Source organism: Cannabis sativa, chromosome X, assembly GCF_029168945.1.
Source record: "Cannabis sativa cultivar Pink pepper isolate KNU-18-1 chromosome X, ASM2916894v1, whole genome shotgun sequence".
In the NCBI taxonomy this organism is placed as follows: domain Eukaryota; kingdom Viridiplantae; phylum Streptophyta; class Magnoliopsida; order Rosales; family Cannabaceae; genus Cannabis; species Cannabis sativa.
The window spans coordinates 14,629,769-14,773,947 of NC_083610.1; the positions used below are offsets into that span (position 1 = coordinate 14,629,769).

A 144,179-nucleotide genomic window follows, 5' to 3' on the forward strand; every position below is an offset into this window, starting at 1 on the left:
TCAAGTGTGTGGTGCTTTGATCAAATATTGCAGTTGTCAATTCATGTTGGGGGTTTGATTTTAATGCTTTCTCTCTCGTTCATCGAGGAGGAGAGCAAAAATATTAATTATAAATTAAAAAAAAAAAAAAAAGAGAGAGTAAATGAGCTAAATGCAAGGCATATGGGAAATGGGATCATTTCCTCTTCTCTTTTTGTAGGCCAAATTGGTTGATATTGTAGCAGTAATAGTAATAGTGGTGACTACTGTCACTGCCAAAAGTGTTAATTAATTACAGCTGTGAACTTTAATTACAAAGAAAATATATAAATAATTTGTGAATAAGTGAAATGGGATTTAATGGTCTGATTTTGTTTGATATATTGTCCATGTGAAATTAAAGAAAGAGGAGTAGAGTAGTTGTTATCCATGCCATGAAAGACAAAGACAAATTCTCGATAGGTAAATAGATAGGGGATATAAATGAGACTCTTTGGTGATGAGTGAAGAGGTTGGTTGGTTGGTTGGTACATGAGCCTGCCTGAGCCCAAAGCCAGCCAAGCTTTCTGCCATGTAATCTGTATGACTCGTTTCAAGAAACCCTACAATATATATATATATAAAAATATATGTATATATTTATTTATATAATACAAGATGACTAGCTAGCTTTTTCTTTAGAGACGACCCTTTTGAACGAACATGCACAATCCAAATATTGTTAGGGAATCTTGACTTGACCCCCCAACCCAACAAAAATAAAATTAAAGAGTTGTTGTTGTTGTTGGTTAATTTGAAGATGCATGATGAAGAAGTTGTTAGGTTTGGTTTGGCTTGGTACTTTGGTTATTATTATTATTATTATTATTATTATTATTATTATTATTATTATGTTGCCAAAATAAGACAAGAAAAGAGTTGCATATTTCATGTTGACTAGCTGGAAAAAGGAAAGAAATGTGTTAGTTGTTAAAGAGAACCTCCTCCTTCTATACAAGTCTCTTCAGAAAAAAACAAAGGAAAAGGAAAAGGGTTGGTCTCTTTCTCTCTTGCATTGCATGCCTGAATAATATTGAACTGTCTTCGAAAAATGTGAACATGAAGGCTTGTGCTTCTCGAGGTATATGTTAAAATGAAGAATATTTATATTGCTATACAATACAATGGAGCATTGCTACTAGGTAGGCAGTATTAACATATTTTCACATATTTTCATGTGGTATTATTAGCCATATTAGACAAGTATCCTTCACTAATTATCTTTATGCTATCTAACTCTACATTTTTTTATTTTTTGGAAACTAACTTTCCTTATATTTATTTTCAAAAAAAAAAAAAACTCTCCTTACATTTATTATTATAATTAGTGCAGTTCAATTAGGTGTTCCTCTAGCCTCTTTGGGTGATAATAACATTTTGTAGTCATGTTTTGCAAAAAAAAATTGAATAGACTATTTATTATATAAAATGATAAATTAGATTTTATATTTTTCAAAATCACTTAAAATAGTACTTTGAGTTCAATTTTTAATAATTTTCTTTTAATATAACAAACTTGAAACAATTTCTAGTACGAACAAATGTAGAAAAATGTACTCAATTTTGTTATAATAATTCTAGATCGAATTATTATTAATTTTTATTTTGATAAAAAATTAGTTTATGGTACTATTTTCTACCATTTAAAAATATAGCTTCTAATTTTTTATTTAATAATGCAAAAGGTCAAATTGGTAACTTTAGCAAAACACATAGTCCAAAGTAGTATTTAGTCTATTATTTTAGGAGTATTGCTATAAGCCACTCGTGGTGTCTGGCATCTAGATGTGACATCTTCCAATTGGTTAGTAATATTTCATACATAGCTGATACTTAATGGGAAATTTGAATTTCTATGCATGCATTAGGGGATAATTTTTTCCCTAAACTAATACTTTTCTACATTGAAAATATTTGACTACTTTTCCAAAACTCCAAAAATACCCCTCTCAAATCGGGTCCGGTGTGGAATTTAGCTCATTTTTGGGTTTTGAAGGTCGGGTCTGATGGTGTGCCTGATGCCCGTCCGATGGTGTGCCCGATGGTACACCAATTTGGCTTATTTTTGGGTTTTAAAATCGGGTCCGATGTGGGCCCGATGCCCGTCCGATGGTGTGCCCGATGCTCGTCCGATGGTGTGCTCGATGCCCGTCCGATGGTGTGCCCGATTGTACACCAGTTTGGCTTATTTCTGGGTTTTGAAAATCGGGTCCGATGTGGGCCCGATGCCCGTCCGATGGCCAGTCCGATGGGGCCAGCCCGATGGCCAGTCCATTGGTCAGTCAATTTTTTAGAAAAAGAGGAAGAGAGAGGACGGTTGGGAAAAATGGGAGGGGTATTTTGGGGTTTAGGAAAAAGTTATCCCATTTTACAAATTATGCATAGTATTAGTTAAGGGACCAATTTATGAGTTTATTAAGCATGGAAATTCAAATTTCCCTGAAAAATTGTATCAATAATAATATAACATGTTAGAGGGTGTTAGGCACCACTGGTGCCTTTTAGCGTTTCTATTTTTAGAGTTATCATAGCCATGGGTGGAAGCTAGATGGAGCACTCACATCAACTATACTCTACTCTATCCTTTAAAATACCTCTTCAAAACTCGACTTTCTTTATTTAACATCACACATTTACACTATACTATACATTAGCTTCTCTATATTTTTTTCTATATCATTTAAATAATATATTTATAAATAAATATGATATATATATTATATTATACATAAATATATTACATAAAACTTATCCAATGTATAAGTAAATTTTATTGCTAATTATCATCTCAGTGTAAATCCAGTGTACTGACAAATCATGGGATATAAACTTTGAAACATATAATCATGATTATATTCCACTGTATTGACAGTACTATAATCATGAATAACTATATGTTCTGGATTCAATAGAATTTATACATTAAACATATAATCATGAAAGCAATCATGTAAACCATGCGACATAAAATAATTTTTGATCTTTTATTAATTAGTAAATATGATTATATTGAAATGGATTTTATTTAAGGCATAAAATCCCAACAGTTGTAACTATAGAACAATGCTTTATATTCTAAGAGCTGATGAACCAATTGTGCTTAACAACGAATTTATCCTACCTAAGCTGCTTTTGTTCCGGGGAGGAATATTCAAGATAACAATGTGTTTATTCATGAAGAAATCATCCACTCCTTCAATATGAAGAAAGGAAAAGAGGGTTGTTTCGCCATCAAAATTGACCTTATGAAAGCTTATGACAAACTGAGTTGGAAATTTATTGACCATGTGCTTGATGGTTTTGGGGTGCCGCAAAAGTTTAAAGGGTGGATATCTCAGTGTATCACTACTACTTCCCTCAATATTTGCCTAAATGGAGGTCAATTTGGTAAGATTACGCCCTCGTGCGGCCTTCGTCAGGGCGACCCCTTATCTCCTTACTTATTTATCTAGGCTGCAGAAATTTTGTCAAGACTTTTGGTAGACATCAAGGGTATCAGACTCAGTAGGGGAGGCCCCATAATTTCTCACATTTTCTTTGCGGATGATTTACTTTTGGTTGGAAAAGCAAACTTGGAAGAAGTTAAAGGCTATTGGCAGTGCATTGAGAAGTTTTGCGATTGGTCGGGCCAACAAGTCAACAAACTCAAAACTTCGATCTTCTTCAGTAAAAACACTCCCAATGGCATGAAAAGAGGAATCAAGTCTCAGTTATTGGGTCCTCAGATGGCAACATTAAATACCTTGGGTTACCTCTCTTTCGATCTAGACAAAAGGATGCCGACTTCAATTTCATTCTCAAAAACCTCACGTCTAAGCTTCAGGGTTGGAAAGCTAAGACACTGTCTAAAGCCATTCGTGCTACCCTCATTAAATTTGTGGGCTTATCCTTGCCTATGTATGTTATGCAAACGACCAAGCTCTCAAATCGACTTGTTGCTAAGATTGATGGAATGGTTCATGATTTTTAGTGGGAGTCCGATTGGGGTAACCAAGGTCTACGTCTAAAAGCTTGGGATAAGCTTTGCCTCTCGAAGTCCTTAGGGTGTCTTGGATTCCGTAAAACTAGAGAAATGAATCTCGCCTTCCTGGAAAAATGGGGATGGAATCTATTGACTCGCAATCAATCCCTTTGTTGTTAGATCTTGGAAGCAAAATACCTAAAAGAAAAGTCTTTTCTTAATTGTACTTCCAAAAATTCTCACTCGTGGTTTTGGAAAAATGTGGTTAAGTCCAAATCTATCCTACAAAAAGGTGCTTGTAAGTTAGTGGTGGATGGGAAGGATACTAATATTTGGGAAGACCCTTGGATTCCTCATAGGAAAGATTTCTTACCTCGCACTATCGGCTCTTCCAGGATGGGGGTGAACAGAGTTGCTAAGCTTCTGTTGGATAATGGAGGTTGGAATATCCCCAAGCTAAACAGTCTTTTCGACAAGGAAACTGTCACAGCTATCTTAAAAGGGGGTCTTCCGTCTAGCCTAGGCAATGATAAATGGATTTGGACTTTAGAAAGTAATGGTCGGTTCTCGAGAAAATTGGTCTATCTTGCCCAAGCACTTGAAAGAGCGCCCAATTGTGAGGTTTCCCCGTCTCTCTAGAACCGACTATGGAATAGTAAAATCTCTGAGAGATTGAAGACTCTTTGGTGGTGCATCCTGTCCAAGGCTATCCCTGTTCGGTATGAGATCTGCAAAAGATTTCCTATTGAGGATGTGATATGCCCTCTGTGTGCGACAGAGGATGAATCTATTGAACATCTGCTCTTATCTTGTAATGTGGCTTTCCACTTGTGGAGGTCCTCTTCGTGGGGCATCTTTCCTATTTGTGGTAATGATATCCGGATGTGGGACTGGGTCAAATTCATCTGGGACTTAAAAAACAAAGGCATCAATTCTGATGAGGTGTTCCTTTATGCTTCTTTAACTGTCGACACCATTTGGCGGGCCAGGAATGAAAAGGTACATAATAAATGTCCGGTTGATGTGATTAAGAGTATTGATAGTATCCGCTCTTTTTTTGCTATTCATCATGCTTCGTTACTCCCTTGCTCGATTCCGAGTTTGGCGAAAAACCTAGCGCCCTCCCCCAAGATTAGATAAAACTTGTAACGCCCTAATGCTAAGGCACGCTACAGTGCTTTTTCAATTATTGTGCAATCTTTGCTAATCAAAGAAATTTCTCGAAAAACGTGTCAAATTAAAACTTTTGCTTTAGATATTAAACTTTGTAATATAATATAATATTTACAAACCCCGGGATCCCGGTTTCAAACTTCGTAAAATTTACTTTTTAAACTTTACATTTCAAAATACATAATTCACAGGTCGCACAGCGACTTTCAAAATATAACACCCAGATGTCCCGAGACCGAACACTCCAGGTCGCGCCGCTTGACATGTACAATCTCACTCGAGCTCAGGTTCATTCCTGTTCAGCCTTCGCCTTTCCTTTACCTACACATGGAAGCAGAAATTGTGAGTCAACAGACTCAGTAAGAAATGCATATAACATACCATATAATTTCCGACCTGTAAATAGGCGCCCATACATCTATTTACAGAGCTTAACAGATGAGTATGAACGTTCATTACCAGGGTACAACCACTATTCCACATACACATCGTACCTCACTGTACGAGTGTTGGTAGGGTTTATCCCGATCACTGAGTAACACTGAGTGATGTACCACACACCTTAGCATTTTCCATGCTTGTGTTGGTATCACTGTATCGTACTCATAATCCTGACAATCCTTTGTACCAATGCACCTTTCATAACTTATTCATACAAGTGTTGGTAGTGTTTAACATAATTCAAGCATGCATATATAAACACATATACACACATTCAGATAATCACATCATACATTATACACAGTTCTTACCTGTTTTCCGAATTCAAGTGTGCTGGCCGACCTGAACGGAATTCACGTGCTAGATGGATGCCCTAATCACAATAATAGTAATACAGATGAGTGACTCGCTAAATCACTTTCCGGGATTTAAAACTTGAAACTAAAAGTTTCCCTATCGATAAACCTCATGGCAATACCCTAAATATGTCAAAATTGGTCAAAACTAGGATTCTGGAAAATCCCCCAACAGGCAGACCGGTTCCCAACCGGCATCCCGGTTCTGGGTCACCAACCGGTCGACCGGTTGGTACAGACCACCCAGAACCGGAATTCTCTTCTTGGGAACCAAAAATCATCCCCCTTGATTCAATTCAATCCCAAACTTTACCAAACTCTCCAGTATACCTATACAATGTATAAACATCCATTTCCAATCAACAAATCACAGAACAAACCAATAATTCAATTTATGCCATTAAAGCTCAAAGCTTGAGTTTCAAAACTCAAGCTTTCTTAAAACCAACATCAACCAATAAAATCAGCTGCTAGGAACTTCAATCAACTCAAACTAACCCTAGAATTCGAATCCTAAACACATCAAACCTTAACAACCCCTAAATTACAAAATCACCAATTCAACCTAACTTTAAAACTTGGAAATTAAGAAAGGTTTCTTTAGGGCTTACCTCAACTTGAATCTTCCAAGCTTCCTTTGCTGGAAACTCCAAGAATCAACAGCCCTTCCCCCCTTAATCAAGCCCCAGCCGAAAGAGAAAAAAGAGAAAGAGAGAGAGTTCTCTAGATTTTGATTTTTCTTTGATTTTTCCCTCAAATGAAATGGTTTTCCTTAATTAATTCATGGCTGAAAAGTCATGGGCTAGGTGTCAACTAGAGGGACAGCCACCTAATCACCATTAAACAAAATGTCTAAAATGCTCTTAGACTTAAACTAGGGTATTTCTTTGAAACTAGGGGTAAAATGGTCAATTTTCATAACCCCGCTCAATCCCGATAATTTATTTTCTCTAAAATATTCCCCACTATGAAATAGGGTTCTAAACTTACCCATGTGATCAATCTAGCCATCCATCGCATTTTCCGTTGTCGCCGAGCAAAAATTACAAAATTAACATATTTCACATATAAGCTAAATAATACCCCTAGAGTTTAATAAAATCTCCGGAATTGAGAAATTATAACTCTAATATTTATTTCTAAATATTGGGGTCCACAAATAAACAAATTAATAAATAATAATAAAATAATATAAATTAGTGCTAATTGCCTTTACTAATCCACATTACTAGAGCGGTCATTACAAAACTGAACTGTGATGTTAAGGTGGGGTTGGACACTATGTGTACTGCTGTTGTTGCAAGGGATCATCTTGGCAAGGTGCTTTGGGTTCATACTTCTAAATTGGATTTTGCTGACGCGTTATGTGGTGAAGCGGCAGCTTGCTGCACTGCGCTGGACGTTGCGAAGACTTATGGCTTTAAGTTTATTATTGTTGAAAGTGCTTCGAGAGTAATTATCAACGCTCTTAACCAGACTGAGTCCAGGTGGCAGCTTGAGAACTATGTTTCATATTGTATTAGATCCTCTCCCCTTTTTTTACTTGTATTTTCTCTAATATTAGTAGGAACTGTAATTTTGCTGCCCATAATGTGATTAAGTGGGTGTTTACTCACCAGAGGTTTGGATGTATTCCTATTCTCTCGATCCCTGAACACTTTTTTGTAATGACAGCGAGGTCTAATTATCACTTTATCTAATATATGAATATTTTTTTTCAAAAAAAAAATGAAAAATTACAAAGTTCATTTTAACCCTAGCTAGCTCCTTCGTATGGTTGTGAGATTTATTTTTATTTATTTTTAGGTGTAATATGTTTAAATAAATGCATGAAGTGAGGGTAGAAAGTGGTCAGTCTAGTCTAGGAATCTATATAGTGTTTAGAGTAGAGTGGTCCCATTTGCTTTGCTTATTATCCTGCACTGCACCATGTTCAGAGTGTGAAGAAGATAGACTAACCTTTTTTTTCTCTTGGTATGCTAACATTATTGCATTCAAGACAAACCCATCATTGTATTTAGAATATTGCTTCTTCTATACATAAAATATATTTATGTCTATTTATTTATTTATTTTGTTTTATTGACTTGGTAGACAAAGAAATTCAATTATTCTCGTTACATTAGGATTTTCCAGTTTCTTTCTGTAACTAAAACCAATGGTGCAGTGCAGAGGGTGGTGTGGCATGTGCTACAGTAACAGGCCCAGTCCAGTGGTCATGGTGACATTTTTCTATATATATATTCTTTCTATTCAACTTTTGAGAAAAATGACTAATCATCTCAAAACTGTTGCAAAGCAACCTGCTTGACTAAGTCCTTGACTTGATCCCTTTGTCACAACTATATTATATATATATACCACATGATATAAAACAAACAAAAATTATAAGATAAACCCAGCACACTTTATAGATATATTATATATATATAAATTGGAGTAAGGAGATTCCATATCAAACTAAGACTATGACCACAAATGTAGTACATTTTGAGAAGCATATTTTCCCTTTTTGAATTTCTACCTTGCTAGACCACAATGGCAAAATATCTTGTTCTTGAAACCCCACAATGGCAAACTGCTTGAAAAAGTTTTATGATCAATTACATCAAAACCTCACCAGTTTGTTCATGAAAATGGTGAATTGTGGGGGTCACCCCCCTTTGTCTATAGCTATTTTATGCTGACAATTCTCTTTTTGTGTCCAATTAGAACTGAGCATCGGTCGATTTGGTCAATTTTTTTTTTTTTTATATAAAAATTCAGAATTCGATTTTCGGTCTAAATTGGTGCAATCCAAAAATCGACTGACCAATTCAGAACCTATCTTAAAACCAACCGTTTTAAACTTCGAGTCGGTCGGTTTAAACTGCCCAAATCTAACTTTTTTTTTTAAAATATGATCTAATTTATTCTATAAGCACATTATTCTACATTCTACAACTATAAACATATAAATTAATTGTTTAAAAACTAATTGTCTTATCCTTTCAACTTTAATAGTAATAAAATAATAATATATTATTATTACATAATATTATTAGTAACTACAATACATAACATAAAGCAAAAAAAAAACTTAATAAATTAATATATAAATATAACGGTCGGTTTCGGTTTTTTCGATCAGTTTATTACCCAAAAGAAACTGACCGTTCAATGGCGATTTTAACTGTTTGTGGTTTTTTTCGGTTCCGTCAGTTTCGATTTCAACAGTGTTCGACAAATCGGTTTGAACGATTTTTTTAATTTTTTAGATTTTATACTCAGTCGTATAGCTAATGGTAGGAGTCAACCAAAATTGAGGAAGAGACTAAGAAAAATGTTATGGAATACAAATTCATCATATTCAAGTGAACAACTTGAATAGGAGCTGAAGAGATTATGAAAAATTAGTTCCTCTTTGTTGTTATTTTTTTAATTATAAAGATATTGTGACATACTAAGTCGATCATGGTTGGTTTGATTTTCATTCCAATGATCAACGAAAAGAATTAATCCCAGAACATTGCATTATCTCTTTTCTTTTCTTTTTGTTTGGATCTATCACCAAAAATCATTACAAGAACAGAATCTTTTCTTAAATGATGAAATCTATTGGCATCCCTCACAACAAGTTCACGCTCAAAGAATTTTGATACTAGTTTTCTGAAAGTATGACAATCACTACAAACACGAAGACTCTTTATAATTCTAATAGGAGTTCCATTGGGAGTACTAATCAAACCATATGCAATAGCTAGTCTTTCACTATGTCCATGAAGAATCTCAACTTTCTCTTCTTCCTACTAACTTGGTTTGAGCCACATAACCTGATTCCCTTTGCAAAGTCTTAATCTAATTTTCTGTATATCTTAACAGACTCTGGATGTGACTTCAATCCAATTACATCAGGATTTTTCTTCAACCCACTTCCTTTCATTCTCATTCTCAATTCATGTACATCTTTCCACTTTCCATTGGCTGTAAGAACATTAGATATTAGCACATATTTTCCTGGATTCGTGGGGTCCAATTCTAAGAGCTTTATTAAGAAAAGAAAGAGAAATCATTTTATTGAAGATGTAATGTTCAACTTAATTACAGAAGTGAGAATATAGCAATATACATATAGCAAGGACACCCTAACAACCCAACTAACATTCAGCCAAAGTTAGTTAAACATAACTAACTACTGTCCTAAAGAAAAGAAAGAAGATAATTAACAGAATTAACTACTTCCTATAAAATAGTATAAACCAGTAACTGAAACAAGAGAAGCCTAAATCCTAATACCCCCCTCAAGATGGAGCATAAATGTTGTGAATGGACATCTTGGAAATGTGTGTATTGAGAATTGGAGAAGTGAGGGGCTTAGTGAAGGCATCGGCCAGTTGAAGTGAGCTGGAAATAGGAATGAGTCGGATAGTGGAGTTTTTGATTTTATCACGAACAAAGTGGCAGTCCAGATCTATATGTTTTGTTCTTTCGTGAAAGGTCGGGTTGTTGGCAATGTGAATTGCAGACTGGTTGTCACAATAGATGAAGGCAGGGTGTTGCTGTGGAATTTGAAAGTCTTGTAAAAGGTATTGGAGCCATGCTATCTCGCTTGTGGTAGCAGCCAAGGCTCGGTATTCTGCTTCTGCAGAACTCTTGGAAATGGTGGGTTGCTTCTTAGTTTTCCAGGATATGAGACTGTCGCCTAAAAAAATGTAGTATCCCGTGGTGGATCGTCGTGTAACGAGGCAGGATGCCCAGTCTGAGTCAGAGAATCCACGGAGAGTCAGGGCTGAATGAGATGAGTAGAGCAGTCCTTGACCTGGATTTCCTTTGAGATAACGCAGCAAGTGATGTATTGCTTAAAGGTGAGAGGTGCGTGGGGAGTGGCCATGAATTGACTAAGGCAGTTGACGGCGAATGTGATGTCAGGCCGAGACAATGTGAGATACAAGAGTTTGCCAATGAGTTGACAAAATGTAGATGGATTGTCTAGAGTCTCGCCATGTTCATTGTCAAGTTTAAGCTTAGGATCCATTGGAGTCTTGCTGCGTTTACTGCCAAGAAACCCTGTATCTTCAAGTAGTTGAAGTGTATACTTCCTTTGAGAGATGAAAAGGCCTTCTTGTGCACGAGCAATTTCGAAACCGAGAAAGTATTTCAGGTTTCCAAGAGTTTTGAGTTGAAATTTCTGGTGCAAGGAGGCTTGAAGTTGGTGTAGAAGTATGAGATTAGGTCCAGTGATTATGATGTCGTCGACATAGACAAGGAGGGCGATGAAAGTATCATTGGATCCTCTTATGAACAAAGTGTAATCTGCTTGTGACTGCTTGAATCCTTCTTCGAGTAAGGCATCAGAGAGCTTCTTGTACTATTGGCGAGATGATTGTTTGAGCCCGTATATGGATTTGTGTAACTTACAGACAAGATTATTTTCTGCCATAAGAGAAGAAGGAAGAGTTAAGCCTTTTGGTAGAGTCATGTAGACCTCTTCATTGAGGTCACCATTTAAAAAAGTGTTGTCAACATCAAGTTGCAATGTATGCCATTGTTTGACAGCCGAGATGGCAAGTACAAGTTTAAGGGTAACCATTATGGCTACAGGAGAAAAAGTGTCAAAAAAATTGAGCCCTTCTTGTTGCGTGTAACCTTGGGCAACAAGTCTGGCTTTAAGCCGTTCGACACTACCATCGCTATTGAATTTGATTTTATAGACCCATCGACACCCTATGGCTCGTTTGTTCGGAGGTAATTTGACGACACTCCAAGTCTTGTTTCTTATTAGTGTCGTGAGCTCATGTTGCATGGCCTTTAGCCATTGTTCGAATTGAATAGCATCTTGGTATGACTGTGGTTCTTTCAAAGTGGCAACTGCAAAAATAAATGCTTTGTAAAGGTCAGACAGTTGAGAATATGATAAAAACTTGGATAAATAGTGAGGTGTAGAAGATTGATCCTGGAGAATTGAATAGCACTCAAAATCTTTAAGATATGATGGTGGTTAGTGACTCTGTTGGATCGTCTAGATGGATTTGGATGAGGTGATGATGGTGTTTCTGAAGAAACTTCAGTGGCAGATTGTATGTTGTCATTGTTGATGTTTTCTGGTGTGAGTGTATTGTCATCATTGCTGTCTGGTGTGGAATTATCATTGTGAACCTGTTGAGGCAAAGAGAGACTATTGTTGTTGTCTGTGGAGTAATTACAGACAGGTGTATTGTGAATGTTAACACTTGGGAGAACCACTTGAGAGAAAGGATCAATATTAGAAAAATCAGTGTTAAGTTTATGAAATGGAAAAACATTCTCATGAAAAACAACATTACGAGAAATAAAAGACTGATTACTATTGATATCATACAATTTATACCCTTTAATTCCTTGAGGGTAACCCATGAATACACAAGTGCGAGCACGTGGAGAAAACTTAGTCTTGTGAGCAGATAATATTGAGGCAAATGCTAGACAACCGAAGGACCTCAGATGATTGTAATCAGATTTTTCTTGAAAAACACATTTGTATGGAGTTTGATTTTTGAGTAATGGTGTTGGAATTTTGTTTATCAAGAAAACAACAGCAAGTATACTTTCATTCCAGAATTTTATAGGGAGTTTAGCTTGAAAATACAATGCATGGGCCACATTGAGCAGATGCTGATGCTTTCTTTCAGCAACTGCATTCTGCTCTGGTGTTTCCACACATGTGAATTCATGTATGATGCCATGTTGGGCAAACAGATCCTTGAAAACAAGTTCTGGGACGTTGTCTGATCTGAAAGTTTTCAAAATACATCTGAACTGAGTTTGCACATAAGATAAAAATTGAGGAATAATAGTGTTAGCATCAGATTTATGTTGCATGAGATAAATCCATGTAAACCTAGAATGATCATCCACAAGAGTAAGAAAATATCTTTGATTTGTGTGAGATTTTATGTGATAAGGTCCCCAAACATCACAATGTATTAGATTAAAAACATGTCCAGCTAATTTATTATTATTTTGAAAGGGAAGTTTCTTTTGTTTGGCAATAGGACAAATATAGCCGGGTTTATCTTTATAAAAAATTGAAGTGTTACAATGTAAAGTATCTTTAAGAAGATCTAAGCGTTTGTGAGACAAATGTCCAAGCTGAGAGTGCCAAGTTTCAGCAGACACAGAGAGAACAAGAGAGGGATCTGGTGCAGTATCAAGAATGCAGAGATCTTTGACATTGCTACCTTTTCCAATCATCCTCTGGTTGGTTTTGTCCTGAATGTAAAAATTATCAGCATTGAACTTCACTGAAATAGGAGCATTTTTAGTTATATAACTAGTAGAAATAATATTGTATTTAAAATTAGGGGCATATAGAACATCAGTGAGAATGATTTTATCATTTAACACCACTGTTCCACTTTGATTAACATAAAAACATGCACTGTTAGGTAAAATTAATTTGGTGGCAGGTACCTTAAATAAGCTTTGAAAGAGTTTTATATTAGAGCAAATGTGCCTTGTTGCTCCAGAGTCCATAATCCATGAATTGTTCAAAGGAGTTTCAGAATTATGAGATAGAACGATACCTGAATTACCTGATGAAGTGCTTGGTTCTGTAGTGTTTATGCCCGATTGCTGAGATGCAAGAAGATTGAGCAACTGTTGGTATTGAGTTGTGGTTAGTTGAGGAAGTAAAGCATGATTTTCTTGTTGGCTGCCACTATTCTCATCAGTTGTTTGAATCTGATTTGCACTGGCTTCTTTGGATTTATTTTTGTTGAAACCAGGTGGATAACCATGAATTTTGTAACATCTCTCGATGGTGTGTCCTAGGATGTTGCAGTGAGTACAGAAGGGCCTGTTTCTTTTAGGACGTTGGTTCTTGGGGGTCTGATTATTTGTTCTCTGCCCTGTGTTTTTGTTGTCTTGAAAAGCAAAAGCCATGGCAGGATAAGGATTATTGGAGTTAAAACCAGTACCTTTCTGATGTTCTTCCTGGGTGACGAGGTGAAACACACGGTTCACTTCAGGTAATGGATCCATTAATAGAATGTTGCCTCTGACTTGAGAAAAAGAATCAGAGAGTCCCATTAAAAATGACATGATGTGTTCCATATGATAATGGTCTTGAAGTCTTTTGACTCCACCACAAGTGCACCCATTGCAAGTACAAGATGGCCTGAAATTGGTTAGTTCTTCCCATATAGTTTTAAGTTTTGTAAAATACATCCCAACAGATTGGTTGTCTTGCTTGAGATTCATCAAATCTTTTCTCAAATTGTATATATGGGGGCCATTTCTTTGGTGGAATCTGACCTTGAGGTCATTCCAAATGGCAGAGGCACTTTCATCGTATAGAATGCTTGTTGATATTTCTTTGGACACAGAGTTTAAAATCCATAAGATAACAATGTTGTTATTTCTTATCCAGGCATTATAAAGAATTGAATCAGAAGGAGAAGGTTTAGAAATAGAACCGTCCAAGAACCCTATCTTGTTCTTCACTGAGATGGCGAGTTGCATAGCCCTGCTCCAAGATACATAGTTGTCCCGTGCAGTGAGTGGCTGAGAGACGAGAGTGTGCCCTGGATTGTCTCTGTGGTGAATGAAGTAAGGATTAGCAGGGTCTTCGAGAGGATTTCTTGAAGCAGAGATTCGTAGAGATGGATTCTGGTTATCTCCGATGTTGGTTCCAAGCGTGGACTCATCTTGAGCTCCTTGGTTCGATTGACTGGAATCTGAAGACATTGCCGAAGATCAATCGAGAAGAATACGATTGAAATTAGGCAAGAGAGAAGAGGAAGATGCAGCGGAGGAATGCACAGCTTCGTCGGAGAAGAAGAACACGACTATGGCTGGAAGAAATGGATCGGACAGGAAAGCTTATCTTTCCTGCTCTGATACCATATTAAGAAAAGAAAGAGAAATCATTTTATTGAAGATGTAATGTTCAACTTAATTACAGAAGTGAGAATAGAGCAATATATATACAGCAGGGACACCCTAACAACCCAACTAACATTCAGCCAAAGTTAGTTAAACATAACTAACTACTGTCTTAAAGAAAAGAAAGAAGATAATTAACAGAATTAACTACTTCCTATAAAACAGTATAAACCAGTAACTGAAACAAGAGAAGCCTAAATCCTAATAAGCTTCATCGCTGAAATTTCTCCTAATTCTTTGTTAGAGTAAACCCTGCAAGCCCTGAGTAGAGCACACCACACCTCGGCAGAAGGTTTACCTTCAATGCTATTTACAAACTCGTAGGCCGCTTCCAAGTGGTTGGCACGGCAAAGAAGATCGACAAAGCAAGCATAATGCTCTGGCCATGGCTCTAAATGATAATCCCTTCTCATGGAATCAAAATATCTTCAACCTTCTTCGATAAAACCCGAATGACTACATGCGTGTAGAAGTGCCAGAAAGGTGATATGATCAGCAACTAAGTGGCTTTCTTGCCATGACCATACATTCCATGTGCATTAATCATGGCTGTCCACAGGATTAAATTCATAATTTTAACGCTGTCATATACCTTAATTGCATACTCCAAATTCCCACAGCTGGCATACATCTCTACTAATGAGCGAGAAACAGGTCCCTCTGGGAAAAAATCCTTTCTAACAAAGAAGCCATGGATTTCTTTTCCTTAATTTAAGGCAGACAAACTAGCAACTGCTGAAAGTATGCTCGCTAGTGCTATCGTATCAAGTTCCACATTGGTTCCTTTCATCAAGTCTAGAAGTTCAAATGATTCATTTGCAAGCCCATTATGAACATAACAAGATAACATGCTTGTCCAAGACACGATATCTTTAGATTCTATCAGTTTAAACATTTCGATTCGCATACTCTATGTAGCCACACTCTCCATATACATTGACAATTGCATTTTAAAGCACTTGATCATACAATCCCCTTCTCATAATATAACCATGAGTTTCTTTTACCAAGTATTTTTCAACCCTTTACATGCCAGCAAAATACTTTCAATCATCATTGAATCTATAACCACTCCTTCCGTTTGTTCTTTCTTGCTCAATTCTAAGACCCTCACATGAAAATTGTTCTGAGCATAACCAACAATGATTGTCGTCCATGAAATGAAATCCTTGACAACCATCCTATCAAAAGCGCAGCCCATGAATATCTACAAGTGTGTTTCCAATGTGTAAATTAGAATCTAATCCCTCTTTACTGCATAAGCATGAGCTTCCTTTCCGTACAATAAGTTTCCTAATCGACCAGATGCCGCAATGACATTTACAATTGAAACATGATCAGGTTTTTTACCATAACCTAGCGTATAACAGAACAGCTTTAGAGCTTCATTATAAGGATTGTTTTGCACATAACCAGATAGCATAGTGTTGTAAGAGAAAATATCGTTGCCCTCCAGGTTGTTAAAAACTCTCATAGCCTCAACCATCTTACCAAACTTAACATACATAGCAAGTAAAGCATTCAACTCATAAATATCAAGATTGAGACTCGATTTCAATATTGCAGCATGTATCTTCATGCCCAACTTCTCAAAAACTGAATCTTCACATGCAATAGCTAGTGACGGACTCATAATTTTTACTTTTTGTGGGGGCTTATTTATCATTAAAAAATATATTTACATATATTATAATGACTCTTACTAGATTTATTTAATTTTGGGAGGGTTTTTCTATTATTTTGGTGTATAATTATCAAATTAAAAAAAAAAATACATTTAATTTTTTAAGGCAATATTTTTATTAGTGGGCCCCCACATTATTACTAGTGGGTCCGTCCTTGGCAATAGCCACTAACAAATTCAATTTCAGAACTTTAAAACACAAGAAATTACAGGGATTGATATACCTCTTTTTCTTAGTTAATTTTCTTATGGGTTTTTAAGTTCCCTTATTATTAAGGTGGATAATAAAACCTAGTGTATTTAATTAAATATTTATTTTGAGTTTGATTCTCGATATAATATATGCTTATAATTTTTGCTTCTTTAAATAATTTCTTTCATCTTTAGTATCATGTATTTTTTATAGTTAAAATTTATTAATGATTGGTTTTATATTTTATTAAAAATAATATTCTTTGATTTTATGTATTTACATTAAATTGTTTCACATTTAATGCTTAGAAGCTATAATTTTAAAGCGAATGAAGATCTGTTTTTGTTAAAAAATAATTAGTTTGATTACTAATTATAATATGAGAATCAATATAATCATAAATAATTTTATTTACACTTAGGTGGATTCTGAAATCTTAACAATTTCTCCAAATACCATTAAAAATATTTGTTACTTGTTATTTATACTGTTAAACACTTTATTTTATTTTATTACCAAAAGCCTCACTATTTTCGAGATTAGGTTAGAATTTTAATAATTTAGATTAATAAGTATTTTCTTTGATCTCACGCAATTCACATGGGTTTGATCTCGTTCTTCACAAACTCTACACTACAATAAAGATTTCATGTGCTTGTGAGTTGATAAATATAAAATGTACCACTTTTGGTACTAACAATGAAATTACAAAAGTGGGGCGTACAAGACTCCCAGCTACACCACCATTCCACACTCAAAGAGACTCTTCTTGTAAAAATGGGCATCATAAAACTTGAGTTCCACCTCATTGGACAAAATATCCTAGTAGAAATAGATTTTGCCTCTTTTCAAAGGATGCTTACGTTCAAAAAAATTAAAACAATCAATGCTCAACTGCTTAGGTTATTCACGCGGTTTTCACATTACACGTTTGAAATCGAACACATCAAAGAAAAAACAAATGTGGTTTCAGACTTCCTTTCCCGACCATGCAAAATTATTATAGATATGGTCAATCCTCGAACTGAAAGTCCAATCCCTTTAGTCTACATGGCTAACCTCTCTCTTATCATCACCATATTATCTATTGATGCCAAAACAATCGTCAAAAGCAAAAAATTCAAGGGTAAAAGCGATCCAAAGAGCCTTAAAAGTTCATTCTACTCTAGTGAGAGGATATGGTAAAATTATATCCGAAGAATTTATCTTTTATCCAGATTACCCTTTTGCCAAAACTATCCACATGAAGGGTAGTATATTCATCTCAGAAAAGGTCACAGACCTATACTGGTACTTGGCCACTTCATACACTATTGTAGTCAAGATACACACGATAAGTCTTCAGACTTTTGTTCACAGCTATTTACAACGTCCTAACCTCAGGCCCGCTTACCAACACCTAATGGCAATGTTGCAATGATTCAAAATATTAAATGAATGGGACGCACTTCTTACACAAGAGAAGAAAAAGATCTATAAAAAAAATACTAGTGGGACTCAATTTCCTAGCCAGCAAAAACATGGCAAACTCAATGCGATGTTTCACGATCCTACTACTAAGGATACTCGTCAATTCAGACCTATCATTCACGTCAAGTGTCAAAATACATAAACCAAGTGATCACCCACTTGTCGTAACGGGAAACCCTAAAGCTAGACAGCTAGAAAAGCTTTTATTTGCCACCAACTTGGTGAATCCTGATGCATTCTGGCCAAAGCCTGAAGATGATGCACCATGGGAATATTATCTAGCTGAATACCTTCAAAAACTAGAAGAAGACTTGAATCATTACAAAAAAATACTATCCTGATGAAAACGAGGTAGATTACAATGATCCAATCTTCAAAGATTTGGAATACCTATATATTATTTGTAGCTACCCATTCTCACTCAACAAACTTGATGGAGAAATATGCAAAGGACTAGCAATATCTCACTCTGTCAATATAAATTCAACTACATCAACAAGTGGCAACAAGAGAGCAAACCCATCTACATGGTGTGAGGACGACAGTAATACTGATGAGTGAGTAAACCTCAACCCCTCACATGAGCCCATCAGTAAAAAATGGTAGGTAAACTTGAAGATACCCATCTGTACTTATGCCTTGTTTATTTCTTGTTATAATAAGGTGGATATGTAACTTGTGAAGAAGTTAGTCCTTTGTTTAGTGTGACAATATCATGTGACTCATTGAAGAGGTTAGTATGTTGTTTAGTGTGCCAAAACCATGAAAAGACCAACAGAGATTTCTGCCCAAAATTAAGTGACAGCTAAAGACAAAGGAATCTAACAAATGACAGAGATTCCTCTGACCACCTGAAAAGTATATCTACTAGTAATTATAATAAAGAAAGAAAAAAAGCCTGGAGTGCCAAAAATTCCCTTTCAAGGGAAATATTTAATTTAAGTTATTATCATTTATTGTACGTTTGAGTTAGTAAAGAGCCTATATATAGTCTCTCATGTTTAGTTGTAAAGGGACACAAGTTTAGATATATAATAAGAAAGTATTAATGTTAGTTCATTGTACCAATGAGAAGATATATCAAGTAAAATCTTTATAGTAAGTGTCAATCTCAATAGTATAACTTACAAAAGTTAAGAGAAAAAGTCAACGTTAAAAAAAGTATTGAAGTTGATTCTGATTATATAATTAACAAAATATCCATTTTGGAGAGTAATATAGATGTCCTAAGTTATAATAGTAGTATTACCATTTCTGCTTTCCAAGCTTATTAATATTTTAGCAACTATAGTATGAAAGTTATTATTAGTAAATGGTTTGAGAAAACTGTACGCAAATGGAGACACCCCACACCCACCATGACCCCTAGACCAGAGGCATTTTTAATAAGAGACTGCAAAGGAGATATGCATATAATGGGATTGGATTATGGATATAATAAAAGAAAATACACATCTATTTCGCAAATTCTGAAGAGTCGAGATTTCAGTCCTACGTAGTACGTATATTAATTAAGGCTGGAAAAGAATCAGAGGAGACTTCTGTAAGAAAAACCAGGGACTCCCTGATACCCTCATAAACAGACATGTATACATTTCACAACAAGAAATGGGCAATATCGGCCCAGTTTGATCTATGCAAAAAGAATTTCAACCAAAAAAAACAAAACACTACCAATGTACTGTTCCACAACAATTTTCAGCCCATCAACCCATGTTCCACACTTTCTGCTATACATACACGATTACCAATACCCACCTATTTACATCTACCCCAAAAAAAAACCTGTAGGCTTGATGTCTTGCACAAAAACGACTGACATCTTCGTATCAATGCAAAAGATAAAAGCACAGCCTACTATTGCACCTTCTCATTCAGAAGCTTGATCCACAGGGTTATATTTGTGGCAGGCCTCACATATATAAGAAACAACCGAATCTTCTTGTCATGTTTTAAATCCAAGGAAAGCCCTGTTGCCCTGTTTTTCCTTTTCCATGTCTTTATGAATCTAGCAACTCCTGTATCCATGGACTCAAAGAACCTGGTGGTTTTAATCAAGATTTTATGGCCGGCTCTCCAAATGATTAACTTGTTGTCACTCAATAGAGCTTCTCGTCCTCACCCACGGTTAAATGAAGATCTCAAACTCTCATCTGGCAGTGTCCATGACAGCAAATGCCCACCAGCATCCCCACTCAGCAACTGTTTTAGGTCATTTGGGAGGTGAAGAGCAGTAACAGGGTGTTTGTGAGACTTCAGCACCTTGTGGAGGACCAACCTGTACTCTGACGCCTTTCCGCCAAGACTTAAGCCCCCAGTTCCACCGCTTGTTGATTTGCTAGGGGAATGCTCATTGATGGAGCAGTGAACCATTTGCCACACCTTAACTGCACCACTCTGGTGACCTGTCACATACCAGTTTGTATCCAACCAATCAGAAAATGAACTGCTAGTCACTGAGAGAATTGAATCTGATGGGAGCTGGGACGTATTAACAGCTGCAAGGCAGTCTCCATTGATGCTCCAAATAGCAAGTAGAGTTCCAGCAGCAGTTACAATCTCCCCAGTCAAGTCATTCACATAAATTGCAGAAACTGGAGATGGGAACTCGGGCAGCTGCCTAACAAAAGCCAAGGAGCTGAGATCCCATATAATAACGGTACAGTCATCTGATCCACTCACAATCATCATGTAAGGCTGGCTGACATGAAGACACGTGATTTTGGATGTGTGTGCACTAAGAGCCTTCTCCAAATGCAATCGCCTTACAGCACGAGGACCATACTTGCTGATTATCCAAACAGAAACTAAACCATCATCAGCTCCAGTGACCAGAATCCTACCATCATGACTCACACCAGCACACTGAATCTGGTTGCCCCCATGAAGATTTTCATGTGTTGAAAGGAGTCGGTCTTGATCATAGCTCATAAATCTCAAACTACGATCTGGAAAACCCCATACAACATATTTTGTATATGTCCTTGGTTTGAGAAAACTATTCATTCCTGCCACAAGAACTTTCTCATTGATAGTAACAATCTGACTAATGGAAGATGAACTTCTACGTATCTCATGTGGAACAATTTGGCTAGAGTACTTGAGTGGATGAGGAGGAAATTTCTTGTCCACTCGCCTTTTTACATGAGCTTTGAGAAACAATTGCTTAGGCGTCTGTCCAAAATGATTTATTTGTGCTAGAATAGAGGCTTTCATTGCAGGATCTGTAACTGAGTCTATGTCCACACTCCCTTCATATGTATAATGGTAAAAAACATTCACAGCTTCCTCTGCCGCCTATCCAGTACCCAAATAAATTGCAAAATTAGATACAGAACAATAACGGAGCAATAGAAGACATCATAAGTTGTTTTGAAGTAAAAAACGAGACTCTAAAAACAGTTCCAATACAAATATTATTTTAAAAGAAAACAATTCCAATATTATGGACCCGATTAAACCATAATAGCAGTGATTGAGTGATACTGCATCCCTTAAAGAGAGTTGACTGTAAAAAAATAAATGAGAAAAGTGTTGCACCAACCTTCCCTCTCTGCTTATATCCAAATATGAGATCTATCCAATGATGCAAGTTTTCTGAAACAAAATCAGATTCCAGTGCCTCCCTATGCTTCCTGATGAACTCTCTAACACTGCCTTTTGCCCATGGAGGTAAGACAACATCACCAACCTGAGAAAATGACAGACAGATCAGCAAATTTAAAACTCTTCTTAGTTGAAAAACAAAAAGTTCTTCGTGAACATAAAGATTGTTAAATTAGGAGTGACAGACAGAATTGAATGAACCCCACGGACGAAACTGGAATTGTCTGTCAATTGTTCATTAGAAGATTCATTTCTAAAATAGATAAAAAAAAAATCCTAATGCTAGAAAAACTCCAGAATGTTCAATTGTTCCATGAAAAAATAAATGTATGCATGTTGCCCCATAAATAAACAAGTGCATAAGGAGCACAATTGAGGAAGAAATGATAGTCCTCATAAGTAAGATTAAAACTAACCTTTTCTCCTGATTGTTTCTCTCCAAAATCAAGATTAAAACGATTTTCAAGGAACTCTGGCATATAGAAAAATTCTGGAATTAATTCCTTCACATCTGATGTATTACCCTTGCCAGCTGCACTTAACCAGGTGTCTCTAACACTATTAAAAAGACGATCAGCATGGTCAAACTGTCCTCCTTGTAGCTTCTGATTCTCCGCACTAAAAGGCGGTAGGCGTAGAAGATAGAACAGGACAATTCCAGCACTGGAATAATGGGAACCATAATGAAATTTTGGGACCTCAGGGTCATCCCAGCTCTCATATCTGGAAAAGAGAAACAAAAAAAAAAACAGAATATAAAATATAGCTAGATTCACATTTTATCACTATAATTTAAGACTATAGCAGACATTTCAAGGACCTTAAAAAAAATCAAGGAAAAAATACAGTATTGCTGTAAAGTACCTTTTCTTAAATTCATCTTCCCCCTCAGGTGTTTGACAGCCCATAGGTTTGTTAAGCTTACGAAATGTTTTTGGATCAGTCAAATCCAGATTTTCACTCTCATAATCTGCAAGAACCCATGGAAAAACTGGATACTGGGTAAGATCACTATATCCACGTCCCGCCCAAGTATTGAGATGCATGAGATACTGGAAATTGCTAATTTCTCCATTTTGCCACCTTTTTGAAAAAGATTTAGCCATTATCTTAAATAAACGACTGCCCTCATTACTTTCCTGTTTTGTTGATCCTGAAATAGTGGTGTCCAACCTGATTCAAGAGAGAAAACCATCAAGAAAAATATATATATCTAAATCCAGAAGGTGAGGAAGCAAACAGCCCTTGTAAGCATCAAACCCCTACCAAATCAAGTACAGAACAGTATGTAATCATACAGGAAAATTATGCGGAAAAAAAATTCTTGACAAAAACAAGCAACAATTCTAGTAGAAACTGCGAGCTTCTCTGGTTATGGCCATACATTTAAGCCTCTATTTCCACAACAATACCATATTAGAAAGAAAGCATTACTCATAAGGAGAAAACTAACAAAAAGTTGTTGCCAATTAAACAGGAAGACATTGACACCAGGCCTTATAGCAGTTAGTGTGACAGCAAAGTCAAGAAACCTTAGTACTAAATAACTGCAGAAGATATAACAAATTTCTTCCACGCACACATGTCAAAAAAAAAAACCCTGAAATTTCAAACACTGAAAATCAAACTATCATAAGCAACAATATACAAGGTGCATAAATATAAAGTAAATTATTATTATTATTATTATTATTATTATTATTATGAAAAAGAATAAATATAATATATATGGATTTATTTTTAAAAAATAAAAAAAAAATAAAAGAGCATGTTAAGAAACTATGTAGAAAGATACAAATAACAGAAAAAAAACAAGCATCAGCAACAAAGAAAGCAGAGGGAATAGAGTCCGAGTCATACATGCTATTCCGAGGAAGATTCATGGCAACCAGATTTTTGAAAACTTCTTCCCTCTCTTTTTTGTGAAACACAAGGAGATCATTACATCCATCCATGCTAAATATCTCAACAGCTACAGGACGCAACTGGTAATCACGCTTCAAAATCTCATGAACACTATTAAGCTTCCACATACGCCATAGGTGAGAGAGATGTCCACCAGTACACACTTTCTCTTTCCCCCACGCACCACCATTATAGGCCCAGGCTCTTCCCCCGATCCATGGCTTAGCAGTTGTGGCCGAAAAGGAAGTGGACTTGGACTGGAAATCACTGCTTCCATTAACATCCTTCTTAACACCTAAAGCCTGATCTATAATAGAGAGTTCATCCTCACATTCCTTTTCACAAATGGAACCAGACTCGTCGATATAAAAGTTTTCAATCACATACAGGCAATGTTCACCTATTAGAAAAATACCATCATGCTTATCAAGACCAACAACTCTTTCACAATTATATCTGAATCGAATTTTTTCAAATGGTTCCAAATAAGGTCTAATTAGGTATTCTCCATTATCATGAAGATCTTTATCCGCCTTATCCTCTGAAACCTTTATGTCATCATTTCTAGCAGAAGATGATTGTCTAGGAGAACCTAGGTCAGATCTTCCTTGAGTACTGTCCTCTATTTGAACAGATACTGCACTAGACTTGCCGCCAAACTCAAGAGCAGAGTGCAGACTTGCATCATTTACACTACTAGCTCTATCATCATTCCACCCATTCTTAACAGATGATGCATCTCTGACATTATCAGGTTCTTTGTATACTGATTCATCATACAGCTCATCACCAAGATCATTCTGCTTGGTTGCATCACTGAAAAAATGAAAAAATGATTCAGAATCAGTGTCAGAAGTATTAGGACCGTTCTCGGCTTTTGTTTTGGACTGCTCTTCATCTCCAAATTCAAATTGTCCATCAAGAACATTTTGTATAGAGTCAATTTTCAGCTTGCAGCGCTCGAGCTTTTTCCGCATCCTATATGGACCTTCAATTTGACAAAGCTGCCATTCCGGATCCTCAGTCTCCATGGATTTACGCATTGGAAATATTCCTCGCTCATGTACAAGTTGTTGTAGATGGTTTTGCCACTCACTCTCAGCATGCAAAACCCACCCATACTTATCTTGACGAACAACTCTAAGCTCAGTGGACATTGCATCACGTACCAATTCCAACGCATATCTCCGCTCATTCACCTGTTCCCAGTGCTTTCCATCTGACTTCGAAGTATCCCTTGATTTCCTTCCCATTTCCCTTCTTCTACGACCCTCCATACCTTTAATTCTCACACCCGGGAATTTCGCAGACCCAGCAATAAACTGAACCCACATTATGGCTGCACACTGCTCAAGTACTTTATTAACAGATTGTTCACAACTCTGAAACCAATCAAAAAAAGAGGATAAACTTCCAATCAATAACTTATCAAAGCCACCATGTAGTAAATCCAGCTGCTGTCCTTGATTTGGTTTAGAAACAAGCAAGTCTTCTAAGGCAGCCCTACGATGCACTAGAAGATGCTTCACAATATCCACTGCCATGTTCTGTACAATCCGGCGCTGGTCTCGCAAAAGAGATATTAAATTCACACAGAGACAGCAATTAAGATCGGTGTCAGTATTGCTAGGACAAAATATAATTTGCCTATGGGCAACCAATAACTCTAAGACTGTGCAGATATCAAGTCCTGAATCATCTTGGGAAGAGTTAGAGGACATTCTCTTCTTCGGTTCAATCAGCAAACCTAGGCATGAGAGGAGATCTTCTTCACCAATTGCAATCAAAAACGATGGGAGAAAACAATACAAAATCATACGATTAGCATTTTTCAACATTGAATGAATGTAAGTATCAAGTTGCCTGCTTCCCCGTGTGATGGATAAAAGACTCTTTCCAGTAGGAGCAGCTTCTTCAACTCGGCCGTCTTTGTTTGCCAATTGTAACATGGATAGCAGGAATTCAAGAGTTCTCAGCACACCAGCTGGTTGGGGAAAAGCACCCATATATACACGATCCACTATCATCCAGCATAACGCATCCAAGTTAGAGGACCACCGACTCTTGTCTAGCTTCTTTTCATTTTCCTCATCATCACGCAGGAGACGCCTTTCAAGAAAGTTCATCAACCTACCAAGACAAAGGCCTTGAAAAACTAACACTGCATCAGCATCAACATACAGTGGAACACTTTCTAAGATGCTCTCTACAATCTGTGATGATTTCAATTGCTCAGTGATAAAATCAGAAAGAACTTCTGCTGTAAAATCCAGAACAGCAGTTGCTCCTGCACAACAAGGACCACCACCATAGCCAGAGTCATCAATTTCTAGAAGTAGTTTTGGACTAACCGAAAAAATAGCATTTACAGCTAAAGGTCCTTGAACACTAGATTTCACTTCTAGAGAAGGTTCAACTTCACCAGTAGACAAAGAAGACTCCACAGGAGCAGTAACCAAGGGTGTTTTATATTCATTATTGCCAGAACTGCCCAACCAAGAAGTCAATGCTAGAACTGGAGACGCTGTGGGTGTGAGTGGGATAGAGTTGGACTTCTCTGATAAAATAGGAGAATCGAGCATAGTAAATGAATTGGAACTATGTGAATCTGTTGCCTGTATTGGTTCTAGAGTCCCTTTCAAACTACGGAAGCTGAATTCATTAGAACTTGAGCTTGCAGAAACCTGGTCAACACCGTCAATATCTAAGCTCATAACAGCTGGAGCATCACTCTGCACCACTTTGTTTAATTCCTGCAGGGATGACGTAACTTTGGTCTCTTCTTTATCAACAATGACAATGTTTTGGGTGACAGGAATATCCTCAGAACTTGAGCTTATCTGCTCTTTAGGGAAGCTTCCGGCACTGATAGAATTATTCACAGATTGATCTTGTTCATGAGGCAAGCTAGAAAACGTATTATGTGAACTGCTGGTATCATCAGAATCATTCATGTTCTTCTCCTCTGCCCTCAAAGAAAGTTCCTTTGCCATCTTTACCGCATGGGCAGCTCTGCAAAATACCAAGTAATCAATTTAAAGGTAAGAATATAATTGCTTCAGCTAGAAATTCTAAACGATAAATTTCACCAGCTTTGGAATATAATTAAATCACCATCTATAGAATAAAAATAAAATGAATAGACAAACCTAACACATGAAAAATAAAGGTCAATGCAGCTTTCAAGAAATTCTGCTCGTCTGCATACAGCAGAAAAAGAGGGACACATTTTTGCAAGATCAACCATAAATCTCAGAACTGATGTTGCAGCAACAGGGGCAGATGCCTCCCCACCCATTAAGCGTGCTGCATATGTCTTGTGCATCAATGCTTCACCTTGAAGCTCTCCTATCATGTCAGCATTTTCCTCAACAAGCTCTGCTACGAGGCCAGCACTTACCTGTGAAAGATTGCCTGTTTGATGTGCAAGCACTGATTGCATGCACAACCTATCAAAAGTTGATTTTGCCATGGTAATCACAGATTCTAACAGTTCTACAAACTTTAGTTCCACATTGCTTCCATGACTTGGCATTAGAGCATGAAAGTCTAGCATGCGGACTTCCGGCAGTCTAGGATACACTGGCTTCCCAAATATCAAGCAGAACAGAATATAATATATATCAGGTGAATCATAGAAACTTCTAAGCACCCGAGCCAAACCTTGATAACCTCCACTACTGCGAAATTTTAGGGCAAATGTAGGAGATGATGTAAGACAGATGCCAAGCAGCGTCATGATCCATCTCATACTGGTAGGGTGAACAGCTTCATCAAGAAAATAAGTTATCAACTTGGAAGAAACATTTTTATGCCACTGTTCTAGCAACTCATCCGATTTTATGGTTACTTGAAGATCTATAAGCATCTCTAGCAACATGTTCCTGACTATTACATGCTTCCCCATTGACTCACGAGAAACCGGGTGCCGAGATGTTAGTTCAGGCGGATCAAATGTCATAATAACAAACCTTACTACATGCTCCAGTTCAGAAGAGAGGAACCCATCTTCTAGAATTACACCAAGCAGTACAACCAGCTTTTCCAAAACAGGAACTTCAACATCACCCCGCTGAAGGGTTACAAGTAAGTGTTGAACAAGGTTTATTCGACGCAGAATTGTGAGGTTATGATTTCGATACCAATGCATGGACACTAGATGCTCAAGAAAGCCAAGGAGAGAAATTTGGATTGACAGTGTTGCTGTTACCCACAATGTCCAGTCCAACAGGACATGCTCAACCATGTCTGCATTTGACAACACAATGCAATTGGAAGTTTCAGCAGGTATATCAGAATTTTCTAGCTCAGAGATATTACTAAATGAATCTTTTTGTGCAGAAAAATCATCCATATCTCCCTGAGATCCAATTGAAGAATTTTCATCACGGAATTTCAAATGAAGATCCTCAAAACTTGTTTCATGCATGGTCATAGCAGGCGACAAATTACTTTGAGTATATCTAGACTTCTTTGGTTCAGAAAATGAAGCCTCACATGCAGCAATCTGGAAAAAGATCTCAAGAGATTGCAAATCAAACAGTGACATTCTACGACGCAAAAAGAGGGCCAACAGATGGTATCCTCGATATGTTTGCATGTCCCTAATATTTTGAGGATTCTGATGAAGAGCGCAGGCTAGCAAGGTGAGGGCCATATGCAGCATATCCCTGGTCTCAGCAGCTTCAACTAGTGCAAGGACAACAGTCATCCCACCAACAGGGTGAATAGTATCACCAATCACACATTGCTTACAAATATAAATGTCCCCATGAAGGCGTCCAAATCGTGGTATCCCTGTAAAGAACATAAAAAACAAATAAATAACTAAAAGAGCATAAAGAAACAGATTTTGTCATATCACATTTTTAATTGATTCTTGAAGTTAATTTTATGTCTATATGCAGCAGGAAAGATTTTGTTACAAACCTCCAATAGGAGATGCAGCAGCAGACATAGGATCGACTAAATTGAGCATGGAAAAAGTCCCTGATGCTCGAATAGGCTCCGCACATGTTCCATCAAATGCAAATATAAGTTTTTTTCCAGAGAGCTGTAAAGAGAGATTTCCAAGTCTCTCCAAATCCCAAACGAACCCACTTCCATCGGTCTTGGACTCTCCCAGTTTGCTTGGAGGATCAAGCCTTTGTGTATTTAAGGCCAAGGTAGAGTCGGCATCTAACGCATCTAAGATAGCCATGCTACCACCACCACATGCTTGATTAGGTACAAAACGAAGAAGATCTGTGTCTTGAAAAAGCCCTCTATATCCTCTACCAAGAATGTACATGAAGCAAATACAACCAGATGTGAGAACCTCCTCAAAAAGGTAGCAGGAGCGTAATTTCCAGGTCAAGCCACTAACTCTTGCACAAGTAACTGGAGTTCCAATGGTAACCTGCAAAGGTTTTCCAACCGGAGATGGAGAATATCCCAGTTTCCCAGTATGTCGCAGTTTTCCATTAAGGTACATATAAGCAACGCTAGCTTGGAACAGCCCAGCAAGAGCATTTGGTTTGCTGTGAACAACTGCAAGATGATGCCACCTGCCTTCCTCAAGTTCTAATCCTGAAAACGATAGGGAACAAGAGTTGCTGGTTGCAAGAGTAAGAACACCATCCTCCTGGAGATAAAGTTCAGCATAGAATGTGCTTTCATTATTTGCTGCACCTACAGAAAATATTCGAAGAATATTCTGATCATGGTTTTTCCCACTAGAGTTGTTCTGCCGCTTAGAAGCATTAGTTTTGGAATGATCTGTTTCCTTTGCCTGTGACCTTAAGAAGTTCCGAAACTGAAACCAACAAACAAATGAATATCCAGCAGCTGGAGGCCATGATCTTTCTCCCAGAGAGACCTGAATGGAAGCATGCCCAATCTTTCTCATGTTCATCTCTATAAATGGAGCCAGAGGTACATCCTCTGAGACCATATCCTCATTAAGAATCAACCTTTGCATCATGTCAACAAGTACATGGCCTGAATTCATCGACCTCATGTTCAGCACATATCTAATAAGCATTCGAAGTTCAGAGGCAGATAACCTGTCAACAAACACATTTTCCAACATCATAAGTGAAAACATTGATTGAAACAAACAGATAAAACAATTTCCAGAAACTAAGCAGTGTATACCTATAAGCCCCAAGAACTTCTACAATCTTCAAAGCATGAGAAAGTAATGGAGATGAACCCAAAAGAAAAGGGTGGATGATCTCCAATAAAAGTTCCACACAACCTTAAAATGAAGTGGAAATAGAAAATGTAAGAACAATGGTGACTCGTATAAAAATGTGGAAGAAAAAAAAGCATAATTTGATTCGCACCTACAGAGGTCAGATTTTCCTGATTGAAGGGGCCACCACAAGCAAGTTTTTCAATAAGGCCTAAGACTTCCAATTGCACCTTTGGAGTAAATAGCAGCAATGAACGGATCAGAACTCTAACAGCAGCAGCATTGTACACTCGTTCTTTATCAGGATGAAATGATCCTGAGTTGGTAACTAAAATAAACCCTTGTGATTCATTCCCATTCACATTAGATGATGTGCTACTTTCTGTAGTTAGGAACGGTGGGAGCACAATTTCAAGAGCTAATTCAAACAACAACTGTATAATCTGCTTTTCACACTCCACGCATAATAAGCCAGACTCAGAGAGAAGATCATAAAAAGTCTGAGATGATACTATTGTATGCAGTTTTGTCCTATTAATAGCATTATCACACACTGCAGCAGTTATAACACGCAACAAATATGTAAAAACCTTAGTGTAAACCTCCAAAGGAGATTGATCTGAAGGTTCCCCGTCACTTTGGAAACTATGGAGTGTGGTAAGCAGAAGAGAAAACCCAGTGGCATCACCAAAAACTCTCTGAGCAGAGTTGTTAACAGTCAAAATACGCCACAGGGTACCCATTGTATCACATTTTGCTTCATTTTCAAGCCTATATTGAGATCCAGAAACACTGCTGACCATTCCACTTTTCAGAATTTCAACAACAGAACCTAATTCTTCCGAATGCGCCTGATGAAAAAGAGAAACAAAATAATCACATTTCATCAACAATCAAGCAATCCAAGAAAGGCATTATCTAATTTAACAAAACTACAAAAATAAATTGAATTCCTAATAAAACAAAAAAAAGGAAAAATATATTATAAAATATACTGAACTGAACAGCTCGAAAAACAAAACAGATATGATCACAAACCTGTTTAACATCTTCAATTATCAGACAGGACAATACTCTTAGTACTCCAGGGCGATGTACATCAGACACAAGAAAAGGGAGAACAACTGAAATGCCATTAGCCGAGCGAAAAGCTGACTGACTGGAATCAGTTTTCTTTAACAAAGAGACCATGCAGTCCCATGCAACAGCAATTGTATTCTCAATTTCAAATATAGGAAACTTCCCGGAGCCAGAATCCAGCAGTTTGGGTGATGAAATAATTACGTTTTTACTGTCTAAATGTTTTTTAAAGCTGCTTGAGCTAGATTTTTTCTCCGACTGACTAGTATTTCCACTGTTTGAATCTGAGCCCAAAAGAAACTTGTTATGCTTCAGGTCATCTAGCAAAACTTCAAGGACACCAACTTCACGCAGGACTTTCCTGTACTGCTGGTCAAAGGACAGGAGTTTAACAAAAAAGGAGAGTATCGTGTGCTTTAATTCGGATGTTATTGGCTGCTGCAACAAGCAGCAAAGTGAAAGTAATTCTTGCTCAGGAACACAGTTTACAACAGTCACAGCATATTCAAGAATTTTTAATATTATCTCTTGCAAAGATGGAGGGAAACCGTCCATATTTAAGATTAAAAGTGGAACAGTTCTTAATTGTTGGCATAACTTATAGTTATCAAGATGACTTGAGAAGATCTTGAACATTCTGTTTAGAACCTCTGCTTGCAATTCCCTACTACCAGCCTTCAGGAAAATGTCCTGCAACATCTGAATTGCTTCAAGGTCTTTAACTTTAGTATTTCCCTTCTCCCAAACATCTTCAGCAAACCGTTCAGAAGACGATGAATGGCTTCTGCTATTGCCACTGGCCCTCGAATGAGAAGATTTTGAGCCCTTTCCTCCCGAAGGTCCTGAAGTTTCGGATGGGCCAGTCTGAGCTAGATTAACAAGAACATCAAGCAATCTAGACAGCACAGGTGAAAGCTGGTATTCAAGAGATTCATCATTTTCAATGAACTTCTTAGTGTCTAAATCAATGAGTGCATGGGAACCATCTGAATCAAAATTATGATTTGAAGAAGATTCAGAGCGAGATGACTGAAAACCATGACTCTTTCTCATGGATGTAAGTGTCAGTGCAAATTGAACAAGAAACTGGTAACCATGAGCATTGTGTATATCCTCCCTAAGCCTGACACCACCAGCCTCTACAAGCCAAAACAATTCAAAAATATGTCAGAAAATAGCAATTAAGGTTAATACACACACAAAAGTACACAAACACTGAAGTACTGTACACTCAAGCTCCCAAGAACAAAATCCTCTTACAGACAAAAGTGAAAATAAGTTGAACAAATTACCAGGCCTGTATGACAATTCAACACATTCCAGTAACAAGTCAACGATCCCCATAGTGTAGGCAGAATCACCACAATCAGGATTGAAGTCTTTAACGGCCATTAAAAGAACTTTTATCTGCTCATGAAACAAAAAGTGAGAAGCTTCTTAAATTAAAAGAACTCACCAAAGAAACATATTTATTTGGAGATTTACACATATTTTGTACCCAGCTGTAGAAATGAAACTCGGGATTCATTGGATGAAAATTAATCAGAAAATTAGAAATTACAATTTCCACCAAGAGAGGAAAATATGACGTGATCCTAACCCGCCAATTGTTCAGAAAACAAAAATGCTTTAACAACACAATCAAAATTCCTAGATTACCAGCACATACAGATGTAATAAAAACAATGTCGTACCAGATGATGTTTGCGAATGTATTTTGCAGTGCTTCCATTATCACTCACCAAAAGAAGACCAAGTATCTGAAACAATGAGGAATGGTAATAAAAGTTACAGCTTAAATAATCGATCAAAACAATCAATAAGAAATCAACTTTTCAGCGACATTGCAAACTGCATATTACTGCATAATTCCAAAAAGTGAATGTTAACTGTTTAACTCATCTACCTGCATAGCATGCCTATGAAGTTGTATGCTGTGCAAAAGAACAAGGCCTTCCTTGTATCGAGAAAAGATTGTCAAAGAACCATTTGCAACCATCTGGAAGAGCAACTGAAGTGAATCGTCTTCAATCAAACTTTGTCCAGCGGAAGGATGGCTTGCTAGTGCTTTCATTATGTGCACAATACTTCCCTCTACCTGCCCCCAGAAAAAAAAAAGTATTAGAGTTAATGAATCTATCTCACGTGACTAATAAAGTAAATACTAAAACAACCAGATATGATGTGTTACACAGTGAAACCCCTCTCACAATGAAAATTCAAATCTCCTTCCAAAATTAGTACTGCAGTATTCTCTACTAGGAAAAAAAATACAAGAGACAACAGCCAAATGAAGCACTTCCATGCATTATACTTACGCATACAACAATAAGTAATGCAACAAAGAGAACCCTACCTCAAGTCGACGAACATCAGCAACACCGCTATCTTTTTCAGCTAGCACTGGTACTTCACAATCAGTAGCCTTTTGTCTTCTATTTGCTTCATCAGGATCCAAAAGAGCATAGAGAATGTGAATGAGACAGCAGAATATTCCCGAATCAAGGAGAGATTGTTTATCAATAGGCTGTAAATAGCACCCAAAAAAGGTGGATAACAGTTACAAGGTGTTATAACCAAACAATTAATCGACCAACAGTAATTTCTGTGTGGCACAAACTATCACATTCATTATGTCAGACAATTTCACATGGTAAAAACATGTATTAACAATGTGGCAACAATTACAGAAGCACTGAATTACTCATGCCATGCACGATTCCTTTGAGCTACTCACTCCAATCAATATAAACAGTAGAACAGAGAAGTAGATTATAGTACACAAACACAGAATAAAAGACTACCACACTACAAATTGACAACTGAAAAATACAAATGAGAATGACAATAAAGATATTCAATCAAGCAAAGATTAAGAAATTATACCCCAGATACTAGAACTTCTACCGCCCTCAATAAATTTGATCCAGGGCTAATATTATCCTGCAAAAAAGTATGTGAGGATGTAATTTAAGGAAACAAAACTATATTTAGAGAGGAGGGGGGACTGCAATGAAAAAATTAAGGCAGCAACATTAAACACACAAACCTTGACTTCTGAAAAGAACTTTAGCACTTTTGCTACATCCAAAGATCTTGTTTTGCTGCCAATTTTTAACTTTTCGATATCTGTTACAAATGCTCTTCCGACAACAAATGAAAATATATGTGTTTCAACTAACCTGTAATAAAGCAAAACATGCAAATATTGGTCAAGAAGCTCCACATAAAGACAGTGTGCACTGATTTTGAATATAAATATAAACCAACAGAACAAAGCCATTTTTTATTTTAAAGGCAACTTTAAAAGAGAGAATACAAAGCAAACAAACGTAAATATCACGTGCTCTATACCATATACATCTCATCTGATCCCACTAATAGCATATTAGAATCTATACATTTCTACCCATACATGTGGCATCTTGAGTTGAATTTGATACAAGTAATGAGGACCCCCATATTCTAGAAAGAAAGCACAAAAAATATGGTAACCAATAATTATATATGCAACAGGATGCATAAAAAAAGAAGACAACCAGCCAGTATGTATATAATGCTAGCCCCAAAAATAAGCAATATCACATCAAAATGGAAAGAATCAAAACTATCTTTACTATTTATATGAAACACTGACTTAGCGAACTATAAAACATAAGTGTTAAAGTCTAATGCAGCAAATGAGATTTTGAGGATAAGCGGTAATACATGGTCACTAATTGAGCTACATCAGCATGCTGCTTCACTAATCTACAAAAAGCATCAACTGTTAAATTCAAGGCCGCTTCTTTCTCCTGCAAATACAAAAAAAAAAAGTATCATTAGCATACATGTCTTGGCAAGCAAATAGCAAAGGACCAAAATAATAAAGTAAACACCTTTTCAGAGCTGGATGACCGAAACTCTTCCCAAAATCTCTTGAAATCCAACTCCAGTTCATGTTTGTCTCTGCTTTCACAATGAAGATTAAATTAAATGAAAGTTCACTAAAATTGTAATCTTAAGGGGGAATAAAAGATGAAGAAAATAATCCGTTCGGATTCTTTAAGACAGTTTAAGCTACCCTGCTATGTCAGTCGCAAATATTCTTTAAGGTAGTAACTCTATTGATGTAATTTCTAATACAAACACTAATTTAGAAAAATATAATAAAATACTGATAACTAAGCCTGATAATTTTTTACCATAATAGCTACTACTAATATAATCACAATAAAACCACAGCAAACACTATTTTATTTCTCAACATTTTTTACTGAATTATGAAAGCAATGTCCAACAGTAGTGCAAGATATTTTACTATCCTCCAACCATCAATAATTATCATTATTCCCTTAAAGCATGACTTTTATTATACAATCACACTCTGTATATCATATCCTGGTTTCTTTTTTATTGTTTTTGGCAAGAAATGAAAACTGCGATTGTTTTAACAAGACAAGTATAATTAAAAGAGTTTAAATGGATATGTTTCTCTCATCTTCTCAGAGATTTGAGTCATTCTTGTCTTGTTTTGGAACGAGTTTTTGCTTGTGGCTGGTAGGAGACTTTTTCTTCTCCTGTAATGTCCCTTCATTGGTACAATTTTGAGGTTTCCTTTTTAAGCTTTTACGAAAAAAGTTATTCTTCAAGATAAGAGATAACCAAAAAGCACAAAATAAAAATTTCCCCATACATGTCATCCCCAGATGATATGTCGTGAGAGCCTCAATTAGACTTTTTAGCCTAGGAAAATAGCAAATAAACATGCCCTATCAACCCCAATAAGGTATTAAAGATTCAGCAAGTAAATAAGTTAAAAAAAAAAAAAACTGATGCTTCTGTGGACATGTTTAAAGAAAAAAACATAAATACAAACTCAAAACCAAGTTCATCAATCAAGAAACTTATAGACATGAGCCCCACTTTAATAATAGGTGAAGCCAATGTAAATCAAACACACTAAGGACTACTCCAGACTTATGCACATTAGATATGAAGCAATTGTCACCCAAAGCAGCCATTTGCCACATTTGTCGACAAAATAACAAAATCACTAAAATATTTACTCTGCATCGATTTTCATGGAACATTTAATAGCTATAAATTTGAAGAACTTATATTCTTTATATAAGTAGATGAAAAAGATAAACAGTATTAACCAAATAAAGGACTATATCCTTCACTAAATAGGTTTGATCACCTGCCGAATCTCCCATGCTGTAGCGTATTATCACATAACAGAGCTCATTGCGCCCCCTCACCCCCAAAAAAATTAAAACTTTGCAGCACTTATAGATAAAAGGGAACGAACCCAAATCCAGACCCTACGCCTTAAACCCGTTAAACCCCGTTCTTCAATAAAATAAAAAGATATAAACCAATGCGACCTAAAAGGTACCTAGTTCCATCAAACTAATCACATTCATGAAATTCGTAATAGATGATGACAATTAACTTGAAAAAGAAAGAGAGACAGAATAAATAATTTCAAAACCTTTCGGGAGAAGATAAGGAGCCTTGACTAGCTGAAGGAGCATTGCTATCACGAACTGAAGAAGACGAAGCCGGCGAAGAATAAGAATTAGTGGCAGAAGACGAAGACGGCGACGGCGATGGAGACTGAGTAAGACCAACCTTCTCTCTAATGTCCTTGAGCAATGTTACCCATTTCATCGTTCTCCCTCTCGATCCCTCGAACAGACTACTCTTCTCTCATCCGACTCCAGCAATTGCCCCCAAAAACCAGATCCGAGCCTTCTAGAACTAATCTAGAAGGATCGCATCACGTATACACCACCTCAACAAATCTTTGTCTCCACAATTTCACCTTCCACCTCCCAAAATAGAAAAGAGAAAATCCAAAACCAATTCCCGAAAGAAAATAAATAAATTTCCCAATAAATTCAGAGGAAATGCAGCTAGAAATGTCACAGGCAAAGTACCGATCAAAGTACTCTTCCGCCGCTTACGATCAGAAAGATCTAACACCAAATCGATTCTTTATTTTATTTTAAATATATATAAATATATATTATCCTCTATTTCTTTCCGTTTGCGATTGTGATCTGTGCTCCTCTTCGCAATCTTCCTATATTTTTTGCTTTTGGAATATCGTTTACGCTTTCCTCTATTTTCCGGGAAAATGTTCTGTGAGCCCTAAAACTAAGGAAAACAAATGAAACGGCAACGCGGACTTCGGTTGAAAATAAAAAAAAAAAAACAATATATATCTATATAAATATTTTATGTGTATATAACAATATGATTAAATTAAATTAAATTAAACAAAGAACGAGAAGCTCTTTCTTCTTCTTTTTTTTTTTTTTCTTGCGCTGGTTTTATGAGACGGCCTCTCCGCGCCTCGTTCCTCGCTCTATATCTATCGCCTTTCTTTCTCTTCTATTTTTTCCACTCCAAATAAAATCTTTAATACATTTCAAATTTTAAAAATAAATTAAATTAATATAATAATTATTATTTTTCTCTCACTAGTTTCACACTACCTGACCACGTCAGCGTGGGATCCACATCTACCAATCTACCAATCTACCACGTGGCATCTCGAGATTGACGCTCAAGACGTGAGAGCCTCTTTCCCTCCACCGATTTGATTATTTTTTTTCGTTTTGTTTTTGTAAGATTAATACTTTTCTTTTTTTTAAGGATAAATATTTTAATTAAATAAGAATTTGCTAGGTGATTATTTTTATTGCTAATTAGTGTTGTAAATACATGTTCGATATGATTATTTTTTTTCTTTTTGTAGGATTAATATTTTAATTAAATACCATTCAAAAAAATTAATTAAGTGATTATTTTTATTGCTATTTAGTGTTGTAAATACATGTCCAATTTGATATTTTTTTTCTTTTTCTTTTTGTAGGAATAATATTTTAATTAATTAAGAATTTGCTATTTAGTGTTGTAAGAATTTACTAGGGGACTATTTTTATATTGCTATTTAGTGATGTAAATACGTTTTCTTATTTTAATATGATACGAAATTGACATGAGTTTGAAATGTACCAGTATAACTTGTGAAGGAAAACGAGAAAACTCAAAATTGTAGAGAAAGAGAGAAAACGAATGGAAATTAACAGAATCACTTGAACTGTTGAGATAGCTTTGGTATTTATATTGATAAGAGAAATACTGAGTACAAGAATTAATGAGCTAAAAACAGTTGTAACAAACTTTAACGAACTAAAATAATTACACCACAATAATAACAGATTAACTAACTTTCACTATCAGTGTAGTCATCTTCAACTATTCCAATATCCCCCCTCAAGTTGCATCGGTGAACACCAAGTGTCAACTTGTGCCTAAAGTAGCTAAACGAGGTTGTGGGAAGTGGTTTGGTGAAGATGTCTGAAACTTGGTTTGTGGAGTTGACATGTCTCACATCCAATTTGTTTGCTAGTCACAATCTCGAGCAAAATGAAGATCGGCTTCGATCTGGTTTGTCCTTGCATGGAAGACTGAATTTGAAGCAAGAGAATCGGCTGCCATGTTATCACACCAAAGAACATGAGTTTGAAATAGTTGGACTAAGAGTTCGTCGAGCAATGATTGCAGCCATATTATCTCAGAAGTGGCTAAAGCAAGTGCTCTATATTCAGACTCGGTACTGGACCTGGCAACAACTTGTTGCTTTTTAGTACACCAGCTTATGAGATTTCCACCAAGGAAGATGTTGTAGCCAGAGGTAGATTTTCTGTTAATGGAACAACATGCCTAGTCTGCATCTGTGAAGCCTTGAAGATCAAGGACCTTTGCTGTTGTGAATGTGAGGCCTACATGTTTGGTACCAACTAGGTATTTAAGTACACGTTTGTAAGCCCCCCAATGTTCTATTTTTGGTTGATTCATGAATTGGCTGAGACGATAACAACATAAGCAATATCTGGCCTTGTGTGACATAGGTATTGTAGAGCTCCAATTATACTCTTATATTCAGTGGGATTAGTTAAGGCAGTTCCTGAGTCATGTGTGAACTTAGAGTTAGAACACATAGGAGTATATTGGAGTTTGGAATCCAACATTTTTGTTCTAAGGATAAGATCCTTGATGTATTTTTGTTGAGTAAGACAGATTGTATTGGACTCTCTCTGAACCTCAAATCCCAAAAAATAGTGGACACAGCCTAGCTATTTTAGAGCAAATTGCTTTGTGTAAAGCTTTGATTACTTGTTGTAATTGTTGATTGTCTCCTCCAGTTATAAATATGTCATCAACATAGAGCAAGAGCAATAATAGAGTTCCTTGATTGTTGTTGTAGAATAGGCTAGTGTCAGATTTTGATTCCTGAAAATGTTATGACAGTAGGAACTGTTTGATTTTGTCATACCAAGCTCTAGGAGCTTGTTTAAGACCATAGATTGTCTTATTTAATTTGTAAACATAATTGGGAAACTGAGGGTCAGTGAACCCTTGTGGTTGAGCCATGTAAACACTTTCTTGAAGTTCTCCATTTAAGAAAAAAATTGTTAATGTCAATTTATTATACTTCCCAATTGTAAGTGGTTGTAATGGTGAATATAACTCTAATTGTGCAAGGTTTGACAAAGGGACTATATGTCTCAAAGAAGTATATTCCAGGTATTTATTGGAACCCCTTGGCCACAAGCATGGCTTTGTAGGTGGAGATGAAACTGTCAACATTATACTTGATTCAAAAAATCCACTTGTTGCTTATTATTTGAGCATCAAATGGTTTTGGAACAAGAATCCAAGTATCATTCCTTTTTAAGGCACTGTTTTCAACATCCATAGCATTTTTTTCACTTTGGATTTGCAAGAGCAGCAGAAATCATTGTTAGTTATAGATTAGTATCTATGGTGGTGATGTATGTTTTGGGTTTGAAAATTCTTATTTTTGCTTAAGTGAGCATGGGATGCACATTTTGAGTAATAGGTGGAGTGATGGAGCTAGAAGTTGAGGACTGATGTGATGATGAGGAGTGGGGACTATGGTCAGTAGTGATACTATCAAATGTGGAAGTAAATGGTGTTTTTAGTGGAGGATAGTGTGGGGGAGGAGGAGGGTTCTGTGGTGTTGGTAAGGTAGGTACTTTGTATGTGTTTGAGTCAATGTAGTTGTGTTGGACAGAAGGGGTGGAAGTGTGAGTAGAAAACAGATTATTGTAAGGAAATTCCAGTTCATTGAAGGTCAAACTTTGAGATACATAGACACAACCACTAGGGTGTAAGCACCTGTACCCTTTGGAGTTGAGTTAGTTACCAACAAACAAGCATTTAGCTGATCTGAAGGACACTTTGTGAGTCTCATAGGGTCTTAACATGGGAAAACAAGAGCACCCAAAAACCTTGAACATGTTGTAATCTGGTTTTTGTTTGAATAGCTTTTCATAGGGTTAAAGAAAGTCTAATGTATAGTTGGGGAGTCTATTTATGATGTAGGTAGCTGAGGTATATGCTTCCCACCAGAAAGTTAATGGTATTTGTGCCTTGAGCTAGGAGAGTTAGGCCTGTGTCAACAACATGCCTGTGTTTTCGTTCAACTCTATCTTGTTGTTGGTGAGTGTGTGGGTAGGAATTTCTTTTGACTATACCTAGAGACTGGAACAGTTTGTGAAGAGGTTCATATTCTTTTGTCAAATCAGTTTGCACACTTTTAATTTTTATTTGGAAGAGCCTTTCAACATAGGCATTAAATTGAAGAAATAAGCTATTCACTTATGATTTTGTTTTCATAGGAAATAACCAGACATATTTTGTAAAATCATCTACAAACCTGAGATAGAATTTGTAACAATCACTAGATGTGTGAAAAGGGGGTCCCCATACATCAGATAAAATCAATTCAAAAGACATTGTTGTTTTATTGACAGTACTTTTAAAATTGACATGGTGTTGCTTGCCTATTTGACAAGCATCACAGAAAGTAGTTTTATTACACTTTGTATGAGGTGCTACACGAGAAAGAACTTTGGTTAAGACATTTAAAGAGGGGTGTCCAAACCTACAATGCCAAATATCTAATGTTTTGTGTTTGTCATGAACTGGATTGCTGGTAGTGGTGTGATTGTAGGCAGTAGGACTGACGATTGTGGAATCTGGTATAGCTGAAGGTTGGACAGATAGCTTGGGATTTGTGACTTGAAGTTGGTAGAGACCTTCATGAACTTGCAGTCGAGATTTGTGAGAGGTGAGCTTGAGGGGTTTCAGTTAGGGTTAGGATGTTGAAGGTCCATTTTATGTAGGTGGTCCAATGAAATTGATATCAAAATTGTGAAAGCATTTCACAACAATGTGCCCAATTCTTCCACAGAGTTGACAGATAGGTCTGTTAGTTCCTCTGCCTCTGCCACCATAGCTAGTGTTGGTTGTTCTTCCCCCTCGATTTGATCCACGATAACCTCTACCACCATGGTTTCGGGAACCTCGATTGTTGTTGTTGAAGGATAAATTTGCAAGATTTGCTTGAACACTTTTGAGGGAATCTAAGGTAAGTTGATTGATTCTCATTTCTTGACTTTGGAGCATAAATTGTACTTCTTGAATGGTTAGATTTTCAGATCTTGTTGTGAGATTGACAATGACAGCCTCATATTTTGATCCTAAACCTCCAAGAATGTATAAGATCATATCATCATCTGAAAGAGATTGGCCAACAGCAGCAATAGTATTACTGTGTTGCTTCATTTTTCAGAATGTATTCATCGATGGACAAGGAGCCTTTCTTGGTCGACTCAAGCAGACCTTTTATCTAGAGCAATCTAGCTCTTGATCTTGTGGCGAACAATTGTTCAAAGATTATCTAGATTTAAACAGAGGTACGAGCATTGATAACATGACCAAGCATTGCCTCGGTTACAGAGTTCATTAACTAGTGCGTTAGAAATCGATCAAATTGTAACCAAGTGGAGAATGCAGGGTTGGGAACATTATGTACAAGAACACGAGGAGGTTAAGGATTTGTTCCCAGAATGTATCTATCCAGGTTGTAAGCTCGAGCTACTGCAAGAACCAATGATCTCCACAGTGTATAGTTAGATCGATCGAGTCTCAAATTGAGTGGTAGGAGATTGTTGTTTGGTAATGCAACTTCTTGAGCAAGATTTGCAACTAGAGCTTGAGGATTGATTGGATCTTGCTCGCCATTATTGGCCATTTAAGCTCTGATACCATGAAGGAAAATAAGAAAGCCCAAAATTACAGAGAGAGAAAAATGAAATGGAAATGAACTGAATGGAAATGGAGAGAATAATTTGCTCCTCACTTGAACTGTTGAGACAATTTTGGTATATATATTGATAAGAAAAATACTGAGTACAAGAATTAATGAGCTAACAAACAGTTGTAGCAAACTTTAACTAACTGAAATGATTACACCACAATAATAACAGATTAACTAACTTTCACTATCAGTATAGTCATCTTCAATTATTCCAATGACTTGATATGAAAAAGAGATTTTTTCTATTATAAACTTAAAATGTAATAAATTTACATTTATGACCCTAAAAAAGGAAATAAACAAAAATAGAAACTATAAAGTTGTTAATTACAAAAATGTCGGCCAAGCAAAACGGAACACCATCTTCTTCGTGACCCAAATCGCACCGCCTTCTTCGTGACCCAGCGATCCAACCCCAACAACCCAATCTCAACCATCTTTCTTCCAAAACCAGCAAAATCAAAATCTAAAAAAATGTAGAACTCCTAGGAAACAAGCTGAATCCCGAAAATCCAAAATCAAAAACGAAAAGGAAAAAAAAAACCCAGGAAACCTCCATTGATGTACAAAAAAACTCAAAAACAACAATCATTGAACAAAGAAATCGCGATCAGAGGAGAAGAACCGAGTAGAAGGAGAGCTGGAAATCAAAGAAACTCACCCATGATTGAATCAGAAGGAGAATTGAAGGTAAACAAATTTTTTCAGGAACGTGAAAACATCTTTTAGTGTAGATGAATAGTAATTTGATATTAATTGATGAAAACCGAATTAAATTGAAATAATAATGAAATATTGATGAAGCTGAGAAAAAAACAACAACGGTTTGCATGAAAATAAACATTAACGCATATAAATAATTGCTACAGTGTTTTATTCTGAAAACTGTTGTTTACAAGTTGTTTTACAGTGGAATAATAGTTGTTTGGGATCTACAAACTAGAAAATATGAATCTATTGTTATTAATTACTGATTGCTTTTAAAATAGTTGTTTGATAGTTGATTTAAGCTATATAAATAGTCGGCCAGCTGAAAGTGTTAGATGCATAAGTTATTCTTTGGAAAGAGTTGTTTATTGGTTGTTTTGACGATTAAAATAGTTGTTTGCAACTACAAAAAGCTGAACCAAGTAAATAATTTACATTATTTCGGGAAAGCGAGAACCATTACAAATATTGGTGCAGAGCAATGGGCATTGGGATGACAACAAAAACTATGTTGATTATGAATCAAGTGGAGAATTAATTTCGACCAAGTGCACTTTTGATGAACTAATGAGAATAATGATGGAAGAACTCCAATGCAACCATGAATCAACACAACTACAACTGAAATATCAACTGAAGGAAGGAGGCCAACCACTACAAATCAAGGATGACAAAAGTCTGTTGTTCTACATAAAGCTATTAACGAAGGAGGTTGATTTCACAAGGTACCCATTGTGTGTGAACAAAACCAGTAACACGGCACCACCTAACCAAACAATGGTGTGGAACAATATGATCATGGAATCGTATGAGAACAACGCAGCACAGGAAGACTTGCAGCAACCTGGAAACAACACGGCAACAACTTCCAAGCAACAACTATCTGCGCAGACGATGGGATCTGGTGAAGTTGATACATTTTTCCTAGAAACAGTAACAGTGTCATCAGAATCAACCATACAACAACCAGAAAACAACAGAGAAAAAACTACAGCAGTAGATGAAGATTTCGACTTCACCGACTATGCAAAGCTTGTGGCTGCAGAAATGGTACAGCAACTAGAAAACAACCAGGAAGAAGAAGAGGAAGTGGACAACACAGAAATGATGATCATCAATGACAAACGACATGAAACAATAGAGAAGGGGCAAATTTACAAGGACAAAGAAACATTGATAAGTACACTATGCTACTTTGCAATCAAGAAGACATTTCAATACAAAGTAGTGAAATCTTGCACAAAAGAATACAACATAGTGTGTTTGGACACAAACTGCAAATGGAGTTTAAAGGCTACAAAAAATGGAAACACAGAAACATTCATAATAAGGAGCTACGAAGAAGAACACACATGTGCAGTTACAATAAGATTTGGAGATCAACGACAAGCTACATCAAAGTTTATAGCAGATTTTGTAAAACCAAAATTCTTGAACCTGAAAACAAAGTGCAGCCCTGCAGACATAAAGACAGAAATGAAAGACAAATACGGAATAAAGATGAATTACATGAAAGCATGGCGTAGTAAAGAGCGAGCACAAACCCAGCTACATGGAAATGCTAAAGAGTCGTACAATCTCTTGCCAAGATACCTGTACATGCTACAGAAAACAAATCCAGGTAAAAAAAATTTAAAAATTTTACTTTGAAAATATTTGTGAAAAAACAGTTGTTTTTGCGTTGTTATTTCGTTGAGTACATGTTGTTTGACAAAATCCTGTTTGATTAAAATTCAGGAACATTAATAGACATAGAGAAAGATGATGATGACAGTTTCAAATATGCATTTGTTGCATTGAATGCTGCTATAAAAGGTTGGCCAAACTGCAAACCAATCATCGTGGTAGACGGTACATTCCTAAAGGCCGCGTATGGAGGCACGTTGCTCACTGCCAACACACAAGATGCAGAATCGAAAATTTTTCCACTAGCATACTGCATAGTTGATTCTGAGAACGATAAATCGTGGGAGTGGTTCTTAAAAAAAATAAAAGAAGCATTCGGGGTTCGAGAATGTCAATGCCTAATATCAGACAGACATGAAAGCATCATCAAAGCAACTAGGAAAGTGTTCCCTGAAATAACACATGGCTACTGCATCTTCCACCTCTTGTCGAACCTCAAAACAAAATTCAAGAAAAATGCAAAGCATTTCAGAGTGCCATTCTTTGCAGCTGCAAAAGCTTACACAGAAATGGAGTTTGAATTCCATATGAGGGAGCTAGACAACTTGGATAAGCGCATAAGACCGTACCTGGAGAAAATTGGCCATGAAAAATGGTCAAGGTATCATTCAGAAAACAACAGGTGAAAACTAATAAGAAGGATAAAATTAATGATATGTTCACCTATTTAGAGCGTTGTATTTGCGTTGTTTTTGCGTTGCGTTTGAGTTTTTTTTCAAAAGTAGAACTATGACAGAAACTGTCCAAATTATAGGTACTCTACCATGACATCAAACATAGCTGAGGCACTGAACTCAGCAAATTTAGCAGCAAGGGAAACACCAGTGACAACATTAATGGAGTGCTTGAGGGCACAAATGCAAGAGTGGACATACAATAATAGAAAGGAGGCACAAAAATGCACAACAAGGCTGACACCATCATCTGAGAAAAAACTCATAGGGAACTATGTACAGTCATTGCGACTAACAGTAAGTTCAGATTATCGTTCGCATAAAGTAAAATAAAAACAGTTGTTTTTGCATAGTTTTTTGGTTGTTTTAAAGTTGGTTTAAAACATGCAGGTGAAACCAGCAAACCAGAACCTGTTTGAGGTGATAGATGAAGACAGAACAAGAATAGTAAACTTGAAGGAGAAGACGTGCGCATGCAATAGATTTCAAAAAGATGAAATGCCATGTAACCATGCAGTCGCCGTCATGAAGGACTTGAACATAAACACATACAACTACTGTGCACAATACTACACATCAAAAGCATGGCTGCAAACATATGAAGAAACAGTATACCCAGTTGGAAACGTAAGAGAATGGGAACTTCCAGAATTTTTTAAAGAAATCATAGTGTTGCCTCCAAAGGAGAGAATCAAGTCTGGAAGGCCGAGGAAAAGAAGAATGGCAGCAGCTTGGGAAACAAAGAAACAAAACAAGTGTGGCAAGTGTGGACAAAAGGGACATAACAAAAAGACCTGCAGAAGAATTACAGCATAGAAGTGGAAACAACTACACATCAACCAAAAAACAACTATATTAAAACATTTAGAAAACACATACTGCATATTACGATTGGTTGTTACATACATTTTTTTATTGTGATTTTTTATGTGGAGAGATATTCATAATAGGGAATTGGTATTATTATCATTAATATACAAAAGAACATCAAATATTATAGTTAAATAATTAAATGAGTGGAAGAAGGTTGAAATTAATAAGAAGGAAAAATAAACTACATAAAGTGATTACAAATGCAATTTAGTTGTTTGTCAGATGGTTGTAATAAGGTTGTTAATAGTATGCTGTCATGACTAAGAGTAAATATAAAGATTAAAAATCCAAAAATATGAACAAATTAAAAACCAATTCCAATTAAGAAAAAAACATGATAGAAACAACAACTTGTCTATGATTATGAACATAATCTGGTAATAGAAAAAATAAAAGCTACATAAAAAAAAGTAGTATTTCCAACAACAACCAATAGATAACTAAGACAAATTCTTCTTTGAATCCTTTGGAGGAGCCTCATCTTCACTATCAATAAATTCCACTTCTTTCATGCGAGCATACTTATAGAACAACACAGCAAGCCTATCACGGTGTTTCTCAACATTAAATATGGGAGGAATCGGTTTCATATCAATAAAGTATTTGGCGAACGATGCAACGAAACAACCACAGTCACTGCAAAACAACCAAAAAACAACAGCAGAAAAACTTAAAAAAGGAAAATAACATTACAAATTTTAAAAACATTTGAAAATAAAAAATAAAAACAACTTACTTCGAGGTTTGTTGAGGCAAACCATCAACCTTAACAACTTCGAAAGGGTCTAAACAAACCGGTTTGTTTTCCTTTTTGAACTCATCAAACAAAGCAAAAAAGTGGGGCAACAACACCCGAGAAAAACAACCGAGAAAAAACTGACAATAAACATATACAAAACTAAAGAATAAACAACACTGAAAGATCTTGTTGCAATTGAAATTAGTAAAATGCTTCTCAATACCAATAGTGTGTAAAACAACCGAAAACAAATTCACAATAAACATATAACCAACCAATGGGGAAAAGCAATTCAAAACTGTAACAAAATACGAATTGAACTGGGCAATTTTTCAACAACCAAACAACAACTGAATAAAAACAACAAAACAACATCAACCACAATACATGACAGAAATACATAAAGAACACCAAAAAAACATAAAAACATCCTAATAAACACCTAAACCAGTGACCTAAAAAGCTCATGTAAAAATTAACACAATAAAATGAAACCAAGCAAATTTAAATTACCTTTGATTCAACTTTGGGCTTTTGGTCCTCACCATGCACTTCATCCTCAAAATCAGAATCTGAGGAAACCTAGAACAAAAAATGGGGAAAACTTTAAATCATCAAATGTAACACCACAAATAAAACAACCAGAAAAAAACTAAAGAAAAATTTAAAAACAACAAAGAGAAACTTACATCGCGTGCAGACTTGGAAATTTTTGCTCTCTTAGTCTTAGGAGCATCGGCTTTAACAGGAGGGGCTCTTTTCTTAGTGCCCGATGTCTCTGGAACATCAGCCACTAAATTTTTAGCAATTTTTTTTAACCCCATCTTAGGTTCGACTTTGGAAGTAACAGTTGGAGCCTTCTTCGATTTTTTAGAAACTTTCTTCGCCGGAGATGGTGATTTCGAACCACTTCTAGTGGTTGCCATTTATATAGAGAAAATATAGTGGAGGATGACAATGTAGGTTGAGGAAAACGTGGGTGAGGGCTTGGAGAAGGTGATCGTGGGAAGAAGAAATTGGTTAGGGCTTGATAATGGTGATCGTGGGAAGCTCGGTTTGAAGAGTGGAAGAATCAGATAAATGAAAAATTCAAAAAAAAAAAAATAAGAAAGGAGTTATGAGGTGGCGTGCGTGTACGTGTGTAAGGAAGAAGGGAAAAGGTAAAATTGTAATTATTAAACTTTTTGAAAAGTAAAATTGAAAAATGTAAAAGTTAAAAAAGTTTAAAAAACCGTGTATGGATAAAAATGTAAAAAAGGTATCAATTTTGACATGAGGTGTAAAAATCTCTATGAAAAATATGATTTTGAGCATAAATAAAAGAATGGGTACAAGAAAATCTACATTTAAGTATGACATATCACAATGAGCTCGAAAATACGCCATTACTCTATATTCGGTAGAGATGAATAAAAATAGGAGAAAAAGAAAATATTGGGGGGAAATAAAATGTAAATAAAATGAGATAAAATACTTTTTATTAAGTTTTTTGGTATTAAGTTAAAAATTAGAAAGAAAGAAAAATTATATGTTTATGTTGGTTACTATTTTATCCATAGTATTAATTTTATTTTATTTTAAATAAAAAATATTATAATCTTACTTCAATAAAAAAAAATATTCATGTTCACTTTTTTCTCTTATTTAGGAGAAAAATATTTTTTGGTGAGACCCACTTATATTTTTTTCTTCATTTTTCATTTCTCTTTTTTTTTGTCGTTTACTAAATAATCTCAAATATTGCTTCAATCTGTTTTTCTCTATTTTATTTTCTCCCGTTTTTCTTCTCTACCAAAACATAGAGTTAAATTAGAAAATTAATCTAAAAGTATCATACATCAAAAAGCGTGATAATATAATAATAGTAATAAAAACTTAGTTCATTTTTAAAACTAAAATGACTGTAACAGCATTCCGAACAGGCTCTCTACTATATTCTTCAAACTACCTCATTAAATTTTTTTATTTTTTTTTTATTTTACCTCACACTTTTACATTATATCATACACTAATTTCTTTATTTTTTATTTACATTATTTAAATATGATACTTTAATATATTTCATTTATTTTATAAAAGAAAAATATAATAATACAACACACGTATGAAAAAGAGTTAAATAAAAATAATAAAATATTTGTAGTTCAATGAATAGTAATCTTTATATTTAGCTAAGCACTTTTTATTGAGTTAAAAAAAAATTGTATAAATTTTAGCTTATTTGATGGAAGCTCAAAATTATAATATTTTTTATGTATATTTTAATGATTGAATTATTTTAACTCATCTATTGAAAGTACTCTAAATATTCATATTCTAATAATTGTAATTATATTTTATAAAATCACGTGTAATTATTGTTAACAAATTATATGATGTGTGTAAGTATGGTGTGTTTGGTTTGTAAGACAATTAAGGTCAATTTTAAAGTTTGGTTTGCATGCCATTATGAATAATTTTGTTTTGTAAGATTATTTGGGTTTTATTTGACTATGTTGAGAATTATGGGGTTCCATCTCAAAACCAATGTCATTTGCTCGCTTATTTTTGTTCGGATCTCAGACGTCTTTGCACTATCTGGATCTTGTGCGGCTGGCTAACCCGCTAGGGATATGGCTCTGATACCATGTTGAGAATCATGTGGTTCCATCTCAAAACCAATTGGCAATGAGTGGAGTAGCCCATATTCTTATATATTGCTCAATACTTTTACATTTAATTTGTAGGATAATGTTCTCCAATAGGCTAAGACTCCTTTTTTTTTCCTTAAAAGCATTAATTTCAAAGGACTTCAATATATAAGATAAGTTTATTTTCTTAGAAGAAAGTTTGGTTTGTAAAAATTATTTAATTGTGAAGTTTTAAATAAAGTTTTAGATAAAATAAAATTCACCTGGGAAGAATTTTTTTAATATGAAAATTATTATATATTTATTAAATATTTCATAATAATTCACTTCTTTTCACTATTTTTTCTTGGTGGGACGAAAAAGACATTATAAGTTTTCTTTCTTGATATAAAAGTTTATTATCTAATTTTTTAAAGAGGCATATTTTCTTTATGTAAGTTGCAATTTTATTATTGTCACTGATAAATTAGTTTAGCATATACTATATATTTGAATAGACAATGAACTTTCTTAGATGGAAGAATCTTATCTTCCTATTGCGTAATGCAATTATTTTTGTTATTTTAACATTTTATCGATCACCCTTAATTATAATAAAAAATGAGAGAAAGTATAGTTTAGTAGTTAGCTCATTAATTAGAATAAAAAAGCACACACACGCACATATATAGTTTAGTGGTTAGGTCATTAATTATGATAAAATGAGAAAACGTGAAGCACAAATTTAAGTCCGTATAAGAAAATAATAAGTTAGGTGTCGTTTGGTAACACTTTTTTAATCAGTTTTCTGTTTTTAAAAGTGAAAAAGTGAAAATATTTTTCAAAAGCATGTTCTATAAAATTGTTTTTACTTTTCAATTTTATAATTAGAAATTAAAATTTTAAAAACAAAAAAAAAATCACTTTCAATATTTTTTTAAACAGTTTTTTTTTTAATCAATCTTTTGGATTACAACTAGACCCGGACCCAAATCCCCTCCTCACGGCCTTGGCGCTGAACCCGACTTCTGATCCGAACCCGAATCCAACCCCGGATCTTGACCCGACTTAAATAAAATCAAAAAAATGAAAATGAAAATGAAGTTTACTGAATACACTTTTGTTTTTTGTTTTTAAAATTGAAAAACAAAAGTGGTTACAGAACGCATTTTTGTTTTTTAAAAATAATTTTTTTAAAAACAAAAATTTTATTTTCATTTTGTGATTAAAAAATTAAAAAACAAAAGTGTTACCAAACGACATCTTAGTTTATTTAAAAAAAACGACTCAACCCAAGTAGAACATGACTCAGACCTACCCTATAAAATTATTTACACAACATGCAATGCAAGACCCGTATTTTCTTATAGTTTAGCACAACACAATTTATATTTTGGCAGATTTTTTAACATACTAACCAAATCAAGTTGGCGTTGTCAAATTTTTGTGTGGTACAAGAAATGGTATATTACTATTGTTATGTAAGGAATAGTTTTCTCTCGTTTTGAGAGAGTTGGATAGTCCAACTTGACAGGTCTTGTCTTTGCTAAAGTGTTATACTTGGGTAGTTTACTTTCAACCTTCAAAAACTCAATCCTGCCTTTTGTTTTTTCCTTAAAAGTTTGTTGTGGGTATTCACAAGATTCTCTTTTTCTCAAAAGCTCTTTGGTGTTTTTTTTCTGTGTGGTAAACATGAACTCGAATCATAATATCCCTATGGAAAACGTGGGAACAGTGGAAAATATAGTTAATGATGGAGTCATGGGGAATCAACAAGTTGGAGATATGATGGATGTTGGTAGTGATATTAATAACACCTCTGAGAACGATATTAATGAGCCAACTAACATTCCTAATGTATCAAATGTGATAAATGAGGTCAGAACGGTGGAGAGGGAGACAGGCAATGAAGACAATGTTCAACCCATTCAGGGAGGAGATAAGTCACAGGAAAAGGGAAATGATGTGGATGAAATGGATGAAATGGAAGCGGTTCGACAAGAGTTTCTTCATTCCATGACTTTAGAACTGGAGCCGGACTTTGAGTTGAGTGAAGAAGTGACTAGAACTGGTATTGTGGCATGCTTCTTTGACGGAGTTGGAGTTTCTCGAAACAGGCTGAAAGAGATTTTGAATCACATTTGGAAGCCTAAACTTCAAGGGCTGTGGAAGTTCAAGACTCTTAGACAAGGGTTATGGGGGATTTTCTTTGACTTGGAGGAAGATTGTGTGGAAATATTACATAACAGACCTTGGATTATTAATGGCAAACTCTTGATTGTGAAGGAATGGCCGGAAGATGGTGCTTGGTTTAACGTTGATATGAGTAAAGCTCTATTTTGGGTGCAAGCAATAGGTCTGCCGACTCCCTATTTGCACTGGGCTAACATTAGAACTGTGGGTTCAAAAGCCGGGTCCTTTAAGGGTAGTGATACAGGGGATCAGAAGTTAATCACAAGGAGGGGATTCTTCAAATTTCAGGTAGAGATAGATGTCCATAATCAATTATCATATGGCTTTTATCTGGATATAATGCGAGGAAGGAAGGAGTGGATACAATTCAAATATTATAAGCTACCAAGATTCTGCTACAATTGTGGAAGAATCGGTCACGAGGCTAAGAACTGTGCAGGAGATACTGTCTACGTCTATCCACCTGAAGGCAAGGCTGTTCGTGCTTTTGGACCTTGGATCAAAGTCGAATCTGCTGTTATAAGTTGTTTTAATACAAGAAACCAATTGAACTGGTTTAGGAATATGGCAAATTCGACTGGTTCAAGGAATCTGAGGAGGGAGGAGAACACGGCGGAGCAAGATGGGAAAGGCAAACGCCCTTTGCAGCCACAGCCACCGAGAGTGGACCTCCGGCAGGGCAAACCGATGAGGAAAGTAGTCAGAGTCCAGGGAGGAAATTCAGATGCCATTTCGAGAAAGAATTTGAAAATAGTCAATAAAGAGACTAGTCCAGTGGATAATGAAAGGCTTTCTTCTGCAACTTTGAGAGGCCAGCCTGCAATTTCAATTAAGGATAGGCGTGCTCGATCCATATCCCCAAGCTTTTGGAGAAGACCCGCTTTGGGTAAGTCTTCGACTATGACAGAAGAGGAAATCATTAAGACCTTTTCCTCTAGGCCTCTTCCTAATGAAAAGGATAGGGGGGTTATTGCTACAATTATGTCCAACAATGGGCCAACCTATACCCAAATGACCGAAGGCCCACATGAAAAAGTTTGCAAGTCAAGACAACCCCATTGCCATCCTGAAATCACACATTTTCCCTGGCCCGATTATGCAGAGGAGATTGGGCTAGCTGAAGAACTTATGGGCCCGGCCCAAGTAGATAAATTTGAGCCTCTACCTACTTTATTTCATGACCCTCTTGATGTCACTAACGAAATTCATCCTTGTCCTCAACCAAGAAAAAGGAAAACAAGTCTGACTCTTGTCCCTTATGTTCCTAAAACTGCCTTTAATTCGAGGGAATTCTCACAAGTTCTTCCTAAGATGGATCCATTCTCCCCGAGTGCTTCCAACTCGACATTCAAGATGGGTTCTGGAGCAGGATCTTCCTCGTCTACAAGGAAGGATAAGCGCAGGAGGAAGGATTCCAAATCAACCATTACTACAAGGAAGACGAAGACTGAGTCGACAAGGAAGGACTTATCTGACTCTGTGAAGAATTTGGAAGGTGAGATGAATTTAGTAGAAGTTCGAGTTGAAAGTGTGTCAAATTTTCATGTGGGCGAGGAGGCGGCCCTTATCAAGCCCCCCACGTCCCAATGAAAATCCTTTCTTGGAACTGTCGAGGCCTCGCAAGGGACTCGGCAGTCCAAGCCTTAAGGGCTTGGGATAGAAAATACAAGCCTGATTGTATTTTTCTAATGGAGACTAAATTGGGAAAGGATAGAATGAAGGGGATTGCTAGACAATTGGGTTATCATGGTGTGGAATGTGTTTCGGCCATTAATTTGGCTGGGGGATTTTGTTTATTGTGGAAATGGGATGTTAGAATCAAGGTTATAAGGGTTTTAAATGGATACTTTGAAGCTCTTGTTTGGGATGATAAAGAAAATAAATGGTGGAATATATTTGCGGTTTATGGGCCTCCTTATGAGAATGACAAGAGGATATTTTGGGATATGTTGTGTTCGAAAGTGGAAAATTGTGACGACCCTTGGGTGGTTATAGGGGACTTGAATTGTATTGGAAATGCGGAAGAGAAACAAGGGGGTCGTAAGGTTAATCACAGGGACCTTCAGTGGTTGAACGATTTCTTGGATCTCTCTGGTGGAGTGGATTTACGAGCTACGGGATGCAAGTTCACATGGCATAATAAGAGGTTTAAAGGGGGTTTAGTTCGTGAAAGGCTGGATAGAGCTTTGGCATCGACTGACTGGGTCAACACCTATCCTAATGCAGGGGTGCTTAATTTTCCTATAACTGTATCGGATCATGCTGCTATCTTATTGGACTCGTTCATGTTTAAAAGCAAAGGATTTATTCCTTTTCGTTTCTTTGAAGCTTGGTCCAGAGATAGCACCTGCAAGGAAATCATTGAACAAGCTTGGTGTTCTTCGGGGTCCGAGGTTTCGAGACGATTTCTCAAAAATTTAGACAACACTCGTAGGAGTCTCCAGACTTGGAAGAAACAATGCTTTGGAGACATGGAGAAGCTTATCAATTCCCTGGAACAACGTATAAAATGGATTCAAAGCCAAGACTGTACTCCTGCCCTTGGTGAAGAGGAGGCGGAAATTCAAGAAAAACTAGCTGAGGCTTGGCAGAAAAAAGAAGATATATGGAGACAAAAGTCTAGGGAAGTTTGGCTTAAGCTCGGGGACAGAAATTCGACTTTCTTTCATGCCGCAGCTACAGTTAGAAGGCGAAGAAATCAGATTTGGTCGATACAAGACAAGCAAGGGAAACTATGGGACAACAAAAGAAAGATTGGTAATATAGCTACTGAGTATTTTATTGATCTTTACAAGGCTTCAGGATGTGCTACCTTCAATAATGATGATAGCTTAATTGAAGAAAAGGTTGATAATGAGTCTAATACTTCTCTGGTGGGTATTCCTTCTGATGAAGAAATTAAAGATGCAGTTTTCAGTCTTCATCCGTTGAAAGCTCCGGGACCCGATGGCTTCTCGGGATGTTTTTACAGGAAGTACTGGGATTTAGTTGGGCAGAGTTTGATTGCAGTTGTGAAAGAGTTTTTTGCTACGGGATCTATGGATGCAAGTTTCAATCATACCTTTATTTGTTTGATTCCGAAGATTGAGCATCCGGTCAAGATGGAGCAATTTCGGCCTATAAGCTTGTGTAGTTTTCACTACAAGGTGATTGCAAAAATTTTGGCAAATCGTCTTCGGCCTATTATGGATAATTTGGTTTCTCCTCTCCAATCGGCTTTTCTTCCAGGTCGTTGGATAGCTGAATCTTCTATATTAACTCAGGAATTGGTACACAAAATCAGAAGGAAGAAAGGGAAAGGAGGCCTTATGGCAATTAAACTGGATATGCATAAAGCCTATGACAAAATGGAATGGGGCTTCATTGATAGCGTGCTACAATTCAATGGTTTTGACAGTCGGGCGCGAAAACTTATCATGGAATGTGTCACGAGTGTGACTTTTTCAGTTCTTTTAAATGGCAGCCCTTTGAAGAAGTTTAGACCTCAGAGGGGTCTTCGACAAGGTGACCCGCTATCCCCGTACATTTTCCTCCTTTGCCAAGAAGTGCTGTCTAAACTTATCTTGAGAGCTGAACATAGAGGAAGATTACATGGTATCAAGATTTCCCAAGAAGCTCCAGCTATTTCTCATTTGATGTTTGCGGATGATACTATCTTGTTTACTAGAGCCAATGTCAAGGAAGCGGAGGAGATTATAAATTGCTTGTCAATGTATGAAATGTGGTCTGGTCAGTCTTGCAGCAAGGTTAAATCAAGTGTTCTAATTTCAAACAATCTGCCAACATCCAAAATAGAGGACACTTTATCAGCCTTGCAAATTTCCAAAGCAACGGGAGAAGAGAAGCATCTTGGGAACCCTTTTATTTTCAAAAAGAGGAAAAAAGATGATTACAAGAAGCTCAAGGAAAGTATGAAGAAGAGACTCGAGGGGTGGAAGATGAAGCTGTTATCGTATGCAGGGAGATTAGTCCTCATTAAATCAGTGGCTGCTTCTATGCCTGTTTACAACATGTCAACCAATAAAGTCCCTATCTCTGTGTGCCGAGAGTTGGATGCTTTAGTGAGAAGATACTGGTGGCTTGGTCATATGGAGAAGAATCGTTTTCTTGCTTTGAAGTCGTGGGATACTATTTGTCAACCAAAAGATTCTGGTGGCCTTGGGTTAAGGAGATTTGAAGACATGAATAAGGCTCTTCTTGCAAAGTTGGTCTGGTCTTTGGGTCAAAACGAGAAAAAACCGTGGGTTCAATGTTTTCTAAAAAAGTATTGCCTCTACCAGAACTTTTGGTCTGTTTCTCCAAAGAGTAGTGATTCTTTCTTTTGGAAAAGTTTGTTGGGAATTCGTCCAGGTGTGCTTCAAAGCTCAATGGCTATTGCAGCTTCTGGTTCATCAATAGACATGTGGATTCAGCCTTGGATCCCTTGGATGAATTATAGGGAGTTTTGGGATACGATGGAAGCCTTAGATAGACACAGGATAACAGCAAGAACTTTAGCTGATATATCGATTCATGGCTCGTGGAATGGGGAGTTAGTCCTTCAAATTTTTGGTGAAGCCCTGGGAAAAAAGATTTGTGAGATTCCAAGGATTTCATCATCGCATTCTGATCAGATAGTGTGGAGAGAAAAGTTGAATGGAAATTTTTCAGTCAAGAGTGCTTATTTAGCAAACCAGAGTTTCAGATTTAATTCAAAGAGGGATATTTGGAAATGGATTTGGCACCCAGCAGTTCATCTGAGAGCTTCGATGGTGATGTGGAGATCTCTCAATGGAGCACTTCCCACTAGGGATAAACTGCCTTTTATTGATGACAAGAATTGTTTGTTATGTGGAAGTGAAATGGAGACCTGTCTCCATCTTTTTAAAGAGTGCAGTGTCATAAGAAATCTTTGGGCTTTAGGTGATTTTCCTATTTACTGTTCTAACATTCCAGGGGACAACATGGTGGAGTATATAGAGAACATGTTAACCCTTTTTCCTTCCAAGGATAGGGGATCCATAATCAATTATATGGGTTCTTTATTCCATTCTGTTTGGAATGAAAGGAACAGGTTGGTTTTCAAGGGAAGTAAGGTTTTGATCCCGCCTCTTCTGCATCAGATTTCAAAGCAGTGGTTGGATTACTGTGATTCAATGAGAGCTTCCGTGAGTTCAGAGGTAGTTCCTTTGGGGATCAAAGGCAATCAATCGAATGCTAACATCGTATTAATGACAGATGCTTCGTGGAAGGAAGGTGTAGCAGGTCTTGCTGTGGTGATGGTTAATGTCTCGACTGGTATGTGGGCTTACAAGGTAACAAAGGCTTCGGCATACTCTGCTTTGGAGGCTGAAACAAAAGCTATTTGGCTTTCTCTAGATTGGGCGTACAAAGAAGGTTGGCACAGATGTTATGTGCTGTCGGATTCAAAGGTGGCTACTCAAGCCTTGAATGGTAGAAGGTGTATCCCGGATTGGCATTTCCTTAATCTTTCTTTTTCAGTTTTAGATTTAATTCAGATGTTTAGTTATTGTAATTTTCATTATGTTAAACGTGGTGATCTGAGTTTTGTCGATGGTTTAGCAAAATCTGCTAGAGTTTCTGGCGATAGTGCTTCTGTAGTCCATGGGGAGGGAGCCCCCCCTGTGGTTCCCATCCGTTTCGTTGTTTAATGAACTAGCTGTTCTTCCAAAAAAAAAAAAACCAAATCAAGTTGGCACCACACGCATGTACATATTTACAACTATGACTATTACTAAGACTAAATCATTTTTCACTTATTGTTATTATTATTAGATTAATAGATTGATCAAACAATTTTATTTTATTAAAAACCAAAGTACATCAACAAAATACATAATACATCAAATTTTGTTTCAAGTAGATAACGATTTATTATGTTTTTTTACAAAGACTAAAATTTATTGCCTACATTTGTACTTTGTAGAATACTACAATCAATCTCTTATTTTATTTTTTTTTAATCCTCTTTTCCCAAAACACATATTGAAGACTTTTTATTTTAATTATTTTATGACAATGTTTTTTTTTTTTTTTTTTTTTTTGTAGTTAGAATATGTTTTGTAAAATTAATTTTTTTAAATTATCTGAATAGTTTACTGATAGTAAATTTTCTAATATTTAAAAACGATTTTTTAACAATGAACATCCTCATTTAAAAAAATAGATTGCAAAAATACTTTAACATGTATGTTGAAACAGAAAGTTATAGTCAGTACTATCTTTTATTATTTAAGTATAAAAAGAATTAAGTAAAGGTGTAACTTTTTCTTTTTTCCTTTTTGCTTGTTTCTTAATGACAAAGAAATAAACAAGGTAGTTTTCATGAATATGAATATACTTAGGCCATGAATCTTAAGAATTGTTTTAGCCATTAACTCTTTGAGAATAAATGGAGTGTTCCAAAGATAAAAAAGAAAAAAAAATCAAATCAAATCAAATGTTTACTCAAATTGATAAATTATAACATAATATTACCTTAATTAATTTTTATTTCGATAAATTAATTTAATCACCAAATTAATATTACTTTAGTTGGATTAGTCGATGAAGTACTGTTCTTCATTTCCAACATGATAATTGATATTTGATCCGTGAGCATTATCTATCCGTAATGACATTACGTGACTTAATTCTAATATATATAAAAGTTAGATATCAATATGTTATAGCAAGTGATTGAATATTTTATGATTCAATTTATTATATAGTTGGTGGAAGAACAAGTTATGAAGAATGACATAAATATCTACCAAGTCGTAGTTTCACGTTGCTTTGATTTAATCCTACCCTAACTTTAATATTCCAAATGGCATGGCTATCGTTGTTTAAATATTAATCTAATCTTTTTTATTTTTATGTATGGACTGCAAATTCTTCTTCTTCAATCTTTCATTGAGACCAATATTAGGTGAATTGGATTGATGGATTCTGACTTAAGAGCTTGAATATTATTAATAATAAATTAAGCAAACCTAGTATACAAATATTTATGTGATACGATTAGTGGGTTTTAATTAGTCCTAGCTAATAATAATGTATGAGGTAGTAGAGGTAGTCAATGTACAACACCTTGTTTGGTTTCTTTGAGTTGAAGAGACTAATGTATTAAGAAAGTAGGTAAGAACAAGTCATTTATTAGTAATAGAGAAGTCGTCAAAAAAAGGCAAAACATAATTTGAACAAACAAACCCTATAGATTTTTTTTTTTTTTTTCCTTTTTTGAAACAGAACCCTATAATTGATTTCAAATTGATGGCTCCACCATCCAAAAGTCAATTACAAGAAATATTATCTTAAGTACATTATGTGTCGTGCTTGATTTGATAATACATATGCAAACACTGTTTGATCAAACCATGATTTAGTGTTGCTACTACTATTTCATATATAAATCATCATCATTACTTGATGAATTTCTTTTAATGAATTATACCATATATATGGACTTATTTTACCTTTCTTTTTTTTAAGGAACCACCTAAATAGATAAAGGAAATTTTTTATTAGTATACGTAATATACATACTAATAACATAAATGTAAGAATTTTATCAATTTAACTTACACACAACAGAAAATAAATCAAGTATTATCCAAGGTCAAAACTGACCTTTCACCCTAAGTCAAATACAAAGTTTTGTTCAATGAGTCATACAACAAATGACTCTCCCAAAATGCAATATCGTTTTGATTAACCCTAATTACCCTCTAGACCTAGGTCATTCACACTTTCACACACAAATCAGTCGAAACCCTAGCAGAGCTTCGAGTTTCTTCTCAAGAAACTCGAAGACTGCTATGAACCCAAAACCAAGCTTAATCCCTTCCCAGATCACCAATCATAACCCTAGATATATACGCATAGATATAAGAAATTAGTAAAAGTAAGAAAATAGGAGAGATTGCACCAGGTTTTATAGAGGTTCCCTAAAAATTCAGCTGGGTACTTCTTCTTTCGAGCTCGCCTCAAAAATGGCTCGATTCCACTATAAGATCTTCAAGATCAAAAAGTTACAAGATTGGATTCCAAATCATAGGTAAGATTGGTAATCATCTTTATAATTTTCAAGTGTTTACAGTGTTTATTTTTTCTCTCTCTCTCTCTCTCTCACCTCTCTCTCTCTCTCTCTTTTATATGTACTAACTCCTTCTTCTTCTTCTTCTTCCTTTATGTGTATGATTTTCCCTTGGATCTCCGAGCCCTAATCCTAGGGCTTTAAGACTTAGCTCTGTAAGTCTCCTCCTCTCCGACCTTTTTCTGTTATGTTCCTTTTTTTCAGTTGAGTATGCATGTATTTATAGCTTTAGGATAGAAGAAAGAGCTAGAAGTTAGTTGCAACAATTTTAACAAACTTTGCAACTAACTTCAGGTTTTGTCTGACTAGGTTGTTAGAGGTCGAAGGCCACTTGTAGATTTAAATTCTTGTAACTGAATCTTGCTAATCTAGACAGTGCATGTGCGGATTTATTTTAACAATAAATAACATTGATTAATTCAATAGCCTTTTAATAACGTAACACATTATTATTTTTACCATAATACTAAAAAAAATCACATAACAGAATGCAAAAAGAAAGCTTGCCATCTCGCTCCATGAATGCGCCGCATTCTTCCTCTAATTACGAGATTGATGGATCCTAATTTGAACAGCACGTGAAATACAATACCAAAAACGAAATCTTTAAATTTGCTTCCTATTATAGAATATTAAAATCACAACTAGAATCATTCTCACAAAAAAAAAGCTCCATTAACGAACAAAAAAGCTTCGTTCATAAACAACATAACATCAATCATTCATAGCCAAAATCGTTTCTTAAACTACCGACAAGATCTATATAATCGTTTTACTCTGATTATACATAAGATTAAAATCACTAATTGAAACCATTCTCACCAACAAAAACTTCATTAACAAACAAAAAAGCTTCGATTACCATCGTCACAAGATCGGTCATGAGTTCACTATCGAAATCGTTCCTCAAACTACCAAAAATACCTAAAAATTAGAGACAAAATTGTTGCTAGATGAAGGAAAAATTCAATCGACACTTTAAAACAATTGATCCAAAAATTGCTCTGTTCTGCTGTGTGTTTTTTTTTTTCTTGCGTTTCAAAAGTAACTTTTTGGTTACTTATGATATTGATAATAAACCAATTAGTTACTTTTGCGTAAAAAAAATATTATTGTTATTACTATTTCATCTTTTCTAACAATATACTATAAATAACATCAATCAACTAACATCTACTACGAATTTCATTTTTTTTTTTATTTTCTTGTATTTTCAAAAGTAACAATTTGGTTACTTATAGTGCCGATAAAAAACTAATTAGTTACTTTTACATAAAAAAAACTTTATATTTATATCATATAATTTTAGATACAATTTGATTACCTTCAAAACTTATTTGTAAACATTTTATAATCAAATAGTTATTTTTAAGTTATATTATTGCATATTATTTAAAATATATTTTGGTAACCTTAAAGTTTATTTTCGAAACTAATGAGTTGTTATGTATTATAATAAGCTACCACTTTCATGTACCAATTATTTTAGGCTAATTAGTAATTTTTTCCCCCGAACTTTGACATGTACTAAATCGTACTTCTTGAACTTTTTTGGCCGTTAAAAATTCCCCCCGAACTATTGAGATTGTTAAATTTAAGGACTTTTGTCTAACTTTAGTAAAAAAATTCTAACATGGATGAAAGTTCAAGGGGCATGATTTAGTACATATCAAAGTTTGAGGGGCATGATTTGGTAGATATCAAAGTTTGGGGAGCATGATTCAGTACATAAACAATCACTGAAACAGTAAAATTGAATGAAAATAGACAAAAGGGGCACAATTTAATACATGTCAAATTTCGGGAAAAAGTATTAATATTTATTTTATTTTATTCCATCTCATTTTTTTTTCAAGAAATTCTTTAATTTATTTTTTGTTTCCATATTTATATAAAGAAACTTTGTTGAATATTTGTCCAGGTTTAGTCAATCTGTTTGGACGGATTCTTTGAATAAATTCTAATTTCTATTTTTGAAAAGATTTTCATTTATTAGCAGATTGTTTCTTAATTCTTTTTCCACAATCTAAAGAGTTTTTAAATAGTATAAAGATATCCTTAGGTCTCTGGCTTTCATTAGCGCTCTTGATGTATTTTGTTATAAATCATTTTCAAGTTCAGAGAGTGTTTTTGTTATATAAGGAACTTGAGGCCAACAAGTTCTTAATATTTTATTACTATATTATTTTTGTATTGTTTCTTTGTGGAAATTATGCAAGTTGAACATATTCATCAATCTTCGGGAGAAGAGCTGCTCGTAGACACTTTTTCAGGAGGAAGAGTGCAAGTGCTACGATTTAAAGTGAGTTTAAAATCTTAACACTTCAAAAATTTGATTAGGAGTTCAGATTACAGTAGTTGCGAAAAATTTAGAAAAGGAGTCTTTATGCGTATAAGTTAATTCGATTTTGTAATCAATTTTAGATTTTTTTAATAAATTTCATTCTTTATGCATGACCCCGTAAATTAGTAGCAATTTGAGAAGATTGCTGATACCACGTATAATTTTGTGTTATTTGCTTTATGTTCTTTTTTACTTTATGTTAGTTAGCGGTTTAAATGTATCTCATTTATGTCCAAACAATTTTTGTATCCGTTTAAACATCTATGTAACAGTATAATAATTAATTATTTAGTTTGAACAATTAATTAATTGGTGATTATAAAAATATAATCTAAAAATAAATATAAATTAAATGTGTATTTTTTTTTAGAACAAACGCTCCAAAAGAACCCAAAGAACTCCAAAGAAAGAGGGAGAAGACAAGTATTCATTAATTAACAACCTCAACTATAAATACAACTTGAGTAACTGCACTACCAAAATTTGCTAAGGCCATTAAATTATACATAACATGGGTATAAGCTATATCATTAATAATTCTAAAACAATGAGAAATACTAGAAACTTGAAGATGAGATAAATTACAATCAAAATTTTGAATAATTAAACCCAGAAGGAAACCAAAGAAATGTTGTTGTTCATTTTGTTGCACAACACTTGTGTAATTAGGTTCAGAATGAACCTTGTCCAAGCCCAAAAGGCAAGCTTGAGCCTAAGCGTTTCTCAAAGCTAGAGCTTTAGCAACTTCAGGAATAAATGTACCTTCCAAATGTCAAATAGAAAACACAAAAACTGTTGGGAAAACTTATACAAGATCATATTATTTTTCATGTAAATTATTATTTAACATATGAAAGTCCTAATTACTACAAGTTCTAATTGATGATTCTTAACAGAGTAATTCTATGTTATGAACTGAACTTAAAATCAATGAACACAGAATTTACAAGCTTCCTCTGCATTGAAAACACATTCCAACCGAGTAGTGCTTGGGTTCCCTTGAACCGGGTACAGTAACTTTCACTAAACAATCAATTCAATTACAAATTCCAGTTCTGATTCTTCAAATCAAACAATGTAATCTAAATTGACTTTTGTACAAAGTTACCTAATACTTGAACAACCTCAAGCTTTGAGATCTAAACTCATTTAGATCTCAGTACACAAGAACACACAGCTGAACCACCTTCAGCAAAGTAATCTGAACTCCCTTCAGATCAAGCAGATTCGAACTCCATCTTCAACCTCAGAAAGATCTCTGGAATCTCTCTCTGCAAACTACAAAACAGAAACAAAAAGAAGTTGTGCCCTAGCAGAGCAAGAATCAAGAAAATGATTCTACCCGAAGAGAGTTAGTTAGAACAACAGTCACAACAGAATTTATATCCTAAAGATAATAAAATCTGACTAACTAACTAACCAGCAAAGTACAGCTGTCACAAACTAACAAACACGCAGAAAGCTGACATGACACTAAAATGCACTTAGTGAAATCAGATGCAACTAACTACAGAAAAGATGCTAGACAAACAAATACTGATGCAGGTATACTGAACAAGAGCATTATCTAATTTGCCACACAAAACATGACACTTACAATATATACAATAATTTCTCATAACATGTTATCTAAAACTCTAAAATTATATATGAGTAACGGAATACTTAAAGTGATTATTGCACATCAAAAAATATATTCTTTCATTCAATGATCTAACTCTTGTTCATTTCTATCGTAGAGTATTATCAATCATTAAATTTGGATTTCCATAGAACTTACCAAAATACTAATTTCATCACAATCTTCCACAGAGATTAATCTAATTATGTGATTAAATATATTTTATGCATTATAAACCCTTTTTTTTTTTAATGAAAATAGGTGTTATGATTATTATTTCACAATTTTGGAGATTTTTTAGAATATAGGTGTGATATGCATGCTATATGTGAATTTTATATTTTCACATTTTTGTGCTCAGTAACAGTGAAAATAGGCCGGATGGAAATTTGAATCACATGGATACAAAGTTGTATCAAGTAATTTACGGTGCAATATTATTGGATCTTTTTGAATATCAGGGTTTAGCAAAATAATAGACTTGGACTATTTTACATCTAGGCTTACAAGATAACTAAGTGGGGAAGTAAGGGTATTTTAATCTTTTTTTTCCTAAGTGATTAGTCACCTTATTTGAAGCTTTTAGAGGGTTGTGACTCACCATTTATTGGTGACCAGCAGCTTGAGAAGAAAACAAAAAGGAAAAATGAAAGGAAAAAAAAGTCAAAAGCAAAAGGAAAGTCAAAACCACCAAATCACTTTCTTCTTCTCCCTCTCCTTCGTGGCTTCTGAACCATGGCCAATTTAGGCAGAATTTGGGGTCCGTTTTTAAAAAGGACCGTACATTTTGAGACTTTTGTTGGGATCCTAATTGAGTGTTTTCTCAATATTTAGGGTATTGCCATGTTATCTATCGATATGGAAACTTTTAGTTGTGAATTTAAGTCCCTCAAAGTGTTAGGGCAACACTTATTGGTTTTCCTAGAAATGTGACTTAGAGCCTTCGATTACCAGTAGCTATTTTCACTCAGGTTGACCGACACAACTGAAATAAAAATTGAGGTAAGACTAGTATAACACATGCATATGTACATATTTATGTTTGCTAGATGTATGACATATCAGTTAGAACGATCGTTGGTGTATCTATGTTTGCATCTTGATATTTTGAATATATAAGTTTGGCAATTCAAGATGTATGAAGTAATGCTACCAACACGAGTATGACAGAGTACTGAGTGAATGTGGTAATATGGTTGATTATACTTCCAAAAATATGAACTAGTGCTACCAACACTAATACGCCGGAGTACTGAATGCATGTGGTATTATGGCTAGTTGTACTTATAGTATGGATTGAAGCTACAAACACTAGTATGACTAGAGTACTGAGTGCATGTGGTCTTATGATCAGTCGTACTATGGTCAAGAATGTTTGAGACTTAGTTCTACGTGTTTGCCATGATTTATGAATTGTTGGTAGGTATATGGGCACTTAGCTGCAAGTCGGTTATATGTTATGTTTTATGTTTTTCTTACTGAGTCAGTCGACTCACAAATGTTATGTTATGTGCAGGTAAAGGCAAAGTCGTTGTTGAACGACAGTGAGTTTAGAGTTGGATGAAGATTGTACATATCGAGACAGTTTGACCTAGATTGTTGAATCTTCGAGACAGCTAGGACTCACGATTTTGTAGTCACTCTGCGACATCTTTTGATTATGTACAATTAAAAAATGTAGGTATGAAATCCCAAATTTCATAAACGTAATGCAGTTTATGTTTATTTATTAAAGTTTAAATTAATTTATGTTTCATTAAACTCTTATTAGCAAAATAACTTTACAAAATTTTTTATTAGCAAAATAACTTTCTTTGGTCGTGTAAATGACTATAAATTGCATTCTGCGACCATAAACGACCATTATGGTAAAATGACTAAAAATTTACATTGTGTGACTATGATGGTTGCATAGATTAAATATTTGAAGACTCGTTTGGTACGCCGTATAAGGGTCGTATTGTATTAAATAATAAAGAATAATATGTTTGGATAAAGTAATGTATTATATTAATTATTACGAATAAATTTTTTAATACAATGTATATTGTATTATTTAATACATAACAAATGATTTGTATTATCTTGTATTATAATATTTACAAAGAATTCGAGATCAACACCAATCTCCGACCCGAACATGGACCCGAGACTCAGACCCGAACCCAAACCCGAGACCCGAGATCCGGGACCTGAACCTAGATGAGGACTCGGACCCCGACACGGACTCAGACCCGGACCCCAGACTTAGACCCCGGACCCGAACACGAACCCAAGACCCAGATCTAAACTCGAACCCGGATCCGGGTCACGGATCCGTACCTAGACCCGAACTCGGACCTGGGATCGGGACACGGACCCGAACCCGGGACTCAAGACTCAAGACCCGGACCGGGACTTGGGACCCGACCTGAGACCCCAACCCGAGACCCCAACCCGAACCTGGACCCAGACCAAACCCGTAATTAGTGTTGGAGTCGAGTGTATTGAAAATATATTATAACTTTACACAATATATTAATATAAGTCAATACCAAACATAGTATTATATTAAATAATACTAGTACAATATAACAAAACGAGTCCTCAGAGAGTTACTTTGGCAAACTTCTCATGTGTTTTTAATTTAGGTTTTTAAATATTTCAGAAATTCAATGCTCTTACATAATTAAAATTGTGCTAGTTTCTTGTTCAGGTAGAAACTAGAAACCGGTGACGAACACTAAACAGTCAACTCAGTTCCGTCCGTTTGAGTGAATGGATGGAGTCGACATCTCTGCGAATTCGAAGCTTCGAACAACTTCCTTCGCCTATGGAGTTCGAGTCTTTGATCGAATCCTCTAACTCTCCCGCCGTAAATTTCCGATTCAACTACATAATTTATTTCTCTGTTTTTTTTTTTTGTTCAATCAGTGGTAGGACTCTCAATCTTTCGTTTATCTATGGCATACAAGGTTTTTAAAGGTTGCGTTAACGACTGGAAAGCTTTTTCCAAGTGGAAGCCCTCCAATGGCGGTCTCGACTATTTGCTGGTAAAACTATGTGTGTGTTTTAATTTTTTAGTTTGTTTATAGCTCACTTGAAAATTTGGAATCTTTTCTCTTCTCAATTGCTTTTCTTTCTTAATGGAAGCTCAGGAACGGGTAGGATCATGTGTTGTGGAGGCTATGCTATCTAAATCTGCACCCGTCTTCTACGGTGATCTTAGAAGCCATGAGAGGGTAATTTCACGTTCCTTCCCGTTAATGGCATTGTAAGCATTGGATAACTGTAAGATTTTAATTAGCTTCACAACTTACTATCCCTCTACTTTTTTTAGGTTGCTTTACCATTTTCTGATTTCATTGGTTTCTGCAAGCTACGTTTGCAAAATGCTGAAGATGGTGCCGGTAGTAGTTTCGAATTGGAAAGCCATGGTATAACAGAGTCTGATTCTGTTGATGGGTGTTTGACCAATGACGGTGTTGCTCAACAAATATACTTAGCACAGGTTCAATTTCAAGGATATAGAGATTATACTTTTTCTTTCCTTGTTATTTTTAGGATCATGTTTGTGTCGGTTTTGCTTTTGAGGTGTACTTTTCCTGCTCGATTCATTTGGCACAAGAATTTATGTGTTCTCCACACAATTCAGATAGTACTGTTTTGCAAATATTGTTTGTTTGTGTATATTTCAGGTGCCAATTCTGCACGTAGAAAGTGAAGATAAGGTTCAGTTGGAAACACTGAGAGAAGATATTAATACGGTTTGTAAATCTCTTGGACCAGTCTGTGTTTACTACTCTATGGCCATCTAACAAAGAGTCCTTTGTTCTCACTCTGAATCTAACTACCAATTGTCTACTTCTGCAGCCTGTATTTTTGAAGGAAAAGGTTTTAGCTTCTGTCAACTTGTGGATGAACAGTGCTCAAGCTAGATCAAGTACTCATTATGATCCACACCATAACCTTCTATGCTTAGTTTCTGGCTGTAAACGAGGTAAAACTATTGTATTTAGGGAAATCTCTAGGTGGTTTATTTCAACATTATTGCATTAGCTGTTACAGAAGTTTGGATATCTCTGTTCGCTTGCAGATGTTTCATCTTTTGGACGTTTATATATATGTATATTTATATACATTATTAAGACATTTTATAAATTTATAAGTCTCATATATACTTATTAAGACTTTATATGTTCAACCAAACATTACTTTTTATGTTCTTTGAAATCATAAACTGGATTTTTATGCCACAACCAAATACAGCTATATAAACATTACAATCATATCCTCCTCCTTACAATCTAACTATTCAGAAAATTTTGAACTCTTCATAATATTATCATGGCCCATTTAGATTTGTTATTTATTAAAGAGCAGATTTAGCTATTTTGACAAGAGCTGGTTTTTATGTCTTGATCGCAAGAGGAATCTCTGTCTATATCCTATGCCTATTTTCTGGAAAATAATAAACCATTATTTTCTGAACATTGACAAGCTTGAGTTCTTTGCAGTGCTTTTATGGCCTCCTTCTGCCAGTCCCATGTTATATCCTATGCCTATATTTGGGGAGTCATCAAATCATAGGTAATCCAATAATCTATTCTTTTTTCCTTGTCTGCATATCAATTTTTTTAATTTAAAATTTATTGTGATTGGGGTGTGTGTGAGATAGTAATCAGGTATCTGTTCTTGATGTCTACAACTTTTAATTACTTTTTTCTTTTCCATTTCTATTGTTTTTGGTTTTGTGGCAGTTTGCTTGCTGTAGAAAATCCAGATTTGTTAGTTTATCCACGAGCAAAATGTTTAATGGAGTACTCACAGAAGATTATTCTCCATGCAGGTGATGCCCTTTTCATTCCCGAAGGATGGTAAGCTTTAATTCACATCTGTGAAACTGTTTATTTGATTTGGAGCCTTCTTGTTCCTGTTATAATCTTATGTAGATACATTGTGACTATGATCTCTACTTATTCTTGTTACTTGCTCATTATCTGCCAGTTCCAATCTTATTTCAGTTGTTTATGGAGTTGATGTTTATTTTTACTAGTATTATGAATCCTCTATTCTCGAGCAACTAGAATTGATGCATGCATATGCATATATTGATATTTAGTTGCTAGGATCCTTGTTATGTGATTTATTTTGATCGTCATATTTTTTTACTCTCTCTAGTTTGTTACTTGAATAGTGTTTTGCTAATTGATTTTCTTACATTAGGTTCCACCAAGTGGATAGTGATGATTTGACTATAGCAGTTAACTTTTGGTGGCCGTCCAATATTATGTCGGGCATGTCAGAACATATGGATGCTTATTATTTGCGAAGGATATTAAAAAGGTGGTGGTTGATTAATTCTTTTAATGAAATGATCGGGTTAGTAATTTAAAAACTAACTTTTGATTGTTTTTCTTTATATGGGTACGTGTTCCTTCTTTCAATCCAAATTTACATGAAAGACTGGCAGACAAGGAAATGGTATGTGTCTCATTCACATATTTATATATGTGTAGTACTTTTTCTTTACTTTTCCAAAAAAAAAACGAAAAAAATTGTATTTGTAAGGGGAACATACAAGAGCAGAAAAGTGGTCGAAGAACCACAAAAACAGAGGTGTAATGTAAAAGTTTGTAAAATAAAGGAAGTAGAGTTTTGGTGAAGTATTTTAAAGAATAGAGTAGAGAAACCGATGTGAGTGCTCTAACTACTTTGCTAATATACATAAATAGTCAGCCAATTAGCTGTTCTACAGCTTTAGAAGAGTCATTCCTAAATTAGTTTAAATTTTCCTACATCATCCCTTAAGAAAAATGTGTCATTCGCAAATTGCTTGTCGGAATTTTCAAGGAACAACTGACCTTGGACCAATGGGTTACTTCTTTATCCATTTGTTAACCATTTAACTTAGTTTATTGATGAGAACCTGCAACTCAATTAGCAGCAACCAGCAACAAAAACAACACACCAGCAGCAGTAAACACAAATAACCAATACACCAGCAACAAGAACTCTCAAATATCCAGAACCCAATGAGAATGATTCAAAATGTCAGTTTTTATTGAATTGAAACAAACTGAGGTCCTCTTCTACACATGGCAGAGAGCTAAGGTAGCTCTCTACTGATGCAGTAGAGAATTCTCTATTACAAAATGCCTAATCGAAATGAACACTCCTTTCCCATACAAAAGGCAACTCACAACTAAGTACAATTACCCAAAATACCCCTGCCTATGCCAACACATCATTGGTTTTACCTTGCTTACCCCTTCTAGCATAGGTAAATTTAATTGGAGGCCTCACATTTGTATCATTACCCCCCCCAAAATCCCGAACCTTGTCCCCAAGGTTGAAATTCGGAAACTGGGCTGCAATGGTGTCAAACTTCTCCCAAGTAGCTTCGAAAAGAGGCAAATCTTTCCAACGAATCAACACTTCAATAGGAGCTCCTGTAGGTGTAGGCCTTTGACGCACATTCAAAAGTTCAGCAGGTTCGACCAACAACTCCAAATCAGCAGTCAATGTAGGAGGAATGGTAGGAGACGAGTGAGCTGTACCCACCGCAGCACGGAGTTGGGACACATGGAAGACGGGATGAACTGCGGAGGATGTGGGAAGATCCAAATGATAAGCTACGGCACCAATCCTTTTCAGAACAGTAAAGGGCCCATAGAAACGAGCAGCGGGCTTCTCGTTCTTGCGGAGGGCTAAGGACTTCTGTCGGTAAGGACGTAGCTTGAGAAAGACTCGATCGCCAACCGCAAACTCCACATGGCGACGGGAAGAATCAGCTGCTGCCTTCATCTTGTGTTGAGCACGCAACAAGTGCATTTTGAGGTCATCGAGGAACCCATCTCGTTCTTCCAGATACTGCTCTAGGGCTAAGACCGAAGTGGATCCCTCCGAATACCGGATTAAGGCTGGCGGTTCACGCCCATACAACACCTTGAATGGAGTGCAACCCAAGGAGGAGTGGAAAGTAGTATTGTACCAGTACTCTGCCCAAGACAACCACTTGGCCCATGCCTTAGGCCGATCAGAGGCCAAACAACGAAGGTAAGTCTCAAGGCAACGATTGACCACCTCCGATTGGCCATCAGTTTGAGGGTGGTAGGCGGTGCTATGGCGGAGTTCAGTACCCTGAAGGCGGAACAGCTCAGCCCAAAAATGACTGAGAAACACGCGGTCACGATCCGAGACTATGGTCCGAGGAACCCCATGCAACTTGACCACCTGATGAAGGAAGGCTTCTGCAACTGTGCGAGCTGTAAAAGGATGCTTGAGGGCGATAAAGTGACTGTATTTGCTCAAACGATCCACAACCACTAAGATCGTGTCAACGCCTTCCGATTTTGGCAACCCCTCAATAAAATCCATAGTCAAGTCCTCCCAAACCTGGGCGGGAAGATCTAAAGGCTGCAAGAGACCCCCCGGTGACATGGCCAAGTGCTTGTTCCGTTGGCACACTTCACAAGCGCGCACAAAATTCCCCACATGCGCTTTCATACTGACCCAATAAACATCGCCCCGAAGGCGAAGGTAAGTCCGATACTCCCCCGAATGACCACCGATTGGAGAGCTATGGTATTCCCGAAGGAAATGTGGAATCAAGGATGATGTGGCAGCCAAAACAAGTCGTTTCCGATACAACAGACGCTGCTTCTCGAAGGTAAAACCCAAGACATCCTTCCCTTGTTCCAAATCTGCCACTACTCGAGAGAGGAAAGGATCTTGCTTAATTTCTTGTTCAATCACCGTCCAATCCAACCATGTAGTAGTAGTAAGGATAGAGCATTCGAGAGGTTGCACTCGAGACAAAGCATCCGCAGCTCGGTTACCCACCCCCGGCCGATAATGGATATCAAAATCATACCCCAAAAGTTTGACCAACCATTTCTGATGTTCCGGAGTGACCAATCGTTGTTCCAAGAGGAACTTCAAGCTTTGTTGATCGGTACGGACAATAAAACGGCGACCTAGCAAGTATGGCCTCCACTTAAGGACCGCCAACACAATGGCCATTAATTCCTTCTCATAGATGGACTTAAGTTGAGCTCGCGGTTTCAGAATCTGACTGAAGTAAGCAATAGGTCGCCCTTCTTGCATCAAAACCGCTCCTAACCCATATCCGGAGGCATCCGCTTCAACCACAAATGGCTTGGCAAAATCTGGAAGGGCTAACACGGGGACCGTAGTCATTGCTGTTTTGAGAGACTCAAAAGCTTCGGTTGCTGCCGAAGACCAAGCAAAGCTATCCTTCTTCAATTGATCTGTTAGAGGCCGAGCAATAGAACCATAATTCTTGACAAACTTGCGATAATACCCCGTAAGACCAAGGAACCCTCGAAGTGCTTTAATCGAAGTAGGGAGAGGCCACTCCAACATGGCTTTGATCTTTGTATCATCCACCGCAACCCCTTGGCCACTCACCACATGTCCCAAGTACTCAATCCGTCGCTGTCCAAACGAACACTTCTTCCTATTAGCAAAAAACTGATGCTGGAGGAGAGTTTGAAGCACGAGCTCAAGGTGCTGTAAGTGTGTAACTTCGTCGGGACTATATACCAGGATGTCATCAAAGAACACCAAAACACAATCTCGCAACCAAGGCTTGAATAGCGCGTTCATCTGAGATTGGAAGGTGGCCGGAGCATTAGTAAGACCAAATGGCATGACCAAAAACTCATAATGGCCCTCATGAGTGCGAAATGCCGTCTTGTGGACATCTTCAGGCCGCACCCTGATTTGATGGTAACCTGAGCGCAGATCAATTTTGGAGAACACTTGAGCACCATGTAATTCATCTAAGAGTTCATCAATGACCGGTATGGGAAACTTATCTGGAATAGTGGCTCGATTAAGGGCACGGTAGTCCACACAGAACCGCCAACTACCGTCCTTCTTTTTGACCAACAACACCGGGCTAGAGAAGGGGCTGGTGCTATCTTGGATGATCTTGGCGCCTTTCATTTGGTCAATCAACCGCTCAATCTCATCCTTAGTGATCTGGGGGTATCTATACGGCCGAACACTAACTGGAGCTGCATCCGGGCGTAAAGTAATAGCATGATCATGTTGTCGAGGTGGTGGTAGAGTCCGGGGCTCCTCAAACACTGCTGTATATCGCTGCAACAAAGCGGAGATAGCTTCGGAAGGTTTTTCCTCTGCAACCACCACCGCCGAATAGCCTAGCTCCACCCAAACCCCCACTTTTTCTGATTGTAAGGTTGCCATTAAAGTCTTCAAAGAAACCGGTGTCTTGTGTAAGGTGGGATCCCCTTGTAGAACCACCCGTTGATTACCGAGATTGAACTCCATAGTATGCTCTTGCCAATGATGGGTGGTTTTTTGTAAAGTATTCAACCATTGTACTCCCAAAATCACATCTGTATTACCCAAGGGAAGTGGAAGGAAATCATCCACAATGTTAATGCTTTGCAAAGTCAGCGGAACGCCTCGGCAAACCCCCGTGCCTTTGATCGCTTGTCCACTACCCAACTGAACCCCATAAGCTTCCGTGCTTGTAATGGGCAGCTCCAACTTGGTGGCCAAGTCCACCGTAACAAAGTTGTGGGTTGCCCCACTATCAACTAACACCACCACATCATGACCAAGGATAGACCCCAACATCTTCATCGTCTTCGGAGGGGTTAATCCCACCACCGAATGCAACGACACCTCCACAGTTTGGGCTTCCGTCGCTGCCTCCATTGGCGGTAGTCCAACCATTTCAGCAATTAAATCATCCGGAGGCTCTTCTTGGGCTTCATCTTGTACCACAATCACCACCAATTCCGCTTCTTTGCATTCATGTCCTCGAAACCAGCGTCCATCGCACTTAAAACAAACACCCCTTGCTTTCTTTTCTCTCAATTCAGCCTCGGTGAATCGTTTGAAGTGGGTCGGAGAAGATGTTGATGAAGCTGAAGTGGATTTACTTTGAACCGAAGTAGTAGAGTAAGTTGGTGAAGTGATAATGTGAGGTGCACGTGATTCTGGAAGAATTAGAGAATTGGGCCGACTGTTAAATGGTCTATTTGACCCAACTTTATGACCCCTCACCAAAGCTTGATTAGCTTCAATAGATTCAGATAATTCCATGGCCCTAATTAAGCCATTTGGATGCAAGAGCCGCAATGGACCTTGTATATCCATTTTGAGCCCATTAACATATGCAGCTTGCAATCCCTGGTCACCCATCGTCCCCATAGCAGCAGCCAACGATTCAAACTTCCGACGATAATCTTGCACCGATTCCGTTTGGCGGAGAGCGAAGAACCGGTCATAAATTGTTCCCTCATGAGCGGATCGAAACCGGCGAAGGAGCATCGCTTTCAATTCCTCCCACGAGCCGATGGTATGCCTGGAATTCTCCCAACGGAACCAGTTAAGAGCCGCCCCCTCTAAGCACAAAATCGCAGCTTCTAATTGCTCCGCCGGCGTCAATCTCTGCAACCCGAAATATCGGTCAGCCCTGTAAGTCCATTCATCGGGATCTTCGCCGGAGTACACAGGTAGCTCAATCTTTCTTGCCCGAAACTCCGATCGCCTTCCTCCGTCTCCATCTCGCCCGTTCGACCCTACCACTGCCGGCGATGGTGGTCGTTCGTTTACAGAACGTCGACCTGAGCTTTGCGTCGGCGCCTGGCTCTCCCGGAGTGCACACATCTCGTCGGCCATCCTCGCTTGACCATTCAAGCACAATCGGATCTGCTCAGCTAGTCCCGTGACTGTTCGATCCTGGGATTCCTTGAACTCTCCGAGGATCACTTTGATGTTATGAATATCTTGCTTTACACTGTCCAGCCCTTCTTCGATCCCTTCTACCTTCTTCTCCATTCTCGTGGACGGCATCCACCAGGTCCGGCCGGCTCTGATACCAAATGATGAGAACCTGCAACTCAATTAGCAGCAACCAGCAACAAAAACAACACACCAGCAGCAGTAAACACAAATAACCAATACACCAGCAACAAGAACTCTCAAATATCCAGAACCCAATGAGAATGATTCAAAATGTCAGTTGTTATTGAATTGAAACAAACTGAGGTCCTCTTCTACACATGGCAGAGAGCTAAGGTAGCTCTCTACTGATGCAGTAGAGAATTCTCTATTACAAAATGCCTAATCGAAATGAACACTCCTTTCCCATACAAAAGGCAACTCACAACTAAGTACAATTACCCAAAATACCCCTGCCTATGCCAACACATCATTGGTTTTACCTTGCTTACCCCTTCTAGCATAGGTAAATTTAATTGGTTTTACCCAAAATACCCCTACTGATGCAGAAAAGTGGTCGAAGAACCACAAAAACAGAGGTGTAATGTAAAAGTTTGTAAAATAAAGGAAGTAGAGTTTTGGTGAAGTATTTTAAAGAATAGAGTAGAGAAACCGATGTGAGTGCTCTAACTACTTTGCTAATATACATAAATAGTCAGCCAATTAGCTGTTCTACAGCTTTAGAAGAGTCATTCCTAAATTAGTTTAAATTTTCCTACATCATCCCTTAAGAAAAATGTGTCATTCGCAAATTGCTTGTCGGAATTTTCAAGGAACAACTGACCTTGGACCAATGGGTTACTTCTTTATCCATTTGTTAACCATTTAACTTAGTTTATGCTTCAATCTGTTTTATAGTCTGGGAAATCAAATTCACTTTGCTTTCTTTTTTTAATATTTGTAATGCAATGTTTTTACTGAACAGTACTAAATATTTGTTTGCACATTTTTAACTATAACAGAATGAAGTCCTGTGTAAGTTATCATCTTCAGAGATACAGAATATGAAGAGGCATACATGTGCACTGCCTAGTAGTGGGGAAGCAGGTAAAATTTTTTAGGATTCTATTTTGAGATTTGGTTTCATTTTCTCGTGGATAAAAAGGTAGAAATATACAGCTGTTTTAATTTGATATCAGGTTCTAGCTCCGGTGAATTGAATTTGGCATGTGGAAGAAAAGGTTTCAAAGGAAGAGAGCTGGAGCAGAAAACTAAGTTGAATGATCTGGAATCACATGCCATTCAGGCTCTTCACGAGCTTGTTTCTTTAGTTCATGATCGCATTAGCGCTGCAGATTGTGGTGAACTTGTGCAATCTGAACCAATAAGAAGTTCTGCTGTTAGTGCTGAAGTTGAAAGTAAGAAAGCTACGAGAACTAATTCTTTTTGCTTAGAAGATGATCCGGCCGCTAAAATCCTGTGGAACCTTGAAGCAAGCACACTTGAAAGTGTCTTTCTTGCCATGGCGGTGAGTATATTTCCAATCTATTTTGTGTACACAGCTCAAGTCTCGTGTAGAGCTAGATTTTGTATTTTGGCTGCAATTTATAAATTGTACTTCAAACCCATGAGGCCTTGGGTTTAATATCTTGTGGGGACCTACCTAGGAGTTGGACTACAACGATTGTAGGTTCCAGTGATGGGACATATATGATATATTTATTTGTTTGTATCTATTGCACTTTAATATGCATCCCATACCATAAAGGTGGGATAGTTCAAGGACAAAATGTCAGTGAAGAAAGGTTTTGCTTTCTAAACTATAAAGCAGTAATAAAGGAATTTAGAAAGGTGGCAGAATTTTTGTGTGGGTGGTGATACCATTTTTGGAACTTGAATTCGGGTGCTATAAAATAATGTTTTGGAGTTCTTTGTTTGCTTTTATTTTGAATTTTGTTCTTTATATGGTTCTGGAGTTCTTTGTTTGCTTTTATTTTGACTTTTGTTCTTTATATGGTTGTGGGGCTAACTGTTTGGACTACGACTACTAAGTTCAAGAACATGCCTATATCTGATGCAGTCAGATATAGGTTTCTGGAACATTTGGGTAGAAAGAGTATCTTTGGTTCAACTCTATCAGTACTAGAAGAAAATGCAGATTATTAAACAATGGTGATGCTAGAGTTTTAATTTGCAGTACATTTAGTCTTTCATGAAGTGTTTAATCTGAGATTCACTGACTAATTCTTATTTTGTTCATGGAAAGTTAGTGTTTTATTTCTCGAGTCTTTCTTAAGTATTTACTTCTGCACATATCTTTTTTTCAGTTTAACTTCCCAAGAACTCTAGAGGCTTTAATACTTCACTTGCTTTCACCAGTAGCAGCAGAAGTCCTTACACGTAAATTTGACGAGCTTGATCATCTGACCACTAAGGAAGATCGGTACACACTAGTTTTCTTTATTCATATGAAAATTTCTTCCCTACGTAGTGACAAAGGAAAGAAATCCTAAATTAATTATCATTACAGGAACAAGTTCTACCAGGTTTTCTATGGTGCCTTTGATGACCAGTTTGCTGCAATGGATGCTATTCTAAATGGGAAAGAATCATTTTCGCTCCAGGTAATAAGTCACTTCTTTCTATCGAACCATTTCTTTCTTTCAAAGCTTCAACAAATATAGCACCTCAATTTCTTGTTGGAGTTTGCAATTGTAGGTTTGTTGAACATTAACCTTCTGATATGAAAGAGTATTGTTGATAAGCTCCTGGTTCAGTGATTCTCAAATAATAGAACACTTTCAATAGCAGCAGAATACAATAGAGAAAATAATGGAACAGTAGCAAATTGTATGAATAATGATATTATGGAAGCTTTATTGAATTAGGAAAAAGAGACTCAAGTCTCTAACAAAAGAGAGAGAGAGAGAACTCTCCATGATGCTGATAATTATCTCAATTCTTGCATAAAACAAAACAATAGCTCCCCTTTGGCACTAAAAAGCCTTCACTCCCAAAATAACTAACTGCCAGCTCAAATCCCAATAGACCAAGCTTAACCCTGACCTGTGTATCTTGCACCCCTTCTAGTTCTAGTGTAGGTGAATTAGGTCTAGCAATCTTGAGCCCGTGAGTCCGAGAAAACCCTTCAGCTCCTTAATTGACGTAGGCAGCGGCCAATCAAGCATCGCTTGACTTGGAAAAATTATGCACTTAATTGATAATGCACATCAGTAAAAAAAAATAATAATAATAATTAATAAAAAACTAAAAAAAAATGGGATTCCTTCTCTTTTTATCCACAGATTATAGAATTGGAATCATTTGAGGAGCCTTATTACCGGATTAATTTGGGATTGAGAGTACAAAACTCTTTATTTTTGGTGCAGGCATTCAAGAATGTGCTGGACAAATATTTAGGAGTAAACTTCGTTGGGTCTTCAATACCAGGGATCAGATGAAGTGTCTGTTGAGCCACAAAGTTGGTCCCTCTAGAATCTTAAGGGAGCAAATTAATGCATATTTTCTGTAAACCTTTTCTTCTTTTAAAATTAATTCCAATTTTGACTATAACAGTAATGCTGTATGAGTCCTAACATGTTTTTTTTTTCCTTTAGTTGGACATACCTTGTATGTTTTCATGGAAACCAATTTGATACTTTAGTACTAGCTTTCTACAGCTATTTTTTTTTTTTAAATAAATAAATGAACTGAAAATATTTGAGGTATACGACAACAAACAGAACAGGTATGTTAGGTTAATGTTACTTATATTTAATTATATTCTTAGTTTTCTTTGAAGTTGTGTGTATTTTCATTATAGGACCCGAATTTTTAAAGCAGCCAAATTGTAAGTCCGAACTGTTTTTTCTTATCATAGTCATCTAAAATATAGAGATAGAGTTACAATTAGTGACTAGCGGCCTAAATTAAAACGACCAAAACCTAAATATTAGGGACATTTTCATCAATTAATTTTTCATAAGTGTGTATCCCTAATCATGCAGTAATTAAACAACAAAAAAATTACCAATTTCACCTGTACACACATGGTCAGTTTGACATAGCTGTGCTGTGAAGAAAAACAGCTTAGTTGGTTGTGAAAAAAATAACTGTAACAGAACTGTAGAAAAATACTGAGCAAAGTGTTTAGTAAATTATAAATTTTAAAGTGTTGGTTAAGATTTTATTATAATGATTATGATAATGTTATAATCTAGTTTCATTATAGTCGCAAATATATAAAAATTTATGTTATATAATTTTTTTTTTTTTATATATTTTTAATTATTTTCTCCTAAAGTATAAAATTATATACATTTGATTAAAATAAATTGCAGTGTTTTTAAATTATATTTTTACTTCTTATAAAAAATATATAAAAAATTTAAATATATAAGATACTCTAGATTGATGTTGAACGTTAATATAAAATATAATATATATATTTTTTAAAAGTATTAAAATATTAGGGTAAATACTATTTTGGACCCTCTGTTTTATAAAAGTTACCAATTGGACCTTGTGTTTTGTTAAATGACAAAATGGACCCTGTATTTTCTAAAATAGTACAAATAGGACCCTGAATTGATTTTTTGTCAAAATAAAGTTTAATTTTAATCTGATCTAAAAGTGTTATGACAAAACTGTTTACATTTTTTGTATCTGTTCTTATTAAGCATTGTCTTCAAGTTGGTTGTATTAAAAAAAAAGTTGTCAAAAATTGAGCTCAAGGTCCTATTTTTACTATTTTAGAAAATATAGGGTCCATTTTGTTATTTAACAAAACACAGGGTCCAATATGTAACTTTTGCAAAACATAAGGTTCAAAATGGTATTTACCCAAAATATTATTTATTTTATTATAATTTATTTTAAATATTTTATTTTTTAAGATATAATAAATAAGTAAATATATTGTTAGTATAAATAAATTTATTATAGTTTTTAATTAAATCATTTTTTTTTTAAAAAAAGTTTGGTTGTACCAGCTTTAACTTTTAGTCGTAGTTTTTTTATAAATTTTTTAATAAGTTGTTTTTGAATTGTTTACAAACACTTTTTTATCACAATTTTTGTAAAAAGCACCTTTTAGCTTTTTTAGGTTAAGATGCAAAATGATCTTAAATTTAAAAGTTGAATTAGTTAATGTCCATTTTTTAAAAAAATAGTAAAATTGTCAAATATAATAAATTAGCTAATAAAAATTATAAAGATACATTTAATACATATTAATTTTTTGAAAAATTATATAATAATTAAATTAAGTTATATAAAATTTTTAGTATTGCATATTAATATATTGTAACAAAAATGAATAAATATATTAGATAATTAAATATATATATATAATAATATTTGATATAACGTATCACTGAAAGTTAATATGCCGTAATAATAAAATTATATACCACAAAGAAATTATAATAATACTAAGCCTAATAAATTAATACTCAAAATATATATATCAATGCTAACAAAATTATATATACCACTATTAAAATATGTATACCATACTAAATTTTTTATGTATAATTATTATATATAATAAAATAGAAATTAAACATCATCTTAAATAATAATATACTATACACAACCAAAAATATATACCATACAACAAAACATATATACATACAATAAGAAATAAAACAAATTAATATAAAGTGTTACACCCAATTTTCGAAAAATCGAAAAAAGTCAACGCGACTTTGACCAAGACTCATAAATGTCAAATAAATCAAGACATCCTTCTTGAGGGCCCCATGGCACTTCTAGAGGGCTCGAAAACATCAACCAACCATTTGACGTTGGGACTCACACACCTAAGTGTGTCCAAACTAGGGTTCATGGGCCCGCACGAGTGTTTTTATTGTAGAAATCTCAATCCGCCAAGGAAACCAATAAGGACTTGACTTGTTTGGGCATGAAAATGACTTGAGTTTATGCATAAAGTCAAAATAGCACTAAAACCACAAGAAAAAGAGGAATAAGTGACCACTGCCACAAGAAAATGACAGTGCTCTCCAGTTTTGGTGACCACTGCCACAAGGAGATGGCAGTGGTCACTCCTCGCAAACCATGGAAGGAAAATTGTTTGAATGGGTTCCCTCGACACCAAGGAGTAAAAAACAAGTGAGAAATTTTTTTTTCTACCTAGGAATCGCCTTAGGTGACCACTGTCATAAGGGGATGGTAGTGCTCCCCATCATTGGAGACCATTGCCATTGTGGAGTGGCAGAGGTGGACTAAAGAGGAGGCAAGTAAGATTCTTTGCCAGTAATGCATTTTCATCAATAATATGTCAAAATCAAGTGAAAGAAGCCACCAACCTTTAGTCGACCAGTCATCTGCTAGTGCATCTCTAACCGGCCAGGGGAGTGAACTCCCTTCCCGAGGCATTTGGAAACAAGCAACACAAAGGCCAATCTTCAACCAACTAGGGCCAAAAACTAGTGGAAACACCCAAAAAATAATCTGAGATGTATTACTAATACCGTCTACATCAACTGGTGCGATCTACCTCCTGTCAATATACCGACTACATCAGCCAACTGGGGGATCACGGACAGCCAGGCCCTACCAAGTACAGGGCTGGCCAACCATGGACAATTGCCCAGCATAGGCTTGGCTGGCTAGGACCAATCTCCCTACTTGGCAATGGTCGGTAAAGGCTAGCAACATAACACAAAGTTGGCTTACCTCCACCATATACTCTCCCAGAGTATGGCCGACCAAACTCTGACACATTCGAGCTTGCAGCCCATCCAAGGAGGGCCAATCAGCCAAGTCCTTGCAGTAACGGATCCTTCTATGCAAGCATAGTTGGACCAAATAAGGGACATGATTAAGGGCCTTGCTCGTCCAAAACTTTCAGACCTTGAGCTAGACAGGTCAAGGGGATCACCAATTCTCGGCGTATATAAATTCCTTACCCTTCCCCAAGTTCAAGATGCCGATATGGAAGATGTATACTAGGCAAGAAGACTCACTAGCACACATCAAGTACTTGGAGATGTAGCTCAATCTCAAAAGATTACTGGTGTTGTGTAGTGTCGCATATTCCCGGTAACTTTGTTGGAAACAGCTCAACAATGGTACTTCAAACTTGCCCTAAGAAGATTCAATTCTTGGAATGAGTTTTCTCAAGAATTCTACACACAATTCTCGTCCTCAAGGCTTATACCATCGTAGGTAGAAGACCTTGTAGAAGTCAAACGACGATAAGGAGAACCTTTGAAGGATTACATCCAGAGGTTCATGGACGAGGCCACTAAGGTCAAAGGCCTTACAAAAGAAGGTCGATATACGACCATACTGTTGGGAATTATTTTACCAGGATCTTAGATCTACTCACAAGTATGTTTATTAACATCCTAAATATGAACTTTCTAAAACGATAAAATAAACACATATAAAGTTAAGAAAACCTTACATTGATGCAGCGGAATAAATGTCTCCTTCCACTCAGATCTCTAACCCGATTCCTTTACGTAGCGAGTATAATCAAGATCTGAGCCCGAATCTCCTTCTTCTTCAAGCTTTGATCCTTCACAGTCTTCCAATCTATGATTGAGTTACTGCTTACTGTGTGTGGGCACTTACTCTTTCACTAGGGTCACGAAAAAGATGAAGGAAAAGAGGGAGAGAGGTTTCGGCCAAGGTAGAGAGTGAGGGAAGGCTCAGTTTTTCTGAAGAGAGAAATTTCTGTCAGAAAGCTAATGAAAGCATGTATTGTGAATGAGCCATCACTTTCTATTTATAGGCAACTTACTAGGTTTAGGTTTAGAATTATTTGGCATTAAAATAATGAAAATATTAATTTGAAAAAGCCTTATAAGTGGCCGGCCATAGGTGTTGTAATGGGCCCCACTTAATTTTGCAATTTTATCAAATTTTATCTCTATTTTCTCAAAAATGCCAATTTTCCAATTCTAACCTTTTAAATGCCAAAACTAATTATTTAATAATTAAAATACATTATTAAATAATATTGTCATTTAATTTAATTATTAATTAGACATATAAAGTCTATTAATAAATAAATAAACCTAGAAAACTCTTTTCCTTACAATTTCACCCCTGAATAGTGAAAATTCATAAAATCAGACATAGTCTAACTTTAGAATTATAATTGATCAATCACGAATCAATTAATGAGTCTTATAAGCAGAATGTTCTCAACTAGAATGGGGACCATGGATCTATATGCTGAGCTTCCAATAAGTGAACCAAATTTACCAAGTAAATTCCTACTTATTAATTCTTCGTTGAATCCACTCTTAGAACTTAGAATTGCACTCTCGTACTTATATAGAGCATATTGTATGTTTCACGATACCAATATACTATCTCATTTAACCATTGTTATAATCTTATTGTGATTTAAAGATCCTCTATATAGATGATTTACATCGAGATGGGATTTCTTTACCGTTCTCACCCCTCAATGTATTTTGCCCCTTAAAACACTTAGCTACTTCGTAAATGGTGTTTAATGATCTAATAATTAGTCGGTTAAACAAGAGCTCATCCATTTACTTCTATTTGCTAAGCTCGAAGGGAATCATCACTTAACTTCTATACACCAAGTAGAAGCTATAGATTCCATATTTATGTTCAAGACTCCCACTCAATCATACTATCATGTTCCCAAAATATACGTATCACCCCGACCCAAAAGTAGGCTTAACTAATAAATCAAAGAACATGAATAGCACTCCCGAGTTGAGCCCAAGCATATCGGGATTTAGATTCTTTTCAATCTTAAGATCAACTACCGATATTGACTTGGAAAGATATGTATAACGGTAAGTTTGTAATATCTTAACTTAGTTGCAATATCGGTCCAGTCCAATGTATACTCCATACATTCGAAACTAGTATACTTTACTAATGTCCTGGAAAGAACATAACACTTACTCCAAGTGTAAGTACACATCATCGCTGATTATCACATTAGTGTAAATCCAATAACACTGATGAAACAGGGACCAAAACTTTTGATTCATATGATCACAATCACATTCCACCGTGTTGACGATACCGTAATTGTGAATAAACATATAATCCGGATTTAACCGATTTTGTGTGTATGAATGTAATAAACATATTAAACATATTAAACCATTAGCATGTAAAATTCATGCAAACATCAATCACTTCAAATTTCTTATATTGATAACTAATCGGATTGAAAAAAGTTTTATTTAGGGCATAAAACCTAACAAACTCCCACTTGCACTAATATAAAATAAACTGTGCAAATAGGTCAATCTGATGTCTTGATCTTTAGATCAAGTGTAGTATATTTGAATCCACCCAAACTTCTGGAAACAAGTTCATAAATACTCTTATGAAACATCCTTTACTATATGCTTTACTCATCAAGGGATACTGAAATCTTTACTGTTTTAAAAGTACATCTGAATTAACAGAGGACATATCTCTCATATTTTAAAATATGTAATTGAGATAATACGGTGTAGACTTTTCTTCGGTTGATATAACTTTACCGGTATTTTCGAATAGACCAAGTTATAGTTCTTCTCTGGTAGAGCTTGAATTATTATACAATAATTCCTCCACCCCCAAAGTAAGCACCATCTGATATAAATCGAAATTAGATGGTGAGATACAAGGACAACTGATACACAGTTCCTTAATATCTGACATATAGATCACTTTTATAAATCCTTCTTGAATATCTTCTAATGTTCCCTATTTGATTACATCTCAGATAGCTCCCACTCAATAATGTATGTCTGGTTAAATAATACTTTTAACCTCTGATTGTTTAGAGAGTTACCTAGTTGTGACTTTTGTATTAGTCTGAAACTTTAAGTCAAGACTAAGTCATCAACATAGCAGACTAGTATTTGAAGTGAAAAATACATGCCAGAGATTAAGTAATCAAAATTAAGATACCATCAAATTTTATGAGGATTAAGAATTCTATGTTCAAGTCATTTGAATGGACTGAACTAGAGTTCTTTATCTTATTCTCATAATTCTGATAAGCTATACCTATCCATGTGAATGGTTAGATTTGCTTTTCAGTAGTGTTCTTAAGTACCTATCACAATTATCAACCTAATGAAGATGGGTATAGAACTTTAAAATTCTCCCACTCAATTAAGGTAGTGTGAAACTTTAACAAAGAACTTTCAAAGGTATCAAACTTTTACTTACAACAGTAAAATCGAAATGGAACATACAATCAAGATCAAGAATTTATATTGACAATAGCTGACTCATTATATTACTTCTATGTTTAAACAAGATATGTGTTTCATAGGGAATTGTGGAATAGACTCCACCCCTAAGAATATACATGTAGGGTACTATGGATAACCTCCACCCCTAAGTATATAGAGATTATGATCCACCCCTAAAGGTTGTAAAGATCATGATTCTCTAAGTGTGATAGAGTTTATGTGGAGTTGAATACTATCCAGAGTTCATTAGATATAAAAGATCGTTGAACTGCATAGTTTTCTTAACTTTTCTCCACCCCTATCAGATCATAAGATCCTTTTATTAAACAAATTCTTAATAATTGTATGAGAATTAACAATTATGATAAACATAGAAATAATTTCTAATGTTTATATAATATAACTCTATGAAGAGTTGTAAATATTATAGAATTTGTATCAATAATAAAAACACTTACACATACAAACATACAAATATAATGTGGTAATAATTGATGAAGATAAATTAAATGAAGCTCAATCTCATAAATTGCAATAGGGAATTTCGAAAAAAAAAAATAAACTTTATTAATAATAAAAAAAATATTGCAACAATATGAGAGAAACAGGGATAAATATCCCTAACTAAAATTTGAAATCCAAATTGTCTTTAAACTAAAACAATTAATTCAAAAAATAAATTGAAGAGCTTCATCTTCATCTGGACGATTTCACCCTTGGTCCAGCTTGCTGATCCAACTCAATTGAGTTCAAGTAGCTTGGCCTATAAGAAGAAGAAAACAAATAAACAAAGTTAGTCCAGAATTATAAATCCAATTGGATAATAATTCACTAAAACTCTTAAAGTTTATGAAAGGAAATACCTTGTTTCTTTGCAAGAAGTTTAGGACATTGGGGTTTCCAATGGCCTTTTTCATTGCAGTGGAAACACTTTCCTTTAAGTGTAGCATCACCAGAAGGAGCAGTCTTTTTCATGACTTTTGTTCGCTTCTTGGTGTTCTTCCACTTCTTCTTCGATTTGGGCTTTGAAGCAGAGGCGACATTTGCTTCAGGTTTCATCGTCCCATTACCATTACCAGGATGAGGTTTACTCCCTTTCTTCTTGGGTCCTCCAATCAAATTTTCATAAGTTTGAAGGTCATTGACTAATTCATGAAAGTCAATTTCCTTCTTATTCATGACATAATTTGATGTGTATGGTAGAAATGCTGGAGTCAGGCTGTTCAAGATAAGACTTACTTGAGTAGCACTGTCCATTTCAAAGACCATGATCCTGGGCTTCTTGGAAATAACTGGACATGAGGAGAACATGATCACGCACGTTTTGATGAGGTTCCATCCGTGCGTTAATGTACTTCTTAGTCGCGTCAAAGCGTGACTGAAGTGATGCCTTACCGAATAGCTCATTTAACTTCGTCATAACTTCAGCAGCCTTCTCAGTTTTAGAAAACCGAGTTTTGAGGGTGTCAACCATGCTAGAAAGCATAAAGTATAGAGCTTTGTCATTTGCCTTCTGCCAACGCTCATACTTTTCTTTCACAGCTTTGGATGCATTATCCCTGTGCACTTCGTGTGACGGCTCAGTTAAAACAAACAAGGCACTTTCTCCTATGAGAGCAATATTAATGTTCTCATTCCATTTATTAAAGTTAGATCCATTCAGCTTATTTTCAGTCAACAGTGATAACATGGGATTCATTTTGACAAACAGGATACTACAAAATAATAGAAATCAACAAATAGAAATTAATAATGGTTTAACACACAAAATCAATTCAGAAATTATAAGCACATAGCAAGTAGGAATGATATGAGAAAATACTTAAAAATTCAATCCTAAATAATTTCCAAGGTTTTCAACAAACTGATATCAGTGTCCCGTTTAGGCGAGAGTCAAAGCTACCATCCATTGAATAGAGTTGTCAGCTCATCTAAAATGTTAAACATTCTAGCAACCTTTTATTCGATCAAGATCAGAATCCAGCGTTGTCCCGTTTAGGCGAGAGTCAAGGCTATTCTATCTCATGAGCTTCTACCATTGTTTCGCAATTTGCAAGTCAAATATGGTCGCCACCATTAGGGTGATCTATACCATATAAAACACTTGCAAACCACTTATCATGCGAGATTAAACGGTGCGAAATTGCTAATGAACGTTCCTCCATTAGGGAGGATTACTCACTAAAACAAACGCGGTGTAAAACCCACAATGGAGATCGAATATCTTAATAATAATAAAGCTCATTATTTAAAATGTATTTTCTTTATTATTCTAATAAATAAATCTCATTAAATTCAAAATTTAAGAATTAAAATTCAAAATTAAGAATTTAATATAATATTTATAAAATTATACTAGATGGTGATTGAAATAAAATTAATTATTTCCATCTTAGTAATAATCTTAAATATAAATATTAAGGAAATTAATTTAAGTTGAATTAAATAAATAATTAGCAACTTAAAAATTTCCTTTGAGAATATATTTATTGGGTTTCGAAAAATTAAAGTATATAAAAATACAATTTTCGAAAATAATAAAAATAGAAAAGAAATACTTCAAGCAAAAATATCACCTATCTAGATTTTCTTTTGACTAGTTAATTCAATTTCTAATAATATATATATATATATATTTTAAATTCATTTATTTTTAAATTAATCAATTAAATGAAAAAATCATTGACTTGAGTTGGTCCAAGAATTAATTAAAATAAATAATTAATTCACAACTCAATCTATTTTTCAAAAAAAATTCGAAAATATTGCATAATTAAAATGCAATTTTTGAAATTGATTAATAAAATAAAGAAAAATATATATTTTGAAAATTATTTAAATTTAAGTTGAAAAATTAAATTTCAACCTAAAAATAATTTTCGATTTAATTAAGTGTCATGAAAAATCAATAATTATTTAAGTATCATGATGAAAATCAACTTAGATATTTAGATTTTTCAACTTAATTAATTGTATTAAATTCAAGAAATAAATAATTAAGTGTAGAGAAGCCTTAATTATTAATTTCTATTTAATACTAGGAAAAATATACTTAATAAAATTGTACCAAAATTAATTATTTAAATAATTAATTTCACAAAAGTATAATATTTTCCTATATAAGTATTAGAAATAATAAGTAGTCTAGAAATTACTATCTAGAAAATATCTTATTTGACTAAGTATCTTTTCAAAATTTGAAAAATATCTAATTTAAGTTATATAGAAAAAATCTAAAACTTAAATAATTTCAAATCTTGATTTAATTAAATATCACAAATTAAGTTGTAACCACTTAATTTGAAGATATCTTTTAAAGTTAATATTTGAAAAGATATTAACAAAAAAAATATCTAAGATATTCCATTTCAAGTTAATATTTGAAAAGATATTAACTTAAAAAATATCTTAAGAATCTTTAATAACTAATGCCTAAGATTCCTCAACTTGATTTAAAATTTAAATCAAATATTCAAATTTAAGTTAGTTAAGAAAAATCAGTTGATACAACTAATTTATAACTTAAATAGGAATATTTAATTAAATAAGCTCCAGAAAGAATCTTAGTTAGTTAAAATTCTATATTTAATTAAATACAAGAAAAATACAAATAGTTTATCTAGAAATAATATCTAAACTAAAAGTGTTTTTCTTAAAATTAACTTTAAAATATTAAAATGAAAATAAATTTTCATATATTTTAAAAGTTAATTATGTTGCTAATTCAATTTTATTAGGTCAAACTATTATAATTAACCTAGTACAGTTATTCAATTCAGGCAAATGGGCCTTCACAATTGGGGTAGTTCATGTGAGGGGGTGCTGGGTTCAGTATGTCGTACCCACTTCTATGGCACCCAACTCTCACACAAGGCCCAAAAGAGAGGAATTTAACCTTAAAATGAATAACTGTTATTAATTGAATAGGTCCAATAACTAAATGGACCTAAATAAAATCTATCATGGTGTGACATTTTATTTAGCAACAACCTATATGCATCTATATAATAAAATAAACATATAGGCTCACACAGGCACACTTTGGATGGATCCTATCATGTTGCTAGGTCATACACAGATGAAAGAAGATTGTAAAATTTACCTGTTACAAATTATTTACTTGACCAAGGGAGCCCATCAGATCATTAGATCTGGCAAAAAGTAACCATGGCTATTTGCAATCAAGTAATAATAGGTTTTTAAAACTTACATACAAGCTAAAAACACATACTCCTGCAACAAGGTTAGCTGGATAGTTGGAAGTAGGATTTATTTAATTTTAAATAAATAATTTCGAAAAATAAATAATTAAATAAAATATTTTAATTAATTTCAAAAAAAAATAAAAATAAATTAATTAATTTCGAAAAAAAATTTAAAATTTCGAAATTATTTTAAAAAAAAATTTAAAATTAAACCTACTATTTGAAAAATTAGGTTTCAACCAACCTAAATATCATTTCAAAATTTGCTAACTACTTTTTAAAATTAAATGTTATTTTAAAAATAAAAAATTAAATAAAAATTAGAAAAGATAAATAAAATATCTTTTCAGATTTTTAAATTTAATTTAAATAAATAAAATAACAAAATTTAAAAGTTAGCAAAATATCTTATATCTATTTAAAATTACATGATTATAAATATCTTATTTTAAATTTTAAATAAGGTCAAAATATCTAAAAAGATTTAAAAAATCTTAATAGATAAGATATTTTTAAAATATCTTAAAAGATAGGATATTTTTAAATATCTTAAAAGATATTATAAATATCTTTAAAAGATATTATAAATATCTTAAAAGATAAGATATTTTTAAATATCTTAAAAGATATTATAAATATCTTAAAAGATATTTTAAATATCAAAAAAAATATCTGACCTTAAATTTAAAAAAATATAATCAAATTTAAAAATAAGATAGATTTTTAAGCAAAAAGATAAATACTAGTTCTATTCAAATTCAAATTACACTAATATCTTGAATTAAATAAAAAAAATTAAATTAATTCAAAATGATAATTAGAATTGAATTAGGAATAGAAATAGTATATATATAAAACCATACAAAAAATTGGAAGTTAATTCCATGAAAAGGTATGAAAAATTGAAGAAAATTGAAAAAAATCGAAACTGTACGGACAGCTCTGCGATCGCAGGAAACTATCAGCACAGCCCCGATTTTGTCAAATCTTCAAAAAATCATAACTAATTCAAATAAAATCCAAATTGAGTTCTGTAAAAGGCTAACTTGCTTAATTTTTTCCATACTATCCAATAAAAATAATTCCAGAACCGAAATAACAATTATTTTTCACGAAAATTTCATAATCATCAATCAATCATCAAATAACACTCAATACAACATAATACCATCCAAAGAACATACAAACAATCGTTTTAAAGTCCAAATTACATGCAAGTAAATCAATTACCATGGCTCTGAGGCCAGTTGTTGGGAATTATTTTACCAGGATCTTAGATCTACTCACAAGTATGTTTATTAACATCCTAAATATGAACTTTCTAAAACGATAAAATAAACACATATAAAGTTAAGAAAACCTTACATTGATGCAGCGGAATAAATGTCTCCTTCCACTCAGATCTCTAACCCTTGATTCCTTTCTGTAGCAGAGTATAATCAAGATCTGAGCCCGAATCTCCTTCTTCTTCAAGCTTTGATCCTTCACAGTCTTCCAATCTATGATTGAGTTACTGCTTACTGTGTGTGGGCACTTACTCTTTCACTAGGGTCACGAAAAAGATGAAGGAAAAGAGGGAGAGAGGTTTCGGCCAAGGTAGAGAGTGAGGGAAGGCTCAGTTTTTCTGAAGAGAGAAATTTCTGTCAGAAAGCTAATGAAAGCATGTATTGTGAATGAGCCATCACTTTCTATTTATAGGCAACTTACTAGGTTTAGGTTTAGAATTATTTGGCATTAAAATAATGAAAATATTAATTTGAAAAAGCCTTATAAGTGGCCGGCCATAGGTGTTGTAATGGGCCCCACTTAATTTTGCAATTTTATCAAATTTTATCTCTATTTTCTCAAAAATGCCAATTTTCCAATTCTAACCTTTTAAATGCCAAAACTAATTATTTAATAATTAAAATACATTATTAAATAATATTGTCATTTAATTTAATTATTAATTAGACATATAAAGTCTATTAATAAATAAATAAACCTAGAAAACTCTTTTCCTTACAATTTCACCCCTGAATAGTGAAAATTCATAAAATCAGACATAGTCTAACTTTAGAATTATAATTGATCAATCACGAATCAATTAATGAGTCTTATAAGCAGAATGTTCTCAACTAGAATGGGGACCATGGATCTATATGCTGAGCTTCCAATAAGTGAACCAAATTTACCAAGTAAATTCCTACTTATTAATTCTTCGTTGAATCCACTCTTAGAACTTAGAATTGCACTCTCAGACTTATATAGAGCATATTGTATGTTTCACGATACCAATATACTATCTCATTTAACCATTGTTATAATCTTATTGTGATTTAAAGATCCTCTATATAGATGATTTACATCGAGATGGGATTTCTTTACCGTTCTCACCCCTCAATGTATTTTGCCCCTTAAAACACTTAGCTACCTGTAAATGGTGTTTAATGATCTAATAATTAGTCAGTTAAACAAGAGCTCATCCATTTACTTCTATTTGCTAAGCTCGAAGGGAATCATCACTTAACTTCTATACACCAGTAGAAGCTATAGATTCCATATTTATGTTCAGCACTCCCACTCAATCATACTATCATGTTCCCAAAATATACGTATCACCCTGACCCAAAAGTAGGCTTAACTAATAAATCAAAGAACATGAATAGCACTCCTGAGTTGAGCCCAAGCATATCAGGATTTAGATTCTTTTCAATCTTAAGATCAACTACTGATATTGACTTGGAAAGATATGTATAACGGTAAGTTTGTAATATCTTAACTTAGTTGCAATATCGGTCCAGTCCAATGTATACTCCATACATTCGAAACTAGTATACTTTACTAATGTCCTGGAAAGAACATAACACTTACTCCAAGTGTAAGTACACATCATCGCCGATTATCACATTAGTGTAAATCCAATAACACTGATGAAACAGGGACCAAAACTTTTGATTCATATGATCACAATCACATTCCACTGTGTTGACGATACTGTAATTGTGAATAAACATATAATCTGGATTTAACTGATTTTGTGTGTATGAATGTAATAAACATATTAAACATATTAAACCATTAGCATGTAAAATTCATGCAAACATCAATCACTTCAAATTTCTTATATTGATAACTAATCAGATTGTAAAGAGTTTTATTTAGGGCATAAAACCTAACACATACTGGGGGGCATCCTTCCATTGAGCGACTTCTGGAAAGATATCTGAAGGATCTCAACTAACAACAGAAAGAGTTCCTCGATAGAGTTGAAAAATTTATCAAGCTAAAGAAAGCTGTCCAACAAGCCCAGGTAGGGAAGATCAACAATAGGCAGTCACAAGGCATCCTGTAGCCCCATGACTTGCCAGGCGCACATACAGGCACTAATAACTCTAGAAAATATCCAGTGGCAAGAATACTAAGAGCAAGCGCAATAATAACAACTCTAGAAGAAACAGTGGCAGAAAAGGGAAGTTGAACACTTCTCCCACTCCACAAAACCAGAAAGACAAGGAGGAGAACTATACCTGCTTCACCCTCCTAACAGAGAAACCTAAGGCCATCTTCATGGCCACTCGGGGAACAGTCCCATAGAGAAAGCCCCCTCCCACCAAAAGGGAGTCGATCAAGAGGGACATGTCGAAGTTTTGTTAGTTTCACAATGACTTCAACCACGACACCAACGAGTCTCAAAATTTGAAAAGGGAGTGAATTCCTCATAAGGAAGAAAAATCCCCATCTGTGTTGTTATGTGTAGAACGACCAGACTTAGCAACATGGTACCTAAAATGGAGACCCAATGCCATTTTCAGTGGTAGGTCACTTAGGGGTCATCATTGGCGGACCCCATATTGCAGATGAGACCAACAAAGCTAGGGAGTGTTATGCTCGGACACTCCGTCACAAGCCCAAAAGCAACATCCTAGCTATTAAAGAAAGGGGCTCTGAGCAACCAAAGCTTGGAGAGCCCACGATCTCTTTTACAGAAGGAGATGTTGCCCAAGTCAGTTTCCCGCACAACGACTGTTATATCTCGGAAGCCTAATTATAAATAATTACAATTTATTATATATTATGGATTTATTAGGTAGTAATAAGTAGGATTATGATCCCACTAACCCAATTTAGTATAACTTATAAATTTTTGCTGTAAGTGGATAAATAAGTATAATTTGTTAATTTATAGAGATTTATTTAGAATATGTGGATATAATGTAAGTTATTTGTGAAATAAAAATAATTACAAGTTCGTCGACCTTGGAAACCCGATTGAAGACCAAAAATATCACAACAGTTTTAGTTGGTAATATTGGTGAGATTATTGAGATAAGTTAATTTTAAAATTAATAGGGTGTTTAGAGATACGAAGTTGATCAAATACCCTAAAATTAAAGATTTTTTAGTGGCTAAAAAATAATAAGATAACTATTAATAATAATGTTTTTATTAATATTATTAATATTATTATTGTCATTAATATTGTATTATATTATTATATTATTAATATTAATAAACAATATTTTTATCAGTTTAATATATATATATTATATATGTTATGTTTTTTTTTTTTGAAAGAAAGTATGTTATTAACTCAAATCAAATCAGCTGTTACAGGATCACTAATAAATCTAGGACAAGCATCTGCCCACATATGACCGCCATTAAAACTAGTAACAGACTTAGCTAGTGCGTGGGCCACACCATTCGCATCTCGCGAGATGGCACAACAAGAACCACCACCAACAGCAGCTAAAAGAGAAATAATCTCCTCAACAATTGGTTTAAATAGAAGAATATTATCAGGAAAATTAATCCAAGAACACACCACAGAAGAATCCGTCTCCACACGCGTCAAAGAGAACCCCAAACGAGCCACCCGCTTCAGTCCCTCACGTAAAGCCAGGAGCTCCGCGACCGCCACCTGAAAGTCCCCAATTCTACCCCCTGCCCATGCCGCCCACACAACCCCTTCACCATCCCGGACCACCCCCCCGAACCCCGCAAAGCCGCGGCCCGGAGTGACGGCCGCATCGACAGAGAGCACAAATTCACCCATCCCGGGAGGCCACCACCGACCGTTCCTCACCCCACCACCCCCATCCCCCCTCGGCCTCCCAACCCCACCACCACCACCCCCAACCCGACCGCCCCCCGGCCCCGAGTCACCCAAAACTCGACCGCCCGCACTCACCCCCACCCCATGAAACTCCTCCAAGGCTTCCAACGCTAGAACATCAATCACCTCTAATCGAGATTGTTTCTTCCCAAACAACACAGAATTTCTATCATACCACAACCACGACCAAATCATAGCCAACAAAGCAAAATTTTGGTGATCAAGCACATCAAAAAGATAAATAAGCAACTCCGCCAAAGACCCAGTCCGCCCATGGTGGAGCACATGCCAGATCCTAAGCTTCGTCCATAAAGGCCGCAACGCCGAGCAAAAAACCAACGCATGCTCCGGAGTGTCCGAGTCCTCACCACATCTCTGACAAAGAGGCTGAACTGGGAGCTTTCGTTTGATAAGCTGGGAATTGGTCGGGAGGGCCCGGTGATACATTCTCCATAAGAAAATTTTGACCTTTTGTGGGACCCGTAAATTCCACATACCATTCCACCAATGAGCTTGATCGACCGAAGAGCCACCATTCCTATCCCTCACCAGATCAAGAGCAAGAGCATAACCACTCTTCACCGTATAACAACCATTCGGAGAATAGTGCCAGCACCACCAATCTGCACACCGCCCACCCCGCAACGGGATGCCAAGAATAACATCCATATCCATCCTCAAGAAATAATTGGAGAGCAAAGTGATATCCCACGCCCCATTGGCACCAATCAAGTCACAAACCATTACATCATCACCAGGCGCAGGCGAAATAGGACGAAACGATCTCGGCCTGGGAAGCCAAGGATCCCGAAACGCATGCACACTCTGACCATCCCCCACTCCTTTCCTCATTCCCGATTGCAGCAACTCCAGCCCCCACACTAAACTCGACCACAAATGAGACGATCCAGGGCGATCCTTAGCCTCCAGTATGGACATAGTGGGAAAATATTTATACTTCAACACCCGGGCGGCCAAAGAATCCGGCGATTGGAGCAGACGCCAAACTTGTTTAGCAACCATAGCTTGATTAAAAAGCCGAATATCCTTGAAGCCTAATCCCCCCTTTGACTTAGGTTGACAGACACTCTCCCACTTGACCCACGCAATCTTTCTTTTATCATTCTGAGTACCCCACCAAAATTGCAAAATAATTGAGCGAAGCTTATCACAAGTGGCCACCGGCAACTGGAATATACTCATCAAATAGTTTGGGACCGCCTGCAGAATAGCCTTGATTAGAATCTCCCTACCACCCGTAGAAAAGAAACTCCTCTTCCAACCTCGAACCCGTTTCTGAACCTTGTCACAAATACTTGCAAAGGTCCGCTTTTTATTCCTCCCAATAACAGTTGGCAACCCCAAGTACTTATCATGAGTAGCAACTGACCCCAAGCCTAAAATTCCCAATACACTTGTACGATCTGCTGGCAAAACATTCGGACTGAATGTAATAGCAGATTTTTCAAAATTCACTTGCTGGCCAGAAGCGTTCTCATAACACTGAAGAATCCGACGAAGAGACTCCGCCTCCCTCCCATTAGCTCTCCCAAAAATTAAACTATCATCAGCAAAGAAAAGATGAGACACCCGAGGCCCAGCTCGGGAACACCGAAACCCCATCAAATCACCAGCAGCCTCAGCCTGTTGAAGCATGGTAGATAGCGCCTCAGCACAGAAGAGAAATAAGTAGGGGGAGAGAGGACACCCCTGCCTTAAACCCCTCGAAGGCACCACACAACCTCTAGGTCTTCCATTTACCAAAAAGCTGTACTCCGGCGTAGTAACACAATCCATAATCAGATCCACCCATCGACAAGGAAACCCGAACTTACTCATAATCGCCCGCAAGAAACTCCACTCCACCCTATCATACGTCTTACTCATATCCAGCTTCAAAGCCATAAATCCCCGGACCCCATTATTTTTCTTAAATAGGGAATGTAGCAATTCAAACCCCACCATAACATTATCATGAATAGCTCGACCCGACACAAACGCACTCTGAAATGAAGAGATCAGCGGAGATAAAGTACCTTTCAATCGCAAGGCCACGGCCTTCGCCACAATCTTGTACATAACACTGCAGAGACTAATAGGCCGATATTCCTTAACAAAAGAAGGCTTTGTAATTTTAGGAATCATCACAACATTAGACTTGTTGAACTTCCTCACAGATTGGTGACCATTTAAAATTGCAAGACACACAGCTGACACCCTTGGACCAATAATATCCCAATATTTTTGAAAGAAAATAGCATGAAACCCATCCGGACCCGGAGCCTTCGTAGAACCAATGGCTTTGACCGCAGCCCACACATCATCACCCGTAAAAGGAGCATTAAGCATGTCGCACTAATCCGGAGAAATTCTTGTTTCAATATTGGTAACCCATCCGCCACTTGCTGCATGGAAGGAGAAGCCGAGGAAAAAATGGTGCCAAAGTATCGTTCAATTTCACTAACAATATCCTCTTCCGTACTCAGTCTACGGCCATCCTCAGTCATAATCTCTACTATGGCATTTTTCTTCTTCCGACCCGTCGCTTTATTGTGAAAATATTTAGTATTCCTATCACCACCAAGAGCCAACCAATCCGCCCGCGACCGCAACTTCCAGTAACACTCCTCACGAGATAAAAGATCATTAAGCTTAGTTTCAAGACGCTTAACCTCATCCATACGAACTAATGTGGCCGAAACACTAAGGAGATCATCCAACTGTTTCTAAGTCTCTCTCACAAGACGGGGAATCGACCCAAATTTACCCTTATTCCACGCCCCCAACTGATCCGCACACCTACCAAAAATATCAAGAATACAATCTTGATTATCCAATGGTGATGAAACTTCAGAAGCCAACCAAGTCCGCTGAACAATGTCATGACATTCATCATCTTTCAACCAATGAGTTTCAAACCGAAAGCATCTTTTCCTATCATTCCGCTGATGCCGAATAACATTCTCAAGGGAAGCCACCACCAGTCGATGGTCCGAATGAAGCAAGTCACCATTGAGAACTCGAACCGATGGATACAAATCATGCCATTCCTGGTTACAAAAATAGCGATCAAGCCGCTCTTGTACATGCGCCCCACCATGCCTCTTATTTAGCCAAGTAAAGCATTGACCCTCAAACCCCATATCAACCAAGGAACACTTATCCAGAGCTTGTTGAAAATCAGACATAGCAGATAAGCTTCTATCAGCGCCCCCTTTCTTCTCATTAATAGAAAGAATTTCATTAAAATCACCACCACAGACCCAAGGGAGAGTAAAAATATCCTTAAGCCGACATAACAATCTCCACGATTCAGATCGACAACTTGCCTTAGGATTTCCATAAAAGCCAGTGAACCGCCACAAACTCCTCCCCGGACATTGCACCAAAGCATCAATATGTCCTACCGAATATGATTTAACCGACACCTCCCAATCATCATTCCACATCAACAACAAACCTCCACTCTTGCCCACACAATCAACATGAAAACTATTTGGAAAATTAACATGTCGTCGAACACCTTCTGCCCACCCACCATAAAGTTTAGTTTCAGATAAGAAAACTAAACTTGGGGAAAACTTACGAACAATCGTCCGTAAGGCAGTCAACGCACCAGGGTTCCTCAATCCCCGGGCGTTCCAACAAAGAAGACTCATTGCTCTGGGCGAGCCTGCTCCGCAGGCCTCGCCAATACAATATTCTCATGCTCAGGAACCATGTCAGATGAGTGATTATATGTTATGTTTTTAAAAATATAAATATACAAACAAAATTCTTCTCTTTCGGTGCAACGAAACCCTCACCCCACTATTTGATTTTCTTCAATTTTTAACTGAAAACCTAGTAATTATATTATTATATTTGCGATATGTTATTAAACGAGAAACTGTTATTATTAATTATATTATTGTTAGATACAAAAACAGATAAAAAGTCTAATTTTTCTAGATTAATAATGATTTTTTCTTTTAGTACAATAAATTAAACTGCAATAAAAAAAAAATAATAATCAAGAGGTAAACAAAATAGAACCATTTAATTTCAAAAAATGACTCATAAGACAGACTTTTATAACAAGTTCATCTAATCACTCCTTTATTCTTGATAGTACCTAAATCAGAAAAACCAGAATAATTATTATTATTACAATCAAATATTAATTATTCTACGAATAAATACAAATCCACAAAGCTTTGGTGTGGATTTATTCATACATAATATCTCATTATTAATTTTTAATGGTTGTAACATGGTTGAGTAGCATGGCAACGACATCTGGTGAGACTCTTGAGGCTGATTCCTTCAAGTTTTGGATCTTAATCTGTGTTTCCGCTTCAAGTTGTTTGGCAATAAAATCTGAGTTAATCTGAAATTCATTGTAATTAATAATAATGAGTGATTAGAAATTAAGAAGAGCACATCTCAATCTCCATCTCCATCTCCATCTCTATGCATGGATTAATTATGATCACATCAAATGAATATGCATGGGATTAATTAATTTTATTTTTTAATTAAAAACACTAATTCATCACCTGGGATTTTCTATTTTGGTGGTCAGCTTCCATGTTAGAGCGGTAAAGTGCCATTTCTTGTTCAGCTTCATCTTTTGCTTGCTTTAATCGAGTCATTCTCACTAAGAATTATTAGTACAAATAAATATCGAGACTCGTACATTTTAAAATTTTATCAATTTAGAATTAAAATGAGATCTATTTCTAGATATGTCATGGCTTATAACAATCTTTAAAACTATCATCAATTTAAAAATTCAAATATTATTTGTATAGAAATATATTTACAATTAGAGTGAGAAAGTTTGTATTTACAATTTCTGGCGCTAGAAATAATATGTTGAGCCTCTTGCTCTGCTGTTAGTAGCATTTGAATGCCTCCTTGTCCTGATCTTAAAGCATCCATGGCTATTACATAAAAAAGAAAATCAATTATGAAAATATTTGCTATTAAAATTAAGAAAAATTCTAATTAGGTGTTGTTTTGTCCTATCTATTTTATAGAAATAATTAATGAAATCAAAACATTTATTTTATTTAAGATGAAACGAAACACATAACAGGCCAAATAAAAATAACTTAAAGGATAGGCTGATTAGATTATATATAATAAAATTTATGCCCATCATCATTTTTGGATTGAAATTATATATTGATAAATCGTACCTGGTGTAAAGATTTTGTAGAAGAATAAGTTCCTATGCAATTTAGAAGGGAAAATGAAAAATGAAAACTTTAAAGTTAGAGAAATAGATAAGAGAATGTGAAGTTGTTTGATTTAATATAAAAGTATTAATACATAACTAGAGAAATAATCGGGGTATTAGTTTTGTGAATTTGGTCAAAGTCAATACGTGTAAGATTAGTATGCACTATTATTCTGGTTTTTCTTGTTTAGGTACTACCAATAATAAAGGAGTGAATAGATGAACTTGTTATAAAAGCTCGTCTTATGAGACATTTTCTGAAATTAAATGGTTCTAATTTTTTTTTTCTTTTGTTAACGTGGTAAACACACAGAGTCACACAAGATTAACAATGTAGTAAACTACAGTCGGCGGTGGAACCTCTTCGAACCAGGATAGCTCATTGTCTAACCAAAAGACATGTTTTGCCAAACTATGAACTGCAAAAATCTAATCGCGAGCCACATAGTACTACCAAGAATAAAAGAGTGATAGATGAACTTGTTATAAAAGCCCGTCTTATGCGTCATTTTCTGAAATTAAATGGTTCTATTTTGTTTTGCCTCTTGATAATCTTTAATAGACAGCTTTAAAATAGACAAATATTGGTGCACATATGAAATAAAAAAAAAAATATACTATGAATATTGGTGTATTGAATCAATACATAAAAGTAGAAAAAATAGAGAAAAAAAGAATAAATACTTTAAAAAAAATAATAAAAAAGTAGAAAAATAAAGAAAAAAGAATGAGTACTTAATAAAAGGGAATTTTTCAATATTATACCTAAAATTGATTTTATTTATAAAAATACATTTAAGAAAATTATTTGCACAAATACTGTTGTGCCACGTCAGCATATATACCGAAATTCAAAACAATTATAAAAATAGAAAAAACTGAAAAAATCTCGTTTCTAAAAATTTTTGCTTTTTAGGAGTTTTGAAAAAAACAACCATTTAGTTACCTTTGATGTGAATAAGATATCAATTAGTTACTTTTATATGAAAAAATTTATTTTAAAATTTTATACATATATAAATAATAAAATAATTATTTTAGTATGTGAGAAACGTATGTAATTCTATCTCTAAAAAGGACGATTAATATTAAAAGAAATTTTTTTACAAACATTGGGTACTTATGCAGCTAAAAATAAATATTGGAATTATGCCCCTTACAAATTTAAAATTTTGGGTACTTATACTGCTATTTACCCTATTATAAATAATAAGAGCATAATATATATGAATTCAATAACAAATATATAAGAATAAAAATATATATATATACACACATATAATATATAGATATATAAATAAATAAAAAAAAAGGTTCTTGAAAATGTTATAGTGAGATGAGTATATATATAAATATATATTTAACTATCATAAATAATAAGAACATAATATGAATTCAATGATAAAATATATAAGAATAAAAACATATATAATATATAGATATATAAATAAAAAAGCAAAAAAAAAGTTCTTGAAATTGTTTCAGTCAGATGAGTATATATATAAATACATATTTAGTGTATTTGACTTTGAAACAATTCAAGAACTTTAACAAAATATTTACCTGAGAACTTGGATAAAGACTCGTGTTGATAACGTATTATAAATAATATAAAATATGTAAGAAAAAAAAAAGAAGATGAAGAGGAAAAGGGAAACTGAATGAGAATTTTTCAGTTGTTTATTTTAATAGGAATTAGGATGGATGAACTCCTATTTATACAAAAGTATTGAATAAAAGAATGAGAAACTAAATTAATGTAATAAAGAAAAATACAATCGCTCTCTAAATCTATTTATATTTTCTCTTTTATTTTTGGAATACTTTTACCGAGAGATAAAAATTACATTAAAAATTAATAATATTACCATCAAAAAATATTATATTATTCAAATAATAATTGCATTAAAAATTAATAATGATCACAAATTAAAAATAATTATGAATTGTTTTAATTATTTGTTACATCAAGTGGAGTACGGTGACATTAATTTTGGATATAAAGATAACACAACAAGGGATGACTTATTTCATCAGTAAGAGAAAATCACAATAAGATTTTTGAGTAAATCGTAGCATAAGTACCCAATTTTTTGAATTTTTAAGTGACATAAATCCAATAATATTTTTAGCGGCATAAATACTCAATATTTGTAAAACTGCAATTTTCTCCAATTTTGTCAATAATAATTCTATTATTGTCTTAATCATAACACAAATAAAACCCAAATTCTAAATCGTTAGATCCAGTTGGCTTAATTTTACATCTAATTTTTTTTTATATTTTTTTAAAAATTATATAAAAAATTAATAAAGTTAAAATTTAATACAGTTTTATTAATTAATTATCATCAAATAAAATACATAATTTATTTTATATATAAAATTTAAATTTTTTTAAACATAGTTGTTTACTAATTAAGGTATATTCAAAAATAAATTTACTAAAGAGAATAATAAGGGAGGAAAAGCAAGGCTTGTATTTCATTTCAAGTAAACTTTACATCAAGAACGCCAAGAGGGTTATAGTAATGTCAACATAATATATTATTATTTTATAACAATTTATATATTAATCATATATTTTATTTTTTGAGAAAGAAAAAAGAAAACAAAAACAAAGGGAATTAATTGTAAAGAGAGTTCAGCAAAATTAAGTGAAATTGTTCCTATACCAATGAAAACAAACAGTGTAACTAACTCAGATGGAAATATTAGCCAAAATTTACAAAAGCATACATGAGCTTTACAACTTACATCTCCCTTTCAGTGACCAAGTCAATTAACACATTAGCACACCAAACAGATTCGTCTACATTCTCAGACATTGTGCTCTCATGATGCTTTTCCACCATCACTGGCAGATTATACTGGATAAGAAAACCCCCGGAGATGTTTAGAGTCCACACCCGACTCACGCACCAGTGCGATTCGTCCAGTCCGTGCCACCTGGAAGACGTGTTAATGTCATCACAAAATGATGCAAGAGAAAATATAGGGTATATAACACCGTCTAGGCCTACTCTGTTTACAGCAACAGCATCTAAGCTAACATATTCTCAAATCTGATAATGAAATTGCAAGACACACCTCACAGATGCCATAGGGCTCTAACAGTCTTTGTAGTGCAACCATCTTGTTCAAATCTCCCGTAAGCTGAATAATATTTAAACGAGTAATCAGTCACAATAGGCCATTTTGGATGAACTAGGATTAATATAAAAATCACATAAGGGGAGATTCACCTCCAGAGTTATTGTATGATCTGAAACATCAACAGCTTTAGCCCTAAATATGTTAGCAATGTCAAGGACATCTCTCCGTGCAACAGCATTCACTGCCACCTTTATCAACACTAACTCCCTTTCAGCAAAGGGTAGGTGGGTAAGATCCTGGACCTGAACGACGAATGCAACTCATTAATTAATCGGTGGCCCCTGCTAAACACTATTGTCAACTACAATTTTTCAGCTAGGTGAAGAACAATAACAGCAACACATAAGGAACAATCTAAAGACTATTTTTCTAATCCCGATAAAATCAACAACCATGCTAAGAATCCTATATAAAATTATAGAAACTAACTTGTACCAGGTATGTTAACTCGTATGAACCAAAGCAATCTTTTAGAAAGCTAAGATTCTTACCTCATGAAGATCAATAAGCTTAGAAAGCTGCTGCAATAGCTTACTAATTGATTCATCTGTACCAGGAACAACTGTAGTAATTCGAGAGAGGCCCTCACTTTCTGCATGGCCGACAGCTAAACTCTGGTTGAAAAAAAGCATCAAGGTATTAAAAGGAGCACATGTGATAAAAATAGAAGAAACATGATGGACATAGCATACATACAGAGCCAAAGAAAACTACCTGAATGTTATAGCCTCTTCGAGCAAAAACCCCTGTAACAATGTAAAGAACTCCAGGAACATCATTGACAAGCATGGACAGAGTATGTGATCTAAAACCACTTGTCTGAAATTAAGAACAAATCACAATTCCTCTTACAAAAAATAAATACATCATATCTAGCAAATTGAGCAAGAAACTCTCTAGTCTGTCATGGTTAAACTTCCGCACACAGGAAAAATAAATGCCCTGAAGATAGTTAGGGAAGTTGAGTATGTTGACAACATAACAACAGTGTTTCCTATGCTTTATAATAGTGATAATTACTAACGACTTATGATTGCACACTACACATATCTTTTTTAAAATACCCTATATCAATGCTGGTGACAATTCTTACATCTTCATCATTGAGAACACCCCAGTGAGCATCAAGAACATGATTGAACGTAGAGACATCATATGACTCCACAGGATAAACATCACCCTTTATGAACAAAGAGATATAGAAGAGTTAATGAATCTATTGGAAAAAGGGAAAGAAAGAATTAAACAGAAAAAAAGACGAGACATTTCAGATTAAATATTAACTACTATTGCATACCCCAACAGACTTATCAGATTCACTTTTGATTGATCTACTTTCAATCCCTGCAAGAGCATCAACAGGAGTTGTTCCTTCAAGATCTGGATATGAAGCTGCTGAGTATCGCCAAAATGGAGCTGAAGCGCCCAACTTTTCCCTCCTCAAGGCGATCTAATAAAGAAAGAATTTCATAAATTTAGAGATTAACTTTGTTTTTTCACAACAAAGTCAAAGACAACTACTCAAAAACATTATTAAGTATTTTATACACGTTTTATACTTCCAAACCTTTCCAGTTCTGGCAACTTCTTTGATTCCAAACTTGCTTAAATTTCTTTGCAATGCAACCATCTTTCCTGGATCTCCAGTCACCTGGAGATCATAAGAGAACAATACCATAACTGTAATTAAAAGTGAAATTCTAAATACAGTCAAGAGCTTTTGATAATTCAAATTCATCATGAAATGTCATAAAATATCACAAGTCATTATAATTTGCTTGTTATTGTTCATTTAAATAAAATAAAATAGGAAAACCTATTACAAAGGGGTACCCTTGGTGTCCTGATAATTACCTCAATAGTTAATGAGTGTTCTGATATATCCACAATTTTTGCTCTGAATGTGTCTACTAACCACATAATCTGAAAATTTGTAAAAACCCAAAAAATCTTCAACTCAGCTCAAAATCACTAGAAAGTAGAAAGATTCTCATAGTCTTATAGTTATAGTCAAATTCGAAGTACCTCAGCACGGTAAGATGGATCAGCACTGACTTTAATAAGCATGAGTTCACGTTCCACCTGAGGCTCATTAGAAATATCGTCAACCTGTTCACCGAAGAATCATAATTGACATTGTTATACACATATAGATTCAAACAAATACATAAAACTTGACTCTAAATCTTATGAATCCAGTAACAATATAGGTTCAGGAAGTCAGTGATGATTTAGGGGTAATAGATTATAGATTAGAGATAGAACCTTCAAGACATTGACAAGCTTATTAAGCTGTTCAATGACTTGTTGCAAGACCCTTTCAGTGCCAGAGACAACTATTGTGAAGAGAGCCCTGTCTATGTTCAGACCAACTGCTAGGGACTCTATGTTGTATCCTCTCCTCGCAAAAACTCCCGCAATCCTGTTAATCATTCCACTCTCGTCCCCAACGAACACTGATATCGTATGCCTTCTCACTCTGGGCAGTAAAGCAAACATCGAAATTAACGAAAAATGGTCACAATCTAAACACAGATATACCATATGAAATAAATAAGATAGCAACAATAGACCTACTTTGATAGAGTTGTTGACGCAGACGAAGGAAGGGAGCCGTTGACTGGTAAAGCGGCATCGGCAATCTTGGGGTCGATGGCTCTTGCAGAGAAGGTGAGTTTATGGTGGCCATGGAAAGATGAGGAAGAAGAGAAGAAGAAAGCGGCGGTTTTCGGTAGGGGAAGAAGATGATCCGATGCAGAAGAAGGTCTGGGATTGTGAAAAGTTGAGAGTGAGGCTGAGCCTGAGGCGGAGACCGATATAGCCGCCATGAAAGGAAGGAGATGAGAGTGAGTGATTGATTTATGATGTTCTGTCTGTTCTGTATAATATCGTACGTTGAAATGAAACTTTGTATTGCTCCCTACTCCTGAAGTAGTTTGATTTTATATTTTTTTCAATACTCATTTTTGGAAAATACATATGTCCTACATTTAAAAGAGCCATACTCAACTTTCAGCATGATGACGAAAAGGTTTTATCCAATTTCTTTCAAGCCCAAGCTACTTTATTGCAAAAGCTTAAACAATTTTGGTGCTTGGACCTATATGAGATTAGTAATATTAGAGGTGACATTGGGATCATGCCGACCTCTAAAATTAACGCTAGAACTACTCCATCCAAGAAAAGAAAGTTATTTGATGGCTCTTCCTCTGTTTGCTTTAGACCTCTTAAGATACCACGACAACACCCGGGGGTGATTCGAGAATTTCCTTAGGATACACCTAGCCAGGAACATGCTACTAAGGTTGCGGTGGAAGAATCATCAGATGACAACTCGATCTCGATCAACCAATCTGATGAGCTGCTTGATGGGAGTTCCAAAGGAAGAAACGATTTATTGGAACGACCTTTGGTTGGCACTTTTCTGATTGGCGGCTCTGGCTCTCTCGGGTCGGCTCACTCTCATACCCCTGTGGAGGAGATGGTCATCACTCCTCCACAGGAGCCATGAGAGGCGTTGCTTGGAACTGTAGAGGGTTAAGGCAGACCTCTACAGTTCGTGAGTTGAAGTCCCTGATTCGGTCGCACTCCCCAGACTTTATTTTTCTGACCGAGCTCAAAGTTAATACTACTTCTTTGGTACGTACACTTAACTCCCTTCACTTTTACTTTAATATCCTTGTGCCGGCTGTTGGGAGTGTAGGGGGTATTATTCTGTCTTGGAAGGTCGATTTTGTGTTTGAATGTGTTGCTTGTTCTAAAAATCATATTTCGGGGCTCGTCTACTCGGATCCCCCGACCCACCCTTGGTTATTGTCTTGTGTGTATGGTCCACCCTATTCTAATGCTCAGAAGGCTTTCTGGGAGGAGTTCATGAATTTAGGGGATAGGTTTGGTGGGTCGTGGCTTATACTGGGTGATACTAATTTTGTGCTAAGTGAATCGGAAAGAGCTGACTCTAAGGGCAGGGATCCCTTCATCCCGTTTATCTCTAATTTGGTAAATTCTAGGGGGCTTATCAACATGCCTATTTATGGTGATAAGCTCACCTGGGATAATCACTGGTCTGGGCAGAATCATGTCAAATTTGCGCTTGACAAAGGATTAGTAAATGGGGCGTGGCTTAGGCTTTTCCCGAAAGCTGCCCTTTGCTCCTCTCTGACTTGCAACTTTGACCATAGACCTCTTTTATCCTCTCTAGCGGTCAGGAAGAAAAATTTAAAAGAAGTTTTAAGTTTGAAGCAGGTTGGACTAGGGATGAAAGAAGCAAGTTGGTGGTTGACTATGCCTGGAAGTCGGTTATTCACTCTTGGGCCCCCGCTAGGATTTTCAAGAAGATGGGGGCTACTCGGGTCGCTCTTTTGCATTGGAATAGATCTCAATTTGGTAAAGTTGACATTTTAATTAAGGAGTTGGAAAAGAAGCTTGATCGAATCCAGCGGCTCCCGGCGGGTATGAGGGTTTGGGACACCGAATGTGCTATTCGTCGGTCTCTCAATGAGGCTTGGGAGCGAAATGAGTTATACTGGAAACAGAGGGCCAAGGTTTCTTGGCTCAAGGAAGGGGATAAATGCTCGAAGTTTTTCTTCCTTTCTGCGGCTATCAAAGGGAGACAGAATGCTATTGACAGTATCTTGAATAAAGATGACATTTGGATTTCTAGACGGGATCTAATCGGTAATGAATTTATTGACTTCTTCAAGGGAATTTTCTCGGGTACAAGCGTCGGTAATGATTTCAACAGCAACTACCTGATTAAAGATAGGATCTCTATTGCTGACCAAGCTGACCTGGTTCATTCTCCTACTCATGAGGAAATCTGTAGTACTCTGTTTTCCATGAGTAACAATAAGGCTCCGAGACCAGATGGGATGTCCGTTCTTTTCTTCAAGCACTATTGGGAAACTGTGGGTATGGACTTTTGCGATGCAGTGTCTGATTTTTTTCGGACAGGAAGAATGCATAAGGGTGTCAATGCTATGAATATTGTGCTTATCCCCAAGGTTCAGAATCCGAAAAGAACCAACCATTACAGGCATATCTCCCTGTGTAACGTTATGTATAAGGTCATCTCTAAAATCATTGCCAATAGAGTTAAGCCCCTTCTTCCTTCCCTTATCTGTCCTACCCAAGCAGCTTTTGTCCCAGGAAGGAACATTCAGGGCAATAATGTGATTATCCAAGAAATCATCCACTCCTTCAACAGGAAAAAAGGAAAAGAAGGTTTCTTTGCCATAAAAATTGACCTTATGAAAGCGTATGACAAGTTGAGTTGGAACTTTATTGACCTGATGCTTGCTGGTTTTGGAGCGCCCCAAAAATTTAGAGGTCGGATCTCCCAATGTATCACTACCAACTCGCTCAACATTTTCATTAATGGAGGGCAGTTTGGTAAAATTATACCCTCATGTGGCCTTCGCCAAGGTGACCCTTTATCCCCTTACCTCTTTATTTGTGCAGCAAAAATTCTGTCCAGACTTTTGATTGATGCCTTAGATAATGGCTCTATTAAGGGCATTAAGCTCAGTAGAGGGGGCCTGGTTATTTCTCATATTTTCTTTGCGGATGATTTGATCTTAATGGGAAGAGCGAACTGTTGGAATTTATTTTACCAGGATCTTAGATCTACTCACAAGTATGTTTATTAACATCCTAAATATGAACTTTCTAAAACGATAAATTAAACACATATAAAGTTTAAGAAACCTTACATTGGGTGCAGCGGAATATAATGACTCCTTCCGTTCAGATATCTAGCCCTTGATTCCTTTACGTAGCGAGCATTATCAATATCTGAACCTGGATCTCTTTCTCTGAATCTTTGATGCTGAAACTCCTTTGCTGATGATCTTTCTTCACGATCTTCCTCACTATGATTGAGGTATCACTTGATGTGTGTGGGCACTACTGTAATCACTAAGGATTTCGAAATTCTCAAGAGGGAAGAGAAGAAGTGACAGCTAAAGATAGGGAGAGAGAAGGCTCAGGTTTTTCTCTGAAGGAAAAATAGAAAATTTAAGTGTAAATTTCCTGAAGCCTTCACTATCTATTTATAGCATTCCACTAGGGTTAGGTTTGAATTATTTGGCATTAAAATAATGAAAAAATCAGTTTAAATTTCCTACAAAAGTGGCTGGCCCTACACTTAGTGGATTGGGCCTTGCTTTTTGCAATTTTGCAATTTTAACACCTTTTGTATCTGATTTTCTCAAAAATACCAATTTCCTAATTCAACCATTTAAATGCCAATTCTAACTATTTAATAACTATAAATAATTATTAAATAATATTGTCATTTATCATATTTATTAATTGAACCATACAAAGTATCATAATTAACAAATATGCCCCTATAAACTCTTTCTTTACAATTTCGCCCTTACTTAGTGAAAAATTCACAAATAGACATAGTCTAATTTGAGAATTATAATTGATTAATCAAAACCAATTACATGAGTCTTACAAGCAATATTATCTCAACTAGTGGGGGGACCATGGGTCTATATAACCGAGCTTCCAATAAGTAGATCAAGAATTTAGCACTAAAATTCACTAACTTATTAATTCTTCGTTGAATCCACGCATAGAACTTAGAATTGCACTCTCAGTATATAGAATGCTCTATATGTTCCACCATATAGACACATCATTAGTTATCCATTGTTATAATCCTAATGTGATCAATGATCCTCTATATGAATGATCTACACTGTAAAGGGATTAAATTACCGTTACACCCTACAATGTATTTATTCCTTAAAACACTTGACCCCGTATAAATGATATTTCAGCTTATGTGAAATGAGTACTCCACCATTTATGTTCGTTTGGTCAAGCTCGAAGGAGATCATCCTTTGCTTACTATTCGCCAGATAGAAGCTATAGATTCCATGTTTATGATAGCGCTCCCACTCAATTGAACTACCGTGTTCCCAAAATGTACGTATCACCCTGACCTAAAAGTAGGCTTAACTAACAAATCAAAGAACACGAATAGCCTTTCAAGATTGAGCCTAATCATAACAGATTAAGATCATTTGATCTAGGATCAACTAGGCGATATTGACTTGAATAGATATTACGGTAAGTTTAATAAATCTAAGTCAAAGTTCAATATCGGTCCCTTCCGATGCATACTCCATGCATCCAACCTGAGCTTTACTTTAACCAATGCTCTGGAAAGAACATAGCACTTCTCCAAATGCAAGTAAACTCTTGTTGTAGATTATCATATCAGTAAAACCCTGTGTCTGATAAATCTAGGAAACTTTATTCACATAGTCATGTATACTTTCCAATGTGTTGACGGCACAATAAACAGGATCAAGTATGTGAAAAGGGTTTCAGATGAATTTATACATTATGTACATATAATCATGAAATAAATCATGTGAACCATGCAACATTAAATGTTATTTCTGATCTATATTAATAAGTAAATCTGATTATATTGAAATGAGTTTTATTTAGGGCATAAAACCCAACAAACTCCCACTTGCACTAATATAAAACAAAAAGTGTGTTTCAAATAATCTCAACACCTTGATATACAAATCAAGTGTAGTAGTAGTAAACTCCTCATAATAGGATCTGAAAGGTTGAATTAACCACAACCTTTTCTCCACCATTACTCTTCCTTAATCACAAAATCATTGATAATGTGAAATTCCTCTCTATATGTCTACTCTCTTGGGGATCTTTTGGATTCTATACCTTTGGCAACTACTTTTAGTTAATCAGGAACTTAACACTAGTAGTTTAAGGCAATTTGGAATGGTGCCAAAGATGTATAGAACTTTCCTTAGACTGAATAAGTACCTTTCCTGCAGACTTTAACATTCGGTCTCGGTAGACCTAGAGACTTCGATAGGTTTTTAAACTTCTCCAAAATCACTATTCCACCCCTCAGTAACCACCATCTTATCGTAAAGATTTTCTAGCACTAAGGCAAATTTCGAAATCTGATATGGTGTAGTCTAAGAGTTTTTAAACACACTCTTATAGACTAACATATAGTTCCTCTTCTTTATCTTAAGATTTACTTGATTGTCTTCCAATGTTCTTCTCCTGGATTAATCTGATACCTACTCATTACTCCCACTCATGTCCGGTCTAAGGCATACAAAAGCATATCTAAGACCTCTCACCGTTGATGTAAGAAATTCTTTCATGGCTTTATCTTTTCGGAATAGTTAAGACTTTTCCTTAGATAAATAAAATCTATGCCTAAGAAGTTGTGAAGCTTCTATAGATTGCCATTAGAAAGAAAATGCTTCAACATCTTACTTAAGTTGCTTGCATTAGAGTAAGTAATTACCAGGTATACCACAAGCCATAGGTTTAGATAAACTCAAACCTATAATACTAGGAACAGGAAGTTTTGTTCAGTCCATTGAATGGACTTATAAACGAAAATTTCCTTTTATGTCCTTGTAATAGAAAACTTTAGGTTATTCCATGTGAATGGATTAAACCATAGTTCTATTCGCTTTCTTATTAGTTTCTTATCTTGACAATCCATTACTTGTTTAAACTCACAATGGATTTTAATCACTTGTGTCTCCCAAGTCATAAGAAGGTGAGTTCCTAGAAACTCTCCCACTACGACAAGGTACCGTGAATTATGTCGAAGAAAACTAAATGGTATTGATCTCTTCGGTTGTGACAAGACAACGAGAGGCAAAGTGGGATCATCATATGTTATATAAGATGATAGAACACTTTTGGAATCAAGAATTAAATATCTCCTTTATTTGCTACTTGTTTTTCGTACTTAGTCATTTTCTTAGAAAAGTAGTATTTGTTTGAACAAACACTTTCTTATCTATCGACAATGGGATGGTCCACCCCTAATCACTTAGAAAAGCTAACAAACCATGGTTAACAGTTCTAGCCTTTCTTAAGATTTTGATTAGGTCATCCATGAATCTAGTAATGATTTACATTAAGTATACAACCATTACATCATTCTGAAATTGTATTACCATAGAAGGACTTAGGCAACGACTAGTAACTAATCATCAATATGCAAATCGAAATTTCTGGGGAGGTAAGTTTGGATATAATTCAAAAATCAATTTAATGATCTTTGAACTGCATATCTACTAACTATTTCTCCACCCCTATCAGTTCGCAAGATCTTTAACCACTTACCTTAATGGTGTGTAACCATTGCTAGAAATTAATGAAATTTTTCAAACATTTCAAATTTCTTTGCATAAGGTATAATCTAGAGTTATCGTTTTAAGAATACAACGAAAAACTCATATCCACCCCTGAATGTACATTCATCTGCGAATGAGATGAACTACTTTCAGTGGATATAGGCATATTAACTCTTTGCAGAGATTGATCTTATCAAATCCACTATGAACAAGATACAAATGCCATAGATTAAGAAAATGTGGTAGTGTCTATGATGACATAGGTTTAGTTACATCAAAGAGTTCTTAGAATACTTCAAGTGGATCCTGGTCACAGAATACTTAACTCACATTCCATACAGTTTTAATCCATTAATAAAAGATGGATATTAAACACTTGAGAAAGTGTAACTGTATTGTATTCTGGAATTAGAAATTTAAGAAAATTTCTATTTGGAATCTAAAATTAAAGTCAAAGACTTAAATTTATACCAAATATAATGAGTAATTCTATCTTGGACCAGCACTACTAATACAAACTCTAAGTAGATTTGCCCATACAAGTAGGAAATTTCTAAGATTGAGGATTTATATCAATTGGGAATAGAATTTCGGGATTATAATCATATGCGTCATATAAAATGACATGAAATGATTTATAGACCATTCGTCCAATGATATGTTTTTAAAGCTAATTCGAAATGAATAAGCTAAGAGGAATTAGGATAATTTCGTTTAAAATAAGAATCCAACGATGCTTCGATTAGCGAAAGTCAAAGTAATCTTATTTATATAATCTTCTTGTTTTCATATCGTAAAATACTAGTCTAAGGTGTCATCAATTGATGAACAGCTAGATGTCGCATATACAATATTTATCTTTCGAGATCTAACACTATTATGTATGTCTAATGGTGAAAATCCACTAGGGATTTATCTCATTAGATAAACAAGCCAAGTTAGACCAACAATGAAGATTCGAAATTAAACTACAACTTAATAACAGAAAATAACATGGTTCAATATAAATTCATACACAATTCAGAAATTATAAGCATATAGCAAGTAGGAATGACAAGTGAAAATACTAAAACTTACAATCCTAAATAATTTCCAAGGTTTTCAACAACCGATATCGTTGTCCCGTTTAGGCGAGAGTCAAAGCTACCATTCATTGAATAGAGTTGTCAGCTCGTCTAAAATGTTAAACATTCTAGCAACCTTTTATTCGATCAAGATTGGAATTCAGCGTTGTCCCGTTTAGGCGAGAGTCAAGGCAATTCTATCTTATGAGCTTCCACCATTGTTTCATAATTTGCAAGTCAAGTATGGTCGCCACCATTAGGGTGATCCATACCATACAAAACACTTACAAACTACTTATCATGCGAGGTTAAACGGTGCGAAATTGCTAATGAACGTTCCTCCATTAGGGAGGATTACTCACTAAAACAAACGCGGTGTAAAACCCACAATGGAGATCGAATGTCTCTATAATAAAGCTCATTATTTGAAAAGAGTTGTATTTTCTTTTATTCTCTTTATTTATTCTATTTATTTTAAATATATATTTATTTAATTAAAATTTCCAATTTAGAATAAAAAATTCTAAATTTAAATTTTAATTTAATATTTATAAATTTTACTTAGATGGATATGAAAATAATATGAATTATTTCCATCTTAGTAATAATTTCCAATAAATATTTAGAAAAAATATTTAAGTTGTTACAAAATTAATTTAAATTAATTTACAACTCAAATTTAATTTTCTATAAATATATATTGCATTTCGAAAAATTAAAGTATATAAGAATACAATTTTCGAAAAATGCATATTAAAATAAAAAATAAATCATGGAAAAATTATTCTAATTTAATGTTGGCCCAAAATTAATTAATAAAATTAATTTACAACAAAAAATATAATTTTCCTATTTAATTAAATATATAAGAAAAATTTCAAATATTTAAGTATGATGATGAAAATCAACTTAAATATTAATTTTCTATTTAATTAAATACACTAGAAAAATACTTCAAGCAAAAATATCACCTATCTAGATTTTCCTTTGACTAGTTAATTCAATTTCTAATAATATACTTTAATTCAATTTATTTTAAATTAATCAATAAATGAAAAAATCATTGATTTAAGTTGATCCAAGAATTAATTAAAATAGATAATTAATTTACAACTTAATCTATTTTTCAAGATAAAATTCGAAATTCTAGCATTTAAGAAATGCAATTTTGAAAATTGATTAATAAAATAAAGAAAAAATATATTTTGAAAATTATTTAAATTTAGTTGAAAAAATAAATTTCAACTAAAAATAATTTTCTATTTAATTAAATGTCATGAAAAAGAAATATTTAAGTATGATGATAAAAATCAACTTAGATATTCAATTTTCAAATTAATTAAATGTATTAAATTCAAGAAATAAATAATTAAGTGTAGAGAAGGCTTAATTATTAATCTCTAGTTTAATACTAGGAAAAATATACTTAAAATAAATTGTACCAAAATTAATTATATAAATAATTAATTTCACAATTTATAATATTTCCTATTTAATATTAGAAATAATAAGTAGTCTAGAAATAACTATCTAGAAAATATCTTATTTGACTAAGTATCTTTTCCACAAAATTTGAAAAAATATCTAATTTAAGTTGACTAGAAAAAATCTAGAACTTAAATATTTTTCAAATTTAAATTTAATTAAATATCAAAAATTAAGTTGTAACCACTTAATTCGAAAATATTCCATTTTAAGTTAATATTCGAAAAGATATTAACTTAAAAAATATCTAAAGAATCTTAATAACCAATGCCTAAAATTCCTCAACTTAATTTTGAAATTTTGAATTCAAAAGATATTCAGATTTAAGTTGGTTAGTTGAAGATAACTAAATATCAACTTAAATAGGAATATTTAATGAAAAATTTAAATTAAGTTCCAGAAAGAATCTAGATGGTTATAATTCTATATTTAATTAAATACAAGAAAATACATATAGTTTAGCTTAGAATATAAAATTCCTTAAACTATATTTTTCTTAAATTAATTTCAAAATAAATGAAATTAATTATGTTGCTAATCAATTTTATTAGGTTAAACTAGTTTAATTAACCTAGTACGATCATTCAAATCGTGCAAATGGGCCTTCACAATTGGGGTGGTTTGTGTGAGGGGGTGCTGGGTTCAGTATGTCGTACCCACTTCTATGGCTCCCAACTCTCACACAAGGCCCAAAAGAGAGGAATTTAACCTTAATAAGAACAACTGTTATTAATTGAATAGGCCCAAAAACTAAATGGGCCTAAATAAATCCTATCAAAAACTATGATAATTTATTTTAGCAACATTACCTTATATGCATCTATAATAAAATTAAACACATAGGCTCACACAGGCACACTTTGGATGGGTCCTATCATGTTGCTAGGTCATACACAGATGAAAGAAGATTGTAAATTATACCTGTTACAAATTATTATCTTGACCAAGGGAGCCATCAGATCATTAGATCTGGCAAAAGGTAACCATGGCTATTTGCAATCAAGTAATAATAGGTTTTGAAAACTTACACATAAGTTAAAACACATACTCCTGCAACAGGGTTAGCTGGATAGTTGGAAGTAGGATTTATTTAATTTTTTTTTTTTTATAATAAATTTCGAATAAATAAATAATTAAATAAAAATTTAATATTCGAAAAAAATAATTTCGGAATTAAAAAATAAATTTCGAAAATTTAAAAAAAAAATTTAAAAAAATTAAATCTACTTTTTATCTTATATCTATTTAAAATTACATGATTATAAATATCTTATTTTAAATAAGGTCAAAATATCTTTTAAAATATTTATAAAATCTGACCTTAAATTTAAAAAAAAAAAAATATAATCAAATTTAAAAATAAGATAGGTTTTTAAGCAAAAAGATAAATACTAATTCTATTCGAATTCAAATTACACTAATATCTTGAATTAATTTAAAAAAAATAAAATTAATTCAAAATGATAATTAGAATTGAATTAGGAATAGTATTAGTATATATACAAAACCATACAAAAATTTGGAAGTTAATTCCATGAAAAGGTATGAAAAATTGAAGAAAAAGGGAAAAAACCGAAACTGTACGGACAGTTCTGCGATCGCAGAAAATATCAGCACAGCCCCGATTTTGTCAAATCTTCAAAAAATCATAACTAATTCAAATAAAATCCAAATTGAGTTCTGTAAAAGGCTAACTTGCTTAATTTTTTCCATACTATCCAATAAAAATAATTACAGAATCGAAATCACAATTATTTATCACGAAAATTTAACAAACATCAATCATTCATCAAATAACACTCAATACAACATGATACCATCCAAAGAACATACAAACAATCGTTTTAAAGTCCAAATTTCATGTAAGTAAATCAATTACCATGGCTCTGAGGCCAGTTGTTGGAATTTATTTTACCAGGATCTTAGATCTACTCACAAGTATGTTTATTAACATCCTAAATATGAACTTTCTAAAACGATAAATTAAACACATATAAAGTTTAAGAAACCTTACATTGGGTGCAGCGGAATATAATGACTCCTTCCGTTCAGATATCTAGCCCTTGATTCCTTCGTAGCGAGCATTATCAATATCTGAACCTGGATCTCTTTCTCTGAATCTTTGATGCTGAAACTCCTTTGCTGATGATCTTTCTTCACGATCTTCCTCACTATGATTGAGGTATCACTTGATGTGTGTGGGCACTACTGTAATCACTAAGGATTTCGAAATTCTCAAGAGGGAAGAGAAGAAGTGACAGCTAAAGATAGGGAGAGAGAAGGCTCAGGTTTTTCTCTGAAGGAAAAATAGAAAATTTAAGTGTAAATTTCCTGAAGCCTTCACTATCTATTTATAGCATTCCACTAGGGTTAGGTTTGAATTATTTGGCATTAAAATAATGAAAAAATCAGTTTAAATTTCCTACAAAAGTGGCTGGCCCTACACTTAGTGGATTGGGCCTTGCTTTTTGCAATTTTGCAATTTTAACACCTTTTGTATCTGATTTTCTCAAAAATACCAATTTCCTAATTCAACCATTTAAATGCCAATTCTAACTATTTAATAACTATAAATAATTATTAAATAATATTGTCATTTATCATATTTATTAATTGAACCATACAAAGTATCATAATTAACAAATATGCCCCTATAAACTCTTTCTTTACAATTTCGCCCTTACTTAGTGAAAAATTCACAAATAGACATAGTCTAATTTGAGAATTATAATTGATTAATCAAAACCAATTACATGAGTCTTACAAGCAATATTATCTCAACTAGTGGGGGGACCATGGGTCTATATAACCGAGCTTCCAATAAGTAGATCAAGAATTTAGCACTAAAATTCACTAACTTATTAATTCTTCGTTGAATCCACGCATAGAACTTAGAATTGCACTCTCAGTATATAGAATGCTCTATATGTTCCACCATATAGACACATCATTAGTTATCCATTGTTATAATCCTAATGTGATCAATGATCCTCTATATGAATGATACTACCTTTGTAAAGGGATTAAATTACCGTTACACCCTACAATGTATTTATTCCTTAAAACACTTGACCCCGTATAAATGATATTTCAGCTTATGTGAAATGAGTACTCCACCATTTATGTTCGTTTGGTCAAGCTCGAAGGAGATCATCCTTTGCTTACTATTCGCCAGATAGAAGCTATAGATTCCATGTTTATGATAGCGCTCCCACTCAATTGAACTACCGTGTTCCCAAAATGTACGTATCACCCTGACCTAAAAGTAGGCTTAACTAACAAATCAAAGAACACGAATAGCCTTTCAAGATTGAGCCTAATCATAACAGGATTAAGATCATTTGATCTAGGATCAACTAGGCGATATTGACTTGAATAGATATTACGGTAAGTTTAATAAATCTAAGTCAAAGTTCAATATCGGTCCCTTCCGATGCATACTCCATGCATCCAACCTGAGCTTTACTTTAACCAATGCTCTGGAAAGAACATAGCACTTCTCCAAATGCAAGTAAACTCTTGTTGTAGATTATCATATCAGTAAAACCCTGTGTCTGATAAATCTAGGAAACTTTATTCACATAGTCATGTATACTTTCCAATGTGTTGACGGCACAATAAACAGGATCAAGTATGTGAAAAGGGTTTCAGATGAATTTATACATTATGTACATATAATCATGAAATAAATCATGTGAACCATGCAACATTAAATGTTATTTCTGATCTATATTAATAAGTAAATCTGATTATATTGAAATGAGTTTTATTTAGGGCATAAAACCCAACACGAACATGGAGGAAGTAAAAGGTTACTGGCATTGTCTTGAGAGGTTTTGCGCTTGGTCTGGTCAGCAAGTCAATAAGCTCAAAACCTCTATATGCTTTAGCAAAAATACCTCTAATGGCATGAAAAGAGGTATTAAGGAGGCTCTGGGATTGAGCTCTCTGGAAGGTAACATCAAATATCTGGGGCTACCTCTATTTAGATCCAGGCAAAACGATGCAGATTTCAACTTTATCTTGGATAATCTCACTTCTAAACTTCAGGGCTGGAAAGCTAAGATTCTGTCTAAAGCAGGTCGTGCGACCCTTATAAAGTCTATGGGCTTGTCGTTGCCTATGTATGCTATGCAAACAACTAAGCTTTCGAACCGTCTTGTAGCTCAGATTGATGGGCTGGTTAGGGACTTCTGGTGGGGGTTTGAAAAGGGGAATCATGGGCTCCACCTTAAAGCTTGGGACAAGCTTTGCCTCCCTAAGTCTCTTAGGGGTTTGGGTTTTAGGAAAGCCAAAGAAATGACCAAGCGTTCCTAGCCAAATAGGGATGGAACCTCCTGTCTGGCAATCAATCCATTCGTTGCAAAATCCTGGAAGCTAAATACCTTATAGGAAAGCCCTTTCTCAGGTGTACTTCCAAAGATTGTGATTCTTGGTTTTGGAAAAGTGTGGTAAGAGCCATCCCCATTTTTAAAAAAAAAGGAGTGTGCAAGGTGGTGGTGAATGGTAAGATACTAAGGTCTGGGAGGACCCTTGGATAGCTCATAAGAAAGATTTCTGCCCTCGTGCTAATGGTTCCTCCACTTGTGAAGTGGATAAGGTGGCTGAGCTGTTGATAGATAATGGCGGCTGGAACATCCAAAAGTTAAATAGTCTCTTCGACAAGGAGACTATTTCTGCAATCCTGAAAGGGGGTAATCCGTCTGGCCAGGGTGATGATAGATGGATTTGGACTTTGGAAAATAATGGTAAATTCACGAGCAAGTCTGCCTACCTGGCCCAAGCTGTTGATAGGGCTCCCACTTGTGACGTTGCTCCTTCACTTTGGAATAAGCTATGGAATTGTAAGATCACTGAAAGAATGAAGACCCTCTGGTGGTGTCTCCTGGCCAATGCAATCCCTGTGCGAGCTGAGATCTGTAAAAGGTTTCCTATTGAGGATGTTACTTGTCCCCTTTGTGGGACAGAGAATGAATCTATTGAACATCTTTTTCTCTCCTGTAACGTGGCTTTCCACTTATGGAGGTCTTTCCCTTGGGGTATTTACCCAGTTTGTGGTACTGGAATTCGATTATGGGACTGGGTCAAATTCATCTGGGACCTTAAAAACAAGGGCATTAATGCCGATGAGGTGTTCCTTTATGCCTCGCTAACCGTGGACACTATATGGCGGACTCGAAATGAAAAAGGTACATAATAATGGCCAGGTTGATGTTTATAAATGTATTGACAATATTCGTTCCTCTTTTGCAGTTCACCATGCTTCTTTGATCCCTTGTGCACCTCCGCATCGGTTGGATGCCTGGTGCCCTCCCCCTCAGGATTGGTTGAAGCTAAATTGTGATGTTAAAGTGGGGTTGGACAGCATGTGTTCTGTGGTCGTGGCAAGGGATCATCTGAGTGGGGTGATCTGGGTGCATACTTCTAAGTTGGATTCGCTGATGCTTTATGTGGGGAAGCAGCGGCTTGCTGTCTTGCTCTGGATGTCGCGAAGCTTAATGGAGTTAAGTTTATTATTGTTGAGAGTGACTCGAGGGAAGTGATTAGTGCTCTCAATGGGGAGGTAACCCGTTGGGAGATTGAGAACTACGTCTCATTTTGTATTAGATCATCTCATTATTTTGTTAGTTGTATTTTTACTAATATTAGTAGGAACTGTAATTTTTCTACCCATAATGTGGCAAAGTGGGCGTTTACCCACCAGAGGTTCGGTTGTATTCCGATTTCCTCTATCCCGGAACACTTATTTTGTAATGACCGCGAGGTCTAACATCTTTTGACTTTAATATAAGTACGCTTTTATTCAAAAAAAAAAAAAAAAAGCCAATACCACTACTATTCATGAAAAGGTTAATCAAGATAATTTGTTTATTTATTATTTTTTTTCAATAAACATGCATATAATAACATACCTCTAGTTCACTACAAAAGATATTGTTCGGAATGAAACAAAAACACAATTATACCAGTTGTGGGTAAAGGTCTATTTTACCACATTGTAAGCTACAAAATTGTATATTCTTTTAACAAAAGAAAATTACAATTAGTAAAATAACAAGAATGTCTATTACAAAAAGTAGAGTAGTTCTTAATTTTCCAACGAGAATCCAATCCATTGAGCGTATTGATAATGTTGAAGTTCCTAGCTATGAAAGAAAAACTAACAAAGTAGAACAGAGGAAAAAAAAAAGGAAGAAAAGAGGAAGACAACGATTGAAAAAAGAGTCTTATTCATTAATGGTATGTGTTATAGCTTATATAGTAGCTTAGTACAAGTGATTCAATAATAGAATCCATAACACACAATAAGAGCTAATAGACACGTGCTAACTAACTCTATCAACCTCTAACTATATTAATTGTCTTCAACACCTCCCCTCAAACTCATAATTGAACGATCTTCAATTTTGAGTTTGTGTCTGAACTCGGAAAACTTTTGACTCGATACAGCTTTAGTTAATCCATCTACCAACTATTCATAGACAGAGAGGTGTTTAATCTGAACATTTTTATTAAGCACCTTTTCTCTGATGAAGTACAAATCAAGCTCAATATGTTTTGTTCTTTGGTGAAGCATAGGATTCTGTGTGAGCATTTGGTACTTAGATTATCACACCATACAGTAGGAGGTTGAGAGAGTTGTATTCAAAGTTCAGAGAATAGATACTACAGCCAAGTCAATTCAGCTGTGACACTGGCAACACTTCTATATTCAGCTTCAGTGCTTGATCGAGAGATGGTCTGCTACTTTTTACTTTTCCAAGCAATCAAATTCGAGCTAAGAAAGATAGCAAAGCCTGTAGTTAACGTTTGATCATCTGGATCTGAGGCCCAATCTACATCACAGTAGGATACAAGATCAAGAGTGCTTGGTTTTTGCAGATGCAGTCCATACTCTGATGTACCACTAATGTAGCGAAGTATTCATTTAATAGCTGACAAATGTGTAGACAAAAGGTTTTTGCATAAATTGGCAGACCTTATTTACACTAAAGAAAAGTTTAGGCAGTGTGATGGTCAGATATTGCAAGGCTCCAACAACTGACCTATACAGTTGAACATCTTCCAATGGTTCCCCCTAGTAAGCTGATAAATGAATACCACTTGTCATTGGAGTAGGTGTAGGCTTGGCATTACTCATTTGAGCCTTAACAAGAAGATCTTTAGCATATTTGGCTTGTGACAAGTGAATGCCTGCATCAGTTTGTGTCACTTCAATACCAAGAAAGTATGTGAGAGGGCCTAGATCTTTTAGTGCAAATTGTCTATTGAGAGCTATGATAATAGCTTCCATTGTAGTTTGATCACTTCCTATGATCAATATATCATCAACATAGACTAATATAAGTGTAACAAAATTAGAAGTATGTTGAATAAATAGTGAGTGATCTGATATAGATGAAGTGAAACCAAGAGACAGTAGAAAATTTTGAAGCTTCTCAAACCTAGCTCTAGGGCCTTGTTTAAGGTCATAAAGAGCTTTGTTTAATTTGCATACTAGATCTCTTTTGCCAGGAATCTCAAATCCTGAAGGTTGCATCATGTACACTTCTTCTTGTAAGTCTCTATTAAGGAATGCATTATTGACATCAAGTTGTCTAATAAGCCATCCTTTTGTCAAAGTCATTGTCAAAACCACCCTTATTGTGATAGGTTTAACTACTGGACTAAAGGTCTAGTAAAGTCAAAACTATGTTCTTGATGAAACCCCTTAGCAACAAGCCTTGCCTTGTGTTTAAGTAAATATCTATCTGGATTTTTCTTGATTTTATATGCCCATTTACAACCAATAGCTTTCCTTCCTGGTGGTAATTTGACAAGTGTATATGTTTTGTTTTTGACCAAAGCTAAGACTTCATCACACATAGCTTTATTCCAAACAATTTGACTGAGGGCCTCTTGAAGTAGGGCTGAGCATGGGTTGGGTTGGCCGGGTTGAGAGTATTTTAATGACCCAACCCAATGACATCGGCCTGGAGATTTTTAACCCATTCACATTATGAATTTTTTTATAACCCAACCCATTTTTTCTTTTATGGATTGGGTTGGGTTGGTTTGGGTTAACCCTTATTCCATAATTAAAAAAAAAAATCAGATTTAAATATTATCAAATCCTACCTAAAGTGAAAAAAATTTAAAAATTCACATAAACATATCCATCTAAAATTACAAAATATTAAGAATTAAATATTACAGTCATCCAAAGTCTTATTGAAATTTTCCATAACAAATTAAATATTATATTACAAAATAAAATCAATTTCCATATCAGCCTCACTTATCAATCTCAATGTCAATAGCCTTTGCTTTTGGTGATGATTCCTTCACCTTAATTTATTTTCTACAATCATAAAAAACATAGTTAGCCAACTTATTATAAATACATAAAAACATAATAAAAAAAGAAATGCAATTAATATTGATTATAAATAAAAATTCAGTAAAAAATCCCAACAAAAAATCGGTAAAAAAATAGATTATAATAGTAATTGCAACTAATAAAAAATTTATATACTCAAGATCATAACAATACAAAAATAACCAAATAAAAAATAAAATAAATATCAGTAGCAAAATAAAAAAAAAATATTAACAAATACTTATTTTCTTTCACAAACATCCCAAGATAATTGCTCTATATATTCTGAATATATATATGTTATTTTATAATATTAATAGCAACTAATATTCTTATTATATACATTATATTTATTCACAAAGAAACTATATACTAACTTTTATATACCATTGTTTATCAGAAAAAAAAATCAAAAAACTAAAGATGAAGATTAACCTGAGTTTGTGAGGTGTGAGTGTGACTGTTGTGCGTCATTGTAGGAGATCGAGAATTTGAGAGCGACTTGAGAAGCAAACTCCGGCGTCGGCCAATATAGTTCCTGCAACACGAAACAGAAAAAAAAAAAAAATAAATGAGGCTCCAACCTCCAGCATAGATTGACTATTGTGTAACTTTGTGTATTTATATATGGAGTAGAGATAGAGAGAGATTACTCTCTTACCTTGGCTTTGCTGTGTTACTTCCAGAAAGGAAACTACGGAGCGGTGTTGGCCGTTTGTGTGCACGAATGGAATTGCTAATGCTACGGACTGAACGTTGCTGGCCGTTTGTGGTCGTCGTCGTGCGTGAATGGCGAAAAGATTTGGCTACTAAGTTTTTTCTGTGAGAAAAGAAAGAGTGCTAGGGTTTTTTTTCTTTATATGGTTATCATTTATGAGTTGTGAGGGTGTTGTGTTTGCTAGGGTAAGGGATACACTGGGCCATTGGCTGGTGGGCTGAAAATTGTATATTTTTTTTTTAATTTTTAAATTGTCTAATGGGCCGGCCCGGGTTGGGTTAAATGGGTTACAATGCAATCAGCCTGTTACCAACCCAATGACCACGGGTTGAAGCCTTTTAAACCCAATTAATTTCGGCCCAATAAAAATGAGGCTGATTCGGCTCAAAAACGAGTTGGGTTGGCCAGGTTGGTCGGCTCTACGGCCCAAATGCTCAGCCCTATCTTGAAGTGATGTTGGCTCTTTGGTAACTAATAAGGCTTTACGCTTGTGTATACCAGACTTGGATCTGGTTCTCATGTTATGTGTGTTATTCTGGTTTAGAGGTTTGTGACAGCCAGAAATAGTAGCCTTGTTAGTTACATAACCAAGAGCAATGTCAGTGTTATTTGTGATAGGTATGCCTTGGATAGCAATATTAGGATTGTCAGCAACTTGGACACTGGTTGTAGCAGGAGGCTCAACAATATTTGGAATTTGTGTGTCCGGATGCGATTAATTTGAGGACCAGAGGCAAGACCTGTTGTGGGAGGAGAGCCTACTCCACATGTTCCTGTTGGGGAAGAATGTGGAGTAGATGCTATGGCATCTGGTATTTCAGTAGGCTATCTAGAAGATTGTCCTACATAAAAAATAGATGGCTGACTTGGCAGCCAACTATTAGTAGCACAAACCAAATGAGGTAAAATAGTATTTGTTAAAGCATTTTAATTAATCTCAAGTTGAGGACTCATCATATCAGATATGGAATAGGAGCAATGGTGATGAGAACATGTAGGGATTATAAAAGAAACACTTGGAAACTTATTTGGTTTCTGTGTGGAAGATGTTTTCTGACAGAGTGTTTTAAAGGGGAATGAGAATTCCTCAAAGACAACATCTCTAGAGATATATAGTTTTCTATTTGGATCTAGACATTTGTATTCTTTGTAATTTAGGCTATAACCCAAGAAAGTGCATGTTGTTGACCTATACTCTAGCTTATGTCTATTGTATGGTCTGATATTGGGAAAACACCTACACCCAAATGTTTTGAAGGCTATATAATAAGGTTGAATTTTGAACAAAACCTCAATAGGGGATTTATTACCTAGAACTGGAGTAGGAAGTCTATTGTGGATGTAGACTGCAGTCCTAAAGGCTTCATCCCAAAACTTAAGGGGTAGGGAAGCTTGAGCTAAAAGAGCAAGGCCATTCTCAACTATGTGCCTATGTTTTCGTTCAGCTAGGCCATGTTGTTGGTGCGTTGTTGGGCAAGAATGTCTATGATGTATGCCATGTTATGTGAGGTACTTAGAAAATGATCTAAACTCACCCACCTAGTCTGTCTGTAAGCATTTCAATTATGTTCCTAGTTGCAATTTTGCTAATAGTTTAAAGTTTAGAAAGACTTTAAAAGCATATGATTTATTTTTCAAAAGATACAGCCGTGTAAAATTTGAAAACACATCAACAAAATGAATATAATATTTGTAATTATTGAATGAAGTAGTGTGAATGGACCCCATAGATCAGACATTACAAGTTGTAAAGGCTCAAAAATAACAATGTTAGAAGCTTTTGGAAATGGGAACTTATGAATCTTGCCAAGACAACAAGTTGAACACACTGAGTAATGAGAAATTTTATTGCTGATATGAATGTTACAAGATTGTAGCACAATTTGTACAACTTTTTCAGAGGGGTGCCCTAATCTATTACGCCAAAGGGTAAAATCATTCTCAACATCTAAATTACATTTGATACACTTAGACACAACTACTTTGGTGTTATTTAGAGTGGCCATATAGGTACCATATAAAAACAAAATTTTTATATTTTTTATGTTTTGAAATCATTAAATTCAAAAACTTTCCAAATTTTCTCTTACCTGTTTATAATTTATTTTGAACAAAAGAAATTTTATATTAAAAAACTAAACAAAATACAAATAAAAGCAGCAGCCAAAAACACCCAGTACTCAAAAGACAACTACCAACCCTCAATTACATTCAAAACATACTGCTCACCCCTTTTCATCTTGCTCCTTTTAACACCCAACACTCTCATCTTAACTGTGTTTCTAATCTCTTTACAAATAACATTTACAGAATAACACGTAAGATTAAAAACAAATTGTTTCTATTACTCCAAATCAAATATATAGTTGCTGCCATAACAGAGTTTGCCACCTTCCTGCTCAAATCTATACAACGAGTCGAACACAATCTCTGCAACTCAGTTATATTTTTTTGGCTAAGGAGTCTCTCCCATCCACCTGTTAATCTCAAAAACAACTTTCAAAGTGAAAGAGCACTCCATAAAAAGATGATCATAAGACTCTTCTTTATCCTCGCAAACAGAGCAAAGGATTGAGGGAATCAACATGAATTTGATCAAGTGATTTCTAGTTAACAACTGATTACTTATAACCATCCAATAAGTAAATCTATATTTGGGAATGATTAGCTTTTGCCAAACATTAGTTGCATACTCAACTCTATTAGCAGCAACTAAGGAGGTATAGAAATTTTTTATCTTAAACTTATCTCCATTAGCTGCCCGTAATAGAAAATCAGCCACAATTCCTTCTCAAAGCTTAAGCAGCTTCCTAAAATACCAACTCATATCCTGTTTAATTGAGATGCACCATAAATCATGATCTTTCAAGTATATTGAATGGATCCATTTAACCCAAAGATTTTCTTGCTTACTAGCAATAGCACCACACAAAGTTAGCCATCATGGCTATATTCCACTCTTTCCCTTCTCGAAAGCCAATTCTCCCAAAAAAAAATTGGAGACAAACCTTTTCCCAAGAGAAAAGATGGAATTTGCTTTTGTTCCTTTTCCTTCCCCAAAGAAAATCATGACAACTTTTATCAATGGCTGTAGTAATTTTCTAAGGAAGAATGAAAAGACTCATCCAAAAATTTCAAATTCCCAACAACACCGACTCAATAAGCTGAGCTCTTACGGAAAATGAGATATGTCTGCTAGCCTAGCTATTAAGTGTTTTATTACACCACAATCAAAAACTTTCCATTTGGTAGGCCTGAGATTAACCCCCAAACACTTTAGGGGAAATGAACCCTCTCCTATTTGATCAAATTCCAAGATCTTCTTTTGACACTCCTCTTTAACACCCCCAAAGTAAATTTAAGACTTTAATCTATTAACAGAAAGACCAGAGGCATCATAGAACTCTTTGAAGGCATTATACATCATCTTCATAGAATTTTTATTACCCTTACAAAACATGATTAAATCATCAGCAAAGCAAAGACTAGAGAGCTTACGGACTTAAAAAGAGGATGAAATCCAAAACCCTTCCTACTAGACATTTAAGCTAAAAGTCTAGTAAGATATTCCATAACCAACATAAACAGAAGGAGAGAGATAGGATCACCCTATCTTAAACCTTTCTCACCTTTAAATGACTCTTGATCCTTCCATTCATGAGCAAGTTAAATCTGGTTCCTTGTAAGCAAACCAGAACCCAACTAATAAAACGACTAGGAAAATACAACCCCTTCAGAAGCTCCCTCACAAATTGTCAATCAATATTATCATAAGCTTTACTGAGATCTATTTTCATAATGCATCTAGCAAAAATGTTTTCTCTATTATAGCCCTTCAAAAGATCTTGAAAAATAATAATGTTATGAGTTAATAATATGTTTTTGATTAAAGCTCCTTGATTATTATTAATCAGGCGAGGTAACACATCAAATAACCTAGAGCAGAACATCTTCAAGAGAGAGATGACAGTTTATGAAGAGTGTTACAACAAGCTATATGTCTATAATCACTAGCATTAGTAGGATTCTCAATTTTAGGAGTAAGAGAGATGACAGTTTCATTAAGGTCTGGAAGTAAATTACGTTCATAGAAAAAGTTCAAAATAGCTTGAGTAATCTCATCTCCTATGTCTTCCCAAAACCTTTTGAAAAAATCCTTACCAAAGTCATGTAAACTCGGATTTTGGTATTATGTATTCCAAACAAAGCTTTCTTCAATCACTCTTTTTGAAAGGTCTCACTAAAAGGAGCTGTTGTTCAAGACAATTCAAGTTGACATTCTTCGAAGTAGAACTTTTCCTTCCCATTATATTTTTAAAATGGTTTAAAAAATGATCCACGATTTTAGAATAGTCATCGATAACCATATCATTCTCAATGTATGTTGTTATTATGTTTTCTAGCCTTCTCTTCTTCATACAAGCATGAAAAAATTGAGTATTCTCATCACCACAATTGATTCAATCTTGCTCTGCTGTATTAAAAAACTAGTGTATCTCTTCACCACATCACAGTAAGTAAGCCTATTATTAGCCAGATCACTTTGAACATTACCTAAGGAAACTTTTTTGTAAATTTAAGATTCCCAATTAATCACATTTTTAAACATAATTATTTACCTACAATCGTTAAATTTTTGTTTCTAAATCTTTGTTAGAAAACTCAATTTTTTAATCACAAACCAATAAAGCCCATAGTTTTTTAAATTTTCTGTTGTAGAACTTTGTCTACTTAAAAAGGCTATAATCTTCCTTTTACATATTAATGAGAATCAAATATTCCAATAGCGTTGGGAGAAATAAAAATATCTATTCTATATAAAGTGTGCCTATATAACTGAAATTCTTATTTTATGAGAAATTCATGGGTGACTTTTAATTTTTATTTAATAAAATAATAAAATAATAATAAAACAAATCCTATTAATATTTGAATTGATATTAAATATTCGAGAATCACAACCCATTTAATTTAAAATGAAAACAACTAAGGATTAATCTCAAAAATAGCTCTTCCACTTTCAATTCAAACCTCTTTCTTCTCTTCTTCGTCCACCATGATTCTCACTTCTCAAGGTTTTTGGTGCTGTGGAAGAGTGGTTCGACAACACACACACAAAACCAACCACAGAGATCATCATACTCGCACAAAATGGCTCTCAAACTCAACCTCACCATCGCTCAATACCCAAAAAGTTACCAGCTTTTGCTCTTCCACCAATGGCTAGCCTCAGATCTCCCAAGTTCTTCATGGCTTCCACCCTCCGTTTTGGCTCCAAGTCAGACTCCATTCCTTTAACCCCTTTATTTTTTACTTTCGATTTTTTTCTCTCGTTTTGTGGGATTATTAGTATTTGAATCCTTGTATTCTGTCATGTTCTTAAGATTATTTTTATTAAAGTTTTAATTTTTTGATTTGGACTTTTGTTTAGCTTAATTTAATTTGGGTTTCTCCTCATTTTGATTTTTTTTATTGCTTATGTTGTCGAATGCAATATTTTTATGTAAAGTTTTCTGCTTTCTCATTTTTTTTTGTTTGAATCTTATAATTTTTGTTTTGATTTGTCATGGTTCATTCCATGATTTGGATTTGAGATATCACGTTTCTGAAGTTTGTTTTAATTTTGAATTATTTTGCTGGGTATATGCAACATTGTGATATTATCTTGGTTATGTTTTTTTTCTTTCTTTCTCTTTCATCAGTTTAGTTGTTGGATTTAATTGGGTTTTTCTCTCATGGATTAAACATTGATGCTATGGAATCTATTTTCATTTTAAGGATAGATAACATTTATAAAAGTTCTAATGTTGAATCAAAGGAATATTTGGGCTTTGTTTTTCTTTTACATTTTGATCTATTGTATACAAAAATAAATTTATGAAGATAGCTGACCTTCAATGTACCTGGTTCGATTTTTTTGTTTGATCTTTGTTTTTATTGAATTGAGTTTTTTGTGGATCTTATTAAACTTTTGAATAAAGCCATTTTTTGTATCTTTAGCTTTGAAGATATTAAGGAATTATTTGAAATAACCTATTCATTTCGATGAGTTAGGTAATTTACTGTCATTTGATTCATTTATTCCTACTAAGCAATACCAAGGAATAGTGCTTACAATTAAGCTTATAAACATCCATTATTGCATCAACATCAGCTTTTCTATTTGGTATTGGACTTACAATTACAAGTAATCTATCCTTTATACTTTTGTCAATGGTAGAAATATATACATATATAAATATTAGTTCATATCCATAACTTAGTTTATTATTGATAGGTGGATCATATCTACTCAAATTTAGGACACTTGTATGGAACTTTAGCTGATGAAATTTTGTATTGACAGAATTTACTTGAGCTCATGAGGATGCCAAAGTCAATTTTTTGCACTCGGTAATTTTAAACTAAATTTTGATCTGATTTTGCGTTTTATGTTTTTTAAAAGAAATAAAAAAAATTGACTCCTACTACAACAAAAGAGGCCTTTCACTCGTCCTTCTGTTATCTTTAAATTCGAACAAACTGCTGACATTAATGTTAAAACTATTCTCTCTATGGCATTTGAAGGTCAAATATTACTTTAGTTTTTAATTTTTTTTTCCTGATGAAGCTAATGACAAAAATTGATAACTAAGCTGTTAAGTTAAGTTTTGTTATATAAAGAATCAATATTTGGTTATAGATTCAAATTTATTTACATGATCTCTCTATTCGGTCTCTTCTCAGCATTTGTACGTGGATTATTTTTGTTGTGGTAATAGTCTTTCATTGTCTTTTATTCTTTGAGAAAATAATTTTTTCTATTTATGTGATGAAAGTCAACTATTTTATAGGATTAGCTTTAGGTTTTAAAAATAAAATCCTAAATTATTCTATGATAAGCTGAAATGAATTGATGAGAGTTGTTAGTAATTTTAGTTTGATTGTATTGATCCAAGTAATGGTTCCAACACAGCCACATATGAACTTTTTTCTTTGTTTGAACAAAGGACATGTTATGACCAAGAAAGAAGTAGCTCCAAGGCCTTTTGATCGCAAATGGGTAAGTCTATTGTGTTTTTTTAAATTTAGTAGGTTTTAGCTTGTAACATTGAATTTGTTTTCATCACATAATCGTTATGAAACTGAAAATTTTGTTTTTTTCGGCTTTTTAAAATTGAATTTGTAACAGGGTTCAATTATGCATTATGTGTAAAGATTGATTTATGTGTAAGAAATTTTTTCCAATGTTTTTGTCTAATTAATTTGTAAATGACATCAAATTTATACATTAAGTTTCTACTATTTTCAATTGCAGCCAGTTCGTTAGAAGTGTAAGACTTTTTTTTTCTCTTCTGATATAATTTTCAAATTTAAGCTATTTTTGTATCAACCTCTCTACCATGCAACTGTAAGTATATCTCAGTTTTTTTTTTTTTTTTAAAAAAAGATTAATTTCGATTCAAACATGGTTTCTTTTGCTCCTTCAGTTTTCTCCGGGCTTGTCCAAAGGCTCAATAGAGCTGGGCGTAATGTATTTGTGATTTAATTTATTGAATTTCTCTTGTTGAAAGAGCTCCATCTGTTACAGTGGTTTTTATGTTTGAGTAATTTATTGATTGTTTAGCTTGTTTACAGTGGTGGTCTTGAGTAATCATTAAGCTTTCTTAAACACTAATATATTACATTCAGTATTCAATAATAATCTCACTTTCAAATAACATAAAAAACACCTAGCATAAAATTTAATATACGTGCCTCACACGTAGTTTTTTGCTAGTAAGAATAAAAATGTGAATGAACATAAGAATATGAGGGCTCGTTTGGAACGCTTTATTAGATCGTATTGTATTATATTGAATTGTATTTTATGCAATATTTTTACGTAAAACTATATATGGTATTAAATTTTATGGACACCTAAATATATAATATTTTAGTATAAATTAAAGTTTAACATAAAATTATATAAAAATATAATATATAATCCAATTCAATATAATAAAATACAATACAATACGACCTAATACGGCGTTACAAACGAGCCCTGAATGAAATAGAATAAATTTTAAAATACATAAAAAACATTAAATTTTTTATCATTGGAATGATCTTTCTTTACATTTCAAAAATAAAATAAAATAAAAGTTATTTCCTTCATTCCATTTCATTACCTTCAACCAAAAGCTACTTTCTTCACAGAGTGAATGGATGAAGTCGTCTTCTCTGCAACTTGGAACCTTCGAACTACTTTCTTTCCCCCATGGAGTTCGACTCTCTCTGATTCCATTCTCTAACGCTTCCGTCGTAAATTTCTGTTTCCACCACATAAATAATTTCTCATTTCATGTTTCCTCCTTTTACCTTTTTTGGTTAAATCATAGTATTACTCACAGTCTTTTGTTTATCTAGGGAAAATTAAAGGTTTTCAACGGCTGCATTAACGACTGGAAAGCTTGCTCCAGGTGGAGGCCCTCCAATGGTGCTCTCGACTATTTTGCTGGTAAAACACTGCGTGTGTGTTTAAATTTTTTAATTTCAAAATTAGCTTAGGGATAATACACTTGAAAATTTGGAATATTTTTAGAATTGTTTTGCATTTTTCAATGGAAACTTAGGAACGGGTAGGATCATGTGTTATGGAGGGGCAGGCTTATGCTATCTAACTCTGTGCCTATCTCTACGGTGATCTTAAAAGCCACAAGAGACTAGTTTCATGTTCCTTTCATTGATGACAATGTAAGCTCTGGAATCTCCTCCTCTGGGACTGAGATCTTATTAGCTTCACAACATTTCTGTAGGTTGCTTTACCATTTTTTATTTTTATTTTATTGGTTTTTGTAAGCAACTTTTGTAAATTGCTGTAGATGGTGCCAGTAGTGATTTTGCATAGGAAAGCCATAGCAGTGCTTTTATGGTATTTTCTGGAAAACAATAAACCATTATTTTCTTACCATGGAGAAACTTGTTCATTGTAGTGATTTCATGGCCTCCTTCTGTCAGTCCCATGTTTTCTCCTATGCCTATATATGGAGATGCATCAAATTCACAGGTAATGTATTTTATATATTGCTCGTTGGATCTAAATTTCTTTTGTTCACATCAACTTAAACAAAAAAGAAAAAGAAAATCTACTGTGATTGGGTGTGTGATAGTAATCAGGTATCCATTCTTGCGGTCTTCAACGTCTGATTATATTTTCTTTTCCAATTTTGCTGTTTTCAGTTTTTTGGTAGTTTTCTTGCCATAGAAAATCCAGATTTATTAGTTTGTCTGCGAGTATGCTGAATGGAGTTCACAGAGAAGATTACTCCCCATGAAGGTGGATGCGCATTCATTCATGGTAAGTTCTAATTCACAACTGTGGAATTGTTTAATAATTTTGGAGCCTTGTTGTTCCTCTTATAATCTTATCTCCTCTTTAAGAAGAGTTGTCACTATGATCTCTACCTATTCATGTTTCATGCCCATTATCTGCCATTCCAGTCTCATTTGAAAGGTTTATTAAGTTTTATGTTTTCTCGAGCAACTTGAATTGATGTATGCATCTACATATGGATACTTTGCAATGATCTTTGTTATGGGAGTCCTTTTTATGGTCATATTCACTCTATTTTATTTCATTGAATAATCTTTTGTGAGATACTTTTCAAATTACTATAAGTTCCACCAAGTGATTGTGATGATTTGATTATAGCTGTTAACATTTGATGGCATTACGATATTATGCTGGTCATGTCGACATGGAAGCCTATTATCCTATTATTTGTGAAGAATATGAAAAAGATAGTGTTTATTTCTTTAAATGGAATGATTGCATTAGTAATGTAAAATGCTAACTTGATTGCTGTTTTTTTTCTTGTATGTAGTTCCTTCTTTCAATCTAAATTTATATACATGGAAGATTGGTAGTAGAGGGAAATGGTATGTATCTCACTCATATAAAGATATATGTATATAGAGTACATGCATCTATCGACCAACAATTTCTATCCGAATGCTCCTATTTTATGTTAGCAGCATATCTGTTGCTGCAGGTAAGATAAACAATTGTCCTAGACCCTAGTGTTATTTGGCTTTACATGGGAGTATTTATACTTTTCCCAAAATTATAACATTAGTAAAAGTTTTAAAGCTTTAGGATTATAACCAGACACCAGTTACCGCATTATCCTGCAATTTTAGTTGTTGAACTTACCACCTGTTTCTAGTAATTAAAATTTAGCCAATTACTATGTGGATGTTTTATTTTTCCTTCTTTTGCCATACCAAGTTTCCATAAAATTTCTTAATGGCTATTCAACTGACCCTGAGCCAAAAGTGGCTTACATGCACTTAGGTTAATAAGTTTTTGGGGAAATCTTTCACTTATTTATTCAATTTGCCAGCTGTCTAACTTAATTTATTCTTATCTCTGCTTTGTAACTCAGGGAATTAGATTCATTGTGCTTTCTTTTGATTTTCTGATCAGTAGGCACACTTGGTGCTTAATTGAGACTAAGAATCTCAATATCAAGAGATCCAAGGTTCGAACCTTGGTCTCATTCTAATTCCCAACCCTCACTGCTAGACCAAAATCTATTGGCTTATTTATTTGTTACTTAATTGACCATAGACCTATTTCCCTTTTTTACTTAGGAGTATTGAACACACCTGTAATTTTGAGTTTCATGTTACTTTTAACAAGAGACATCTCAAATACGGGACATCCTAATTCGGTTGAATGGGATGACAGTTTCTCTGGGCCATGTGTTATGTGTTGAGAACGGGAATTGAACTTTATGAGATCTAACCTCCTGTTGTTCCTCAGTAGCTCAGTGGTAGAGCGGTCGGCTGTTAACCGATTGGTCGTAGGTTCGAATCCTACTTGGGGAGATTTGATTCATTCTGTGCTTTCTTTTTGATTTGTCTAACGCAATATTTTTACTGAGCACTGCTAAATATTTATTTGCACTTTTTGAATCGGAACAGAATGAAGTCCTATGTGTTTTCTAAAAATACAGAATATAAAGAGGCATACATGTGCACTGGTTGCTAATGAAGTAGGTAAGTTTGCTAGGATTTATATTTTGAAATTTGGTTTTATTTTTTCACGGAGAAAAAGTTAGAGATATGAAACTCTTTTAATTTGATGTCAGATTGTAGCACTCGTGAATTTGATATGCATGTAGAACAATTGTTTTGTTTACTATTCAGCAATGTTAAACGAATGCGGAAAGTTGGCAGTATTTTCTTTTGGCTGCCGATGCCATTTGGGGAATTTAATTCTGGTGAAGTAAAGTTATGTTCTGGAGTTCTTTGTCTTCTTCTATTTTGTATTTTTGTTCTTTTAATGGTTGTGGGGTTAACTGTTTGGACCAAGACTACTATGTTAAAAATTAACATGCCTATACTTCTGATACAATCAGAGTATAGGTTTCTGGAACCGTTGCGTAGAAAGGGGATCCCTGGTTCAACTCTTCAGTAATAAAAGTAAGTTCAGATTATTGAACTATAGAGAGGCTGGAGTTCTGATTTGCTGTAAATTTCGTTTTTCATCATGACCAAGTTCATCTTTTTTATTTCTTGAACATCTCTTAAGTATTTACTTCTTTTTTCCACACAGCATTTTGAGAATTCTAGAGTCTCTAATACTTCACTTTCACCAACAGCAGCAGTAGAAGTCCCTGCAGGTTAATTTGACGAGATTGATTAGCTGACCACCGAGGAAGATTGGTGAATGCTAGTTTTCATAATCATACGAAAATTTCTCCCCAACATAGTGACAATAAAAAGACATGCCTTTGCTTTCGGTTGAATGGTCATCGTTTCAAAACCAAATTATACCAGATTCTCTATGACCAGTTTGCTGCAATGGATGCTATTCTAAATGGGAAAGATTCATTTGCGCTCCAGGTAATAAATGATGTTCGCTTCGTGCAGCTTGTATTTTTAAATTATATGTGACTAAAATCATCCCTTTGTTTCAAAGCTTCAACAAATATAACTCCAATTTCATGCTGGAGATTGTAATTGCAGGCTTGTTGAGTCTCTAAATACACTGTCATCAGATTTCATAATATAATTGTACATTTTTTACCTGTTTTTGATAGTTTAATTAGTATATTTAATATCTTTCATTACATAGAGATGTTGTAGGCTATAAGTGTCTTATATAAAAGTTTTTCTGTGATACTTCTATGATTCAAGCTCTCTTTCTCATTTTTGTTATGGTATAGAAAATCCGTTTCAAGCACCCAATATTGCACCAGGCTGCATAAGAAGCAAGCAGCTCTCTTATACTACTTAGATTTAGACATTGTCCATGAGTGAGTTCTTATGCTAATAAAGTTAGAAATGGTATATATGATGCCACGTCCTTTGAAACAAGACCCCCCCTTCTTTGTTGGGAAATAACAATTTTTTTATTGTATATATTTTGATATTGGGACCTCCTCTTTGTAAGGAGAGATATAGTATCATTAGGCTATATGTGATCACAACGTTTGATAGTAATGGTTGTTGGCTATAAGTATGTACCATTTCTCTATCAGAGGAGCTTAAAAACTAGAACTTCACTAATTAACATCATTGAACTAGAGTTTTATCAATTCATAAATGTATAAGACACGCTTCAGGGTTCTGAATGTTTCTCAATGGATCCCATATATAGGCTCTTAAAATTCTTAATGTACAGAAATATGCATAGCTCACAGTATGACATCTAAATGTTTTGTTTTTCTTTTCTAAATCCATCTTATTACAATTTTGTGATCCAACTATTCCTTTTGCAAAAATCTTCAATAGAGACTATCTTGTTCCTTTTTTTTTTCCGCTCTTGTTTTTGAAAAAAAAAAGAAAAGAAAAGAAAGAAGAATCTCTTCAGAATTTTCTTTAAAGATACATTGGTGTTGATTATGTTTCTTTATATTTTTGTCTTGTTTAACATTTGTTTTCGCCATCACGATCATCATAGTGGATGTGTGCAATACTTTATATCTTTTGCCCTCTGTATTTCATAGCTACTTTGGTGACTACAAAAAATTGTAGGTTGATGCATATTCCAAGCTATTCATAATAAAGGATATAACTGAGCTAATAAACTTAATTCTCCCATCTTGGAAAGGGGTGCACTTGTAAAATCTGAATATACTCAGCTCAAAAATATATTAATTTTAGCCAACTTTCTTCAAGGGATTGTGTCTAATGGTTCTCCTTGAGGATACACCATTTTATCATTATAGTTTACTAAAGAATTTACATTGTTATAGTTTCAATACTATTATCAGCCGAAGAAAAACAAGATTAACTAAAAAAAAAAAATCAAGTTACACACACAACAAATTAGAGTTCATTGTTAGTCAAAATTAATTTAAAATAAGTTATTTGTTAAAGTAATTTATGCCTTTATTAAATGTTTAGAATTATTTCATTATTTTCATTTTTCAAGTAGTGTGTTTTCACAATTATTGAAAATAAATATTTGAAGAAGTAAAATAATATCTTTCCCAAAAGTATTATATGCTATTTAAACAATTTTTTTTTGAAAGACTTTAAGAGTGTAAGATTAAAAAAATAATTTCATTTAAATAAAGGTGTTACTCTTATTAAATTGACTAACCAAAAGTTGAGTTAGGTAATATGTTTACTTATCATAAAACAAAGGTGTTATATATTTTTAAAACGATACATATGTATTAATGTGTATTCATTTTCCATTACAATGACAATGTAATAAGTATTAATTAGGATATCCCAAGTTGTCTTTGAGTAAATTCTGCAATAAATTGATTGAATGCCCAAAAAAACACTCTGAATTTGAGACTGAAAATCAATTAAAGACTGTTTTTGTTGCAGGTATTCAAGAATGTGCTGGACAAATATTTGAGAGTAAATTTTGTTGAGACTTTAGTAGCAGGGATCAGATGAGGTGTCTGTTGAGGCACACCACTTTAAGCAAATTGATCCCTCCAGAATCTTAAGGTAGAAAATCGATGCATATTCACTGTAGAAACTTTTCTTCTCTTGCAAGATATTCTATTATTATTATTATTCTTGCATGTGATATATATTCACCAGTTTGTTTATTTTTTATTTTTTTGGTAGAATTAAAATCATGGGCAACTTTGACTAGAGCTGTAATGCTGTATGAGTCGGATGTCCACATGATATCTAAATTATAGATGAAAAAATCTCTGTTCAGTTATGAGATCAATTAATCAGAAATTTCTTGCAGTTTGGACAGTGCATATATATAACTTCAGTTTATCTGTCATGGAAAAAAAAATGATACTTTATCACTAGCTTTCTTCAGTTGTTTGGTTTTTTGTTTAATTTGAAATCATTTGAGGTTTAGGACCACAAACAGAATAGGTTTGGTAGAATAATTGAGGAAATGATGTATAATGTAAGTATAGGATAGTACAATATATGTGCCTTATAAAATCTGGAATGAAAGGGACATTAACCATTTGTGGTTTAAGACCATAAACATGATGTTTCTCTCTTTCATTTCTTGTTAGTTGATTGACTTAATCTAATTAAACTTATTGGAATTAGATTAGAAAAAAGCAGGAAAAACATCATTTAAGTTTCGGATTAGGAATTGGTGATGCATAAAAACATTTAATTTGAAGGGAAAAAAGGAGAGAAAAGCACAGAAAAGGAGGAGTTGGGTAATAATTAGGACTGGAAGGAAAGAAAAGAGGCAAAAAGAAGTTTTGTGGAGAGGCAAGATTCTCTTGTGGAAGATGACATATGCGAGTAAGTTGTGAAAAGTAAGGAGGAGGGAATAGAAGGGAAGCTTTTAGTTTGTCTGGTTGTGCAGCCAAAGTTTTTATATTTATTAATGTAAAAAAAAAAAGAAAGAAAAGAAAAAGTGTCTCTTTTTACTATAGGCAAATGGCATATATTGTACCTTATAACCCTGCAACTAACGTATTTACTTTCTAAAAGCTTGGATATACCATAACCACCCAAGTTCCTCCTCTTCCTTTCGTTAATCCCTAGGCCTTTTTCTATTTAAGTGGATATACTGTGTGGGGGAAAAGAACTTTGGTCACCCCACTTCAAAATTATTGACATTATTTTGGGCTACCTGATTTAGAAAAGAAGAAAAATGAAACCCTTTTTATAATAGTTATAAGCCTTAACTTCATTAATGTGCTATGCAATGCATCAACAATTTTTCTCTTTGAATAATGGCTTTTATTTAATTTCTTAATAATCAGGTAATCTGAACCAGAGAAGACAGTTTAATATCAGGTTCTTGGCCATTCAAGATTATGTTAATGAATATATATATATATGCAATTATCTATTGGCTTAAAAGGTATTAAATTTGTAACAAAACGTTATCTGTTTATAGATATGTATGAGGAGAATATGCACAGAAATTGATAAAGGGTGTAATCAAGTGCATAGAAGACTCAGAATTTTGTGTGTGTTTTTTCATTTTTTTTCAAAGTTTCAATTGAGCATCTTTTCTATAACCGTTGACATTTACCATCTTTAATTTTTCTTTTTTTTTTTTCCCTCTTTTCTTTTCTTTTTCTTTATCGTTCTTTAAGTTCACTTACTGTAATAACTATATTTTCTAGAATTTATTTATTTTTTCTTGGACCACCACCACACTGAGCACAAAAACACACACACCATCAATCAGTTTGCCTTTCTACTCATGCTTACAACAAATTTTACAACTTCTCTACCCCATCTTTAGAAAAAGGCTCTAATCAAGTTCCTTTGAAATTCATGCAATTTTTTAAAAGAAAGTAAAAGTGAAGAGAAAAAGAATTTCTTGGGAAAACCTCATTCTTGAATTAGTAGGGAAAAAAAACAGAGGAAAATTATAAAGAAAGGGAGTTTCTCAAATTTCCAATCCTTATTGCTCAATAATAGTTAATGCTCCCGTGGTTATGATATAATGAGCTGGAAATAAATGATTTCATCTTTCAATATATTTCATTAAATAACAAATAAAGTCATAATGATAATGACCTCTATCAAGACACCCCCTTTGAGTTTTCATAATTCTTTATACTTGGAATTTGATTTCATCTTATCAGTGTACAAAATATATATTACATTACGAATTTACGACTAGTCCATGTGATAAGTGTGATTGGGTTTAAAGATTTCTCTATTAATGTACTTATATATTAACTAAATGTGACACAGTTTTCTTGGTAAAAAACAATGACTTGACAAGTTTTGCCATTTTTTTTTTCTTTCAATGAAGTTGACAAGTTTTGTGATTGAAATGTCCAAACTTGCTTAACATGATTTAATCAATTATTATTAAAGAAACTATCTTATATACTACTTTATACTACTTTTTAAGTTTTTTTTTTTTTTTTTTTTTTTTTTTTAATTTACAGTTTGGGTTACTCTGATAATTTTATGTGTATTGTTATGTAAATTTTGATTGTGATTTAGGTTGCTTCGTTAATTGCTATAAGAATTTTTATGTGAAATTCTTTAAAAATACTAAAAAATTTATTTTAAAGTGTTAAAAAAAAATCTATTATTATTATTATGGTATATTGTAGATATACACACATTTCACATATTTTTTTTAAAAAAATTATAAATAATTTATAGTATAAAAAATAAAGTTTAAAATAAGTACTTGCACCATTACAAAAAAATGAATACTACTTGAAAATGTATACAAAATTATTTGCGAAACTGACTTTTTGATATAGTAATAAATTATTATTATTTTTTTAAAATGGGCAAAATATGTCTAATATGTAACTATGTATTATATCTCATAAAAAACAAAAAAAAAACTATAATGTATTGTCATATATATACAAAAATTGAATTATAATTTATTAATATGTATTGTCATACTAGCAAGAAGTTACGTGCGAGGCACGTATATTAAATGTTATACTCGTTTTTTTCTATGTTATTTGAAAGTGATACAATTAAAAATTAAAGAAAAAATATTATTAGTTATTAGGTGAGATTATTATTATTTGTATAGGAAGAAATCGCAAATTAATTAATCTTATAATCTTAACTTTAATCAAATAGGGTTCTAGATATATGAACAATAAATAATCACGTAAAAATCAAAAATGATTATTTGAATAAAGAATTCAATATACACAGTTATATATATGAATCCCATTAATCAAAAATAATTATTCAATCTATGAACAATAATTTGTCACGCTATATGTTTCCCAATAAAGAAATCCACCTCATCATAGTCAAAAATAAATAATACATGTAATACAGATCTTTGTAATGGAGTACCTAAAAGAAACAAAACTTCAGTTACTATAATCGGAAAAGGTTTAAGTGAACTAAATAATGACTAAGAAGATCTAAATTACAAAATGAAAATAACATGTCTATATGAGTATGATTTTTTTGCTATATGAGCATGATTGATCTAAAAGAAAATAGATAAACCTATAAACATATAAATATACTTAATATTAATTTTGACAAAGAAACAATTTAATTATAAACAATTCTAAATATCAGCTTGACAATTTCAACACACTAATTACTCATTAAATAGCCATAATGTATACATCATGATAATTTTATTTTATTTGATATCAAATGATAGAGATTATTGAGGTTTTCAGCCATGGAAAACACACTATGATCAAAAAGTAATGCTTATTAATTGTATATTTCAAAGAAACCCTAATTTCCATGAATGTCCCTAATAAAATATAAACAATAAAGTTGTAAATTATAAAAAAAAGTAACAAAATTTCAATTAATATAAGAAATAGAACAAATTGAAGATTTATACAATACTGGAATTTGAACTCTTAGAGGCCATTAGCGAAGAGGCGAAACTCGTTAGATCCCCTAGTAGAACACTACCTTAATGGTCTGAACACAAAAATTGTAGAAATCAAAATATGAATAAATTAACATCATCAACAAAAGGAAAATTAAAGGGAAAAGACTTAATAATTACGTGACAAATAATTATTAATTGAATTAAAAAATTAAGATTATAAGATTAATTCAAATTATTGTTCATAAATTGATTCTAGAAAGAGTAAGAAAAAGAAACATCATTTCTTTGTGCCCAAACTCTTTCGGATTTTACAAACTTTTTGATATTAACAAAATTGTTGCTTTAACTTTTCATCACACTGGAAACATATCGTTTTAGCTCTATTAGACAACCATATTTTCCTTCCTAAAAAGTCATTTTTTTTTATAATTGAAAGATGTGACGTTTGAGTAATTACATGTATCGTGTAATTGAAGATTTGATGTTCAGTAATTTACATGTTGTGTAATTGAAGGTTTGATGTTGAGTCATTTTTTTGTTTTTATTTAATGATGTTTCTTTTTTTTATTTTTTTGATTTAAGGGGATTTATTTTATTTTTATTTTATTATATACAAATAAAAAGTCACCCATGAATTTATCATAGACTATCTTATTTTTAATATAAATAAAAAGTCACCCATGAATTTCTCATAAACCAAGAATTCGGTTATATAGGCACACTTTATATAGAATAGATGATTTACGAATAAAAAGAAGATCCAATTGGATCAGAACCTGAAATTGGGGGACGATTTTTTTGAATTTCTCACAGCGAATTTGCGTCAGATCCTCCATTTTTCGCAGATTCACTCATCCATCTAGACAACAATAAGAATTTGCTTGCTCTGTTTATTGAATAGTGGGAGTGGACTGCGATTGAAAAAAAATATATAAATTAATGAAGATAAATAGCTAGAGGAAACCTAAACGATTTGGTAAAAAAAAATTCCATATATAATTCGTTCTTTTCCTAATCTCTCTCAACAAACTAATTGTATATGCGGTTTAAGGTTCAATTTATTTTATATATATATTTTTAGTTTCTAGAGTTATAGTCGTAATTATATATAGAGTTGAAATATACTAACTATCAGTTCAAATATTAATAAGATTTATTTTATTATTATTTTATTACTTTATTAAATAAAAATAAAAAGTCACCCATAAATTTCTCATAAATTAAGAATTTCAGTTATATAGACACAGTTTATATAGAATAGATATCATGTTCTTTTTCACTATAGCTATCAAATTGTAATCCCATAATAATAAGGTTTGATAATTAAATTAATGTTATGAGTTTGATTGATTTTGTTTTTTTTCTAAAAAAGAGAGAGAAAACACGATGTTCCTACTCATTCTTTTTTTATTCATTTTTTTTTATTTTTTGCATTATTTATACATGATTTTTTTGCAAGTTATTTATACATGATCTAAATATTTATATATATATATATATTTATTGGGAGCTAATACAATAGGTATTGCGATAGGTATAATATGATTTATAGCCATTGATTTAATCGAATGACTTAAATTAACTCTTGGAAACTACACCATATTTAATGTTTTTTTTATTTATAATGAATTTTAAATATTAATTTGGATCCAACTAATTAACAATACTCCAAAACTAACTCCAAACCTATAATATTTTCTTACTTATTTACCTTATAACTTTTTGTAATTTCAATTAATTATTTTTTAATTTTGAATTTATATATTAATTTTATTTTCTACTCAACAATAATTATAGCTAAAAGAGTATAAAATATTCGAGTTATTTAATCATAAAATAATCAATACAATCAACAATATAATCATAGTCTAAGTGGTAAAATTCTCATACATCAACTACAATACTTATATTAATTATTATAAGTTGAACATGTTATAATTTTCTATAAGTATAATTATTGTTTTAAAATAAATTTAATTAAAATATATTTTTATGTAAATTTAAAATTAAAATATATATATAATTAAAATTAATTTGTTAGTAGATGTAAAATAAAAAGTAAAAAAAATTATAGTTTTGAGTTTTGTTACTTAAATCTATAATTAATAATATTCAAGATTAATTATAAATAAATAAATATATTAATTATGGTGTAGTTTTCAAGAGATAATTTGAGCCACTAGATTAAATTATAAATTATTATCCCTATTGATAGGTATTTTACCCAATACCTATTGTAATAGTCCCCATATATATTATATGAACACATATGCAAATATATATATATATATATATTTATATATATTTTAAAGGGTATACACATGGTTGTTTAAATTTCCTATTATGAAACAATAACTTTTGAATTTCCTTTTGCTTATTTATTTTTTTCCTTTAAAATATTGTATAAATAAATATTGGTATATATGCACTATAAAATTTTTTATTTTTAGTCACAACAAAATTTGTAATTAGAGATAAAAATGTTGTGGCTACTAATTATAGATTATTATTATTGTATTGTGACTAAAAGTATTAGCCATAAAAATTATAATTTATTGTGACTAAATGTGTTTTTAGTTTAGTCATAATATTTATTATGACTAAAACTAAATTAGTGACAATTTATAATTAAATATTATGTTTTAGTCAAAGTAACTTTTTTTTTTGTAGCTAAAAGTCTCATTTAGTTACAAAAAATTTATATTGTGACTAAAAAATTGTCACTAAAGATAACAGTTTTTTGTAGTGATGGTTGTTTAAAATTCCTACCAGAAACAATTTAACTTTTGAATTTTCTTTTGCTTATTCATTTTTTTCCTCTAAAGTATTGTATAAATAAATCTCATGATTCATCCCACATCCTACCATGTATATATTTATATATATATATATGATGTTTATCTTTTTCTATAGGAAGAATATAATTAAGTTTTTCAATGATAGTACATTTACATATCAAATATCAATCAATTTTTTTACTATAGTCACCATTCATGCATAAATTAAAACATAAAATATGTGTATTTGCTTCCTAGAGAAAGAAACAGAAGCCATAAGAGTTATTAATAATTATAATTAAAAAAGAAAAGGAAAGAAATAAAGAAGGTGGGTCGTGTGTGTCTAAAAGTCTAATTGGGATGATAAGGGTGGAGAAACTTCCACCGAGAAAGACCAAAGTTAGAAAGTAGTCAAAATGTGGGTGTTAATTAATGTCAAATTTAGGGTACATTTGATTTTTTTAAGATCCAGACTTCTGAATCTGAATGCATATCTGAATAATAAGATTCTAACTCTAAATCTGAATATTGAAATATTTAGACTGTTTGTTTTTCACACATCTGAATGTATTAATTTTTGGGACTTTTTTTATTTTGACACTTCA

General features: G+C 34.3%; 10 protein-coding genes, 2 long non-coding RNA genes, 1 other non-coding gene and 1 pseudogene across 19 annotated transcripts in view; 6 read left to right on the forward strand and 8 right to left on the reverse strand.

Moving 5' to 3' along the window:
* The window catches only part of LOC115704765 (uncharacterized), a 1,695-nt gene extending 1,663 nt beyond the window's left edge, over positions 1-32 (reverse strand). The window contains exon 1 of the long non-coding RNA XR_004009315.2: positions 1-32. This exon is cut by the window's left edge and continues 1,018 nt beyond it. This is a non-coding gene — a long non-coding RNA (uncharacterized LOC115704765).
* A 9,336-nt stretch (positions 33-9,368) lies between these two features.
* LOC115716297 (pentatricopeptide repeat-containing protein At3g63370, chloroplastic-like) lies at positions 9,369-16,483 on the reverse strand (annotated as a pseudogene).
* Positions 16,484-19,637: 3,154 nt separating this feature from the next.
* On the reverse strand, positions 19,638-37,368 carry LOC115718167 (protein SPIRRIG). Its single transcript, XM_030647150.2, has 19 exons — positions 36,440-37,368; positions 34,842-34,911; positions 34,672-34,757; positions 34,013-34,145; positions 33,850-33,906; positions 33,320-33,490; positions 32,870-33,061; positions 32,658-32,723; positions 32,256-32,370; positions 30,922-32,102; positions 30,035-30,734; positions 29,844-29,946; positions 28,638-29,752; positions 26,858-28,505; positions 23,664-26,720; positions 22,668-22,976; positions 22,220-22,526; positions 21,742-21,888; positions 19,638-21,494 (listed from the first exon to the last, which is right to left on the reverse strand). Exons 1-19 carry the CDS (start codon positions 36,616-36,618, stop codon positions 20,316-20,318), a joined length of 10,815 nt encoding a protein of 3,604 aa, XP_030503010.2. The 5' UTR covers positions 36,619-37,368; the 3' UTR covers positions 19,638-20,315.
* A 6,067-nt stretch (positions 37,369-43,435) lies between these two features.
* On the forward strand, positions 43,436-46,032 carry LOC133032049 (uncharacterized). The gene is made up of 4 exons (XM_061105869.1): positions 43,436-44,477; positions 44,594-45,164; positions 45,297-45,513; positions 45,607-46,032. Exons 1-4 carry the CDS (start codon positions 43,436-43,438, stop codon positions 46,030-46,032), a joined length of 2,256 nt encoding a protein of 751 aa, XP_060961852.1.
* A 922-nt stretch (positions 46,033-46,954) lies between these two features.
* On the reverse strand, positions 46,955-48,080 carry LOC133031927 (uncharacterized). Its single transcript, XM_061105707.1, has 2 exons — positions 47,518-48,080; positions 46,955-47,410 (listed from the first exon to the last, which is right to left on the reverse strand). The coding sequence occupies exons 1-2, from the start codon at positions 47,752-47,754 to the stop codon at positions 47,333-47,335; spliced, it is 315 nt and encodes a 104-aa protein (XP_060961690.1). The 5' UTR covers positions 47,755-48,080; the 3' UTR covers positions 46,955-47,332.
* An 18,177-nt stretch (positions 48,081-66,257) lies between these two features.
* On the forward strand, positions 66,258-78,104 carry LOC115718306 (lysine-specific demethylase JMJ31). Of its 2 annotated transcripts, XM_030647153.2 has the most exons (15): positions 66,258-66,526; positions 66,627-66,704; positions 66,810-66,893; positions 66,992-67,162; positions 67,350-67,418; positions 67,525-67,651; positions 68,169-68,241; positions 68,412-68,528; positions 68,878-68,997; positions 69,117-69,135; positions 75,399-75,483; positions 75,576-75,904; positions 76,704-76,819; positions 76,907-77,000; positions 77,766-78,104. In XM_030647153.2, exons 1-15 carry the CDS (start codon positions 66,434-66,436, stop codon positions 77,835-77,837), a joined length of 1,647 nt encoding a protein of 548 aa, XP_030503013.2. In that variant the 5' UTR covers positions 66,258-66,433; the 3' UTR covers positions 77,838-78,104. The 2 variants fall into 2 exon arrangements, with proteins under 2 accessions (XP_030503013.2, XP_030503059.2); XM_030647199.2 differs by lacking the exon at positions 66,258-66,526 and having other exon boundaries at positions 66,805-66,893.
* Positions 78,105-93,368: 15,264 nt separating this feature from the next.
* LOC133032050 (uncharacterized) lies at positions 93,369-96,574 on the reverse strand. The gene is made up of 2 exons (XM_061105870.1): positions 96,359-96,574; positions 93,369-96,248 (listed from the first exon to the last, which is right to left on the reverse strand). The coding sequence occupies exons 1-2, from the start codon at positions 96,572-96,574 to the stop codon at positions 93,369-93,371; spliced, it is 3,096 nt and encodes a 1,031-aa protein (XP_060961853.1).
* Positions 96,575-96,619: 45 nt separating this feature from the next.
* Positions 96,620-97,552, reverse strand: LOC133032051 (uncharacterized). The gene has a single exon (XM_061105871.1). The coding sequence runs from the start codon at positions 97,550-97,552 to the stop codon at positions 96,620-96,622; it is 933 nt and encodes a 310-aa protein (XP_060961854.1).
* A 383-nt stretch (positions 97,553-97,935) lies between these two features.
* Positions 97,936-99,248, reverse strand: LOC115702506 (V-type proton ATPase subunit G3-like). The gene is made up of 5 exons (XM_030629943.2): positions 99,077-99,248; positions 98,726-98,818; positions 98,432-98,532; positions 98,111-98,262; positions 97,936-98,007 (listed from the first exon to the last, which is right to left on the reverse strand). The coding sequence occupies exons 2-4, from the start codon at positions 98,814-98,816 to the stop codon at positions 98,125-98,127; spliced, it is 330 nt and encodes a 109-aa protein (XP_030485803.2). The 5' UTR covers positions 98,817-98,818; positions 99,077-99,248; the 3' UTR covers positions 97,936-98,007; positions 98,111-98,124.
* Positions 99,249-101,748: 2,500 nt separating this feature from the next.
* On the reverse strand, positions 101,749-105,339 carry LOC115718543 (acetolactate synthase small subunit 1, chloroplastic). The gene is made up of 12 exons (XM_030647378.2): positions 104,851-105,339; positions 104,539-104,752; positions 104,299-104,382; positions 104,128-104,196; positions 103,841-103,924; positions 103,571-103,723; positions 103,367-103,453; positions 102,988-103,092; positions 102,765-102,887; positions 102,363-102,515; positions 102,208-102,273; positions 101,749-102,066 (listed from the first exon to the last, which is right to left on the reverse strand). The coding sequence occupies exons 1-12, from the start codon at positions 105,099-105,101 to the stop codon at positions 101,983-101,985; spliced, it is 1,473 nt and encodes a 490-aa protein (XP_030503238.2). The 5' UTR covers positions 105,102-105,339; the 3' UTR covers positions 101,749-101,982.
* Positions 105,340-105,780: 441 nt separating this feature from the next.
* On the forward strand, positions 105,781-119,529 carry LOC133032052 (uncharacterized). The gene is made up of 5 exons (XM_061105872.1): positions 105,781-106,380; positions 106,455-107,813; positions 117,761-118,259; positions 118,528-119,175; positions 119,240-119,529. Exons 1-5 carry the CDS (start codon positions 105,781-105,783, stop codon positions 119,527-119,529), a joined length of 3,396 nt encoding a protein of 1,131 aa, XP_060961855.1.
* An 11,674-nt stretch (positions 119,530-131,203) lies between these two features.
* LOC115718720 (uncharacterized) lies at positions 131,204-134,220 on the forward strand. Of its 5 annotated transcripts, none has more exons than XR_009684890.1 (4): positions 131,204-131,349; positions 131,455-131,545; positions 131,661-132,385; positions 132,912-134,220. XR_009684890.1 is itself a non-coding variant. In XM_061105495.1 (3 exons), exons 1-3 carry the CDS (start codon positions 131,254-131,256, stop codon positions 132,290-132,292), a joined length of 459 nt encoding a protein of 152 aa, XP_060961478.1. In that variant the 5' UTR covers positions 131,204-131,253; the 3' UTR covers positions 132,293-132,665. The 5 variants fall into 5 exon arrangements, 1 of the variants encoding a protein (XP_060961478.1); XR_009684889.1 differs by lacking the exon at positions 132,912-134,220 and having other exon boundaries at positions 131,661-131,839; positions 132,021-132,665; XR_009684887.1 differs by lacking the exon at positions 132,912-134,220 and having other exon boundaries at positions 131,661-131,781; positions 132,021-132,665.
* TRNAN-GUU (transfer RNA asparagine (anticodon GUU)) lies at positions 133,846-133,917 on the forward strand. Its single transcript has one exon. It is a non-coding gene; the product is annotated as a tRNA-Asn (tRNA).
* Positions 134,221-134,224: 4 nt separating the features above from the next.
* Positions 134,225-138,939, forward strand: LOC133031807 (uncharacterized). Of its 2 annotated transcripts, XR_009684892.1 has the most exons (3): positions 134,225-134,937; positions 136,879-137,004; positions 138,252-138,939. It is a non-coding gene; the product is annotated as an uncharacterized LOC133031807 (long non-coding RNA). The 2 variants fall into 2 exon arrangements; XR_009684891.1 differs by lacking the exon at positions 138,252-138,939 and having other exon boundaries at positions 136,879-137,861.
* The last annotated feature ends 5,240 nt before the right edge of the window (positions 138,940-144,179 follow it).

What these genes read in the sequence shown, in the direction of transcription:
- LOC115718167 (XM_030647150.2), bottom strand. Translation starts at nt 36,618, where the DNA reads ATGAAATGGGTAACATTGCTCAAGGACATTAGAGAGAAGGTTGGTCTT. An exon ending in CTGATGTTCGTCGACTTGAG is followed by an intron (nt 33,062 to 33,319) that starts GTAGGGTTCTCT and finishes TTCTGGGGGCAG; the next exon opens with GTAGAGGGAAGTATTGTGCA. An exon ending in ACATTCGCAAACATCATCTG is followed by an intron (nt 32,371 to 32,657) that starts GTACGACATTGT and finishes TTTCATGAGCAG; the next exon opens with ATAAAAGTTCTTTTAATGGC.
- LOC133032049 (XM_061105869.1), top strand. Translation starts at nt 43,436, where the DNA reads ATGGAAGAACTCCAATGCAACCATGAATCAACACAACTACAACTGAAA. An exon ending in TATCATTCAGAAAACAACAG is followed by an intron (nt 45,165 to 45,296) that starts GTGAAAACTAAT and finishes TCCAAATTATAG; the next exon opens with GTACTCTACCATGACATCAA. An exon ending in TACAGTCATTGCGACTAACA is followed by an intron (nt 45,514 to 45,606) that starts GTAAGTTCAGAT and finishes TAAAACATGCAG; the next exon opens with GTGAAACCAGCAAACCAGAA.
- LOC133031927 (XM_061105707.1), bottom strand. Translation starts at nt 47,754, where the DNA reads ATGGCAACCACTAGAAGTGGTTCGAAATCACCATCTCCGGCGAAGAAA. An exon ending in TTTCCAAGTCTGCACGCGAT is followed by an intron (nt 47,411 to 47,517) that starts GTAAGTTTCTCT and finishes TTTTTGTTCTAG; the next exon opens with GTTTCCTCAGATTCTGATTT.
- LOC115718306 (XM_030647153.2), top strand. Translation starts at nt 66,434, where the DNA reads ATGGAGTCGACATCTCTGCGAATTCGAAGCTTCGAACAACTTCCTTCG. An exon ending in AATCCTCTAACTCTCCCGCC is followed by an intron (nt 66,527 to 66,626) that starts GTAAATTTCCGA and finishes ATGGCATACAAG; the next exon opens with GTTTTTAAAGGTTGCGTTAA. An exon ending in ATCTTAGAAGCCATGAGAGG is followed by an intron (nt 66,894 to 66,991) that starts GTAATTTCACGT and finishes TACTTTTTTTAG; the next exon opens with GTTGCTTTACCATTTTCTGA.
- LOC133032050 (XM_061105870.1), bottom strand. Translation starts at nt 96,574, where the DNA reads ATGGATGAGGTTAAGCGTCTTGAAACTAAGCTTAATGATCTTTTATCT. An exon ending in TGAGTACGGAAGAGGATATT is followed by an intron (nt 96,249 to 96,358) that starts GTTAGTGAAATT and finishes TCTCCGGATTAG; the next exon opens with TGCGACATGCTTAATGCTCC.
- LOC133032051 (XM_061105871.1), bottom strand. Translation starts at nt 97,552, where the DNA reads ATGAGTCTTCTTTGTTGGAACGCCCGGGGATTGAGGAACCCTGGTGCG.
- LOC115702506 (XM_030629943.2), bottom strand. Translation starts at nt 98,816, where the DNA reads ATGGATGCTTTAAGATCAGGACAAGGAGGCATTCAAATGCTACTAACA. An exon ending in TATTTCTAGCGCCAGAAATT is followed by an intron (nt 98,533 to 98,725) that starts GTAAATACAAAC and finishes AATAATTCTTAG; the next exon opens with TGAGAATGACTCGATTAAAG. An exon ending in ACCAAAATAGAAAATCCCAG is followed by an intron (nt 98,263 to 98,431) that starts GTGATGAATTAG and finishes AATGAATTTCAG; the next exon opens with ATTAACTCAGATTTTATTGC.
- LOC115718543 (XM_030647378.2), bottom strand. Translation starts at nt 105,101, where the DNA reads ATGGCGGCTATATCGGTCTCCGCCTCAGGCTCAGCCTCACTCTCAACT. An exon ending in ATCCATCTTACCGTGCTGAG is followed by an intron (nt 104,197 to 104,298) that starts GTACTTCGAATT and finishes ACAAATTTTCAG; the next exon opens with ATTATGTGGTTAGTAGACAC. An exon ending in AGCTTATTGATCTTCATGAG is followed by an intron (nt 102,516 to 102,764) that starts GTAAGAATCTTA and finishes TTCGTCGTTCAG; the next exon opens with GTCCAGGATCTTACCCACCT.
- LOC133032052 (XM_061105872.1), top strand. Translation starts at nt 105,781, where the DNA reads ATGAGAGGCGTTGCTTGGAACTGTAGAGGGTTAAGGCAGACCTCTACA. An exon ending in CCTCCCTAAGTCTCTTAGGG is followed by an intron (nt 118,260 to 118,527) that starts GTTTGGGTTTTA and finishes ACCCTTGGATAG; the next exon opens with CTCATAAGAAAGATTTCTGC. An exon ending in GCGGACTCGAAATGAAAAAG is followed by an intron (nt 119,176 to 119,239) that starts GTACATAATAAT and finishes CCTCTTTTGCAG; the next exon opens with TTCACCATGCTTCTTTGATC.
- LOC115718720 (XM_061105495.1), top strand. Translation starts at nt 131,254, where the DNA reads ATGAAGTCGTCTTCTCTGCAACTTGGAACCTTCGAACTACTTTCTTTC. An exon ending in CATTCTCTAACGCTTCCGTC is followed by an intron (nt 131,350 to 131,454) that starts GTAAATTTCTGT and finishes TTGTTTATCTAG; the next exon opens with GGAAAATTAAAGGTTTTCAA. An exon ending in TGCTCTCGACTATTTTGCTG is followed by an intron (nt 131,546 to 132,020) that starts GTAAAACACTGC and finishes TGTTCATTGTAG; the next exon opens with TGATTTCATGGCCTCCTTCT.